At 50.8% G+C, this 143,412-nt stretch overlaps 2 protein-coding genes across 2 annotated transcripts; both read left to right on the top strand.

The window, feature by feature from the left end:
• The first annotated feature begins 31,545 nt into the window (after positions 1-31,545).
• Positions 31,546-35,672, top strand: LOC147116211 (calretinin-like). Its single transcript, XM_085990933.1, has 3 exons — positions 31,546-32,036; positions 33,370-33,441; positions 35,508-35,672. Exons 1-3 carry the CDS (start codon positions 31,986-31,988, stop codon positions 35,619-35,621), a joined length of 237 nt encoding a protein of 78 aa, XP_085847059.1. The 5' UTR covers positions 31,546-31,985; the 3' UTR covers positions 35,622-35,672.
• Positions 35,673-65,178: 29,506 nt separating this feature from the next.
• Positions 65,179-128,374, top strand: LOC147116210 (aspartate aminotransferase, mitochondrial-like). Its single transcript, XM_085990932.1, has 10 exons — positions 65,179-65,317; positions 78,930-79,086; positions 87,200-87,328; positions 99,087-99,146; positions 100,700-100,861; positions 102,066-102,170; positions 113,709-113,859; positions 116,922-117,087; positions 122,209-122,359; positions 127,067-128,374. The coding sequence occupies exons 1-10, from the start codon at positions 65,238-65,240 to the stop codon at positions 127,187-127,189; spliced, it is 1,284 nt and encodes a 427-aa protein (XP_085847058.1). The 5' UTR covers positions 65,179-65,237; the 3' UTR covers positions 127,190-128,374.
• The last annotated feature ends 15,038 nt before the right edge of the window (positions 128,375-143,412 follow it).

The raw sequence follows: 143,412 nt of genomic DNA, 5'->3' as shown, positions 1-143,412 counted from the left end.
CTGCCCATTCCCCAGGGCTCTGTCTCATTTACTGGCCATTCCCCAGGGCTCTGTCCCACTTATTGCCCATTCCCAGGGCTCTGTCCCACTTACTGCCCATTCCCCAGGCTCTGTCCCACTTACTGCCCATTCCCAGGGCTCTGTCCCACTTGCTGCCCATTCCCCAGGGCTCTGTCCTACTTACTGCCCATTCCCCAGGGCTCTGTCCCACTTACTGCCCATTCCACAAGGCTGTCCCACTTACAGCCCATTCCCCAGGGCTCTGTCCCACTTACTGCCCATTCTCAGGGCTCTGTCCCACTTACTGCCCATTCCCAGGGCTCTGTCCCACTTACTGCCCATTCCCAGGGCTCTGTCCCACTTATTGCCCATTCCCCAGGGCTCTGTCCCACTTATTGCTCATTCCCCAGGGCTCTGTCCCACTTATTGCCCATTCCCAGGGCTCTGTCCCACTTACTGCCCATTCCCAGGGCTCTGTCCCACTTACTGCCCATTCCCAGGGCTCTGTCCCACTTACTGCCCATTCCCCAGGGCTCTGTCCCACTTACTGCCCATTCCCCAGGGCTCTGTCCCACTTACTGCCCATTCCCCAGGGCTCTGTCCCACTTACTGCCCATTCCCCAGGCTCTGTCCCACTTACTGCCCATTCCCCAGGCTCTGTCCCACTTACTGCCCATTCCCCAGGGCTCTGTCCCACTTACTGCCCATTCCCCAGGCTTTGTCCCACTTACTGCCCATTCCCAGGGCTCTGTCCCACTTACTGCCCATTCCCCAGGGCTCTGTCCCACTTACTGCCCATTCCCCGGGCTCTGTCCCACTTACTGCCCATTCCCCTGTCTCTGTCCCACTTACTGCTCATTCCCCAGTGCTCTGTCCCAGTTACTGCCCTTTCCCCAGGGCTCTGTCCCACTTACTGCCCATTCCCCAGGCTCTGTCCCACTTACTGCCCATTCCCCAGGGCTCTGTCCCACTTACTGCCCATTTCCCAGGGCTCTGTCCCACTTACTGCCCATTCCCCAGGGCTCTGTCCCACTTACTGCCCATTCCCCAGGGATCTGTCCCACTTACTGCCCATTCCCCAGGCTCTGTCCCACTTACTGCCCATTCCACAGGGCCCTGTCCCGCTTACTGCCCATTCCCCAGGCTCTGTCCCACTTACTGCCGATTCCCCAGGCTCTGTCGCACTTACTGCCCATTCCCCGGGCTCTGTCCCACTTACTGCCCATTCCCCAGGGCTCTGTCCCACTTACTGCCCGTTCCCCAGGGCTCTGTCCCACTTACTGCCCGTTCCCCAGGGCTCTGTCCCACTTACTGCCCATTCCCCAGGGCTCTGTCCCACTTACTGCCCATTCCCCATGGCTCTGTCCCATTTACTGCCCACTCCCCGGGCTCCGTCCTACTTACTGCCCATTCCCCAGGGCTCTGTCGCACTTACTGCCCATTCCCCATGCTTTGTCCCAATTACTGCCCATTCCCCAGGGCTCTGTCCCACTTGCTGCCCATTCCCTTGGGCTCTGTCCCACTTACTGCCCATTCCCCGGGCTCTGTCCCACTTAGTGCCCATTCCCAGGGCTCTGTCCCACTTACTGCCCATTCCCCAGGGCTCTGTCCTACTTACTGCCCATTCCCCAGGGCTCTGTCCCACTTACTGCCCACTCCCCAGGGCTCTGTCCCACTTGCTGACCATTCCCCAGGCTCTGTCCCACATACTGCCCATTCCCAGGGCTCTGTCCCACTTACTGCCCATTCCCAGGACTCTGTCCCACTTACTGCCCATTCCCCAGGCTCTGTCCCACTTGCTGCCCATTCCCCTGTCTCTGTCCCACTTACTGCTCATTCCCCAGGCTCTGTCCCACTTACTGCCCATTCCCAGGGCTCTGTCCCACTTACTGCCCATTCCCAGGGCTCTGTCCCACTTACTGCCCATTCCACAGGGCTCTGTCCCACTTAATGCCCATTCCCCAGGCTCTGTCCCATTTACTGCCCATTCCCAGGGCTCTGTCCCACTTACTGCCCATTCCCCAGGGCTCTGTCCCACTTACTGCCCATTCCCCAGGGCTCTGTCCCACTTACTGCCCGTTCCACAGGGCTCTGTCCCACTTACTGCCCATTCCCCATGGCTCTGTCCCATTTACTGCCCACTCCCCGGGCTCCGTCCTACTTACTGCCCATTCCCCAGGGCTCTGTCGCACTTACTGCCCATTCCCCATGCTTTGTCCCAATTACTGCCCATTCCCCAGGGCTCTGTCCCACTTGCTGCCCATTCCCTTGGGCTCTGTCCCACTTACTGCCCATTCCCCGGGCTCTGTCCCACTTAGTGCCCATTCCCAGGGCTCTGTCCCACTTACTGCCCATTCCCCAGGGCTCTGTCCTACTTACTGCCCATTCCCCAGGGCTCTGTCCCACTTACTGCCCACTCCCCAGGGCTCTGTCCCACTTGCTGACCATTCCCCAGGCTCTGTCCCACTTACTGCCCATTCCCCAGGCTCTGTCCCACTTGCTGCCCATTCCCCAGGCTCTGTCCCACTTACTGCCCATTCCCAGGACTCTGTCCCACTTACTGCCCATTCCCCAGGCCCTGTCCCACTTGCTGCCCATTCCCCAGGCTCTGTCCCACTTGCTGCCCATTCCCCAGGCTCTGTCCCACTTACTGCCCATTCCCCACGGCTCTGTCCCACTTACTGCCCATTCCCCTGTCTCTGTCCCACTTACTGCTCATTCCCCAGGCTCTGTCCCACTTACTGCCCATTCCCAGGGCTCTGTCCCACTTACTGCCCATTCCCAGGGCTCTGTCCCACTTACTGCCCATTCCACAGGGCTCTGTCCCACTTAATGCCCATTCCCCAGGCTCTGTCCCATTTACTGCCCATTCCCAGGGCTCTGTCCCACTTACTGCCCATTCCCCAGGGCTCTGTCCCACTTACTGCCCATTCCCCAGGGCTCTGTCCCACTTACTGCCCGTTCCACAGGGCTCTGTCCCACTTACTGCCCGTTCCCCAGGGCTCTGTCCCACTTACTGCCTGTTCCCCAGGGCTCTGTCCCACTTACTGCCCATTCCCCAGGCTCTGTCCCACTTACTGCCCATTCCCCAGGCTCTGTCCCACTTACTGCCCATTCCCCAGGGCTCTGTCCCACTTACTGCCCATTCCTCAGGCTCTGTCCCACTTACTGCCCATTCCCCAGGCTCTGTCCCACTTACTGCCCATTCCCCAGGGCTCTGTCCCACTTGCTGCCCATTCCCCGGGCTCTGTCCCACTTACTGCCCATTCCCCTGTCTCTGTCCCACTTACTGCTCATTCCCCAGTGCTCTGTCCCAGTTACTGCCCTTTCCCCAGGACTCTGTCCCACTTACTGCCCATTCCCCAGGGCTCTGTCCCACTTACTGCCCATTCCCCAGGGCTCTGTCCCACTTACTGCCCATTCCCCAGGGCTCTGTCCCACTTACTGCCCATTCCCCAGGGCTCTGTCCCACTTACTGCCCATTCCCCAGGCTCTGTCCCACTTACTGCCCATTCCACAGGGCCCTGTCCCGCTTACTGCCCATTCCCCAGGCTCTGTCCCACTTACTGCCGATTCCCCAGGCTCTGTCCCACTTACTGCCCATTCCCCAGGCTCTGTCCCACTTACTGCCCATTCCCCAGGGCTCTGTCCCACTTACTGCCCGTTCCCCAGGGCTCTGTCCCACTTACTGCCCGTTCCCCAGGGCTCTGTCCCACTTACTGCCCGTTCCCCAGGGCTCTGTCCCACTTACTGCCCATTCCCCAGGCCTCTGTCCTACTTACTGCCCATTCCCCGGGCTCTGTCCCACTTACTGCCCATTCCCAGGGCTCTGTCCCACTTACTGCCCATTCCCAGGGCTCTGTCCCACTTACTGCCCATTCCCTGGGCTCTGTCCCACTTACTGCCCATTCCCCAGGCCTCTGTCCTACTTACTGCCCATTCCCCGGGCTCTGTCCCACTTACTGCCCATTCCCAGGGCTCTGTCCCACTTACTGCCCATTCCCCAGGGCTCTGTCTCATTTACTGGCCATTCCCCAGGGCTCTGTCCCACTTATTGCCCATTCCCAGGGCTCTGTCCCACTTACTGCCCATTCCCCAGGCTCTGTCCCACTTACTGCCCATTCCCAGGGCTCTGTCCCACTTGCTGCCCATTCCCCAGGGCTCTGTCCCACTTACTCCCCATTCCCCAGGGCTCTGTCCCACTTACTGCCCATTCCACAAGGCTGTCCCACTTACAGCCCATTCCCCAGGGCTCTGTCCCACTTACTGCCCATTCTCAGGGCTCTGTCCCACTTACTGCCCATTCCCAGGGCTCTGTCCCACTTACTGCCCATTCCCAGGGCTCTGTCCCACTTATTGCCCATTCCCCAGGGCTCTGTCCCACTTATTGCCCATTCCCCAGGGCTCTGTCCCACTTATTGCCCATTCCCAGGGCTCTGTCCCACTTACTGCCCATTCCCAGGGCTCTGTCCCACTTACTGCCCATTCCCAGGGCTCTGTCCCACTTACTGCCCATTCCCCAGGGCTCTGTCCCACTTACTGCCCATTCCCCAGGGCTCTGTCCCACTTACTGCCCATTCCCCAGGGCTCTGTCCCACTTACTGCCCATTCCCCAGGCTCTGTCCCACTTACTGCCCATTCCCCAGGCTCTGTCCCACTTACTGCCCATTCCCCAGGGCTCTGTCCCACTTACTGCCCATTCCCCAGGCTTTGTCCCACTTACTGCCCATTCCCAGGGCTCTGTCCCACTTACTGCCCATTCCCCAGGGCTCTGTCCCACTTACTGCCCATTCCCCGGGCTCTGTCCCACTTACTGCCCATTCCCCTGTCTCTGTCCCACTTACTGCTCATTCCCCAGTGCTCTGTCCCAGTTACTGCCCTTTCCCCAGGGCTCTGTCCCACTTCCTGCCCATTCCCCAGGCTCTGTCCCACTTACTGCCCATTCCCCAGGGCTCTGTCCCACTTACTGCCCATTCCCCAGGGCTCTGTCCCACTTACTGCCCATTCCCCAGGGCTCTGTCCCACTTACTGCCCATTCCCCAGGGATCTGTCCCACTTACTGCCCATTCCCCAGGCTCTGTCCCACTTACTGCCCATTCCACAGGGCCCTGTCCCGCTTACTGCCCATTCCCCAGGCTCTGTCCCACTTACTGCCGATTCCCCAGGCTCTGTCCCACTTACTGCCCATTCCCCAGGGCTCTGTCCCACTTACTGCCCATTCCCCAGGGCTCTGTCCCACTTACTGCCCATTCCCCAGGCTCTGTCCCACTTACTGCCCATTCCACAGGGCCCTGTCCCGCTTACTGCCCATTCCCCAGGCTCTGTCCCACTTACTGCCGATTCCCCAGGCTCTGTCCCACTTACTGCCCATTCCCCAGGCTCTGTCCCACTTACTGCCCATTCCCCAGGGCTCTGTCCCACTTACTGCCCGTTCCCCAGGGCTCTGTCCCACTTACTGCCCGTTCCCCAGGGCTCTGTCCCACTTACTGCCCGTTCCCCAGGGCTCTGTCCCACTTAGTGCCCATTCCCCAGGGCTCTGTCCCACTTACTGCCCATTCCCCATGGCTCTGTCCCATTTACTGCCCACTCCCCGGGCTCCATCCTACTTACTGCCCATTCCCCAGGGCTCTGTCCCACTTACTGCCCATTCCCCATGCTTTGTCCCAATTACTGCCCATTCCCCAGGGCTCTGTCCCACTTGCTGCCCATTCCCTTGGGCTCTGTCCCACTTACTGCCCATTCCCCGGGCTCTGTCCCACTTAGTGCCCATTCCCAGGGCTCTGTCCCACTTACTGCCCATTCCCCAGGGCTCTGTCCTACTTACTGCCCATTCCCCAGGGCTCTGTCCCACTTACTGCCCGCTCCCCAGGGCTCTGTCCCACTTGCTCACCATTCCCCAGGCTCTGTCCCACATACTGCCCATTCCCAGGGCTCTGTCCCACTTACTGCCCATTCCCAGGACTCTGTCCCACTTACTGCCCATTCCCCAGGCTCTGTCCCACTTGCTGCCCATTCCCCAGGCTCTGTCCCACTTACTACCCATTCCCAGGACTCTGTCCCACTTACTGCCCATTCCCCAGGCTCTGTCCCACTTGCTGTCCATTCCCCAGGCTCTGTGCCACTTACTGCCCATTCCCCACGGCTCTGTCCCACTTACTGCCCATTCCCCTGTCTCTGTCCCACTTACTGCTCATTCCCCAGGCTCTGTCCCACTTACTGCCCATTCCCAGGGCTCTGTCCCACTTACTGCCCATTCCCAGGGCTCTGTCCCACTTACTGCCCATTCCACAGGGCTCTGTCCCACTTAATGCCCATTCCCCAGGCCTCTGTCCTACTTACTGCCCATTCCCCGGGCTCTGTCCCACTTACTGCCCATTCCCAGGGCTCTGTCCCACTTACTGCCCATTCCCCAGGGCTCTGTCTCATTTACTGGCCATTCCCCAGGGCTCTGTCCCACTTATTGCCCATTCCCAGGGCTCTGTCCCACTTACTGCCCATTCCCCAGGCTCTGTCCCACTTACTGCCCATTCCCAGGGCTCTGTCCCACTTGCTGCCCATTCCCCAGGGCTCTGTCCCACTTACTGCCCATTCCCCAGGGCTCTGTCCCACTTACTGCCCATTCCACAAGGCTGTCCCACTTACAGCCCATTCCCCAGGGCTCTGTCCCACTTACTGCCCATTCTCAGGGCTCTGTCCCACTTACTGCCCATTCCCAGGGCTCTGTCCCACTTACTGCCCATTCCCAGGGCTCTGTCCCACTTATTGCCCATTCCCCAGGGCTCTGTCCCACTTATTGCCCATTCCCCAGGGCTCTGTCCCACTTATTGCCCATTCCCAGGGCTCTGTCCCACTTACTGCCCATTCCCAGGGCTCTGTCCCACTTACTGCCCATTCCCCAGGGCTCTGTCTCATTTACTGGCCATTCACCAGGGCTCTGTCCCACTTATTGCCCATTCCCAGGGCTCTGTCCCACTTACTGCCCATTCCACAGGCTCTGTCCCACTTACTGCCCATTCCCCAGGGCTGTGTCCCACTTACTGCCCATTCCTCAGGCTCTGTCCCACTTACTGCCCATTCCCCAGGCTCTGTCCCACTTACTGCCCATTCCCCAGGCTCTGTCCCACTTACTGCCCATTCCCCAGGCTCTGTCCCACTTACTGCCCATTCCCCAGGGCTCTGTCCCACTTACTGCCCATTCCCCAGGCTTTGTCCCACTTACTGCCCATTCCCAGGGCTCTGTCCCACTTACTGCCCATTCCCCAGGGCTTTGTCCCACTTACTGCCCATTCCCCGGGCTCTGTCCCACTTACTGCCCATTCCCCTGTCTCTGTCCCACTTACTGCTCATTCCCCAGTGCTCTGTCCCAGTTACTGCCCTTTCCCCAGGGCTCTGTCCCACTTACTGCCCATTCCCCAGGCTCTGTCCCACTTACTGCCCATTCCCCAGGGCTCTGTCCCACTTACTGCCCATTCCCCAGGGCTCTGTCCCACTTACTGCCCATTCCCCAGGGCTCTGTCCCACTTACTGCCCATTCCCCAGGGATCTGTCCCACTTACTGCCCATTCCCCAGGCTCTGTCCCACTTACTGCCCATTCCACAGGGCCCTGTCCCGCTTACTGCCCATTCCCCAGGCTCTGTCCCACTTACTGCCGATTCCCCAGGCTCTGTCGCACTTACTGCCCATTCCCCGGGCTCTGTCCCACTTACTGCCCATTCCCCAGGGCTCTGTCCCACTTACTGCCCGTTCCCCAGGGCTCTGTCCCACTTACTGCCCGTTCCCCAGGGCTCTGTCCCACTTACTGCCCATTCCCCAGGGCTCTGTCCCACTTACTGCCCATTCCCCATGGCTCTGTCCCATTTACTGCCCACTCCCCGGGCTCCGTCCTACTTACTGCCCATTCCCCAGGGCTCTGTCGCACTTACTGCCCATTCCCCATGCTTTGTCCCAATTACTGCCCATTCCCCAGGGCTCTGTCCCACTTGCTGCCCATTCCCTTGGGCTCTGTCCCACTTACTGCCCATTCCCCGGGCTCTGTCCCACTTAGTGCCCATTCCCAGGGCTCTGTCCCACTTACTGCCCATTCCCCAGGGCTCTGTCCTACTTACTGCCCATTCCCCAGGGCTCTGTCCCACTTACTGCCCACTCCCCAGGGCTCTGTCCCACTTGCTGACCATTCCCCAGGCTCTGTCCCACATACTGCCCATTCCCAGGGCTCTGTCCCACTTACTGCCCATTCCCAGGACTCTGTCCCACTTACTGCCCATTCCCCAGGCTCTGTCCCACTTGCTGCCCATTCCCCAGGCTCTGTCCCACTTACTGCCCATTCCCAGGACTCTGTCCCACTTACTGCCCATTCCCCAGGCCCTGTCCCACTTGCTGCCCATTCCCCAGGCTCTGTCCCACTTGCTGCCCATTCCCCAGGCTCTGTCCCACTTACTGCCCATTCCCCACGGCTCTGTCCCACTTACTGCCCATTCCCCTGTCTCTGTCCCACTTACTGCTCATTCCCCAGGCTCTGTCCCACTTACTGCCCATTCCCAGGGCTCTGTCCCACTTACTGCCCATTCCCAGGGCTCTGTCCCACTTACTGCCCATTCCACAGGGCTCTGTCCCACTTAATGCCCATTCCCCAGGCTCTGTCCCATTTACTGCCCATTCCCAGGGCTCTGTCCCACTTACTGCCCATTCCCCAGGGCTCTGTCCCACTTACTGCCCATTCCCCAGGGCTCTGTCCCACTTACTGCCCGTTCCACAGGGCTCTGTCCCACTTACTGCCCGTTCCCCAGGGCTCTGTCCCACTTACTGCCTGTTCCCCAGGGCTCTGTCCCACTTACTGCCCATTCCCCAGGCTCTGTCCCACTTACTGCCCATTCCCCAGGCTCTGTCCCACTTACTGCCCATTCCCCAGGGCTCTGTCCCACTTACTGCCCATTCCTCAGGCTCTGTCCCACTTACTGCCCATTCCCCAGGCTCTGTCCCACTTACTGCCCATTCCCCAGGGCTCTGTCCCACTTGCTGCCCATTCCCCGGGCTCTGTCCCACTTACTGCCCATTCCCCTGTCTCTGTCCCACTTACTGCTCATTCCCCAGTGCTCTGTCCCAGTTACTGCCCTTTCCCCAGGACTCTGTCCCACTTACTGCCCATTCCCCAGGCTCTGTCCCACTTACTGCCCATTCCCCAGGGCTCTGTCCCACTTACTGCCCATTCCCCAGGGCTCTGTCCCACTTACTGCCCATTCCCCAGGGCTCTGTCCCACTTACTGCCCATTCCCCAGGCTCTGTCCCACTTACTGCCCATTCCCCAGGGCTCTGTCCCACTTACTGCCCGTTCCCCAGGGCTCTGTCCCACTTACTGCCCGTTCCCCAGGGCTCTGTCCCACTTACTGCCCGTTCCCCAGGGCTCTGTCCCACTTACTGCCCGTTCCCCAGGGCTCTGTCCCACTTAGTGCCCATTCCCCAGGGCTCTGTCCCACTTACTGCCCATTCCCCATGGCTCTGTCCCATTTACTGCCCACTCCCCGGGCTCCATCCTACTTACTGCCCATTCCCCAGGGCTCTGTCCCAGTTACTGCCCATTCCCCATGCTTTGTCCCAATTACTGCCCATTCCCCAGGGCTCTGTCCCACTTGCTGCCCATTCCCTTGGGCTCTGTCCCACTTACTGCCCATTCCCCGGGCTCTGTCCCACTTAGTGCCCATTCCCAGGGCTCTGTCCCACTTACTGCCCATTCCCCAGGGCTCTGTCCTACTTACTGCCCATTCCCCAGGGCTCTGTCCCACTTACTGCCCGCTCCCCAGGGCTCTGTCCCACTTGCTCACCATTCCCCAGGCTCTGTCCCACATACTGCCCATTCCCAGGGCTCTGTCCCACTTACTGCCCATTCCCAGGACTCTGTCCCACTTACTGCCCATTCCCCAGGCTCTGTCCCACTTGCTGCCCATTCCCCAGGCTCTGTCCCACTTACTACCCATTCCCAGGACTCTGTCCCACTTACTGCCCATTCCCCAGGCTCTGTCCCACTTGCTGCCCATTCCCCAGGCTCTGTCCCACTTGCTGCCCATTCCCCAGGCTCTGTCCCACTTACTGCCCATTCCCCACGGCTCTGTCCCACTTACTGCCCATTCCCCTGTCTCTGTCCCACTTACTGCTCATTCCCCAGGCTCTGTCCCACTTACTGCCCATTCCCAGGGCTCTGTCCCACTTACTGCCCATTCCCAGGGCTCTGTCCCACTTACTGCCCATTCCACAGGGCTCTGTCCCACTTAATGCCCATTCCCCAGGCTCTGTCCCATTTACTGCCCATTCCCAGGGCTCTGTCCCACTTACTGCCCGTTCCACAGGGCTCTGTCCCACTTACTGCCCGTTCCCCAGGGCTCTGTCCCACTTACTGCCCGTTCCCCAGGGCTCTGTCCCACTTACTGCCCGTTCCCCAGGGCTCTGTCCCACTTACTGCCCATTCCCCAGGGCTCTGTCCCACTTACTGCCCATTCCCCAGGCTTTGTCCCACTTACTGCCCATTCCCAGGGCTCTGTCCCACTTACTGCCCATTCCCCAGGGCTCTGTCCCACTAACTGCCCATTCCCCGGGCTCTGTCCTACTTACTGCCCATTCCCCAGGGCTCTGTCCCACTTACTACCCATTCCCAGGACTCTGTCCCACTTACTGCCCATTCCCCAGGCTCTGTCCCACTTGCTGCCCATTCCCCAGGCTCTGTCCCACTTGCTGCCCATTCCCCAGGCTCTGTCCCACTTACTGCCCATTCCCCACGGCTCTGTCCCACTTACTGCCCATTCCCCTGTCTCTGTCCCACTTACTGCTCATTCCCCAGGCTCTGTCCCACTTACTGCCCATTCCCAGGGCTCTGTCCCACTTACTGCCCATTCCCAGGGCTCTGTCCCACTTACTGCCCATTCCACAGGGCTCTGTCCCACTTAATGCCCATTCCCCAGGCTCTGTCCCATTTACTGCCCATTCCCAGGGCTCTGTCCCACTTACTGCCCGTTCCACAGGGCTCTGTCCCACTTACTGCCCGTTCCCCAGGGCTCTGTCCCACTTACTGCCCGTTCCCCAGGGCTCTGTCCCACTTACTGCCCGTTCCCCAGGGCTCTGTCCCACTTACTGCCCATTCCCCAGGGCTCTGTCCCACTTACTGCCCATTCCCCAGGCTTTGTCCCACTTACTGCCCATTCCCAGGGCTCTGTCCCACTTACTGCCCATTCCCCAGGGCTCTGTCCCACTAACTGCCCATTCCCCGGGCTCTGTCCTACTTACTGCCCATTCCCCAGGGCTCTGTCCCACTTACTGCCCATTCCCCAGGCTTTGTCCCACTTACTGCCCATTCCCCAGGGCTCTGTCCCACTTACTACCCATTCCCCAGGGCTCTGTCCCACTTACTGCCCATTCCCAGGGCTCTGTCCCACTTACTGCCCATTCCCCAGGGCTCTGTCCTACTTACTGCCCATTCCCCGGGCTCTGTCCCACTTCCTGCCCATTCCCCAGGGCTCTGTCTCACTTCCTGCCCATTCCCCAGGGCTCTGTCCAACTTACTGCCCATTCCCCAGGGCTCTGTCCCACTTACTGCCCATTCCCCAGTGCTCTGTCCCACTTACTGCCCATTCCCCAGGCCCTGTCCCACTTACTGCCCATTCCCCAGGCCCTGTCCCACTTACTGCCCATTCCCCAGGCTCTGTCCCACTTACTGCCCATTCCCCAGGCTCTGTCCCACTTACTGCCCATTCCACAGGGCTCTGTCCCACTTACTGCCCATTCCACAGGGCTCTGTCCCACTTACTGCCCATTCCACAGGCTCTGTCCCACTTACTGCCCATTCCCCAGACTCTGTCCCACTTCGTGCCCATTCCCCAGGCTCTGTCCCGCTTACTGCCCATTCCCCAGGGCTCTGTCCCACTTACTGCCCATTCCCCATGCTCTGTCCCACTTACTGCCCATTCCCAGGGCTCTGTCCCACTTACTGCCCATTCCCCAGGGCTCTGTCCCACTTACTGCCCATTCCCCAGGCCTTGTCCCACTTACTGCCCATTCCCAGGGCTCTGTCCCACTTACTGCCCATTCCCCAGGGCTCTGTCCCACTTACTGCCCATTCCCCAGGCTCTGTCCCACTTACTGCCCATTTCCCAGGGCTCTGTCCCACTTCCTGCCCATTCCCCAGGCCTCTGTCCCATTTACTGCCCATTCCCCAGGCTCTGTCCCATTTACTGCCCATTCCTCAGGGCTCTGTCCCACTTACAGCCTATTCCCCGGGCTCTGTCCCAGTTGCTGCCCATTCCCCAGGGCTCTGTCCGACTTCCTGCCCATTCCCCAGGGCTCTGTCCCACTTCCTGCCCATTCCCCAGGGCTCTGTCCCACTTACTGCCCATTCCCCAGGCTCTGTCCCACTTACTGCCCATTCCCAGGGCTCTGTCCCACTTACTGCCCATTCCCCGGGCTCTGTCCTACTTACTGCCCATTCCCCAGGGCTCTGTCCCACTTACTGCCCATTCCCCAGGCTTTGTCCCACTTACTGCCCATTCCCCAGGGCTCTGTCCCGCTTAGTGCCCATTCCCCAGGGCACTGTCCCACTTACTGCCCATTCCCCAGGGCTCTGTCCCACTTACTGCCCATTCCCCAGGGCTCTGTCCCACTTACTGCCCATTCCCCAGGCTCTGTCCCACTTACTGCCCATTCCCAGGGCTCTGTCCCACTTACTGCCCATTCCCTGGGCTCTGTCCCACTTACTGCCCATTCCCCAGGCCTCTGTCCTACTTACTGCCCATTCCCCGGGCTCTGTCCCACTTACTGCCCATTCCCAGGGCTCTGTCCCACTTACTGCCCATTCCCCAGGGCTCTGTCTCATTTACTGGCCATTCCCCAGGGCTCTGTCCCACTTATTGCCCATTCCCAGGGCTCTGTCCCACTTACTGCCCATTCCCCAGGCTCTGTCCCACTTACTGCCCATTCCCAGGGCTCTGTCCCACTTGCTGCCCATTCCCCAGGGCTCTGTCCCACTTACTGCCCATTCCCCAGGGCTCTGTCCCACTTACTGCCCATTCCACAAGGCTGTCCCACTTACAGCCCATTCCCCAGGGCTCTGTCCCACTTACTGCCCATTCTCAGGGCTCTGTCCCACTTACTGCCCATTCCCAGGGCTCTGTCCCACTTACTGCCCATTCCCAGGGCTCTGTCCCACTTATTGCCCATTCCCCAGGGCTCTGTCCCACTTATTGCCCATTCCCCAGGGCTCTGTCCCACTTATTGCCCATTCCCAGGGCTCTGTCCCACTTACTGCCCATTCCCAGGGCTCTGTCCCACTTACTGCCCATTCCCAGGGCTCTGTCCCACTTACTGCCCATTCCCCAGGGCTCTGTCCCACTTACTGCCCATTCCCCAGGGCTCTGTCCCACTTACTGCCCATTCCCCAGGGCTCTGTCCCACTTACTGCCCATTCCCCAGGCTCTGTCCCACTTACTGCCCATTCCCCAGGCTCTGTCCCACTTACTGCCCATTCCCCAGGGCTCTGTCCCACTTACTGCCCATTCCCCAGGCTTTGTCCCACTTACTGCCCATTCCCAGGGCTCTGTCCCACTTACTGCCCATTCCCCAGGGCTCTGTCCCACTTACTGCCCATTCCCCGGGCTCTGTCCCACTTACTGCCCATTCCCCTGTCTCTGTCCCACTTACTGCTCATTCCCCAGTGCTCTGTCCCAGTTACTGCCCTTTCCCCAGGGCTCTGTCCCACTTCCTGCCCATTCCCCAGGCTCTGTCCCACTTACTGCCCATTCCCCAGGGCTCTGTCCCACTTACTGCCCATTCCCCAGGGCTCTGTCCCACTTACTGCCCATTCCCCAGGGCTCTGTCCCACTTACTGCCCATTCCCCAGGGATCTGTCCCACTTACTGCCCATTCCCCAGGCTCTGTCCCACTTACTGCCCATTCCACAGGGCCCTGTCCCGCTTACTGCCCATTCCCCAGGCTCTGTCCCACTTACTGCCGATTCCCCAGGCTCTGTCCCACTTACTGCCCATTCCCCAGGGCTCTGTCCCACTTACTGCCCATTCCCCAGGGCTCTGTCCCACTTACTGCCCATTCCCCAGGCTCTGTCCCACTTACTGCCCATTCCACAGGGCCCTGTCCCGCTTACTGCCCATTCCCCAGGCTCTGTCCCACTTACTGCCGATTCCCCAGGCTCTGTCCCACTTACTGCCCATTCCCCAGGCTCTGTCCCACTTACTGCCCATTCCCCAGGGCTCTGTCCCACTTACTGCCCGTTCCCCAGGGCTCTGTCCCACTTACTGCCCGTTCCCCAGGGCTCTGTCCCACTTACTGCCCGTTCCCCAGGGCTCTGTCCCACTTAGTGCCCATTCCCCAGGGCTCTGTCCCACTTACTGCCCATTCCCCATGGCTCTGTCCCATTTACTGCCCACTCCCCGGGCTCCATCCTACTTACTGCCCATTCCCCAGGGCTCTGTCCCACTTACTGCCCATTCCCCATGCTTTGTCCCAATTACTGCCCATTCCCCAGGGCTCTGTCCCACTTGCTGCCCATTCCCTTGGGCTCTGTCCCACTTACTGCCCATTCCCCGGGCTCTGTCCCACTTAGTGCCCATTCCCAGGGCTCTGTCCCACTTACTGCCCATTCCCCAGGGCTCTGTCCTACTTACTGCCCATTCCCCAGGGCTCTGTCCCACTTACTGCCCGCTCCCCAGGGCTCTGTCCCACTTGCTCACCATTCCCCAGGCTCTGTCCCACATACTGCCCATTCCCAGGGCTCTGTCCCACTTACTGCCCATTCCCAGGACTCTGTCCCACTTACTGCCCATTCCCCAGGCTCTGTCCCACTTGCTGCCCATTCCCCAGGCTCTGTCCCACTTACTACCCATTCCCAGGACTCTGTCCCACTTACTGCCCATTCCCCAGGCTCTGTCCCACTTGCTGTCCATTCCCCAGGCTCTGTGCCACTTACTGCCCATTCCCCACGGCTCTGTCCCACTTACTGCCCATTCCCCTGTCTCTGTCCCACTTACTGCTCATTCCCCAGGCTCTGTCCCACTTACTGCCCATTCCCAGGGCTCTGTCCCACTTACTGCCCATTCCCAGGGCTCTGTCCCACTTACTGCCCATTCCACAGGGCTCTGTCCCACTTAATGCCCATTCCCCAGGCTCTGTCCCATTTACTGCCCATTCCCAGGGCTCTGTCCCACTTACTGCCCATTCCCCAGGGCTCTGTCCCACTTACTGCCCATTCCCCAGGGCTCTGTCCCACTTACTGCCCGTTCCACTGGGCTCTGTCCCACTTACTGCCCGTTCCCCAGGGCTCTGTCCCACTTACTGCCCGTTCCCCAGGGCTCTGTCCCACTTACTGCCCGTTCCCCAGGGCTCTGTCCCACTTACTGCCCATTCCCCAGGGCTCTGTCCCACTTACTGCCCATTCCCCAGGCTTTGTCCCACTTACTGCCCATTCCCAGGGCTCTGTCCCACTTACTGCCCATTCCCCAGGGCTCTGTCCCACTAACTGCCCATTCCCCGGGCTCTGTCCTACTTACTGCCCATTCCCCAGGGCTCTGTCCCACTTACTGCCCATTCCCCAGGCTTTGTCCCACTTACTGCCCATTCCCCAGGGCTCTGTCCCACTTACTACCCATTCCCCAGGGCTCTGTCCCACTTACTGCCCATTCCCAGGGCTCTGTCCCACTTACTGCCCATTCCCCAGGGCTCTGTCCTACTTACTGCCCATTCCCCGGGCTCTGTCCCACTTCCTGCCCATTCCCCAGGGCTCTGTCTCACTTCCTGCCCATTCCCCAGGGCTCTGTCCAACTTACTGCCCATTCCCCAGGGCTCTGTCCCACTTACTGCCCATTCCCCAGTGCTCTGTCCCACTTACTGCCCATTCCCCAGGCCCTGTCCCACTTACTGCCCATTCCCCAGGCCCTGTCCCACTTACTGCCCATTCCCCAGGCTCTGTCCCACTTACTGCCCATTCCCCAGGCTCTGTCCCACTTACTGCCCATTCCACAGGGCTCTGTCCCACTTACTGCCCATTCCACAGGGCTCTGTCCCACTTACTGCCCATTCCACAGGCTCTGTCCCACTTACTGCCCATTCCCCAGACTCTGTCCCACTTCGTGCCCATTCCCCAGGCTCTGTCCCGCTTACTGCCCATTCCCCAGGGCTCTGTCCCACTTACTGCCCATTCCCCATGCTCTGTCCCACTTACTGCCCATTCCCAGGGCTCTGTCCCACTTACTGCCCATTCCCCAGGGCTCTGTCCCACTTACTGCCCATTCCCCAGGCCTTGTCCCACTTACTGCCCATTCCCAGGGCTCTGTCCCACTTACTGCCCATTCCCCAGGGCTCTGTCCCACTTACTGCCCATTCCCCAGGCTCTGTCCCACTTACTGCCCATTTCCCAGGGCTCTGTCCCACTTCCTGCCCATTCCCCAGGCCTCTGTCCCATTTACTGCCCATTCCCCAGGCTCTGTCCCATTTACTGCCCATTCCTCAGGGCTCTGTCCCACTTACAGCCTATTCCCCGGGCTCTGTCCCAGTTGCTGCCCATTCCCCAGGGCTCTGTCCGACTTCCTGCCCATTCCCCAGGGCTCTGTCCCACTTCCTGCCCATTCCCCAGGGCTCTGTCCCACTTACTGCCCATTCCCCAGGCTCTGTCCCACTTACTGCCCATTCCCAGGGCTCTGTCCCACTTACTGCCCATTCCCCGGGCTCTGTCCTACTTACTGCCCATTCCCCAGGGCTCTGTCCCACTTACTGCCCATTCCCCAGGCTTTGTCCCACTTACTGCCCATTCCCCAGGGCTCTGTCCCGCTTAGTGCCCATTCCCCAGGGCTCTGTCCCACTTACTGCCCATTCCCCAGGGCTCTGTCCCACTTACTGCCCATTCCCCAGGGCTCTGTCCCACTTACTGCCCATTCCCCAGGCTCTGTCCCACTTACTGCCCATTCCCAGGGCTCTGTCCCACTTACTGCCCATTCCCTGGGCTCTGTCCCACTTACTGCCCATTCCCCAGGCCTCTGTCCTACTTACTGCCCATTCCCCGGGCTCTGTCCCACTTACTGCCCATTCCCAGGGCTCTGTCCCACTTACTGCCCATTCCCCAGGGCTCTGTCTCATTTACTGGCCATTCCCCAGGGCTCTGTCCCACTTATTGCCCATTCCCAGGGCTCTGTCCCACTTACTGCCCATTCCCCAGGCTCTGTCCCACTTACTGCCCATTCCCAGGGCTCTGTCCCACTTGCTGCCCATTCCCCAGGGCTCTGTCCTACTTACTGCCCATTCCCCAGTGCTCTGTCCCACTTACTGCCCATTCCACAAGGCTGTCCCACTTACAGCCCATTCCCCAGGGCTCTGTCCCACTTACTGCCCATTCTCAGGGCTCTGTCCCACTTACTGCCCATTCCCAGGGCTCTGTCCCACTTACTGCCCATTCCCAGGGCTCTGTCCCACTTATTGCCCATTCCCCAGGGCTCTGTCCCACTTATTGCTCATTCCCCAGGGCTCTGTCCCACTTATTGCCCATTCCCAGGGCTCTGTCCCACTTACTGCCCATTCCCAGGGCTCTGTCCCACTTACTGCCCATTCCCAGGGCTCTGTCCCACTTACTGCCCATTCCCCAGGGCTCTGTCCCACTTACTGCCCATTCCCCAGGGCTCTGTCCCACTTACTGCCCATTCCCCAGGGCTCTGTCCCACTTACTGCCCATTCCCCAGGCTCTGTCCCACTTACTGCCCATTCCCCAGGCTCTGTCCCACTTACTGCCCATTCCCCAGGGCTCTGTCCCACTTACTGCCCATTCCCCAGGCTTTGTCCCACTTACTGCCCATTCCCAGGGCTCTGTCCCACTTACTGCCCATTCCCCAGGGCTCTGTCCCACTTACTGCCCATTCCCCGGGCTCTGTCCCACTTACTGCCCATTCCCCTGTCTCTGTCCCACTTACTGCTCATTCCCCAGTGCTCTGTCCCAGTTACTGCCCTTTCCCCAGGGCTCTGTCCCACTTACTGCCCATTCCCCAGGCTCTGTCCCACTTACTGCCCATTCCCCAGGGCTCTGTCCCACTTACTGCCCATTTCCCAGGGCTCTGTCCCACTTACTGCCCATTCCCCAGGGCTCTGTCCCACTTACTGCCCATTCCCCAGGGATCTGTCCCACTTACTGCCCATTCCCCAGGCTCTGTCCCACTTACTGCCCATTCCACAGGGCCCTGTCCCGCTTACTGCCCATTCCCCAGGCTCTGTCCCACTTACTGCCGATTCCCCAGGCTCTGTCGCACTTACTGCCCATTCCCCGGGCTCTGTCCCACTTACTGCCCATTCCCCAGGGCTCTGTCCCACTTACTGCCCGTTCCCCAGGGCTCTGTCCCACTTACTGCCCGTTCCCCAGGGCTCTGTCCCACTTACTGCCCATTCCCCAGGGCTCTGTCCCACTTACTGCCCATTCCCCATGGCTCTGTCCCATTTACTGCCCACTCCCCGGGCTCCGTCCTACTTACTGCCCATTCCCCAGGGCTCTGTCGCACTTACTGCCCATTCCCCATGCTTTGTCCCAATTACTGCCCATTCCCCAGGGCTCTGTCCCACTTGCTGCCCATTCCCTTGGGCTCTGTCCCACTTACTGCCCATTCCCCGGGCTCTGTCCCACTTAGTGCCCATTCCCAGGGCTCTGTCCCACTTACTGCCCATTCCCCAGGGCTCTGTCCTACTTACTGCCCATTCCCCAGGGCTCTGTCCCACTTACTGCCCACTCCCCAGGGCTCTGTCCCACTTGCTGACCATTCCCCAGGCTCTGTCCCACATACTGCCCATTCCCAGGGCTCTGTCCCACTTACTGCCCATTCCCAGGACTCTGTCCCACTTACTGCCCATTCCCCAGGCTCTGTCCCACTTGCTGCCCATTCCCCAGGCTCTGTCCCACTTACTGCCCATTCCCAGGACTCTGTCCCACTTACTGCCCATTCCCCAGGCCCTGTCCCACTTGCTGCCCATTCCCCAGGCTCTGTCCCACTTGCTGCCCATTCCCCAGGCTCTGTCCCACTTACTGCCCATTCCCCACGGCTCTGTCCCACTTACTGCCCATTCCCCTGTCTCTGTCCCACTTACTGCTCATTCCCCAGGCTCTGTCCCACTTACTGCCCATTCCCAGGGCTCTGTCCCACTTACTGCCCATTCCCAGGGCTCTGTCCCACTTACTGCCCATTCCACAGGGCTCTGTCCCACTTAATGCCCATTCCCCAGGCTCTGTCCCATTTACTGCCCATTCCCAGGGCTCTGTCCCACTTACTGCCCATTCCCCAGGGCTCTGTCCCACTTACTGCCCATTCCCCAGGGCTCTGTCCCACTTACTGCCCGTTCCACAGGGCTCTGTCCCACTTACTGCCCGTTCCCCAGGGCTCTGTCCCACTTACTGCCTGTTCCCCAGGGCTCTGTCCCACTTACTGCCCATTCCCCAGGCTCTGTCCCACTTACTGCCCATTCCCCAGGCTCTGTCCCACTTACTGCCCATTCCCCAGGGCTCTGTCCCACTTACTGCCCATTCCTCAGGCTCTGTCCCACTTACTGCCCATTCCCCAGGCTCTGTCCCACTTACTGCCCATTCCCCAGGGCTCTGTCCCACTTGCTGCCCATTCCCCGGGCTCTGTCCCACTTACTGCCCATTCCCCTGTCTCTGTCCCACTTACTGCTCATTCCCCAGTGCTCTGTCCCAGTTACTGCCCTTTCCCCAGGACTCTGTCCCACTTACTGCCCATTCCCCAGGCTCTGTCCCACTTACTGCCCATTCCCCAGGGCTCTGTCCCACTTACTGCCCATTCCCCAGGGCTCTGTCCCACTTACTGCCCATTCCCCAGGGCTCTGTCCCACTTACTGCCCATTCCCCAGGGCTCTGTCCCACTTACTGCCCATTCCCCAGGCTCTGTCCCACTTACTGCCCATTCCACAGGGCCCTGTCCCGCTTACTGCCCATTCCCCAGGCTCTGTCCCACTTACTGCCGATTCCCCAGGCTCTGTCCCACTTACTGCCCATTCCCCAGGCTCTGTCCCACTTACTGCCCATTCCCCAGGGCTCTGTCCCACTTACTGCCCGTTCCCCAGGGCTCTGTCCCACTTACTGCCCGTTCCCCAGGGCTCTGTCCCACTTACTGCCCGTTCCCCAGGGCTCTGTCCCACTTACTGCCCGTTCCCCAGGGCTCTGTCCCACTTAGTGCCCATTCCCCAGGGCTCTGTCCCACTTACTGCCCATTCCCCATGGCTCTGTCCCATTTACTGCCCACTCCCCGGGCTCCATCCTACTTACTGCCCATTCCCCAGGGCTCTGTCCCACTTACTGCCCATTCCCCATGCTTTGTCCCAATTACTGCCCATTCCCCAGGGCTCTGTCCCACTTGCTGCCCATTCCCTTGGGCTCTGTCCCACTTACTGCCCATTCCCCGGGCTCTGTCCCACTTAGTGCCCATTCCCAGGGCTCTGTCCCACTTACTGCCCATTCCCCAGGGCTCTGTCCTACTTACTGCCCATTCCCCAGGGCTCTGTCCCACTTACTGCCCGCTCCCCAGGGCTCTGTCCCACTTGCTCACCATTCCCCAGGCTCTGTCCCACATACTGCCCATTCCCAGGGCTCTGTCCCACTTACTGCCCATTCCCAGGACTCTGTCCCACTTACTGCCCATTCCCCAGGCTCTGTCCCACTTGCTGCCCATTCCCCAGGCTCTGTCCCACTTACTACCCATTCCCAGGACTCTGTCCCACTTACTGCCCATTCCCCAGGCTCTGTCCCACTTGCTGCCCATTCCCCAGGCTCTGTCCCACTTGCTGCCCATTCCCCAGGCTCTGTCCCACTTACTGCCCATTCCCCACGGCTCTGTCCCACTTACTGCCCATTCCCCTGTCTCTGTCCCACTTACTGCTCATTCCCCAGGCTCTGTCCCACTTACTGCCCATTCCCAGGGCTCTGTCCCACTTACTGCCCATTCCCAGGGCTCTGTCCCACTTACTGCCCATTCCACAGGGCTCTGTCCCACTTAATGCCCATTCCCCAGGCTCTGTCCCATTTACTGCCCATTCCCAGGGCTCTGTCCCACTTACTGCCCATTCCCCAGGGCTCTGTCCCACTTACTGCCCATTCCCCAGGGCTCTGTCCCACTTACTGCCCGTTCCACAGGGCTCTGTCCCACTTACTGCCCGTTCCCCAGGGCTCTGTCCCACTTACTGCCCGTTCCCCAGGGCTCTGTCCCACTTACTGCCCGTTCCCCAGGGCTCTGTCCCACTTACTGCCCATTCCCCAGGGCTCTGTCCCACCTACTGCCCATTCCCCAGGCTTTGTCCCACTTACTGCCCATTCCCAGGGCTCTGTCCCACTTACTGCCCATTCCCCAGGGCTCTGTCCCACTAACTGCCCATTCCCCGGGCTCTGTCCTACTTACTGCCCATTCCCCAGGGCTCTGTCCCACTTACTGCCCATTCCCCAGGCTTTGTCCCACTTACTGCCCATTCCCCAGGGCTCTGTCCCACTTACTACCCATTCCCCAGGGCTCTGTCCCACTTACTGCCCATTCCCAGGGCTCTGTCCCACTTACTGCCCATTCCCCAGGGCTCTGTCCTACTTACTGCCCATTCCCCGGGCTCTGTCCCACTTCCTGCCCATTCCCCAGGGCTCTGTCTCACGTCCTGCCCATTCCCCAGGGCTCTGTCCAACTTACTGCCCATTCCCCAGGGCTCTGTCCCACTTACTGCCCATTCCCCAGTGCTCTGTCCCACTTACTGCCCATTCCCCAGGCCCTGTCCCACTTACTGCCCATTCCCCAGGCCCTGTCCCACTTACTGCCCATTCCCCAGGCTCTGTCCCACTTACTGCCCATTCCCCAGGCTCTGTCCCACTTACTGCCCATTCCACAGGGCTCTGTCCCACTTACTGCCCATTCCACAGGGCTCTGTCCCACTTACTGCCCATTCCACAGGCTCTGTCCCACTTACTGCCCATTCCCCAGACTCTGTCCCACTTCGTGCCCATTCCCCAGGCTCTGTCCCGCTTACTGCCCATTCCCCAGGGCTCTGTGCCACTTACTGCCCATTCCCCATGCTCTGTCCCACTTACTGCCCATTCCCAGGGCTCTGTCCCACTTACTGCCCATTCCCCAGGGCTCTGTCCCACTTACTGCCCATTCCCCAGGCCTTGTCCCACTTACTGCCCATTCCCAGGGCTCTGTCCCACTTACTGCCCATTCCCCAGGGCTCTGTCCCACTTACTGCCCATTCCCCAGGCTCTGTCCCACTTACTGCCCATTTCCCAGGGCTCTGTCCCACTTCCTGCCCATTCCCCAGGCCTCTGTCCCATTTACTGCCCATTCCCCAGGCTCTGTCCCATTTACTGCCCATTCCTCAGGGCTCTGTCCCACTTACAGCCTATTCCCCGGGCTCTGTCCCAGTTGCTGCCCATTCCCCAGGGCTCTGTCCGACTTCCTGCCCATTCCCCAGGGCTCTGTCCCACTTCCTGCCCATTCCCCAGGGCTCTGTCCCACTTACTGCCCATTCCCCAGGCTCTGTCCCACTTACTGCCCATTCCCAGGGCTCTGTCCCACTTACTGCCCATTCCCCGGGCTCTGTCCTACTTACTGCCCATTCCCCAGGGCTCTGTCCCACTTACTGCCCATTCCCCAGGCTTTGTCCCACTTACTGCCCATTCCCCAGGGCTCTATCCCGCTTAGTGCCCATTCCCCAGGGCTCTGTCCCACTTACTGCCCATTCCCCAGGGCTCTGTCCCACTTACTGCCCATTCCCCAGGGCTCTGTCCCACTTACTGCCCATTCCCCAGGCTCTGTCCCACTTACTGCCCATTCCCAGGGCTCTGTCCCACTTACTGCCCATTCCCTGGGCTCTGTCCCACTTACTGCCCATTCCCCAGGCCTCTGTCCTACTTACTGCCCATTCCCCGGGCTCTGTCCCACTTACTGCCCATTCCCAGGGCTCTGTCCCACTTACTGCCCATTCCCAGGGCTCTGTCCCACTTGCTGCCCATTCCCCAGGGCTCTGTCCCACTTACTGCCCATTCCCCAGGGCTCTGTCCCACTTACTGCCCATTCCACAAGGCTGTCCCACTTACAGCCCATTCCCCAGGGCTCTGTCCCACTTACTGCCCATTCTCAGGGCTCTGTCCCACTTACTGCCCATTCCCAGGGCTCTGTCCCACTTACTGCCCATTCCCAGGGCTCTGTCCCACTTATTGCCCATTCCCCAGGGCTCTGTCCCACTTATTGCCCATTCCCCAGGGCTCTGTCCCACTTATTGCCCATTCCCAGGGCTCTGTCCCACTTACTGCCCATTCCCAGGGCTCTGTCCCACTTGCTGCCCATTCCCCAGGCTCTGTCCCACTTACTGCCCATTCCCCGGGCTCTGTCCCACTTACGGCCCATTCCCAAGGCTCTGTCCCACTTGCTGCCCATTCCCCAGGCTCTGTCCCACTTGCTGCCCATTCCCCAGGCTCTGTCCCACTTACTGCCCATTCCCCAGGCTCTGTCCCACTTACTGCCCATTCCCCAGGGCTCTGTCCCACTTACTGCCCATTCCCCGGGCTGTGTCCCACTTACTGCCCATTCCCCTGTCTCTGTCCCACTTACTGCTCATTCCCCAGTGCTCTGTCCCACTTACTGCCCATTCCCCAGGCTCTGTCCCACTTACTGCCCATTCCCCAGGCTCTGTCCCACTTACTGCCCATTCCCCAGGCTCTGTCCCACTTACTGCCCATTCCCAGGGCTCTGTCCCACTTACTGCTCATTCCCCAGGGCTCTGTCCCACTTACTGCCCATTCCCCAGGGCTCTGTCCCACTACCTGCCCATTCCCCAGGCTCTGTCCCACTTACTGCCCATTCCCCAGGCCTCTGTCCCATTTACTGCCCATTACCCAGGGCTCTGACCCATTTACTGCCCATTCCCTAGGGCTCTGTCCCACTTACTGCACATTCCCCGGGCTCTGTCCCACTTACTGCCCATTCCCCAGGCTCTGTCCCACTTACTGCCCATTCCCCAGGCTCTGTCCCACTTAGTGCCCATTCCCAGGGCTCTGTCCCACTTGCTGCCCATTCCCCAGGGCTCTGTCCCACTTACTGCCCATTCCCCAGGCTCTGTCCCACTTACTGCCCATTCCCAGGGCTCTGTCCCACTTACTGCCCATTCGCCAGGGCTCTGTCCCACTTACTGCCCATTCCCCAGGCTCTGTCCCATTTACTGCACATTCCTCAGGGCTCTGTCCCATTTACTGCCCATTCCTCAGGGCTCTGTCCCACTTGCTGCCCATTCCCCGGGCTCTGTCCCAGTTACTGCCCTTTCCCCAGGGCTCTGTCCCACTTACTGCCCATTCCCCAGGGCTCTGTCCCACTTACTGCCCATTCCCCAGGTTGTCCCACTTACTGCCCATTCCCCAGGGCTCTGTCCCACTTACTGCCCATTCCCCAGCCTCTGTCCCACTTACGGCCCATTCCCCAGGCTCTGTCCCACTTACTGCCCATTCCCCAGGCTCTGTCCCACTTACTGCCCATTCCCCAGGCTCTGTCCCACTTACGGCCCATTCCCCAGGCTCAGTCGCACTTACTGCCCATTCCCCAGGCTCTGTCCCACTTACTGCCCATTCCCCAGGCTCTGTCCCACTTACTGCCCATTCCCCAGGCTCTGTCCCACTTTCTGCCCATTCCCAGTGTGCTGTCCCACTTTCTGCCCATTCCCAGGGTGCTGTCCCACTGACTGCCCATTCCCAGGGTGCTGTCCCACTTACTGCCCATTACCAGGGCTCTGTCCCACTTTCTGCCCATTCCCAGGGTGCTGTCCCACTTTCTGCCCATTCCCAGGGTGCTGTCCCACTTTCTGCCCATTCCCAGGGTGCTGTCCCACTTACTGCCCATTACCAGGGCGCTGTCCCACTTACTGCCCATTACCAGGGCTCTGTCCCACTTTCTGCCCATTCCCCAGGACTCTCTTCCTTTTACTGCTAATTTTCCAGGTCCCTATCCATCTTCCCACTTGCTCTCCAGACCACTCCCCATTTTCTAGCCACTTTCCAGACTTCCAAAGCTTTTCTGTTCTTTCTTCAGATCATTTGATTGAATTTCTGGTCATTTTCTTGGTTTTTATGTCTTTTTCCCCTTACTTTCTAAACCCCTTTTCCCTTGTTCTTCAAGTTTTCACCCATTTTCTGCTCGCTCTCAACGTCTCTGTCCGATGTCCCACTCACCCTCCAGACGTTTGCCCAATTTTCTGCTCGGTCTCCCCATATTGGCCCTCACTCTCCAGACCACTATCCCACTTACCCGTGACTACTTTGGCCTTCACACTGCAACCTTGTTTAAGTTCTGTCTCTTTCAGATATCTCAATATGTGTGAGTTCTTTGTCTTCCTTTCAATTCTTTATACACCTTCTATTTCTCCTTATCTTCTCTTTTTCTCTCTCTGTAAACTAAGTAGGGGTAAATTAGGGTGGAATAGAAAATTGGCTTTTAATAGGAAACAAAGGGTAGCCATGAATAGAAACTTTTTAACCTGGAAAGGAGCTGTGAATGGACTATCACTGAGGTTAACCTTTGGGCTCCTATTATTTAAAATGTATTAATGGGGGTATTTGAATCCCACAGGGGTCAGCAGTTTGGGCTTCTACTTTTACAATGTATAAATTGGGACGTCCAAGTTTGCAGAGAAAAAAGAAAGGACATATTGAGAGAGTGGTTAGCAAAACATATGGTATCTTGGGCTTCATAAATAGAGGTATTGAGTACAAAAGTAGAGAACTTATGCTGAACCTTTATAAAGCGCTGGTTAGGCTACAACTGGAATATTGCATCCAGTTCTAGTCACCACACGTTAGGAAGGTTGTGAAGGCCCTTGAGAGGGTGCAGAGGAGATTTACCAGAATGGTTCCGGGGATGGGGGATCTTAGCTACAAGGACAGGTTGGAGAAGCTGGATTTGTTTTCATTACAGCAAAGGATGTTGAGGGGTGATTTGATAGAGGTGTACAAGATTATGACGTGTTTGGCTAGGCTAGACGGGGAAAGGCTGTTCCCACTAGTTGATGGTACAAGGACTAGGGGACACACATTTAAAGTTTTGGGCAAGAGATACAGGGAGGATGTGAGAATAATCTTTTTTACGCAGCGAGTGGTGATGACCTGGAATGCGCTGCCAACGGAAGTGGTGGAAGCGGAAACACTCAATGTTTTCAAGGGGAGACTGGATAGGCACTTGAGGGAAATAAACTTGCAGGGCTATGGGGATAGAGCGGGGAAATGGGACTGACTAGATTGCTCTACAGAGAGCCGGCACGGACTCGATGGGCCGAATGACCTCCTTCTGTGCCGTTATGATTCTATGACTTGCAATTCTAACGCCTTTTATGATCTCAACAACAACTTGCATTTATAAAGCGCCTTTAACGTAGCAAAACATCCCAAGGCACTGCACAGGAGTGGTATCAATAAAAATGTTGACACCGAGCCACATAAGGAGGTATTAGGAGAGGTGACAAAAAGGTTGGTCAAAGAGGTAGGTTTTAAGGAGCATCTTAAAGGAGAGAGAGGCAGAGAGACAAAGAGGTTTAGGGAGGGAATTCCAGAACTTAGGGCCTAGACCGCTGAAAACACAGCCGCCAATGGTGCAGCGATTAAAATCAGAGATGCGCAAGATGCCAGAATTGGAGGGGCGCAGAGATCTTGAAGGTTTGTAGGCCTGGAGGAGATTATAGAGATAGGGAGGGGCGAGGCCATGGAGGGATTTGAAAACAAGGATGAGAATTTTAAAATTGAGGCGTTGTTCGACCAGGAACCAGTGTAGGTCAGCGAGCACAAGGATGATGGGTGAATGGGACTTGGTGCTAGTTAGGACATGGGCAGCAGAGTTTTAGATGAGCACAAGTTTTTATGTAGTGTGGAAGGTGGGAGGCCTGCCAGGAGAACATTGGAATAGTCAAGTCTAGAGGTAACAAACACATGGAGGAGGGTTTTAGGAGCAGATGAGCTGAGGCAGGGTCGGAGTCGGGTGGTTACAGAGGTGGAAGTAGGCAGTCTTGGTGATGGAGCTGTTATGTGGTCGGAAGCTCATCTCGGGGTCAAACAAAACCCCACGGTTACAAACAGTCTGGCTCAGCTTTTGACAGTTGCCAGGGAGAGGGATGGAACTAGTGGTCAGGGAATGGAGTTTGTGGCAGGGACCAAAGACAATGGCTTCGGTCCTCCCAATATTTGGACATCAGGACGTCTCAAAACACTTGCCTGTCCTCTCAAGTCATCTTAAAGATCCCATGGCACTATTTTGAAGATGAGTAGGGCAGTTCTCCTCGGTGTCTTAGGCAATATTTATTCCTCAACCAACATCAATAAAAACAGATTATTTGGTCATTATCACACTGCTGTTTGTGGAACCTTACTGTGCGCAAATTAGCAGTTATATATTTCCTACATTACAACAGTGATTACACATCAGAATTACTTCATTGGCTGTAAAGCGCTTTGGAACATCCAGAGGTATAAATGCGAGTCTTTCTTTTTTATCTTAAGTTATAAGGAAAGATTTTGGGATAGTTATCTTTCGGAGTGTTCAAAGTGACCTGGCAGATATTTTCAAGATTAAGGGGATTGATAAGTTGATCTAGACATATGCTTAGGGGTCAAACCAGGGATGCCATTTAAAAATTGGGTAACCTAAGGGATCTTGGCAGCAGTAAGGAAAGCTAGCCAGGTATTGGGACGTGTAGCCACAGGGATAGAGGAGAAATCCCAGGAGGTGAAAATGAGTCTGCACAAAGCTGGTGCGGTACAGCCACAGCCAGAGTACAGGAAACTTTGGTTTATCTGGAGGTTGTATGGCCGGAAACCTCGATCTAACGGCAGAAATCAGCAGCCGTTTTGTTAGGTTTTCTTTTTTTTTCTTCTCCTAGCATTTTTTTAAACAGTCAGTCTCTGGAAAGCCTCTCTGAAGCTGTTGCTAAGCTACAGAGACGCTTCCAAGGTACGGGCCGACTGTTTACAAGCTGTTGCTAAGCAACAGTGTTTGTTGTCAGATACGGAGATGAAAACCTCCGTATCCTTCAACATTAGCGCTGGTCTGTCCGGAAGTTTTCATAGATCGGCATCACGCCGGTCCCGTCGGTGCCGGATATCGCAAAGTTTCCTGTATTATGTACAATTCTGGCCATTGTGCACAGCAAGGATATCCTGGCATCACAGAAAACGGCACCCAAACTGATAACCGGCTTCAGCCATCTGATCTTCGCAGAGAGGTTGAAGAGCCTGGGATTGTTTACCCTGGAGAAGAGACGGCCCAGGGGAGATCTTAGTCAAGATCTTTACGGGAATAGATAAATAGAACCTGAATAATAAATATGACATTGGCACAAATTCTAGAACCAGGGGACACCAGCTCATATTTCGAAGAGGGAAGATGCGTAGACAGTAACGACTTAGTGACTTCACAAAGAGGAAGATGAACGTGTGGAATGGACTGCCCAGGGGATGCAGGTAGTGCAAGAAAATCTAAGGGAGAATTGGATAGATATTTGAGGGTGTGGACAATTGAGGGGTATTAGTTGTTGGGACCGGCTAAATGAGTAGGGAGATATCGTCAGTCCTGCACTATGTTCCTAACCCATGAAGTCCATCCAGAACTATTTCATACAAACAATAGAGTCATGGAATGGGTTATCACTGAAGCAAACACAATAAATGGATTTGAGCGGCAATTCAGTTTATTTCTGGACACAGAAGGGATTGAGGGACATGCAGGTTTGTGGGCTTCAGAACAACCAAATGGCCATTACCAATTCTAAAACTTCCTGTGTGTGTGTATGTCTCTGTGTTTCTTACAAGGTGTGTGTGTGTATCTGTCACTCTTTCTGTGGCTGTCTCCCTTTTGCTCAATTGTCTATGTCTCCTCTATTTGCCTTTCTCTCTTTTGCCCTCTGTCTCCTCTCTGTCTGCATTTGTCTCTGTTCCTCTTTTGTCCCCTTGTATCTGTCTCTCTGTCCTTCTTCCGCCTCTCTGTGTGTGTGGTGCTCTTTCCGTCTTCCTCAATCTCTCTCTATCTGAGTGTGCCTCTCTATTTTGTTCTCTGCCAGTGTCTCGCTTTCTTTCTCTTCCCCCATCTCTTGCTTTGTTTTTGTGCTTTTCTCTCTCTCTCTGTGCCTGTGTCTCTATCCATGCGTGTGTGTCTTGATCCCGCTCTCCCTGTGTCTCTCTTAGTTGATGTCTCTTTCTCGCTCTGTCACTCTCTCTCTCACACTTTGTTTCTGTTCCTCTCTCTTTCTCTGCCTGTCTCTCTATCTGCCCCTGCCTCTCTCACTTTCACTGCCTGTCGTGGAGCCCACCGGCCTGTTTTACACGATTCTCTGGTCAGTCTTTGGTGGACAACAGGTAATATGAAAAATCAAAATGGCCACTGAAATTTTCAGAGGCCATTTTAATGGCCAGGAAAATACCAACCTCAGAACATTCAAACACAAGGGGTTAGGCATTTTCCTGCCTGTGTTCATATTGCATTGGTGGGGAAGAGGGTCCATTACATTTATTTTACTTATTTTTATTTTTCAATTGTTGATTATTGGGCTAATCTAGATTAGGGTCAGTACTCGGATGGAACATTTTTCCATCTTCTGCTCTATGTCAGCATTCAGTACTCCCAGGGCAGTTACAGCACGGGTTAGATACAGAGTAAAGCTCCCTCTACACTGTCCCATCAAACACTCCCAGAGCAGATACAGCATGGGTTAGATAAAGAGTAAAGCTCCTTCTACACTGTCCCACCAAACACTCCCAGAGCAGATACAGCATGGGTTAGATAAAGAGTAAAGCTCCCTCTACACTGTCCCATCAAACACTCCCAGGGCAGATACAGCACGGGTTAGATAAAGAGTAAAGCTCCTTCTACACTGTCCCACCAAACACTCCCAGAGCAGATACAGCACGGGTTAGATAAAGAGTAAAGCTCCTTCTACACTGTCCCACCAAACACTCCCAGAGCAGGTGCAGCATGGGTTAGATACAGAGTAAAGCTCCCTCTGCACTTTCCCAACAAATACTCCCAGGGCAGGTCCAGCACGGGTTAGATACAGAGTAAAGCTCCCTCTGCACTTTCCCAACAAATACTCCCAGGGCAGGTCCAGCACGGGTTAGATACAGAGTAAAGCTCCCTCTACACTGCCCCAACAATGTGCCTCAGTTCCAACCCTGCTACACCAGAATGGTATTTTTCTATCTCCCACATCAATCATCCTATGGTCTGTGAGTAAAGTTGCTACTTCGTGGCAGGTTAAGGGTAATTTTGTGCTAGAGTAGTCATGCCCAATGGACTTTGAACTAAGACCACGTCAAATTCATTTCATACAGTACCCTACTAGCTAGCAGAAAGGGAGACACTCATCCCTTTATCTGGTCGAGATTTGTACCTAGCTCCCACAGGGTGAGAGAACATTGGGCTAGCCCAATGAAACCTTGGATTTCAAGATATCTTGCAAAGGAAACTGCTTTCCACCAAACTATTCTACCAGACCTACCAACACTGCTGCATTCCGCACAAACCAGATACAGGAAACAGTGATCTCCTCTCTACCGGGCTCCAGTTCTCAGTCTCCCCTGTATAATTCCTGGCATTTCCCTTGCATGCTATGCTAGAGAACAAGAGAAATCAAGAGGATACTATGGAGGTAGAGGTATCCCAGCATTCAGAGTGTTAGTGAAAGCTCTCTATTACAGCTATAGGGCCTGTTGTTTTAATGGCGGTCTTTCAGTATGGATCAGATGTCATTGCAGCCCCAAGCCCAGAATCTGGTGAGAAAGTAGTAGCACCAACCCAGTGCACTTTATCCAAGACCTGTGACCCAATGCCAAATACCAAGATTTCTGCCTCTGTCAGACTGTACAACCCCTAGGCAGTGGAGGGGTTGTCTGACGCTTCACCCACTCTTGAACCCCTGCCCCTCACTATAACTTTGGAAATACTTACTGGAGAGTTTCCACAGTGGTGTATACCACCCACAATCCTGCAGCCCCTCAGCTCCATTCCCCATCGTTCCCTCCACTCTCACAGGCATCATCAGCACACAAGCATCCCTGCAGTGCTCCTTACACAGAAGTGTTTTACAAAGGTAGAGGGAGCTAAACACTGAGCACGAGAAGGGCAACATTTTTTGCAAGGGTGGTAATTGAAACCCTGTCAAACAGGTGGGGTGTTGGAACTCTTTTTTTGGAGAGTTCCAGAGGACACAGGCACAGTGACTGAATGATAGTGGGGTGAGGGGCAGTGGAGTCCGAATCTGAGTAGCAAAGGAAATGTACAGGGATACATGGCCAGAGAGGATCACTTCGATAGGGTGGGGCAAAGTGGTGAAGTAATTTGAAGATGAGAAAAAGTCTTTACGTGGACTCACTGGGACACAGGGAACAAGTGCAGCTTGACAAGGTCGGGGTGTTGGGTGAGAGGAACTTTGCAGGAGAAGACCTGGAACATGATGTTCTAGATCAGACACCATTGCATCCACCCTCATTTGCTCACAGACAAAAGATTTAGAGTAGGCAAGAGAGGAGGACAATAGGGGTGAGGAGATCATTGTCATCACATGATAGCTGCTCTTGCCCTGGAGTCTGTCAGCCCTTCCCTATCCTCTAGCTCCAGGCAGACCTACCTCCCATTTACTGCTGCTTTCCTGCAAGGATGGAGGAGAAATTCAGAGGGAAAGTCCTCATCTGCCTCCTGTGATAGAGTCCTGGGATCGGGTAGTCCAAACTCTCAGCCCCTCCCCTCGCATCTGCCCCCCAACCACATTGAGCTGGGGGCATAGGGAGATCAATGGAAGGTTAAAGAGAAAAACACCTTAAAATAGGACCATTCAACAGCAAAAATTGAAATCTAGTTGAAACAGAATAGACAACATGGAGATTATGGTCAGGAGAATGGACCTCGTGTAAAAATACTCTGCTAAATTCTTCTGCTAATTTTGACTCTTGTATTCACAGGACATGAAACTGAGCGCAGAGGAGTTCAATGCAATATTCACGTTTTACGACAGGGTAACTATCCCCTCGGTGTTGATGTTACATCCTGTTGAAGGAGTTCACTTTGATCTGCGCGGCCTATCACAGGCTTTTTATTTTGATGGATGAATCGAATTTTTCTTTTCTAATTTTCTCCTCTCTTCTGAAGGTGGGCGAGTCTTTCAGGTGTACAGCCCCAGGGGCTCGAGCCACCCTCGCCCAAACCACCAATCACACGTGTGGGATGAGACAGTGAGTGGCAGTGGGCTCTTTGATCGAGAAGGGAAAGCATCACAGTCCGATCCCCTTCTCACCCTACGGCCACACACATGGGTGCTCCCAGCACTGGTCACAGGATAGTGACCAGGAACAGTGACACTGGCTGATGTTCCTCCTCCCCAGCCCAAGGAGGCTGACACCAAATTGTAGCACCCCAGCTGGCGCCCCAACTGAGATCAGTGAACTCAACACTGACTGGGGATTGAATCTGGGACATTCTTGGTCTCTGTGGCTCAGGACCGCACTGGGCATCAGTAGAAACCTCAAGTATCAATTCGTAGACACAAAAGGGAAAGATTTACTGTGGGAGCTATGCCGGGGAGCCAGCAAAAACCATGGGGAATTCTAGGAACATGGGAACAGGAGCAGGCCAGTCAACCCCTCGAGCCTGTTCACCATTGAATCAGATCATGGCTGATCTGTACCTCAACTCCATTTTCCTTCCTTTGCTCCATATCCCTTGATACTCTTACCCAACAAAAATCAATCCATCTCAGTCTTGAATTCTGCTGGCACTTCCAGGAATTTCTGCGAGAAGTGACATCAGTTGTACAGTACGTCTGCTCTAATAGGGCGTATGTACTGTAATAATACGTAAATGATAGGAAATACTTTGGACGAAGTATTCCAATCACGTGTACCCTAGCAATGCTGAGCACTGGGAATGGGGCTTTTTAAGATTTAAAGGGCCATCTTCGCTACGCAACCGGTCGCATGGGCTAGGGTGGTGCTGTCTTGTTTCGGGCCCACCGCGCAGGGCACCAGCCACCCCACACCCTGGCACTTGAGTCCTGCCACAGCCATTCCCCACTACCCTGCAAAGGTCGGGGGAGCCCGCTAAAAGTAGGCAAAGTAGCTTAACCTTGGAGGGGTCAGGAGCGGAGGCCGGGGTGAACCCAAAGGGTGCTCTGCCAGGATTCTAACAAAGCAGAGAATCCCAACCAAAAGGTCACAGCTACCATATGGAGAACAATCGACACTTGACCAGCAGGCTGCTCTGTAATATCATTATTATCTGGGGAGCTCTATTAGAGCTGATTCTAATATTTTTCACAAAGTTTTACTCAGTGCGTTCTGTCTGTTTTCTTAGGATGGAAATGGCTACATCGATAGTAATGAGCTGGATGCGTTACTGAAAGATTTGTACGAGAAAAATAAAAAGGTGGGTTCAGGAGTGGAGCAGTAACAGTTGGGGAGTGTGGGACTCTTTCTGTGTGCTCACTGAGGTGAAGGTTGTCAGTACCGGGAAATCAAACAATTTTTGCACTTACTGTCCCTTCACTCTCAGGGCAGGTACAGTACGGGTTAGATACAGAGTAAAACTCCCTCTACACTGTCTCCATCAAACATTCCCGGGGCAGATACAGCACGGGTTAGATACAGAGTAAAGCTCCCTCTACACTGTCCCTTCAAATACTCCCAGGGCAGGTACAGCATGGGTTAGCTACAGAGTAAATCTCCCTCTACACTGTCCCTTCAAACACTCTCAGGGCAGGTACAGCACGGGTTAGATACAGAGTAAAGCTCCCCCTACACCGTCCCGTCAAACATTCCCGGGGCAGATACAGCACGGGTTAGATACAGAGTAAAGCTCCCTCTACACTGTCCCGTCAAACACTCCCGGGGCAGGTGCAGCATGGGTTAGATACAGAGTAAAGCACTCCTTACTGCACTAGTGTGACATTGTTCCATTTGCTGTGACCTGTTAAGTGAGAGTGGCTCTGAATTGACAATCATTCCTGAGCTCAGGGAGGTGCTGTGGGAGCTGGATCAAGACTGCATGGGCCCACAACAGAAAACTGTTCCTACTTGGGCAATCAGAAGCAGGCAAGCCACAAGATAGCTGGTGGGGAAATGGGAAAACAGCAAACTGGTGCACGTTCTACCTAACCTGGGAGTGCTTGATGTTGACACTGGCTAACTGAAATGGGAAGAATTCCATTCCCCCAGCACTAACATTCCTTATCTTTGAGCATAACATTAAAAAAAAATTATACATTTAAGTTTGAAAAATATCTATATATATAAAAGAGCTCTTCTGTCTGTCTGTCCCGATGTCTGTCTGTCTGTCCGTCCGTTCTCTATACGTTTGAAAGTTACAGAGTGTACCGACGCGCGCGTCGCCTCAAAAGAAAGCTTGCGATTCCGGACCGGTCATTGGCGTATTTACGTTTCAGCCGGACAAAAATCCCGCCCACGGTATCCCAAAAACGTTCAGCGTTCCGCTCATTAGCATCTCATTAGCGACCGTGTGACGTCGAGGTCCACCAATCGGACGGCGGGTTCCTTCCTACAGTTGAGTGTCGAGTGACTCGACGATTGACCAATCCTACGCTTCGGTGACCTGACCGGTCGACCAATCGGTGCGTGTGTGGGCGGGCCTTATCCTTCTGAACCGAGGTGAGTGGCCGCCGTCTTGATTTTTCACAATTTTTTCCCCCACACTTTCTGTGTGTTAGGGAACTAAGGTAAATATTTTAATGATGTGTTAGGGAATTAAATAACAATTTAATAGGGGGGGGGGGGGGGGGAGAGCCTCGGGAAATCGCGGGGGGGGGGGAGCCTCGGGAAATCGCGGGGGGGGGGGGGGAAGAGCCTCGGGAAATCGCGGGGGGGGGCGAGCCTCGGGAAATCGTGGGGCGCTCGCGCCGCCCGCACTGACCGCGCATGCGCCGCCCACCCGCCCACCCACAGCGGCCGTCCATCAGCCGCGCGATACGCGGGGGACCTCAGGCGCTAGGCAGGGGGAGGGGCCGGAGAGAGGGACAGAGGGGAGTGGGGGAGGCGAGGGAGGGAGGGATAGGACAGGGAGAGGACATGACAGGGAGAGGGGGGACACACAGGGGCAGGGAGACCAAGCGCCCCAAAATTGTCCACTGACCGCGCATGCGCCGCCCGCCCGCCCACAGCGGCCGTCCATCAGCCACGCCATACGCGGGGGACCTCAGCTCCGGACCTCAGGCGCTAGGCAGGGGGAGGGGCCGGAGAGAGGGACAGAGGGGAGCGGGGGTGGGGGTGGGCGAGGGGAGGGAGACAGGGGAGGGAGAGGAGGGGAGGGGTGGGAGGGATAGGACAGGGAGAGGACATGACAGGGAGGGGGGGGACACACAGGGGCAGGGAGACCAAGCGCCCCAAAATTGCCCTCACAACGCGGGGCTCCCCAGCTAGTATAATATAAACTGATCCACAGCTAAGGATATGTGATGTATTATTTTTCCCCCCCCCCAGGAGATGGATATTAAGAAACTGACTGCGTACAAGAAAAACATCCTGTCCCTCTCGCATGGTGGGAAACTGTATCGACGGGAGCTGGAGATGATCTTGTGCACGGAGCCGCTGTAGGGAGGGCTTCTTCGACAAAGAAAGCACCGCCCTACATCATCCACAGCCCCCCACCTCCCCCCACTACCCAACACCACTCCAGCCCAGCGCATGTGCAGGGCATCCTGAAAACCACAAATGTGCTTGTATTGCAGATTACGAAACACCACAAGGGACAGGTGTCGAGGCAGTGAGGTGTGAACTCACTCGCAGTGGCTGTCCATTATTTTCAATATATCTCCCTTTCCTCAGCATTTTAAAGCAACAGATAATATAGATATATATATATATACTGTAATATATATAGTACTTTGAGTCTTGGTAAATGCTGTTGTTTGCCAAAGGTATGCCTACAGCAGAAGGTCAATTATCCAACAGACTATTAGTTTGAGTTTTTAGTATGTTACTCTGCTCTTTTTATTCCCTTGTCTTGCCTCCTGAGACTCGAGAATTCACAGTGTTCCTCAGACAAAACAGTGAGCTGGATCTCGGGGCCTATGCCAGGATCCATCCATTAGGATGTGCGTGGTAGCCCAGGGGGTGTTGGTGGCTGGCCATCCCGGATTTTCTCTCTGTTCTCATGAGGAAGTACCTGGCCTGCTCCAGCCTCTACCTGCCGCCGCCGCCGCCCCCCCCCTCTCCACCCCACATCCCCCCCAAAAGGCAACAGTTGAGATGCAATCCAGGGTCAAGTTTAAAGATCATTCAGACGAATTGTTCAGTGAGGTGAAGGAATCAAATACCAGAGGGGTCACAAATTAATATTCAGAAAGTTAGGAGTAAGAAGAGATATCATGTGGAACTTCTTCACCCAAAAGGTAATAGGGTTCGGAATCAGTTACCAGGGAAGGGCACTGAAGAAAGTATTAGAAGTGTTTCTGCAGAGCAAGTGGATTGAAGGATATGGTGAAAGGATAGGCAGGTGGGGTTGAGGCAAGTCAAAAAAGGCCTGGCCTCCTGGACCTAATGACCTGGCCTTCTGCTAAATGAGGGAGGAGGCAGAAACATCAACAAGCAGCCGGACTGTTTCACTGTCTCAGCAAGTATATCGTTCCTGACACACGTCAAACCTCGACATTTAAAATGTGACACTTCATGGAGGCTTTTTCTTGGTATAGACATGGGGATTGCTGGTGATGTAACATAAACATTACAGTCTGTCAGGGCTCAGTGATGTCAATATAAACGTTACAGTCTGTCAGAGGTCAGTGATGGCAATATAAACATTACAGTCTGTCAGCATCCAATTGACTTTGAAATGATTTGAGGATTCTAGCTGTACTATTCTATCCAGCAGTCCATTCCAAGTGTTGATCACTCCTTAGGAACATAGGAACAGGAGTAGGCCATTCAGTCCCTCAAACTTGCTCTGCCATTCGATGAGATCATGGCTGATCTACGGCCTACCTCCACATACCCGCCTTTGGCCCATATCCCTTAATACCTTTGGTTAACAGAAAGCTATCAATTTCCGATTTAAAACTAACAATTGATCTAGCATCAATTGCCATTTGCGGAAGAGAGTTCCAAACTTCTACCACTCTGTGTGTAGAAGTGTTTCCTAATTTCACTCCTGAAAGGTCTGGCTCTAATTTTTAGACTATGCCCCCTAGTCCTAGAATCCCCAACCAGCGGAAATAGTTTCTCTCTATCTACCCTATCTGTTTGCCTTAATATCCTGAAAACTTCGATCAGATCACCCCTTAACCTTCTAAATGCTAGGGAATACAACCCTAATTTGTGTAATCTCTCCTCGTAACTTAACCCTTGAAGTCCAGGTATCATTCTGGTTAACCTACGCTGCACTCCCTCCAAGGCCAATATATCTTTCCTAAGGTGTGGTACCCAGAACTGCTCACAGTACTCCAGGTGTGGCCTAACCAGGGTTTTGTATAGCTGCAGCATAACTTCTACCCCCTTGTATTCTCTAGATATAAAGGCCAGCGTCCCATTAGTCTTTTTGATTATTTTCTGTACCTGTTGATGCCATTTTAATGATCTATGTACCAGAAACCCCAAGTCTCTTTGGACCTCCACTGTTTTTAGCCGTTCACCATTTAGAAAATACCCCGTTCTATCTTTTTTAGGTCCAAAGTGGATGACCTCATATTTGCCTACATTGAAATCCATTTGCCACAGTTTTGCTCATTCACTTAATCTGTCAATATCCCTTTGTAATTTTATGCTTTCATCTACACTGCCTACAATTCCACCTATCTTTGTATCATCGTCAAATTTGGATATATGACTTTCTATGCCATCATCTAAGTCGTTCATAAATACTGTGAATAGTTGAGGCCCCAACACAGATCCCTGCGGGACACCATTGGTCACCTCCTGCCAATTTGAGTACCTACTCATTATCCCTACTGCCTGTCTCCTGCCGCTCAGCCAATTTCCTAACCTGATCAATAATTTGCCCTCAATTCTATGGACTTCTACCTTAGTTAATAGTCTCTTATGTGGGACTTTATCTTCTGGAAGTCCATATAAATAACATCCATAGACATTCCCCAGTCCACTACTTTAGTAACCTCTTCAAAAAAACTCAATCATGTTTGTCAGCCATGACCTACCTTTCACAAATTCATGCTGGCTCTCTCTGATCAACTGAAAATTTTCAATGTGTTCAGTCACCCTATCTTTAATTATAGACTCTAGTAATTTCCCAACAACAGATGTTAGGCTAACTGGTCTATAATTCCCAGGTTTTCCTTTCTCACCATTTTTAAATAGCGGAGTGACATGTGCAGTTTTCAAATCGAAAGGAACAGTTCCTGAATCGAGAGAACTTTGGAAGATTATAGTTATGTGATGATAAACAGCCAGATATCAAATTAAGTTTGCCTTTCACTAATTTGAACTTCTGTCCCCTGGTCTTACTCTCGCAGTTAAATTTAATTTTCAGATAGCCCCTTTTACTACATTTGACTATCTTCTATCCCTCTAAGTTCACCATTCAGACGCCTCCTTTCCTGGCTAAAAACCCCAAGTTTCTCCAGTCTTTCCTCATAATTGAGAGCTCTGACACTGGGGATCATTCCTGTGGCGCTTCCCTGCGCTCCCTCCAACACTAGAATGTCTCCCTTGTGTCTTGGTGAGCTGAACTGGACACAGTGCTCAAGGTGTGGTCTGATCAGAGTACCACACTGCTTCATCACGACTTCCTCTGACTTCTATTCTACTGCTTTTGCCAGAACTCATGAGCTTTGCTGTCTGTCAAGGGATCAGTAATGCCACTCATGAGCATTATGTACATTGGGGATTGGTGGAATATTGGGACCTGTTAGTCAGTACACCAGTCACATCATGGTTAATTTATTCTCCGCAACTCACCGTTGCCAAATCTGTTGATGATATTTAGCCGATGCTCACATAGTTCATGTGAATCATGAAACCTTTCAGGTCGTGGTATCCTTGTTCCGGTAATGATTTCAAAATAGCTGATATCACTGAGGGATGAGACACTTGAATAGGAATTGTTAATGTATCATGAACAGAAGCATCTGTTATGTTACTAGCTAATAAATATTCTTTAAAAATTGGCAACTTCTGCAATGACTCAATGGGTAAAAACACCATCTGATGTCCCAATGAGCCATACTCATTAGAAGGTCTCCGCTTTGTATTTGGCCTGTGCTGAGTTAGCAGATTGCAGCCAGAGCAGTACTTGGGTTAGTAATATTGAGCTATGGAGAGTTAAAAAAATAAACAGGCAAGGTTCCTGCTCTTGATCGCTCTCCACTGAACACTGATACAAAATGCTTGTGTTTGGATGTCCGATAAGAACAGGATCAGGCTTGGCTCATTGGGACATCAGATGGTGTTTTTACCCATTGAGTCATTGCAGAAGTTGCCAATTTTTTAAGAACAATTATTAGCTGGTAACATAACAGATGCTTCTGTTCATGGTACAATTCCAATTCAAGTGCCATGTTTGCAGTAGTGTCTCATCGGTTGAATATCCTGCCAACACTCGTTGCCCAACTCCCACTTGGGTGAGGTGCTAGGCCAATACCAATACCAATGTCCTTGACACCATGCCACAGTAAGAGTCAGTCCTTTCACATGAGAGAAAATCAGGAGGAAAAATTAATTATCCAAATAATACCCCACGCCCCGCCCCAGATCTGATAACTGACATTCTGCTGGCCATTAAAGTCTTTTTATTTGCTTCGTATGTGAATTGTTTTTAGTTCCCCCACCCACCTTTTCCTATTTTATAGAGTTGTGCAAACTGAAGCCGCCTGTTTAGATGATCTGTTACCATGCCCTTTCTTTCCGGTGAGTTGTAACCTTCCTTTCTTATTCTGTGGCTATCAAACAGAGTTGACCCAAATCAATAAAAACCTTTTAATTGAACAATGTACTTCTTGTCTGAGTTTGTTTTTATGAATCCTGGAATTGCATTCAAAACGTTTGCTGCTGGACAGAAAATTCCAGATAAACACAGAAAAGATACAGAAGGAAAAAAGGGAGGTGGGGTGGCAGTGCTGATTACGGAAGACATTGTAGTGTTGGAAAGGGAGATGTTCTTGAGGGGACAAGGACAGAATCCATTTGATTAGAGTTGAGGAGCAAAAAGGGTATGATCACGTTATTGGGGGTATTCTACAGGCCTCCAAATAGTGAGAGGGAGGTACAGGAGCAAATCTGCAGGGAAATTACAAAGATATGCAAGAGCTATAGAGTGGTGATATTGGGGGACTTTAATTACCCAAATATCGATAATGCTAGGGTAAAGGGAAAGGGGGGGGGGGGGGGGAGGAATTTCTGAAATGTGTTCAAGAGAATTTCCTTAACCAATATGTTCCTAACCCAACTAGGAAGGAGGCATTGCTGGATCTGGTGCTGGGGAATGAGGTGGGTCAGGTCGACCAAGTGTCTGTGGCAGAACACTTGGGTACAAGTGATCAGCGTATCATAAGATTTAGATTAGCAATGGAGAGGAGCAAGGAACAATCTAGAGTGGAACTTCTAAACTGGAATAGGGCTAACTTCAATGGGATACGAAAGGATCTAGCCGGGGTAAAATGGAAGCAAAAACTGACAGGAAAAACTGTAACGGAACAATGGGTGATCTTTCAGGAGGAAATGTTCCAAATACAGGCTAGGTACATTCCAACAGAGGGAAGGGTAAGGGAACCAAAGCAAGGGCTCCTTGGATGATGAGGGAGATAGAGAAGATGATGGGGTTGATTTTCAGTGTGCCGTGAGGCGGGCTTTTAGGCGTGCGGGGGGCAAAAATCCTGAATTCGGGGGTCCCGACCCCATCCCACCCAAAACCTGCCTCCACGTAAGTTTCACAGGAGGTGGGTACCCGCCCCGCACTGGGACCCGCCGACCCGAGGCGGGAAGGGATTAGTGCCAATTAACTGTCTGTTAACAGGTAGTTAACAGGCAGTTTTTAGCCTAATCCCTATTTTGAGGGGGTGTCGTGTGGGATTCCCAACGGCTCCAAACCATGCCAGGTTAGAACAGGCGGGCCGTCGGGTTGAAGGACTTGGAGGGGTCGCGCTGTCGGTGTTCAGGTGAGTGATGGGTGCATGAGTGCAAAGGTAAGTGTGTTTGGTGTGTCTAAAGAAGTTTAAATTACCTGTACTTACCTTAACAGCCTTTCTTCCTCTAGGTTTCGGGAGTCCATCACTCAGCCGGCACTGAAAGCAAAATGGCTGCGAACTGTCAAAAGTGACAGCCTTCAGCTTTCATTGCCGGTGAGAGTTCTAACTGAGTCTGTGTAGAAGGACTCAGGTTAGAAGTCAGACTGTCAGTGTTTGACAGCTTCAAACAGTTGTGAAACACTGATATTTCATCTGTCAAGACCTCTTGACAGATGAAATTTCAGTCTGTGATGTCACCTGTTGCCGGGTGGCCCTTAATTGGCCTCCTGAGCCCGCTGGGCGGGCTCAACAAGGTCAATCAAGGGAAAATCGCATGGATTCGCCGGACGTCGATGTAGACGGGACTAAAACCCGAAAGTTGTAGTCCCGCCTCCTTCCCAACTGCTGAATGAAAATCGACCTTGATGAAACAAAAAAAAGAGGATGTATGATGCATGTCAGGTAAATTCTTCAAAGGAGAACCAGACCAAATACAATAAGTTGAGAGGGAATGTGAAGATGAAAGTAAGATTGGCAAAGAGAGAATATAAGAGTAGAATGGCGATCAACATAAAAGGAAACCCCAAAATCTTGCATGTAAACAGTAAGCAGGTTGTAAGAGGCAGGGTGGGGCCTATTAGAGACAAAGGTGATGATACATGCAGAGGCACAGGGCAAGGCTAGAATACTCAATGAGTATTTTGTATCGGTGTTTACTAAGGAGGTGGATGCTGACAAAATATCGGTAGAAGTGGTAAAGGTAGAAGCAATCGAAGGGGTGAAAACTGATAGACAGGATGTACTAGAAAGACTGGGTATGCTTAGAGTGGTTAATTCACCTGATCCAGATGGCTTGCATCCCAGGTTGCTAAGGGAATTGGGGGAGGAGCAGAAGGGCTTGCCATAATTTTCCAATCTTCTCTAGATGCGGGGGAGGTGCCTGAGGATTGGAAAGTGGCAAATGTGACACTGTAGGAATTGCCAAATTCCTATCTGAAGTACTGAGACCAGGCAACTCTGGTAATTAAACAATGTTTAATACAAACTGGTGGAAGTAACAGTTAAAACGCAAGAGAACTAAACAACAGGTGTTTGCTTAAGGCTGACTCCACGAGGACTGAGTCTGGAAGCTTCCCCGCTGAAGTCATCACGTTTCCCGCCATTGGGAACGTCACGTGACCTGCATGACGACGTCATCGCATTCGGTCTACATCTTAAAGGGACCGCGTTATTTACATACAGCAAACAAATACAGATACCGATTCACTCTGTTAAAGGCAATTATGTACATCCATATAAGAGTCCCTTGGTGGCTCTGCCACATGCGCCCCCCCAGAATTGTCCTTACCAGCGAAAGTCAATCGAAGAGGAGGTCGGACGAGCCTGTTCGAACGACTCCTATATTCCCGGAGAGGAAATTGCTGGGCAGCTGAGGAGCTGGCCAGTGGAATGATCCGGTCGGGCGTGGTAGCAGCAGGCGGTCGACCACGACGCAGTGGCTGTGCAATCTCGACTGGTTGCTCGAGATCCAGGTGCGTGGGCTTGAGGCGGTCAATTGAGATGTGGTCGGGTTTGCCGCCAATGTCGACCAAAAAGATCTTGGCACCTGCCTGCAATACTCAGAAAGGGCCCGTATAAGGAGGTGTGAGTGGACTGCAATGGGCATCATGACGAACGAAAACGAACCGGGCCTGCATCAACTCCGTTGGAACGTGGGAGGCAGGCAAACCATGATGTGACGTCGGAATTGGCTTGAAACACTGGGCTGCTTCCCGGTGGGCATCTAGTTGGGCGGCTGCAGACCACGGCTTTGTCGGTGACAGCAAGAACTCGCCTGGCACCCGGAGTGGCTGGCCGTACACAAGTTCCGCGGCAGAAGACTGCAAGTCCTCCTTTGGTGCTGTCCGCAACCCAAGCATAACCCAAGGCAGCCTACCTGCCCATGCGGTGCCCTGGAGGGTGGCCTTCAACGACGCCTTCAACGACCGATGAAAGCGCTCACATAACCCGTTTGCCTGCGGATGGTAGGCCGTGGTGCGATGGAGCTTGGTGCCCAAACCTAAAGCCACAGCGTTCCAAAGTTCGGACGAGAATTGCGGGCCGCGATCTGAGGAAATATCTGTTGGGACACCGAACCATGCAACCCATGAGGAAATAAAAGCCCTGGCGATGTCCACGCAGGTGGTGGACGTCAGAGGGACCGCCTCCGGCCATCTTGTGGTGCGGTCGACGATAGTCAGGTGTGTGAGTGAACCCTTGCGACGGTGGAAGAGGCCCAACGAGCTCAACGTCGACGTGGTCAAAACGGCGCTCCGGTACTTCGAAAGTGGCCAAGGGGGCTTTGACATGGCGTTGCACTTTGGCTCTTTGGCAAACGACGCAGGTGTTAGCCCAGTCGCGGATGTCCCTGCGCATTCCTCTCCAGACGAATTTGGACGCCCGTAACTTTTGAGACGCCCTCACACCAGGATGCGAAAGTCCGTGGATGGCGTCAAAAACTTTCCGCCGCCAAGAAAACGGAACGATCGGGCGGGGATCCCCCAATGAGACGTCGCAGAGCAAGGAGGTGCCCGCCGCGTGGAAATGCACATCCGTTGGCTGGAGGCAAGAGGAGTCGGTACGGAATGCCTGAGTTTCCGGGTCAGCTGCTTGGTCGACAGCCATGTGAATAATCTATTCCCAGCTGGACGGCTTGGACGGTCGCCCGCGAAAGGCAATCAGCCACCACGTTGTCCTTGCCAGCCATGTGCTGGATGTCGGTGGTGAACTCTGAAATAAAGGTGAGTTGCCGCTGCTGTCTAGCTGACCACGGTTCGGCAGTCTTGGCCATAGCAAACGTCAATGGTTTGTGGGCCACAAACGCGGTGAAGTGGCGCCCTTCCAACAGAAAATGAAAATGGCAGATGGCCAGAAACAGCGCCAACAACTCCCTGTCGAACATGCTGTACTTGCGCTCATTACTGCGCAGTTGGCGACTAAAAAACGGCAGCGGTTGCCACATACCGTTGACCCACTGCTCCTGCACGGCTCCTATGGCGTAGTCCGACGTGTCGGTTGTCAGAGCGATGGTGGCTCCAGGCAGTGGGTGCGCCAACATTGTGGCATTTGCGAGAGCAGCCTTTGTGTCCCCGAAGGCACAAACCATCTCAGGCGTCCAAACCAGGGGTTCCTTTCCCGACTTTCCTCGGAGGGTCTCGTAGAGTTGCTGCATAAGTTGCGCGGCCCTGGGAATAAAACGATGATAAAAATTTACCATACCCAGGAACTCCTGGAGGGCCTTCACGGACTGCGGCCGCGGAAATGCTGCAATCGCCTCCACCTTTGACCGAAGTGGCGTCGCCCCCTCCGCGGTGATGCGGTGGCCCAAGAAGTCCAGCTGCTGTAGCCCGAACTGGCATTTGGCCGGGTTGATTATTAGGCCATGCTGATGGAGGCGGCAAAAGAGGATGCGCAAATGATTGATGTGTTCCTCTTTGGTGGCACTGGCAAATCAGGATGTCATCGAGATAAACGAATAAAAACTTAAGATCCCGCAGCACCGAATCCATTAGGCGCTGAAACGCCTGTGCCGCATTTTTGAGCCCAAAAGACATTCGGAGGAACTCAAATAGGCCGAAGGGGGTAATGACCGCCGTCTTTTGGACGTCCTGGGGGTGTACAGGCACTTGATGGTACCCACGAACAAGGTCGACCTTGGAAAAGATCGAAGTTCCCGCCAAATGTGCGGAGAAACCCTGTATGTGCGGTATGGGGTACCGATCGGGGGTCGTGACTTCGTTAGTCACCGCAGGGCTGCCAGGTTTAGGGACAATGTGGAGCGGTGAAGACCAGGGACTATTCGACTGGCGAATAATCCCCAACCGCACCATTGCGGCGAACTCCGCCTTTGCAGCCGCGAGTTTGCTGGCTTCTAGTCGCCGAGCCCGTGCATAGACCGGGGAGCCGGTCGTTGTAACATGGTGCTCCACACCATGCTTGGCGGACGTTGCAAAGAAGGTGGGCCTGGTTAGCTCTGGGAACTCGCCAAGAAGGCGGGTGAATTCGTTGAGTGCTGGCAAGACGCAGGAGACCACGTGCGACGCGACTGAACCTCGAACGCACGGAATGGAGTTGTAAGTGGCGGCGTTGATCAGTCGACGATTTTTTAATTCTACCAACAAGCCGTTAGCACATAAAAAGTCCGCGCCGAGGATCGCTTGCGAAATCTTGGCGGTGATGAACTTCCATTGGAAGTGTTGCCCGCCGAAACACACCTTGATCCGCCAACTCCCGAATGTACGAATAGCACCGCCGTTGGCGGCTTGGAGGGGAAGCCCGCGCCTCCCAGGCCGGATGTCGAGGACTGACGCGGGAAGAATGCTGCACTGCGCCCCCGTGTCGCACAAAAATCGCCGGCCCGAAATGGAATCAGTGATATAGAGTAACTTCCCGGAGTCGCCAATCGCCATCGCAGCCGTGGGGCATACTGCAGGTTCGGTCTTCCTTTCGCACAGCTGGTGCTGGTATTTTTTGGTTGTCTTGGGCATGAAACTGCAGGGTGGGCGGCAGCATCTGGCCTTCGCGCCGAAACGGGCGTGGTAATAACACAAAGCGGATGGTGGAGGCGTCGGGGCGGGGTCCCGTGGGGAAGGATGCCTCGAGGTGGCGCAATGTTGCTGCATGACCGCGTGAATAGTATCAGCTTCGGCCGCAAGCGCCACACGATCCGCAGTGTCCGACCGTGCGAGGGCCGCCTGTACCTGCTCGGGCAACTGGCTCAGGAACAACTCCCGAGGAGTGTGAGCATCTGGCTCATTAACTCCGACGGCTTGGAGTCGCCTAGCCCGGGCAGCGTGAGCAATCGTCGTGCACGCTCTGCCTTCGTGAGGCCGAAAACCTGAAGTAGCCGCGCCTTAAGGGTATCATACTTGCCGTCGGCCGGGGGGTTTTCCAGCAGGTTGATGATCCTCGAAGTCGTGGAGCTGTCGAGTGCGGAGACCACGTAGAGATACCGGGTCTGATCCACCACGATATTCCGAAGCTCGAACTGAGCCTCCGCTTGCACAAACCAGGAGGCCGCCTGTTGTTCCCAAACCAAGGGAGCTTCAAAGCCACTGCGTTCGCATCCATCGTGTCACTGCGTCTCGCTTCCTCCGCGAAGATCGCCCATGAAGATTCGGGGTCACCACTGTAGGAATTGCCAAATTCCTATCTGGAGTACTGAGACCAGGCAACTCTGGTAATTAAACGATGTTTAATACAAACTGGTGGAAGTAACAGTTAAAACGCAAAAGAACTAAACAGGTGTTTGCTTACGGCTGACTCCATGAGGACGGAGTCTGGAAGCCTCCCCGCTGACGTCATGACGTCATCACGTTTCCCATCATTGGGAACGTCACGTGACCTGCATGATGACGTCATCGCGTTTGGTCTACATCTTAAAGGGACCGCGTTATTTACATACAGCAAACAAATACAGGTACCGATTCACTCGGTTAAAGGCAATTATGTACATCCATATAAGAGTCCCTTGGTGGCTCTGCCACAACACCATTGTTCAAGAAAGGATGCAAGGACAATCCTAGTAACTACAGGCCAGTCAGTTTAACATCAGTGGTGGGTAAAGTTTTAGAAACAATAATCAAGGAAAATATTAACGGGCACTTGGAGAGGTTTAAGCTAATTAAGGAGAGCCAACACGGATTTGTAAAAGGCAGATCGTGTTTGACTAATCTAATTGAATTTTTTGATGAAGTAACAGGGAGGATTGATGAAGGGAATGCAATGGATGTTGTCTACATAGATTTTAGGAAGGCGTTTGACAAAGTACCACATAGAAGGCTGGTGAATAAAATTGAGGCTCATGGAATAGGTGGGTCAGTGGCAGCTTAGATAAGGAATTGGCTTAAGGACAGAAAACAGTGACTTGTGGTAAATGGCTGTTTTTCAGACTGGAGGATGGTAGACAGTGGTGTTCCCCAAGGGTCAGTGCTGGGGCCACTGCTTTTTTTGATATATAAATGACCTGGATATTGGAATACAGAGTAGAACTTCTAAATTTGCCGATGACACCAAACTTGGGGGTGTGGCAAACAGCGAGGATGATACCAATCAACTGCAACAGGCCATAGAAAGGCTAGCAGAATGGGCAGAGAAGCGGCAGATGGAATTGAATACAGAGAAGTGTGAGGTGATGCATTTTGGCAGAAGGAACAGGGAGAGGCAACATACACTTAATGGCACAGTTTTAAAGAGTGTGCAGGGACAGAGGGACCTGGGAGTTAATGTGCATAGGTCCCTGAAGGTAACGGGACATATTGAGAAAGTGATTCGCAAAACATATGTGGCTAAATATTGAGTAGCGCTCCATTCGGGAGCGCCCCGGAAAAATTAGTGCATCCACGCCGGTAATTGAGTGGTTGCGCCTCAAGAGGGAAGCGGGACGCTACTGGAAGGGTCCTGCATCCCTCTTGGGGCGCTGCGAGTCGATATCACGGCGCTACATGCTGCGGTATTGCAGGCCTTCCTCCCCTTCTTAAAGGGGAAGGGACTTGTGCAGCACGACCCGGGGCCCAGCTGGGCCCCTGGGGATCGGGAGTGCCGGCAAAAGAGCCCGGCACTCAAAAGAAGTGCCGGGCTCTTGAAGCGCAGCTGGCACTCCGCGGGGTTGGGGGGGGGGGCGTTCAGGAGGCCGGGGACGGGAGCACAGGCAGGTGCTGGCAGTCGGCCAGCATCAAAAATGGCCGCCCCGCACCTTGCATTTAAATAGCGCCTCCCCGGCCACAGGTAGGCCCCCCTGACCCCGTCGGACATAGCGTCTGGCGGCAAGTCAGGGGGCGCTCCCGAAGATGACGTCATCGCCGGCGGCACAGCGCCGCGGGGCGCTACCGGTTAATGTCGCCACTAACCTCCCGCTGAATTTCACAGGAGGCATGGGCAGCGCCGCACTAGTTGTTTTGTGCCCTGTTAGCGCCCCCTTAGGGCGCTAACGGGAGATGCAAAGCAACCCAATTTTTCCCCCATGGCATCTTGGGCTTCATAAATCGAGGTATTGAGTACAAAAGTAGAGAAAGTATGCTGAATCTTTATAAAGTGCTGGTTAGGCCACAACTAGAGTATTGCATCCAGTTCTGGTCACCACACTTTAGGAAGGATGTGAAGGCCCTTGAGAGGGTGCAGAGGAGATTTACCAGCACCAATATGTTGAAGGTTCCGGCACTCGCCCCTTCCTATCTCTAATCTCCATCAGCCCCACAACCCCTTCCCCCCCTGCCCAGAATGGTTCTGGGGATGGGGGATCTTAGTTACAAGAACAGGTTGGAGAAGCTGGATTTGTTTTCATAAAGCAAAGGAGGTTGAGGGGTGATTTGATAGAGGTGTACAAGATTATGATGGGTTTGGATAGGCTAGACGGGGAAAGGCTGTTCCCACTAGTTGATGGTACAAGGACTAGGTGACACAGAATTAAGGTTTTGGGCAAGAGATACAGGGGGGACGTGAGGAAAAACTTTATGCAGTGAGTGGTGAGGACCTGGAACTCGTTGCCGACGGAAGTGGTGGAAGCGGAGACACTCGGGGCTCGATTTTAACTCAGCCATCAGGCGGGCTTTGAGGCATGTGGGGCGTTAAAAATCACAAAACCTGGGGGGGGGGGGGGCGCGGGGGTGGTCGGGACCCCCCCCCCGCCTGGTTCCCGACCCCGAGCCAGGCGTGTCTGATGGTCCCGAATCAGTCCCGCCTGCAACAGGTCTTTAGGGCCCTTAAACAGCACTCATTGGCCTTTATAATCCCATTTTAACCCTTTTCCCACATAAAACACGCCTGTGAAACCTGGCGTGAACACTATTGGCTTGCTGACTATCAGCTGCAGGTCAACCATTAAAGAGGAGATTTGATCAGCCATCATTTGCAGGTGGCAGGACTTTGTTGTTTCAGGCCTGGGGCAACTTTTACCAGGCTTAACCACACCTGTGGAAGGTTGGAGCCTCACACACTTCTCCAGTGTGACCTCCTGCGAAACCCCTCTCGCCAGCCTCACTCAGCGCTTCCTCAACTGAGGCATCTACCAGAAGCATGGGAGCCCTTTTTTCCCTTCCCTTCTTGGCATTAGAGGACCTCCAGCCCCATTCGTGAAATGACACACGCCACAACTGCAGAAGTTGCCATCAGAATTTTTATGCAAAACAAGCAACTGATGGCATTTTTACAGAATACACAACATTTCACCCAAGTGACTACCCTTGTGACTATTTGTGCTTTATTTTCCTCTTACGCGTGCTCCTACATAGTGGCTCCCGTGGCTTCAGCAGATGCGAGGCCCCTTGCTCACTTTCCTGCTGCTCCTGTCTCGACACCTTTGGCGGGCGTCCTCTGGGGCGGCGAGCCTGTGAGGGCTCGTCAGCAGTCTGCTACTCCTGCGGCTGTGCAGGGGTTGAGACATCTATCTCCGTTGGGTGTGGACTCCGGCAGAGCTCTGACCGAGGGCTCTGCAGTGGCATGGAAGTGTAAGCGCTTGGAGAGGAGCCCCCACTTCCTTGAGGTCTGCCACCAACCTCCCTCTCATGGGTCAGGTCCCTCTCAGTGCCTGCAAGTGGCTTGAGAGCAGCTTGCTGCACATCAGGGGGGCCATGGGGACCTGTATCTGCAATGGCAGTCCTACTCAGAAGGACTTCCATGAAGGGCTGGTTTCTCTGTTCAATAGATGCCCGTTGCTCCTCAAGAGATATCATTCTATTCTGAACACTCACCATGTTTTCCATACCCTGGCGACTAACCTCCTCCATGGCCGTAGCCCTCCTCTCCTCTACCGTAGACAGCTTTACCACGGAGGCAGCAATCATTTCCACGTAGGTAGCCATCCTTTCCGTGTTGATGCGTTCATGCGCCAATGACTCCACAAAGGCTCTGCTCATGTTCGCTATGGACTCCTCCATTCGCTCCACACTCGCAGCGACCCTAGAGACAAAACCTGCCAGAGACTCCTGCATCTGTGCATGGAGTTCCATCACCTCTGATCTTACGGATGGACCCAGAGGCAGAGGGTCGACATGCAGCCGAGCCGAGCTGGCAGAGTCCTGCGCCCTCCGACGAGGACTCTCCACTGCTGTCCCAGTCTCCACAATCTGCTGATGCTCACTTGTGAGCTGTGATACACCAGGTGACAACTCTACTCTATGTCCCGAAGGTCCCACCGAGGTGTGAGTGTCTGCGCTGGTGCTGGGTGCGCTTATTTCTGCTGACGCTGCGCCCTCAGTGGTTGCAGATTCCTCCGAGGAGTCTGGCTGCTCAGGCTCTTCCTCCTGCACAGTGGGGACAGGGGCTCTCGATGGTCCTGTGGGGGAGTCAAGGAAAAAGTTAGAGATGTGATGACAAGGTTACATGCACATTGCATTTTGCAGATGATCATAAGTCCATATGATGTAGATTCAGAATCATTATCAGCAACTCATGCAATGCCAATGAGATGGCAAACTATTCTGTCACCAGCTTGCGGGGATGCACCTGTCTCTTCTTTTCCAACTCCCGCATCTATGTCAGCCCCGACAATCTCCAGGACGCCTTCCTCCCAGGGGGTGAGCTGGGCTAATGAGGGCGGCCCTCCTCCTGTCCTGGCTCACTCTCTCCTGTTGTGAGCACTCTTTTCCTGCAATGAGGGAGACAAGGGGAGGTTGAGTGACAATGAAGGAGTGAGTGCAGAGATTGCATAGCATAGATACTTAGGAGACAAAGATGGAGTGAGGTTGCAAGAGCAAGGGCCCTCCCTGTGTGTTGTCAGTTGTGTTCAAAGCATCAGAGTGAGAGGGAGTGTGAGGGCTGCATGGTGGAATAGTTATGTGAATGTGAGCATAGAGAGAGAGGGAATGGGTAAGGATGCATGGATGTGAGTGTCAAGTGGGATGTGGAGGAAGAGATTGCTAAAGCTGAGTACTGGTGAGGAAAGGCAATGGGGATCAGATTGAGGGTGATGGAAACTTCATACAGTACTTACTTTTCCAGTGCGATGAAGGTCATGGAATCTTTTTCTGCACTGCATCCAGGTGCGCGGTGTGAGCCCCAAGGAGTTGACTTCCCCTGCCGCCTGTAGCCACACAGCCTTGGTCTGACTGGGAGGCCTCTTCCTCCCTGAAGAAGGGAACAGGACCTCCCTGTGGGCCCTAGCACCATCCAGCAATGCCTGGAGTGAAGCCTCATCAAATTTGGGGGCAGCTCTTGCCCTCCCGCTGGCCGTTGCTCCTGCAGGCTCCTGTGCCATCTCAATGGTGAAGTTTGGAAGCCTGCAGAAGAAGCAAGGCTTGCTGTGGGCCCTAAAAGCAGCAGCAATGATGATGTCATATTCTGTGACTTTCTGATTGGAAATACTCAATTGCCAAGGCTTCCCACACGCTGGAAATCAATTGGCCAATTGAGTGAAAATTGCATCAATCTCACAGACCCATTTAGATTCATGTGGGAAACACCAAATTCGGGGAACCCGACAATTCCCCGCACCAGAGTTAAAAATCGAGCCCTCAATGTTTTCAAGAGGAGACTGGATAGGCACTTAAGGGAAATAAACTTGCAGGGCTACGGGGATAGAGCGGGGGAATGGGACTGACTGGATTGCTCTACAGAGAGCTGGCACGGACTCGATGGGCCAAATGGACTCCTTCTGTGCAGTTAGGAGTCTATGACTCTCTCTCTGTACTGTGTGTTTAGCTCTTTCTCTCTCTCTCTGTACTGTGTCTAAATCTCCTCAGTCATGAAAGAACTCACTTCAGAAATGAGATGATATTCTGTCTGTTTTCTTCGATGTTGACAGACAAAGGAATAATAAATAGATGTTCATTACTTTACTTTGGATTGGTGATTGGTCAAAAAATATGCTCTCTATTTTTGTGGTTCCAAGCTTTGTTTGGAAGCCTCACTTGGGATTGTTTTTTGTTGAGGAATTTTCCTAAAATTACAATGATGGTTGCAAAATGGCTTTCCCCAATGGCTAAAATGCTCTTTGAATGCACAAGAAGAGGAGGAGGAACAGCAGGAAGCCTGACTCATACGGTGATCCTCCGACAGATATCCAAGTACCAAGTTTATAACGCGATATATCGTTGCTCAATATAGCTATGATGTTTTGTGTCAGAAGCCGCTGCCTTCTGTGGGACATATGCGAAGGTTCCTGGCACTGTCATTCAATGCAGCTTACTCTGCATTGTAGAGAAGCCTCTTTGATAGCTCGGCAAAGGGTGGCACTAGACTCTCAGTCTCTTCCAAACTCGGCCATCTGCTGCTCATTCTTATTGATTTTTTGGTAGAACAATTTTGATGCTATGAACGTTTTTTTTTAATGGTAGGACCGCTGGAATCCTTGTCCAAATGCTGAACAGTCAGGGTCTGACAGCTCCTGAGTCCCCCCTCTGGTACATCACTCTCCATCTTGAATACCCCATCCTCTTGCTTCCTTGCGAGTTGTGAATTGCCCTGTCTCAATTCCTCATCTAGTGTATCTGCATCACCCCAAGCTGACCTATCTGAGCTGGTGAGTGCAAGTGATTGGATTCACTACTGAATGGGCCAATTTCTGTTGGCAGCACCAATATGTTGAAGATTCCGGCACTCGCCCCTTCCTATCTCTAATCTCCATCAGCCCCACTACGCGCCCCGCCCCCCTCTCTACTCCTTTAAGACGCTCCTTAAAACCTACCTCTTTGACCAAGCTTTTGGTCATCTGCCTTAATTTATCCTTATGTGGCTCAGTGTCAAATTTTTTATCTTAAAATACTCCTGTGCAACGCCTTGGGATGTTTTACTATGTTAAAGGCACTATATAAATACACGTTGTTGTTGGTTCCTTTTCTCTTTCTTTGCACCATCATTCTTGCTTCCGGCCTCTGTGGAGATAAGAGGAATGAGAAATGTAAAGAGTTTTCCCGCTGTCCATATTTTCCTTCTGTTAGGCTCCTGCAAGGGACTCCTCAGAGTATGGGCCTCAAATCAAAAAAAGCAACCATTTCTGATGTTTGACCATTAACACTTACTCAGTGCAAAGAATCTGTGGGTGCAAGCCCTCCCATGCCTCCATTCCCTACAGCATTAGCTGAGCAAGTCCCCAGGATTCACTTTACCTCCTCCTGTAGTCTGTCCTTCTCAGGAACTGAGCTTTTCCTGCATGATGAAAGAATGCTTATTGTCAGTCTCAGATTGATGAGTCTATTTGAGAATTCTCTAATGAAATTTCCACAGAAATAGCAATGCTTCCATAGGCAGGCATGCATTGCAGGAGGTGGTATCTATTTAATTGAAGTCTTCCATGTGCAGGTGTCACTACAGATGGTTTAAAGCACAGGCCACAAACTCTTAGATTTGTGAATATACTTTTAGGGTAAATATAGATCTACTGTCTGAAATGCACAAAATATACATTAACAGCAACTTGCAGCCATCACACTTATCTTTGATGACCTTGTGAGGTCATTAAAGCTCATCCTGCACTGGAGAGATGTCCTGGGGTTAGGGAGTTGCCATTCATGACCTGTACCATTTCCTTCCACATGTTTCTGGCAAGTCACTTGCCCCCACCACCCCTCCCCCCCACCCCCATGCCTATTTCCAGATAAAATAATATTTACGTAACTCTCAAAAGATTCAGGCTCTCTTCTTCCCGGTTCCTTTTTGAGCCATGGTTTCAAATTGCTTCATGTGGCTACTGCTTTAAGAACAGTCCAGCTTTAAATTGAACTCTTGCGTCTTCACTGTGCGCCTCACCAATTAATTTTCCAGGTATCCAGGCATAATTGTCCAATTGCTGGTAGGATATGTGCCCCTGTCTCACCCAACAATATTTAAATTTGCCGATCCGGGCACTTCGGACAGGATTAACATTAGGGCAATTGAGCAGGTGGGAATCCAACTCCCCTGCACCTAGATGTGGATTGAGAGACCTGGAATTCCAGGCCCAAGTGTTTAGATCTTCCTCTGTACCTTGTGTTTATATTTCTCTATACTGTGTGCTTTGATAGGTCTATATACTGTATGATTAGATGTCAGCCGCTACTCAGAGGTAGCACTCTCGCTTCTGTCAGAAGGTTTTTGGTTCATGTCCCACTCCAGAGACATGAACACAAAATCTAGGCTGACACTCTAGTGCAGTACTGAAGGAGTGCTGCACTGTTGGAGGTGCCGTTTTTCAGTAGTGACGTTAAACCTACAGGTTTGCCCCCACAGATGAAGGAAAAAGATTCAACGGCACTATTCGAATAAGAGCAAGAGAGTTCTCCCCGTGTCCTGGGCCAATATTTTCCCTCAACCCACACCTAATAAAAATTCTCTTGTCATTTATTTCATTGCTGTTTGTGGGAGCTTGCTGTGTGTAAATTGGCTGCCACATTTCCTACAGTGACGACACTTCAAAAGCACTTCATTGGCTGTAAAGTGCTTTGGGACATCCTGTCGTTGTGAAAGGCGAGTCTTATTTTCTCTCTTTCTGTACTGTGTGTTTAGCTCTCTAGTGTGTGATTATAGCGCTTTTGATGCACTGTGTCTTTAGGTGTTTTACATACAATCACTATTCATTGTAATCTGTAAATTTAGGTATACACAATTTAGTAAAATATTGAACAGGCGATATTATCGATTCAGATTGGTATAGTGTGTGAACTGGAGTGGTATTAGTCATTTTGGACAAAGTGAAGGAGTGCGATGGGAACACTGGCTGAGCCCATCTTCTCCTGAAACCCTCCTCCATGCCTTTGTTACCGCTAGACTCGATTAATCCAACGCTCTCTTGACTGGCCTCCCACCTTGCACCCTCTAAATTTGAGCTCATCCAAAACCCTGCTGCCCGTGTCCTAACTCTCACCAACTCTCTGTAACCTCCTTCAGCCCTACAACCTGCCAAGATCTCTGCGTTCGGTCCAATTCTGGCCTCTTGCGCATCCCCAATCTCCATCGCCCCACCATTGGTTGTCATGCCTTCAGCTCTGGAATTCCCTGCCTAAACCTCTCTGCCTCTCTTTCCTCCATTAAGACGCTCCTTAAAACCTATCTCTTTGACCAAGCTTTTGGCCACCTGTCCCAATATCTCCTTTTGTGGTTCAGTGTCAAATTTTGTTTTATAACACTCCTGTGAAGCGCCTTGGGACATTTTACTACATTAAAGGCACGATATAAATACAAGTTGTTGTTGTGATGTTAACTGGAGGGTAACCCCAGAAAAATTTAAATACAAGCAATCAACGGGCGTATCTTTATAGCATGAACTGGAAGTTCTGCGAATAGGTACAGTTACACCAGCAGATGGTGCCATAGCACCATTGCAGACTTCATGTTACTTTCCACCTGCTATTTGGTGCTTGCTTTGCCTTTTTAAAAAGTTTTATTCTTTTATTGGGATTTTTTATAACACATCTGCCCGCAAGTGGGGCTGAGGGCTCTCGCAATCCAGCAGAAGGATCCTGTAAATGTGATGGTAAATTTTCCAGCAGATTTGTACCGCCAGTGCCAAACAGGCATAGGAGGGCCGGCAAATCGGCAGGGATTCCTGTCACCGGATCCCCAGACCTTCCTGCCTCACGAAAGTCACAATTCTACTGAAGACTTGCTTGATGCAGTGACTAGGGGGTAATTTTAACCTAACTCGCTGGGCGGGAAACTCACGCCAGTTTTACACCCAGCCCGATACTACTCTCAATGAACTTCAATGGAGGGTAAAAGCAGGCGGGGAGTGAAGCCAGTGTTGCACTTGATCCCATTAGTTTCCCACCCGGTGGCTTTGGTTAAAATTGCTCCTGCTGGGAGCACACAGTGGGCCCATTTAAACTGTACACTCCATTGCTGGATTCTTCATTGTTACATAGAAACATAGAAGATAGGAGCAGGAGAAGGACATTCAGCCCCTTGAGCCTGCTCCACCAGTCAATGCGATCCTGGCTGATCATCCAAATTCAGTACCCTGTCCCTGCTTTCTCTCCATATCCCTTGATCCCTTTACCCTTCAGAAATATATTAACTCCTTTTTGAATATATTTAATGAATTGGCCTCAACTGTCTTATGTGGTAGAGAATTTCACAAGTTCATCACTCTCCGGGTGAAGAAATTCCTCCTCATTTCAGTCCTAAATGGCTTACCCCTTATCCTTAGACTGTGACCCCTAGTTCTGGACACCCCTGCCATCGGGAACAGCCTTCCTGCATCGAGTCTGTCTAGTCCTGTTAGAATTTTATAAGTTTCAATGAGATCCCCCCTCATTCTTCTAAAATCTAGCGAATATAAGCCTAATCGACCCAATCTCTCTTCATACGTCATTCCTGCCATCCCAGGCATCAGTCTGGTGAATCTTCACTGCACTCCCTCCATGGCAAGAACATCCTTCCTTAGATAAGGTGACCAAAACTGCACACAATACTCAGTGTGGTCTCACCAAGGCCCTGTACCACTGCAGCAAGACAGCCTTGCTCCTGTATTTGAATCCTCTCGCTATGAAGGCCAGCATACCATTTGCCTTCTTAACTGCCTGCTGCACTTGCATGCTTACCTTCAGCGACTGGTGCACAAGGACACCCAGGTCTCGTTGCACTTTCCCGTTTCCCAATCTATTGCCGTTCAGATAATAATCTGCCTTCCTGTTTTTGCCACCAAAGTGGATAACCTCGCATTTATCCACATTATACTGCATCTGCCATGCATCTGCCCAATCACCCAACCTGTCCAAATCATACTGGAGTTTCTCTGCATCCTCCTCACAGCACACACACCCACCCAGCTTTGTGTCGTCTGCAAACTTGGAGATATTACATCTAGTTCCCTCGTCTAGATCACGAATATATATTGTGAATAACTGGGGTCCTAGTACCGATCCCTGCGGTACCCCACTAGTCACTGCCTTCCACTCAGAAAAAGACCCATTTATTCCAACTCATTGCTTCCTGTCTGCCAACCAGTTTTCTTTCCAAGTCAGTACCTTACCCCCAATCCCATGTGCTTTAACTTTGCACGCTAGTCTCTTATGCGGGACCTTATCGAAAGCCTTCTGAAAGTCCAAATACACCACATCCACTGGTTCTCCCTTATCTATTCTAACCAGTTACATCCTCAAAAATTCCAGTAGATTAGTCAAGCATGATTTACCTTTTGAAAATCCATGTTGACTTTGTCCGATCCTGTCACTGTTTACCAAGCGCTCTGCTATTAAATCTTTTATAATGGACTCTAGCATTTTCCCCACTACCGATGTCAGTCTATAATTCCCTGTTTTTTCTCTACCACCTTTTTTAAATAGTGGTGTTACATTAGCTACCCTCCAATCCATGGGAACTGTTCCAGAGTCTATAGAATTTTGGAAGATGACCAGCAATGCATCTACTATTTCAAGGGCCACTTCCTTAAGTACCCTAGGATGTAGATTATCAGGCCCTGGAGATTTATCGGCCTTCAATCCAGTCAATTTCCCTAACAGCATTTCCCTCCAGATACTGATTTTGTTCAGTTCCTCCCTCTCATTAGATCCTATGTTCCTCGACATCTCTGGGAGTTTATTTGTGTCCCCCTTTGTTGAGACAGAACCAAAGTATGTATTTAATTGGTCTGCCATTTCTTTGTTCCCCATTATAAAGTCCCCTGATTCTGACTGCAAGGGACCTACGCTTGACGATAGCAAAATACTGCAGATGCTGGAAATCCGAAATAACAACAGAAAATGCTGGAAAAACTCAGCAGACCAGGCAACATCCGTGGAGAGAAATTAGAGTCAACGTTTCGGGTCGAAACCCTTCTTCAAAACGGGAAAGGAAATGAAATAGATTGAAAGGAGGGCTGGGGAGGGAACAAAAGAAGTGAATAGACATTAAGAGGTATTCAAAACAAGACGAGATGGTGATAGGACTAGTAAAGAGACAAAAGACGGCTCAGATTAGGAGTGAAATGTACTGGCAGAATGAGAGACAGCTGCCATGTGAAAAAAGAGGAAGGGGGCGGGGGGGGGCGGAAACCCAAAGCAAAGGGGTAGGGAAAAAAAAACACAAGTAAAAATGTAATAGGGGCTGAGGTTATGATCTGAAATTGTTGAACTCGATATTGAGTCCGGAAGGCTGCAAAGTGCCTAATCGGAAGATGAGGTGCTGTTCCTCAAGTTTACGTTGAGCTTCCATGGAACAATGCAAGGGGCCAAGGACGGTGAGGTCCGAGCGGGAATGGAGCGGTGAATTAAAATGACAGGCGACCGGAAGCTCGGGGTCACCCTTACGGACTGAATGGAGGTGTTCCGCAAAGCGGTCACCCAATCTGCGTTTGGTCTCCCCAATGTAGAGGAGACCGCATCGTGAGCAGCGAATACAGTATACTAGATTGCAAGAAGTACAAGTAAATCGCTGTTTCACCTGGAAGGGGTGTTTGGGGCCCTGGACAGTGGGAAGGGGGGAGGCACATATCTATAGAAGTTTTTAATGTTCCCTGCGAGCTTACTCTCATACTCTATTTCCCCCCCTCTTAATTAATCCCTTTGTCCTCCTTTGCTGAATCCTAACCTGCTCCCAATCCTCAGGTTTGCTGCTTTTTCTGGCCAATTTATATGTCCTCTCCTTGGATCTAATGCTATCTGTAATTTTCCTTGTTAGCCACAGTTGAGTCACCTTTTTTTGTTTTATTTTTATGCCAAACAGGGATGAACAAATTCTGTAGTTCATCCATGCAATCTTTAAATGTTTGCCATTGCCTATTCACCGTCAACCATTTAAGTAACATTCCCCAATCCATCCTATCCAACTCGCGCCTCATACCATTGTAGTTTCCTTTATTTAATTCAGTTCCCAAGTTTCTGAATCAACTACTTCACTCTCCATCTTAAATGAAGAATTCTATCATATTATGATCGCTCCACCCCAAGGGGCCTCGCATAACAAGATTGCTAATTAATCCGCTCTCATTACATAATACCCAGTCTAGGATGGCCTGATCTCCAGTTGGTTCCTCGACATATTGGTCCAGGAAACCATCCCGTATACACTCCAGGAATTCCTCTTCCACAATATTGTTACTAATTCGGTTGGACCAATCTATATGTAGATTAAAGTCACCCATGATAACTCTGTGCCCTTATTGCACGTATCTCTAATTTCCCATTTAATGCCATCCCCAACCTCAGCATTACTGTTTGGGGGTCTGTATACAACTCCCACTAACGTTTTCTGCCCCTTGGTATTTCTCAGCTCTACCCATACGGATTCCACATCATCAGAGCCAATATGCTTCCTTACTATTGTGTTAATCTCCTCTTTAACCAGCAATGCTACCCCACCGCCTTTTCCTTTTTGCCTGTCCTTCCTGAATATTGAATACCCATGGATGTTGAATTCCCAACCTTGGTCACCCTGGAGCCATGTCTCTGTAATCCCAATTATATCATATCCGTTTACATCTATTTGCGCAGCTAATTCATCCACCTTATTACGAATGCTCCTCGCATTAAGACACAAAGCCTTCAGGCTTGTTTTTTTAACACTCTTAGACCTTTTAGAATTATTGTTTACTGCGGCCATGTTTGATTTACACCCTTGATTTCTTTGATTTCCACTTTTGCTTTTCTCCTTCTTGCCTTTTGCTTCTATCCTTGCTTCTTTCCTCTGTCTCCCTGCACAGGCATGCAGGTGCAGCAGGCGGTTAAGAAGGCAAATGGTATGTTGGCCTTCGTAGCAAGAGGGTTCGAGTACAGGAACAAGGATGTCTTGCTGCAATTGTACAGGGCCTTGGTGAGACCGCACCTTGAGTATTGAGTGCAGTTTTGGTCGCCTTATCTGAGGAAGAACGTTCTTGCCATGGAAGGAGTGCAGCGAAGATTCACCAGGCTGATACCTGGGATGGCAGGAATGGCTTATGAGGAGAGATTGTGTCGATTGGGCTTATACTCACTGGAGTTCAGAAGATTGAGAGGGGATCTCATCGAAACCTATAAAATTCTGTCAGGCCTGGACAGACTAGATGCAGGAAGGATGTTGCCGATGGCCGGAGAGTCCAGAACCAGGGGTCATAGTCTAGGGATAAGGGGTAAGCCATTTAGGACTGAAATGGGGAGGAATTTCTTCACCCAGAGAGTGGTGAACCTGTGGAATTCTGTGCCACAGAGGGCGGTGGAGGCCAGTTCATTAAATATATTCAAGAAGGAGTTGGATATATTCCTTAAGGCTAAAGGGATCAAGGGATATGGGGAGAAGGCAGGGACAGGGTACTGAATTTGGATGATCAGCCATGATGTCATTGAATGGCAGGGCAGGCTCGAGGGGCCGAATGGCCTACTCCTGCTCCTATCTTCTATGTTTCTATGTTTCCCAACCCCCTGCCATTTTAGTTTAAACCCTCCCCAACAGCACTAGCAAACACTCCCCCTAGGACATCGGTCCCGGTCCTGCCCAGGTGCAAACCATCCAGTTTGTACTGGTCCCACCTCCCCCAGAACCAGTTCCATTGTCCCAGGAATTTGAATCCCTCCCCCTTGCACCATTCTTCTAGCCACATATTCGTCTGAAATATCCTTCTATTTCTACTCTGACTAGCACGTGGCACTGGTAGCAATCCTGAGATTACTACCTTTGAGGTCCTATTTTTTAATTTACCTCCTAACTCCCTATATTCAGCTTTTAGGACCTCATCCCGTTTTTTACCTATATCGTTGGTACCTATATGCACCACAACAACTGGCTGTTCACCCTCCCCCTCTAGAATGCCCTGCAGCCGGTCTGAGACATCCTTGACCCTTGCACCAGGGAGGCAACATACCATCCTGGAGTCTCGTTTGCGGCCGCAGAAACGCCTATCTATTCCCCTTACAGTAGAATCTCCTATCACTATAGCTCTCCCGCTCTTATTCCTCCCGTCCCGTGCAGCAGAACCACCCATGGTGCCAGGAAGTTGGTTGCTGCTGCCTTCCCCCGATAAGCCATTCTCCCCAACAATATCCAAAGCGGTATATCTGTTTGAGAGGGGGATGGTCACAGGGGACCCCTGCACTACCTGCCTGCGCCTACTACTCTGCCTGGCGGTCACCCATTCCCTTCCTGCCTGTGCAGCCTTTACCTGCAGTGTGACCAACTGATTAAACGGGATATCCACGACGTCCTCAGCATCGCGAATGCTCCAGTATGTATCCATTCGCAGCTCCAGCACCGCAATGCGGTCTGCCAGTAGCTGCAGTTGGATACACTTCCTGCACACGGGTCGTCAGGGACACAGGAAGTGTCCCTGATTTCCCACATAGTGCCGGAGGAGCATGCCACGGGGCCGAGCTTTGCTGCCATGACTTACCCTTTAATTAATTTAAATTAAATCAATACCACCAATTATACTACAATTAAATGATATACTCAAGGCCCTTGGTTACTAGCACTCCCCGCTACACAACAGAGACCTTAGAAACTATAACAGCAAAATTAAGACCTTCAAAACTTTATAAACTATGAACCTTAACTGTCAAACGATAGAGTAGTATAAATACTCACCTGGCCGTACTCATCCAATCAGCTGCTTGCTCCTGCCCGGGTCACGTTTTGAATCATGACGTGGTTCTGGAACGCTGCCGCCGGTCGGTGAGATTGGTAAGCCTCTGTAAAAAAGCCCACGAAAGTGAGTTTAAATACTCACTGAAACTCCGCTCTCACCCCTCCCGACAATGGCCTGTGAAAAAAAGCCCGCGAAAGTGAGTTTAAATACTCACTGAAACTCCGCTCTCACCGCTCCCGACAATTGTTGCAACCAGAATTCTTAAACGGGTACTGGATTGAGAGCTCACGTGGGCATCGTGTTCTTGGGTTTTCATGCTAGATTATTCTCCTTGGGTTCAGCACCACTTCCCACTCCCTAAGTGCACCTCGTGTCGTGTCCCCTACAAACTATGTTGTGCCTTACCTGCCCAATATCTGGGTGAATTTAACCAGGCCCAGGGATCGAGCAGAAAGTTTCACTGGATTACAGCCACCACATAATCTGCTCGACTCAACTCCACTAGGCATTTGAACATGCATTCTATCAAACCAAGGCTCAGACTATAAACCAACAGGCCATTTATTTAATGTAAAGCAGCTAAATAAACAGTGCTCAGTACAAACAGGAATGACAAACTTTACTATTCTCCTCAAAATGTCAAAACAGCAAAAAGTTGTCTTGAAGCACAATCGCTCACTTCTTTTGTAGGAAATTGCAATTGTACAGGGCCCTGGTGAGACCACAGCTGGAGTATTGTGTACAGTTTTGGTCTCCTTACCTAAGGAAGGATATACTTGCCATAGAGGGAGTGCAACGAAGGTTCACCAGACTGATTTGTGGGATGGGGGGATTGTCCTATGATGAGAGATTAAGAAGACTAGGCCTATATTCTCTAGAGTTTAGAAGAATGAGAGATGATCTCATTGAAACATAAAATTCTTAAGGGGCTTGACAGGGTAGACACTGGGAGGATGTTGCCCCTGGCTGGTGAGTCTAGAGCCAAGGGTTACAGTCTCAGAATAAGGGGTCAGCCATTTAGGACTGTGATGAGGAGAAATTTCTTCACTCGAAGGGTTGTGAATCTTTGGAATTCTCTAACCCAGATATCTGTGGAGGCTCAGTCGTCGAGTATATTCAAGACAGAGATCGATAGATTTTTGGATATTAAGGGAACCAAGGGATATGGGGATAGTGCAGGAAGGTGGAGTTGAGGTAGAAGATCAGCCACGATCTTATTGAATGGCGGAGCAGGCTCTAAGGGCCGAATAGCCTAATCCTGCTCCTGTTTCTTATGTTCTTATGAAACACTGCCATTGAGCCATTTCTGTGCAGACCTCAGTTTCTCTGCAGACCTCAGACTGATTGCTGAGATGAGCATAGGTAGCCCAATACAAGCACAGTCAGAAATTCCTGGTCACAGAGCGAGTCAATGGGGCTACAATCCAATTTTTGGTCCTGCCTCTCTCAGGCCCTAGCCACTACTCCAAAAAGAACCCCCAGGATGTTAATTACACAAAAAGTGGAAATTGAAAGTTTGGCTTGATTCATTGATCTGCGCCAAATATTTTAACTTACTTGTTATTTGGGTCCCTTATCATAGTATAATAGTAGCAAACAAACCACACATACCTAAATTCCTAAACTACACATCTCCTATCTCTGCCTTACCATTACGTATGTATAGTAGCCAGACTGTAATGTACATTCCCTACAGCTTGAAGCAGCAGCTAGTAATAACTGACCGTAACTCTACATGTACTCTGACCAGCAATAAAGAATCCAAGTAGTCTCACAAGATGCTTCATCTTTGTTGCACTCACCTCCAACACCAAGTGTGAGAAGCGCATGGATTTTTTTTTCCATCTCACAGATTGAGATACTGTACAGCTGCCTCAACTTCCTCCTCCACCCTGCCCAAGACCACCCAACCTCCCATCCCTGAACTCAAATCATCCTGCAGCATATCTTCCATCTCTCACACACCCCTCATCAGACTGACCTCTACTATAAGATCTACCTCCTGCCTCCACATCACCCTCCCCCAAACCAATCAAGTGGAAACCTCTTCTCTACGTCTACCCTATCAAGCACTTTCATAATTTTAAAGCCCTCGATCAGGTCACCCCTTAGCCTAGAGAACAGAGCCCCAGCCTGTTCAGTCTTTCCTGATAGTTATAACCTCTCAGTTCTGGTATCATCCTTGTAAATTTTGTCACACCTTCTCCTGTGCCTCTACATACTTTTGTAATATATAAAGTTACAAAGTATTTGGAGTACAGAAACAGGCCAGTCGGCCCAACTGGTCTATGCCAGGTGTTTATACTCCACACGAGTATAAACACCTCATGTGCTTTTCTAGACCAGATATGGAGACCAGAATTGTACAGTACTATAACTGTGGTCAAACCAAGGTTCTATACAGGTTTAATATAACTTCTCTGCTTTTCAATTCTATTCCTCTAAAAATGAACCCCAGTATTTTGTTTGCATTTTGTATGGCCTTGTTAACTTACTTTATCATTTGTGAATGTGTACTCCTAGATTAGTTTGCTCCTCTACCCCATTATCTAATCAGTAGGTGGCCTCATTATTCCACCCACCAAAATGCACTACCTCACACATCCCCAATTTGAATTGCTCCACCATTGGCGGCCGTGCCTTCAGCTGTCTAGGCCCTCGGCTCGGAAATTCCCTCCCTAAACCTCTCTGCCTCTCTATCCTCCTTTAAGACGTTCCTTAAAACCTATCTCTTTGACAAAGCTTTCGGGCACCTGTCCCGCTATCTTACATGGGATGGTGTTACATTTTATCTGAGAACACTCCTGGGAAGCGCTTTGCGACATTTTAATATGTTAAATGCAAGTTGTTATTGTTTATTGAAATTCATTTGCCGTTTACACACCCATTCCGCAAGTGTATTAACTTTTTCTTGTATTTTGTGGTATCATAGAATCATAGAAATTTACAGCACAGAAGGAGGCCATTCAGCCCATTTTGTCCGTGCCGGCCGACAAACCCTAATCCCACTTCCAGCACTTGGTCCGTATCCTTGTAGGTTATGGCACTTCAAGTGCATAGTTAAGCACTTTAAATGTGATGAGGGTCTCTGCCTCTACCACCCTTTCAGGCACTGAGTTCCAGACCCCCACCACCCTGTGTGTGAAAACATTTCTCTTCAAATCCCCTCTAAAACTCCTACCAATTACTTTAAATCTATGCCCCCTGGTTATTGACCCTTCTGCTAAGGGAAGTAGGTCCTTCTTATCCACTTTATCTAGGCCTCATTATTTTATACACCTCAATTAGGTCTATCCTCAGCCTCCTCTGTTCCAAAGAAAACAACCCCAGCCTATCCAATCTTTCCTCATAGATAAAATTCCCCAGCCCAGGCAATATTGCTTAAGTATGTTGCATTGAAGCAATAATTCAATAACCTGATACACTGAGGTGTAGGTCATTCAGTCAGCCAGCCTGGAAGGGGCACTGTGACTGAGCCTGTGCCCATGTTCAGACAGCGGGACGTGACTTCTTGCCGCGGCAGTGGCGCCTCGTTGTCTTCCCGAGGTTATATATAGCTGGCGCTGAGCCTTCCCCCATCTCCGAACTCTGGCTGCAATGGCGATGATCAGCTCCCGCAGAATCCTCTCCACAGCCGCGCACCACCCGGGCTTGGCTGCGCTCTCCGCCCGAGCCAGGTAACAGCGGTGGGAAGCAGAGCGGCAGACGCGTCGCAGATCATCAGTTTGTAAACGGGTCGCTGAGGCAACAGTGCGCGAGGGCAGCGGGCCTAAGTCGGACTTCCAACGAAAGCCGCTCACTTTAAGCCGAAGAATACAATTGAATTAACATTGAGCTGGTTTATTTACCTGAGTTTTTTGGTGCCGTTGTCTTTTATATCGTGGGGGGTTTTCCCCTCCCCTCGGAATCGCCGCGTTTTGAATTGCGTGACCTCATCGCGTCACCGCGCTCCGGGGCGGGCGCTGCTGTTTGCTGCGCGCAGATTGGCTGAGGGGCGCGCGAAGCCCCGCCCACCTCGGCGGCCGCTGGGTGACGTGCCGTGCATCGGCCCGTGCCCTTGATGGAGCCGAGTTAAAGGGCATGGGGGGGGGGAGACACACGTGTCTCCAGTGAAGGATAGATCTGTATTTTTGTGCACAACCATGAATGTTTTTCGATGCTTTGGCAACATAAGATGTGTACCTTGTCATCATGCCAATAAAGCGATTTGAATTGAATTGAATTGAAGGACGGGCGCTGTCACCATGGGGCCCTCGAAGTGCAACCTCTCATTGGCTAATTTCAGTGATTGCCGTCACCAATAAAAAAGGAAGTTAGTGCCCCCTTTAAAGGGGCAGAAACAATGAACTGTAAATTCGTTCAAATTTAAAGTCTTCTTAGACAAATTAAATTAAAATTTTGTTTCGGGGTGGTGGTGGTGATGAAGCACTCCAGTCCCTCCAGTGCCCCTCAACCACCGCTGGGTCAAAATCCTGGAACTCCCTCACCACACGGACTGCAGAGGTTCAAGAAGGCAGCTCACCACCACCTTCTCCAGGGCAATTGGGGATGGGCCTTGCCAGCGAAGCCCACATCCCATAAACAAATAATTAAAAAACAGCGAAAGTATCACGAATTAAACTCAACTTTCTGGTTTCATTAATTAAGAGTGCAACCATCTTGACTCTAAATGCTCAGCAGGCAAATGCACTGGCTGATGTGGTATTCAAACCTTACAGGTCAGAAGGTCCCAGTTTGAACCCCCTCTGCTAAGTTAGTTGACCGCCGAGGAACGCTACAGTTTTCCATAACGCCTTGGGTTAGAGAGTGGGGAGGAAACCAGCCAGGGTTCAAACTCCAAATCTCTGTCCAATGTCTCCCTAGAAGCATTCTTGCCTCTTACGTCAGAAGGTCGTGCATTCAAGTCCCACTCCAGAAACTGAGTACAAAATCCAGGCTTACACTCCAGTGCAGTAATGAAAGCGTGCTGCACTGTCTGAGCTGCTGTCATTCGGATGAGATGTTAAACTGAAGCCCTCAGGTGGACATAAAATATCCCATGGCAGTATTTGAAGAGCTGGGGAGTTCTTCCATTGTCCTGGTCGATATTTATCACTGTACCAGTACCATAAAATATTTTTGATCTCATTACATTACAACTGTGACTACACTTCTAAAGTGCTTCATTGGCCATGAAGTGCTTTGGGACATCCTGAGGTCATGAAATACACTACACTTTGGAAAGTGCACTTGTGTAGAAAGATAGAGGGAAATCTTTCTGTACAAAGCATATTCTCTTCCCTCTGCTTCCCTCTTCCCTGAAATGATCTGAGGTGTCCAGCCCACCCCTAGTAATACACTTCTGGCTCTTTGGGTTGAAAGATGCTAAGAGTGGCCTCTGTTCTTGAGTAAAACTCTGTGGGCTTTCTCCACTAGGGATAAATTGTAACTGAAAAATGCCTTTTGGATGCAGTGAGTATTAGTCAGTATACATTGAATTCAAAATCCTTGTTTACATATCCCAATGCCCCTTGCCTTGCCTCTCCCTACACTTGCAACCTCCTTCAGCCCTGCATCCAGCACCAACCCTTTGGTCCACTGACCTCCGATGTACTGTTGGTCCTCTGACCTCCTATGTACTGCAAACAGTCTGGTTCAGCCTGAGACAATAACTGGAAGGGGGTTGGAATCAGTGGCTAAGGAATGGATTTTGTGGCTTCAGCCTTCCCAATGTTTAATTGGAGGAAATTGAGGTTTATCCAGGACTGGATAAGCAGGCTGACAACACAGACAGTGGAACGGTGGGGGTGGTGAGGTAGAGGTGGGTGTCAGCGTAAATGTGTCAACTGTCCCATCAAACACTCCCAGGGCAGGTACAGCACGGGTTAGATACAGAGTAAAGCTCCCTCTACACTGTCCCATGAAACACTCCCAGGGCAGGTACAGCATGGGTTAGATACAGAGTAAAGTTCCCTCTACACTGCCCCATCAAACACTCCCAGGGCAGGTACAGCATGGGTTAGATACAGAGTAAAGCTCCCTCTACACTGCCCCATCAAACACTCCCGGGGCAGGTACAGCATAGGTTAGATACAGAGTAAAGCTCCCTCTACACTGTCCCATGAAACACTCCCAGGGCAGGTACAGCATGGGTTAGATACAGAGTAAAGCTCCCTCTACACTGCCCCATCAAACACTCCCAGGGCAGGTACAGCATGAGTTAGATACAGAGTAAAGATCCTTACACCGTCTCCATCAAACACTCCCAGGGTAGGTACAGCACGGGTTAGATACAGAGTAAAACTCCCTCTACATTGCCCCATCAAACACTACCAGGGCACAGCATGGGTTAGATACAGAATAAAGTTCCTTCAACTTAAAACTAATTGCTTTAGTCCCAACATCAGAAGAATGTCTGCTGCTGTATCAATGAGATATTTCCTTTTCCCACAGGAGCTATCCTGCGACATTTCTGAATGAGATTTCTAGTTATTGCTCAATTGGGGTCACTTTGATGCTATGAGCCCCTGCGTACAAAGAACCAAGTCAAAACTGTCCAAAGTCATTTCATGTAGGATCTTTACAGCCAGCAGAAAATATTGTCATTTTGTCAGTCTGGGGCTGTATTTGAATCAGTTCCCTAAGTTGAAGGGTCAGTGTCGAGGTTTTTACTTCCTTTGAGAGTCTTTTTTCCTCTCGACTTGCTCCCTCACTCGAACGGAGACAGCTTTGCAGTGTTAATGCATGGCAGTGAGTTGAGAAAAGGTGCACTCAGGACAGAGCAGTGCCTCTTTCTGCTGTTATATATTTGCGAATTATTTTGTAAAGCAGAATGAACTCATTTCTGTTGGAATCGAGTGCACGATGCCCAGTAGAGGGCGCTGTCGAGTTGCGTGTGCACCTTTCAGGTGTGTCTCGGTCTGTTGATGTATTTTGCTCGCGTTAACTGGTGTTGCCAATTGTTGAGGGTTCCATAATTTATACTCTGTTTATTGAACATTCGTGGAGGCCTAGCACATAAAGCCCAGACAGATTTATAAGCTGCAGTAGCTGAAAGGGTTAATGGCCCAGTCCCTGGGGCAGATGCCACCTCTGCCTGTTATGTTTTGCACTGTGACTGATGCCCTTTTGCTGAGAATGTCACCATTGCATCAGAGGCTGTGCACCGTGAGGTCAGCACTTGGCACACAGCCCCGGAACTAACTCAACTCAGACTCTTATTTTCGGAGCTGTCTTCACAAATGCTGGTTTAAAAGTCGTTTTGTCCGAAGCCGGTCCCGCCCACAAAACTGGCCACACCCCCAGATTGAAATAATGAGCGTGGCGAGCATCTGCCGATTGCGCCCGTTCGCAGAGGTTGTTCATATTGAGCTCATTTTCTTAGGCACACAGGCACATTTTAAAAGTTTTTACATATTTAAAAAAGTATTTAATTTACTAAGAAACTAGTGTACATCAATGAAACTAGTAAATGGTTCAGTATAGGTTTTTTTAACGTTATTTTCAGTGATTTAGAATCGGGTTACTCACAGGTGGAGGACTCGACACTCTTATTAAATATACTTATTTTTTTGTCATTAACCCATTTTTAAGCTGTATTGATAAAACTGCACCGGGTTACCTCTCTTAAACACGTCAAGGAATATTTTAATAACCAATTACGTTCAATTACACCGCCGATTGTGCTGGTTGATGGAAGATTTTGGGCTCGATTTTAACTCGGGTGCGGGCTGTTGTCGTGTTATCCAAATTTCGTGTTTCCCACACGAATCTAAATGGATGTGGGAGATTGATGCAATTTTAACTCAATTGGCCATTTGATTTCCAACGTGTGGGAAGCCTTTGCAAATGGGTTTTTCATGACTGAAAGTCCCCTCCGATGACATCATCATTGCTGCTGCATTTAAGGTCCACAGCAAGCCTTGCTTCTTCTGCAGGCTTCCAAGCTTCCTCCATTTGGTGTCAGGGACCTGCAGGAAAGATGACAAGCGGGAGGGCAAGATCAGCTCCTCGCTTTGACGAGGCGGCACTGCAGGCATTGGTGGATGGGGCTAGGGCCAACAGGGAGGTCCTGTTCCCTTCATCAGGGAGGAAGAGGCCTCCCACTCAGACCAAGGCTGTGTGGATGCAGGTGGCTGAAGAGGTCAACTCCTTGGGAGTCACCCGCAGAACCTGGATACAGTGCAGGAAAAGATTTCATGACCTTCAGCGCACTGGAAAAGTGAGTATGAGTTTCCCATCACCCTCAATCTGATCCACATTGCCTTTCCTCACTAGCACTTCACTCAGCTTTAGCAATCTCTTCCTCCACAGCCCACTTGACACGGACATCCATGCACCCTTACCCATTCCCTCTCTCTATGCTCACATTCACATAACTATTCCACCATGCAGCCCTCACACTCCCTATCACTGATGCTTTGAACACAACTGACAACGCACAGGGAGGGCCCTTGGTCTTGCAACCTCACTCCATCTTTGTCTCCATCTAAGTATCTATGCTATGCAATCTCTACACTCACTCCTTCATTCTCACTCAACCTCCACTTGTCTCCCTCATTGCAGGAAAAGAGAGCTCACAACAAAAGAGAGCTAGCCAGGACAGGAGGAGGGACAACCTCATTAGCCCACCTGACCCCCTGGGAGGAGGCCGTCCTGGAAATCATGGGCATTGAGGATGAATCGCGCATGGGGGACAGATAGACGGGTGCAACACAGCAAACTGGTGACAGAAAAGCACTTATGAGCATCTGCAAAAAGCTATGTGCATGTAGCCTTTGCATCACATCTCTGACTCTCCTTTACTCCCCCACAGGACCATCATAAGCATCCGTCCCCCCTAGCCAGGAAGAAGAGGCTGAGCAGCCAGACTCCTCAGAGGAAGCTGCATCCTCTGAGGGTGCAGCGTCAGCAGAATTCAGCGCATCCAACACCAGCGCAGACACTCACACCTCGGTGGGACCTTCGGGACATAGAGTAGAGTTGTCACCTGGTGTATCACAGCTCACAAGTGAGCATCAGCAGATTGTGGAGACAGGGACAGCAGTGGAGAGTCCTAGTCGGAGGGCGCAGGACTCTGCCAGCTCGGCTCAGCAGCATGTTGACCCTCTGGGTCTATCCATAAGATCAGAGGTGATGGAACTCCAGGCACAGATGCAGGAGTCTCTGGCAGGTTTTGTCTCTAGGGTCGCTGCGAGTGTGGAGCGAATGGAGGAGTCCATAGCGAACATGAGCAGAGCCTTTGTGGAGTCAGTGGCGCATGAACGCATCACCATGGAAAGGATGGCTACCTCCGTGGAAACGCTTGCTACCCCCGTGGTAAGGCTGGCTACCGTAGAGGAGAGGAGGGCTACGGCCATGGAGGAGCTTAGTCGCCAGGGTATGGAAAACATGGTCATTATTCAGAATAGAATGACATCTCTTGAGCGATGGGCATCTATTGAACAGAGAAACCAGACCTTCATGGAAGTCCTTCTGAGTAGGACTGCCATTGCAGATACGGGTCCCCATGGCCCCCCTGATCTGGAGCAAGGTGCTTTCCCGCCACTTGCAGGCACTGAGGGGGACCTGACCCATGAGAGGGAGGTTGGTGGCAGACCTCAAGGAAGTGGGGGTTCCTTTCCAAGCGCTCACACTTCCATGCTACTGCAGAGCCCCACCAGAGTCCACACCCAAGTGAGATAGACGTCTCAACCCCTGCACAGCCGCAGGAGCAGCAGACTGTTGACGAGCCCTCACAGGCTCGCAACCCCAGAGGATGCCCACCAAAGGTGTCGAGACAGGAGCAGCAGGAAAGTGAGCAAGGGGCCTCCACATTTGCTGAAGCCACAGGGGAAGCACTACGTAGGAGCATGTGTAAGAGGAAGATAAAGCACAAGTAGTCACAAGGGTAGTCACTTGGGTAGAATTTTGTGTTTAGTACAAAAATGCCATCACGTCGTAATTGTGCATAAAAATTCTGATGGCAAATGTTGCAGTTGTGGCGCCTGTCATTTCGCTATTGGGACTTCCACAGTGAGGCCTTAGGAATACTTGCAACAGTCAGTATGGTGGTCAGAGTGCTAGGAATCCTCTGGTTCTTGGACATTGTCAATGCTCTGGTAAGAAGCTGCGAGGCAAAAGTGTTTCATTGACTAGGCTAAGCAAATCTGGCCAGGATGAATGTGTTCCTTGCATCCCGGGCAGCAATGTTCTCGCATAATGCTGCTGCTGGTTGATGGGCCTCTGCAGGATGTTCGTTTTCCTCCTCCTCCTCATCTGAGGAGGATATCTGAGGAGCCACTTGGTCCTCAGAAATCTGCAAGCCATGACGCTGTGCCATGTTGTGAAGTACACAGCAAACCACGACGATTCTGGAGACCCTGGCTGCTGAGTACTGCAGAGCTCCACCTGATCTATCCAGGCATCTGAAGCGCATCTTCAGCAAACCAATGGTTTGCTCGATAATGGATCTGGTGGAAATGTGGCTGGAGTTGTAGCGCTCCTTGGCTTCGTTGGTTGGCCTCCTCAACGGCGTCATTAGCCACGTCCTCCGAGGATAGCCCTTGTCTCCAAGTAGCCATCCGTTAAGTTGGTCTGACGGACTGAATAGTGGAGGCACACTAGACTGGCGCAGTGTGAAGGAGTCATGGCAACTGCCAGGGTACATGGCACAAACATGCAAAATTTCCTTGTGGTCACACACCAGCTGAACGTTGAGGGAGTGGAAGTCCTTGCGGTTGACAAAAATACCTGGATTGTGATGGGATGCCCTAAGGGCCACGTGTGCAGTCAACGACGCCCTGCACCCTTGGAAAGTCTGCCAGTTGAGCTAATCCAACCGCTCGCGCCGTGACACTTGCTCGATCCTTGGTGAAATGGATGTGATTGTGCGCGAGGGCAAAGAGGACATCGGTTACCTGTGTGATGCAAGTGTGTGCGGCCGCCTGGGAGATGCCGCTGATGTCTGCTGCTGATCCCTGGAATGAGCCTGAGGCAAAAAAGTTGAGTGCGGTGGTGACTTTGACAGCCACTGGTAATGCTTGTCCACCTGGTCCTCTGGGCAGCAGGTCTTGCTGTAGCATTGCGCAGATGTCAGTCACTACCTCTCGCGAAATTCGGAGCCGCCTTTGGCACTGCTGCTCAGACATGTTGAGAAAGGTGACCCTGTGTCTGTAGGCCCTGTTTGGGGGGTATCTCCTGCGCCGACGGGCTTCCAGGCGCTGGCCCCTTCTGGCCTGTGCAGCCTCAGGCGCGTGAGCAGCAGCCTGTCGCTCCTGCTGTTGCTGGTGCTGCTGTTGTTCCTGGTTCTGCTGGTGCCGCGGCTGGTGCTCGAGCTCCTCTAATGCCCAGATGGGAAGGAAATAAATGGCCCCCATGCTTCTGGTATATGCCACCATTGAGGAAACGCTGAGTGAAGGTGGTGAGAGGGGTTTCCCAGGAGGCCACACTGGAGATGGGTGTGAGGCTCCAACCTTCCACAGGTGTGGTTAAGCCTTCTAAAAGTTTCCCCAGACCTGAGACCACTAAGTCCTGCCACCTGCAAATGATGGCTGATCAAATCTCTTTAATGGTTGACCTGCAGTTGATAGTCAGCAATCCAATAGTGCTCCCGCCAGGTTTCACATTTGTGATTCTCACCAGGCGCGTTTTACGTGGGAAAAGGGTTAAATTTGCAAGGGCCTGTTAAAATAGGATTATAGAGGCCATTTAGTGGTAATTAAGGGCCTTAAAGACCAGTCCCACCTGTTGGATGCGGGACGGAGTTGGGACCATCAGACACGCCTGAGCTAAAATTGCTCGGAGTCGGGAACCGGGCGGGGGGGGGGGTCCCGCCCACCAGTTTTTGCAATTTTAACCCCCAGCACACCTCCAAACCCGACTCCACGGCTCAATGAAAATCGAGCCCTTTATGTTTGTGATCGTGCAACTGAATTTTAGCAGAAACTTGAACTGTAACCTAATCAGCACAATTTCAAGCTCAATTTGCGCCTAATTTCCTAATTGTGCCGACACTTACCCCCCCCCCCCCCCCCCCACTTTGTGTTTAACATGGGTTTTGATTTCCCTGTCCATTTCACCGTGGGAAATGACAAGCCTATAGCTGCTGTAACAAGGCCAGGAGTGAGTACTGTGAAGGATGCATTTCCACCAAACTGCCCCACGCTGCCTTTTGTGCCTGTGCCCTATCTGTCGAGTCCTTGCACTCCCTGCCTTCCCCCCTTTATTGATCAACTCTCTCCCTCTCTTGTGGTTTTAATACATGAATTTGCTGGAGAGAATGCCGCCTTGTGGGTTCTTTTAAGATGGAGAGAAAATAAGGGGCTGATTTTTTTTCCACAGCAAAAAGAATCCCAGTTACCTAAATTAGATTTCAAGTCTAACTACAAGGGGTCGATTTTAACTCGGGTGCGGGGAATTGGCGGGTTCCCCGAATTTAGTGATTCCCACACGATTGTAAATGGGTCTGTGAGATTGATGCAAATTTAACACAACTGGCCAATTGATTTCCAGCGTGTGGGAAGCCTTGGCAATTGAGTATTTCCAGTCAGAAAGTCGCAGAATATGACGTCATCATTGCTGCTGCTTTTAAGGTCCACAGCAAGCCTTGCTTCCTCTACAGGCTTCCAACCTTCACCATTAAGATGGCACAGGAGCCTGCAGGAGGAACGGCCAGCGGGAGGGCCAGATCTGCCCCCAAATTTGATGAGGCTTCAATCCAGGCATTACTGGATGGTGCTAGGGCCCACAAGGAGGTCCTCTTCCCTTCTTCAGGGAGGAAGAGGCCTCCCAGCCAGACCAAGGCTGTGTGGCTAGAGGTGGCAGGTCAAGTCAACTCCTTGGGGCTTACACGAAGAAGGTGGTTGCAGCGCAGAAAAAGATTCCATGACCTCCTTCGCACTGGAAAAGTAAGTACTGTATGAAGTTTCCATCACCCTCAATCTGATCCCTATTGTCTTTCCTCACCAGCACTCAGCTTTAGCAATCTCTTCCTGCACATCCCACTAGACACTGACATCCATGCACCCTTACCCATTCCCTCTCTCTCTATGCTCACATTCACATAACTATTCCACCATGCAGCCCTCACACTCCCTCTCTGATGCTTTGAACACAACTGACAACACACAGGGAGGGCCCTTGGTCTTGCAACCTCACTCCACCTTTGTCTCCTTCTAAGTATCTATGCTATGCAATCTCTGCGCTCACTCCTTCATTGTCACTCAACCTCCCCTTGTCTCCCTCATTGCAGGAAAAGAGAGCTCACAACAAAAGAGAGCGAGCCAGGATAGGAGGAGGGCCGCCCTCATTAGCCCAGCTCACCCCCAGGGAGGAAGGTGTCCTGGAGATTGGGGGGGGGGGCTGACCGTGAAGCAGAAGTTGGGGAAGGACAGACAGGAGCATCCCCGCAAGCTGGTGACAGAATAGTTTTCCATCTCTCTCATTGGCATTGCATGAGTCGCTGATAATGATTCTGAAGCTACATCATATGGACTTATAATCATCTGCAAAATGCAATGTGCATGTAACCTTGTCATCACATCTTAACTTTTTCCTTGACTCCCCCACAGGACCATCGAGAGCCCCCGTCCCCACTCTGCAGGAGGAAGAGCCTGAGCAGCCAGACTCCTCAGAGGAATCTGCAACCTCTGAGGGAGCAGCGTCAGCAGAAATAAGTGCACCCAGCACCAGCGCAGACACTCACACCTCGGTGGGACCTTCGGGACATAGAGTAGCGTTGTCACCTGGTGTATCACAGCTCACAAGTGAGCATCAGCAGATTGTGGAGACAGGGACAGCAGTGGAGAGTCCTCGTCGTTGGGCGCAGGACTCTAGCCAGCTCGGCTCAGCTGCATGTCGACCCTCTGCCTCTGGGTCCATCCGTAAGATCAGAGGTGATGGAACTCCATGCACAGATGCAGGAGTCTCTGGCAGGTGTTGTCTCCAGGGTCGCTGCGAATGGAGGAGTCCATAGCGAACATGAGCAGAGCCTTTGTGGAGTCAGTGGCGCATGAACGCCTCAACACAGAAAGGATGGCTACCTACGTGGAAATGATTGCTGCCTCCGTGGTAAGGCTGGCTACGGTAGAGGAGAGGAGGGCTACGGCCATGGAGGAGGTTAGTCGCCAGGGTATGGAAAACATGGTGAGTGTTCAGAATAGAATGACATCTCTTGAGGCGCGATGGGCATCTATTGAACAGAGAAACCAGCCCTTCATGGAAGTCCTTCTGAGTAGGACTGCCATTGCAGATACGGGTCCCCATGGCCCCCCTGATGTGCAGCAAGCTGCTCTCAAGCCACTTGCAGGCACTGAAGGGGACCTGACGCATGAGAGGGAGGTTGGTGGCAGACCTCAAGGAAGTGGGGGCTCCTCTCCAAGCGCTCTCACTTCCATGCCACTGCAGAACCCTCGGTTAGAACCCCAACGGAGATAGACGTCTCAACTCCTGCACAGCCACAGGAGCAGCTGACTGTTGACGAGCCCTCACAGGCTCGCCACCCCAGAAGACGCCCGCCAAAGGTGTCGAGACAGGAGCAGCAGGAAAGTGAGCAAGGAGCCTCCACGTCTGCTGAAGCCACAGGGGAACCACTATGTAGGAGCACGCGTAAGAGGAAAATAAAGCACAAATAGTCACAAGGGTAGTCACTTGGCAGAAATGCTGTGTATTTTGGAAATTGCCAGCAGTTGTGTGTGTTTCATAAAAATTTTAATGGCAACTGCTGCAGTTCTGGCGTGTGTCATTTCGCGAATGGGGCTTTCACATTGAGGGCTTAGGATTACTTGCAGTTGTCAGGATGCTGGTCAAATTGCTTGGAATCCGCAGGGTTTGGCCATTGTCGATGCTCAGGTAACAAGCTGTGAGGCAAAAGAGTTTGATTAACTAGGCTAAGCAAATCTGGCCAGGATGAGTGCGTTCCTTGCATCCCGGGCAACAGTGTTCTCGCGTAATGCTGCCGCTGGTTGATGGGCCTCTGCAGGATGCTCGTTCTTGCCCTCCTCCTCCTCCTCCTCATCTGAGGAGGGTATGAGAGGAGCCACTTGGTCCTCAGGAATCTGCAAGCCATGACGCTGTGCCATGTTGTGGAGTGCACAGCAAACCATGACGATTTTGGAGACCCTGGCTGCTAAGTACTGTAGGGCTCCACCTGATCTATCCAGGCATCTGAAGCGCATCTTCAGCAAGCCGATGGTTTGCTCGATTATGGATCTGGTGGAAATGTGGCTGGAGTTGTAGTGTTCCTCAGCTTCATTGGCTGGCCTCCTCAATGGCGTCATTAGCCAAGTCCTTAGGGGATAGCCCTTGTCACCAAGTAGCCATCCGTGAAGTTGGTCTGGCGGACTGAATAGCGGAGGCACACTAGACTGGCGCAGTATGAAGGAGTCATGGCAACTGCCAGGGTACTTGGCACAAACATGCAAAATCTCCTTCTTGTGGTCACACACCAGCTGAACGTTAAGGGAGTGGAAGCTCTTGCGGTTGACAAAAATACTTGGATTGCGATGGGGTGCCCTAAGGGCCACGTGTGCAGTCAATGATGCCCTGCACCCTTGGAAAGTCTGCCAGATGAGCTAATCCAGCCGCTCGCGCCGTCACATTTGCGCGATCCCTGGTGAAATGGATGTGATTGTGCACGAGGGCAAAGAGGACATCGGTTACCTGCGTGATGCAAGTGTGTGCGGCTGACTGGGAGATGCCGCTGATGTCTGCTGCTGGTCCCTGGAATGAGCCTGAGGCAAAAAAGGTTCAGTGCGGTGGTGACTTTGACAGCCACTGGTAAGGAGTGTCGACCTGGTGCTCTGGGCTCCAGGTCTTGCTGCAGCATTGCGCAGATGTCAGTCACCACCTGTCGCGAAAGTCGGAGCCGCCTTTGGCACTGTTGCTCAGTCATGTTGAGGTAGCTGACCCTGTGTCTGTAGACCCTGTTTGGGGGGTATCTCCAGCGCCGACGGGCTTCCATGCGCTGGCCCCTTCTGGCCTGTGCTGCCTCAGGTGGGTGAGCAGCAGCCTGTCGCTCCTGCTGCTGTTGCTGGTGCTGCTGTTGTTCCTGGTTCTGCTGCTGCCGCGCCTGGTGCTCGAGCTCCTCTAATGCCCAGAAGGGAAGGGAAAAAATGGCTCCCATGCTTCTGGTAGATGCCTCAGTTGAGGAAGCGCTGAGTGAGGGTGGCGAGAGGGGTCTTGCAGGAGGTCACACTGGAGAATTGTGTGAGGCTCCAACCTTCCACAGGTGTGGCTAGGCCTGGTAAAAGTTGCTCCAGACCTGAGACAACAAAGTCCTGCCACCTGCAAATGATGACTGATCAAATATCCTCTTTAATGTTGGACCTGCAGCTGATAGTCAACAAGCCAAGAGTGTTCACGTCAGGTTTCCCAGGCGTCATCCCCACCAGGCGTGTTTTATGTGGGAAAAGGGTTAAACAGGCAAGGGCCTGTTAAATGGGATTATGATGGCTAATTAGTGCTGTTTAAGGGCCCTAAAGACCAGTCCCGCCAGTTGCAGGCAGGACTGATTCGAGTCCATCAGACACACCTGGGTTAAAATGGCGTGGAGGCGGGGGGGGGGTCCCGACCCCCAGGTTTTGCAATTTTAACCCCCGCCCGCCTCACGGCCCATTGAAAATCGAGGCCCAAGTCTCTTCCCCACTTAGTATCTGTTAAGTATCACTTTTGATTCTGTGGTTCAAGCTCTACTTCAGGACTTGAGCACATAATGTAGGGTAACACATCAGTGTAGTAGAGGGCGTGCTGCATTGTTGGAGGTGCCGTCTTTTAGATGAGACAGTAAAGCGCAGCGTCCGACTGCTCAGACAGACATACACGATCCCAGTTTACTATTCCGAGAAGAACAGAGGAGTTTTCCCAGTGTGCTGGCCAACATTTATCCCTCAGTCATAACCTCCAGAAACAGAGGAACTGGGCATTTATTAAACTGCTGTTTGTCGGGCCTTGCTATGTGCAATTGGCTGCTGCATTTCCCAAGACGACAACAGGCTGCACTTCATTGGCTGTGAAGCATGGCACATCCTGAGGTTGTCAAAGGTGATATATAAATGCAAGTTTGTTCATTCTTTCTTTCTATGTAAACTTGTCGCTCTGTAATTACATTTTTCTCTCGGCAGTGGCTCCATTGGCAGGAAGTTGTAATTACAACGTGACAAGTTTACATAGGCATTATAAATGCTGATTATTATAATATAATGTAACTACTTCTAACATATTATAACACCAATTATTTACTCTTAAGTTTAGGTGATATTAATGTGAATTCACATTAATAGCCTCTCTTTAGAGAAAACTGTTGCTAAAACATGTCTTCTAATGATCTTCCAGCTCTGTGTGGTCACATGTGGAAATGGGCCCCCCCGATCCCATCCTTGGGGTTACTGAAGCTTTTAAGCGTGACAACAACCCCAAGAAAATGAACTTGGGCGTTGGTGCGTACCGTGACGACAACGGGAAGCCATTCGTGTTGAACTCTGTCCGAAAGGTGAGTTGAATGTGGCATCCTTGTTTTATTTTTAAATGAGTGACAATGGAGAAATCCAAAACCTCGCACAGACTTTTCAAGAATCATAGAACAGTACAGCACAGGGCTCTTCCGAAGAGCAATCCAGTTAGTCCCACTCCCTGCTCTTTCCCCATATCCCTGCAATTTTTTTCTTCAAGTATTTATCCAATTCCCTTTTGAAGGCTACTATTGAATCTGTATCCACCGCCCTATCAGGCAGTGCATTCCAAATCCTAACCACTCGTTGCGTAAAAAAGCTTCTCCTCACCTCGCCTCTGGTTCTTTTGCCAATCACCTTAAATCTGTTCCCCCTCATTGTCGACCTTTCAGCCATTGGAAATGGTTTCTCTTTATTTACTCTATCTAAATCCTTCATGATTTTAAACACCTCGATCAAATCTTCTTTTTGCCTTCTCTGCTCTAAGGAGAACCCTAGCTTCTCCAGTCTATCCATGTAACTGTACACTCTCATCCCGGAAACCATTCTAGTAAATCTCTTCTGTACCCTTTCCAAGGCCGTCATGTCCTTCCTAAAGTGTGGTGTCCAGAATTGGGTCCCTTGGCACTGAGCAGTGCTGGCAGAAGCCTGGGAACTGGCTGAGGCTGGCACATGCCATGGAGAGCACTGGTAGGAAAAAGGATTTAGTAACTTCATAAAGTTACTGAAAGACCATCTGTTGGGGGCTGGGCAGCCCCATCCTTTACAACGTACAGCCCAGACTGCTGCACTTCCCAGCCTTAGAGGAAGACAAATGGGAGGGTTTCGTAATACCATCAACTTGCAGGGTCCTTGTTTTTGATAAGAGTCTGGCTAATAGAGTCCACTGTGCAGCCAGTTGAAATGTTGCTCCAAGCAATATGCTTATTATTGTCAACTTTATTATTCATATCGAGATCTTACCTGCAGTGCCAGAACTATAACCTGGGATTCCTGTTAAACCAAAGTTTGGTTTTCCTTCTCAATAATTCAACCTACTAATGAATAGGCTGCCATTCAGCTGAGCAAAGAGCTGTCCACAAAGTACAGTTTATTTTTCATTCGCGGGATGTGGGTGTCGTTGGCAAGATCGGCCAACCCTAATTGCCCTGAGAAAGTGGTGGGAAGACCTTCTTCTTGAACAGCTGTACCATTGTGATACAACTGAGTGGTTTGCTGGGCCACATCAGAGAGCAGTTAAGAGACAACTGCATTGGTGTGGGTCTGGAGTTACATACAGGCCAGACCGGGTAAGGACGGCAGGTTTCCTTCCCTAAAGGACATTAGTGAACCAGTTGAGTTTTTATGACAATCCGACAGCTTCATGGTCACTTTTATCAATAACCAGTTTTTTAATTTAAACTGAATTAAAATTCCCAAGCTGTCACGGTGGGATTTTAACTCTGGTTTTCTGGATTATTAGTCCAGGCCTCTGGAGGCCGGGACCCAGGAATGATTACTAGTCCAGTAGCATAACCACTACACTGCTGTACCTTTGTTGAAAATATATACCACAATGTACGGTGGGGTGGGGGGGGGGTGTTGAAGGAAATTGCCAAAGCACAGTTGATGATACCCAGTGCCTTAAAATATCCCAGTGATTCTTTTCCTGTTTAGCTACTCATTTGCATGTGAGGGCTCAACTACATTGAGAATGTGGATGACTGTACCTATGGTAGTTACGATAACAATCTAACCAAAATCTCATCGTAAGGTCCTGGGTTAGAACCCCAGTTTGTGCTGAGTTTTCTGATCGCAGATGGGTGGTGCTGGGGACGTGGCTACGGTCGGCACTCGGCTAAGAAGGGACAGAAATCAGCCACAGCAGGACACTGATATCTGGTGGCATGTTGGGGTTGCGCTCCCCATTTTTAACTCATTAACCCTTCCCCACCCGTCATATGGGGTGGGGGAGTGGGTTAATATCGAGGCCCATTTGTGTGGGACATTGGGTGGGGACAGGAGTGGGTTTCGTTTTGATGTCCATCATATCAGACCCACTGGCGTTTTGTTGTCTTGGCTCACACACAGAGTGGCCACTTTGGCAACCAGCAAGAATCAGCACCTTCTGCAGAAAAGGCCTGGGGTGGGATTTGTGTGAATAATTTGCAAGGCAAACACACTAAAGTTTCATGGCATGTCAGCTTGAGTCATGACATAAACATTTTGCTTTATACTCTAACCAAGACAATTTCTTTTTCAACCAAATGTTTGGTTAATCCATCTTAAAGAATGTGTGAGCGTCTTTCAGGGGAGTTTGCATGGGGAGGGGTGGTGTTCAGGTGACATTCCTGGGTACGTGACATTCTGTCACAAACTGGCTGGGGAGTCTAGAACTAGGAGTCAGTCTCAGAAGGGATCAGCCATTTAGTACTGAGATGAGAAATTTCTTCACTCAAAGGGTTGTGACTCTTTGGAATTCTCTACACCAGTGGGTTGTGGATGCTCAGTTGTTGAGTACTGTATATTCAAGACAGAGATCGATAGATATTTGGATACTGAGGGAATCAAGGATATGGGGATAGTGCGGGAAGGTGGAGTTGAGGTAGAAGATCAGCCATGATCTTATTGAATGGTGGAGCAGGTTCGAGGGGCTGAATGGCCTACTCTTATTTCTTATGTTCTTAAATAGCTCCCTGGCACAGTCTGAACCTGCTTCATATGCCCCTGTATAGAAGTTGTGATATTCCCCTGATTTAATATTCAGTTCCTGATGCCACATGATTTGTCGAGCAGTTACTCAGTTGAGCCACCAGGGTGTCAGTTGCTATCTAACACCCCGAGAGGCAAAGTGGAAAAACTACGGCCTAGAAATTCAGTTGGTAGCGCCAGCTGCTAGCGCCTTAAGAGGGCGATAAGTGGGGCGCGAAGCGGCTAGCAGCCGGGCGCGGCGCGATCTGCGCCTCTCGCGAACTTGAGTGGACATTTAGCGGCGGTGCAAAACCGCAACGCCCACTCAGCTGCACGCGCAGATCCTGACGTCATTTCATGGTGCAACGCCCTTGGTGCGCCCCGAACCGGAACTTCAGTGGCGCCCCCCTTTCCGCCTGGCGCTCCCAGCGACTAGTTGAGTGGAACGGTTCCCAGTCGCTGTGGGGCTGGGGGGGGCGCTATTTAAAGGGGGCTCTTCCTGCCTTCTTTGTGGTAGCCATTTTGGACCACTCCTTCTGTGTGAGAGAGAGATTTGCAGAGAGACAAAGGGAGAGAGCTTTCTGCTTTGACTCAGCGCTTGCACAGGTACTTCTGGCTTCAGCCCAGAACTTTGCAGTTGGATTGATTTTTCAGTGCCATAGCCTTGAGTGGCCACATATAATGGGGGCTGCAATGGGTGGAAACGATGGGTTTCTCCATTGCATTGAGAGGGCTCAGAGACACCGAGATAGAGTGCCAATCGTGGCCAGACGGAGGAGGGCCAACAGGCGTCGGCACAGGAGGCCTTACCCTCCCAGGGTATACCGCCAGCAGTTCTCATACCTCAACATGTCTGAGGAGCAGTGTATTCGGAGGCTTCGATTCAGAAGGGAGGTGGTCACTGAGATCTGCCACCTGCTTCAGAGAGATCTGCAGCCTCAGCTGAGGAGCAGGACGTCTCTGTCGGTGGCAGTGAAGGTGACAGTGGCTCTGAACTACTATGCCACCGGCTCCTTCCAATCCGCTACTGGGGACATTGCCAGTGTCTCCCAGTTCGCGGTGCATTGCTGCATCTGCCAAGTCTCGAATGCACTCTTCAAAAGGAGACGTCAGTACATTTCCTTCCCCATGACCCTGGACAAGCAGCAGGAGCGTGCAATGGGATTTGCAAGAGTAGCGGGCTTCCCCATGGTCCAGGGCGCCATTGACTGCACACACGTGGCTTTGCGGGCACCTCTAGAGAATGCCGAGGATTACCGCAACCGGAAGGGGTTCCATTCGTTGAACGTGCAGTTGGTGTGTGACCACAGGCAGCTGATACTAGCTGTCAATGCCCGCTTTCCAGACAGCAGCCACGACGCCTTCATCCTGCGCCAGACTTTGGCAGACCTTTTCGAAGCCCCGGCTCACCCAGGAGGCTGGCTTCTCGGGGACAAGGGCTATCCTTTGTGCACCTGGCTGATGACCCCGCTCCGTGCGCCCAGCACCCCTGCTGAAGAGCGATACAATGACAGCCATCAAGCGACCAGGAACATAATTGAGCACACAATCGGCGTGCTAAAGCAACGGTTCCGCTGTCTGGACCATTCCGGGGGAGCCCTTCAGTACTCACCTGAGCGAGTCTCCCATTTCGTTGTAGTGTGCTGCATGCTGCACAACCTTGCTATCCTCAGGACTCAGCCACTGCCAGCAGACATTGGAGGACCACCAGAGGAGGAGGAGGAGGAGCACCAAGACGGGAGGGAGGCACAAAGTGCAAGGGCCGTCCGTCAGCGGCTTATTGCAAGTCGGTTCTAGGCCCCCTCTCAGGGAATGGCTTGTGCCATTGAAAGAACATGAATGGACCCGCTCCGCAAACCCTGAGCCGGTCAAGGCAACAAATAGTTCAAAGTGCAAACATGCACAATCTGAATAAAGACAATTATTTATTTAACAAACTTTGTGCCCTTCCCGCATGACAAACAAATACAGAGGAAACCCCCAAAAAAAGTCAGACACATAACTGGCTCTCACAACCTGGAAACAATGAATAAAAGAGTTAAACAAAAATGACCATGATCCTCGGCCTTCCCAAAAATAACACAGCATTTTGCCACATCTCCTACTTTTTGGCCTGCGAGGGTGATCTGCCTCGCTTCCAAGATTGGCCCCTTCCCACCCTGCAGCAGCTCCGCAATGGGACCCAGTGGCTGCAGCAAGGCTGGGGGAAGGCTGCTGAGGGTCAGATAGTGAGTCGGCAGATGCCCTTGGGGGACGGCCTGGACCAGCTCTGGGCCTGGAGGGCCCGGCTGCTGACTGCTCCAACTCTGCTTGGGCGGCAGCAGTCTGTCCTACGGGTGGTGGCAGCTGCAGTGGAGGAGTGACAGTGTTGGCAGCAGGAATGCTGCCAACCTGACAGCACAGGCACTCCCTGGTCGGACGAGACACTGGCACTCGCACGGGGCAGCACTGAACCATGCGCAGCAATCTGCTGAAGCACAGACTGCTGGCCTGCTGCGGCGCGGCGAGGGCCCCGGCGAATCCTGCCCGATCCAGCGAGGGTGGCAGCAGTTAATGCTCGTGTGGCCCTGATCTGTGTCTGCATCAAACCAGCCAGTGACTGCATGGCACGACTAAGCACTTGGCTGGAAGCCGCGAGTGCTGCACCGAAGTCCTGCAGACTCCTTGCCTGTGCTGCCCCGAATTCCTGTACACTCCTTGCCAGTGACTCTATGGAGTCAGGCATCCTTGCCACTGCAGCCATGAGCTCAGTGTGCCTGCGCTCCGCCTGGGCGCCCATTTCAGCAAGGAGCCGCACCTCCTCTGCGCTCGCTGTAGCAGGACTGGAGGCCACACTCTCCCTCCGGGGAGAATGCCACGAGCTTCCCTACCCCCCCTCTGCGTTGCTGCAGCCCGCTGGGCCCCGGAGCTTCACCCTCCTCAGACCTTTCTCCCCTCCAGGGAAGACATGTCCCCATTATGGCCACGGGCTGCCTCGGCTGAGGGTGGTACTGATGTTCCGGCTTCCTCTTCCTCCTCCTCGCCTTCCGATTCACTTGCAGTGGCAGCTTGAGGGCCCGCCTCCTCACCTGGCGAATCAGCATCTGAAAGCAGGGAGGTTCAAGAGTTGCTTTAGCGTGAGGACAGGGCGGCAGCGAGGGAGGCATGAGTGCTGCAATGCACTGCATTGGTTCGATAGTGGCAAAGGATGCTGGTGTGAGGCACAAGTGGAAAGAGAGAGGTCCAAAAGGTGATCACCTTACCATTGCTGTCCAGAACAGGGTCGGCATCTCCAGTGGCGACGGGGCCAATCAGTCGGCCTGCCATAATCCGTTCCACTCGCTGCTCCAGATCGCTGAGGTCTTTAAGTTCAGGGTGGCCTCCCCCGGTCCGTTGCTGCTGCCTCCTATTGTGGGCCAGCTTGCCTTGCAAGAGAAAGGACGGGCTCTGAGTACAGTGTGAAGCCCTGATCTTGGCTGCACTGCCTCCCATGGTGGAATAGCCTTTACAGTGTGAAGCCCTGATCTTGGCTGCACTGCCTCCCATGGTGGAATAGCCCTTGCAGTGTCAAGCCCTGATCTTGGCTGCACTGCCTCCCATGGTCGAATAGCCCTTAGTGTGTAAAGTGGTGATTGTGCATGTGATTTTCATGAGAGGCCCATAGCTCTTGGATGAGGGCTGGGCATTGGGGCTTTCAGGACCATTTGGCCATAAAGTGAGGTGCACATGCAGGGATGAAGAGGATACTGGAAAGGGTACTCACCCTGACAACCCGAGTGAGGTCGTTGAACTTCTTCCTGCATTGCGTTGGGGTCCTAGGTACCATGCTGCTGGAGATCACTCTGTGTGCCACCTCCCTCCAAACTTTTCGATATTCGTTGGGCAGCGGCCTCCTGCCACTGTCCGGAAAGAGGATAGGTCGCCTGTGCTCCACTGCGCCAACCAGAACCTTCAGGGCCCCCTCACTGAAGCGCTGTGCTCGCTCCCTGGCCCGCTCCATGGTCGTAGGCGTAACGATGTCACAGCAGGTCTGTCCAGGCCTAGAATCAGGGCTCCAATGTGCAGGGCGTGGCTGCAAGCCAAATCAACCCTCCCCCTTTAAGAGGTGACCGGCGCCAGCATGTCTGCCTGCAATCGCTAACTGGCCGCGCCTGCGCTGTGCCCGCCCTCGGTGGTAGCGCCTCGCCTCTCCGGCTTAGCGCCTTAGGATAGTCGTGCAGCGCCTGCTTTAGCGCAGCAAGAACCTCTTGGGGCGATGCAACTCAATTTCGCTGAAGGTGGCACTAAGTTGCGCCGGGCGCTAAATTTAGCGCACGCTTGACTGTAGCGCCACAAACGTGGCGATACTGAATTTCTAGGCCTACAATCCTTAAATGTGTATATTTAAAGATGAGTCTGCAAGGTGGCACAGGCAGTTAACAACACAAAGCTTGACGTCTGCTCAGCCTCTTGATGTGTAAATGCCCTGTAAGAGTTGAAGGCCTAGAAATTCGGTGGCGCCGCTCGACTGGGCGCCGGAATTACCACTCCTGACGGAGCCGCTTGCGCCAGCCCGATATTCGGTTTCAGCGCCCCAAATGGAAGCGGGACGCTGCTCGAGGCGCCCCGCGTCCCTCTTGGGGCGCTGTAACTGAATATTGCAGCGCAGCGTGCCGCAGCGCCACATGCTGCGGCACGGCGCGCTGCGGTACTGCAGGCCTTCCTCCCCTTCTTAAAGGGGAGGGGCCTGCACCAGCGCGATCAGAGATCGCGATTGCCGGCAAAAGAGTACGGCACCAAGGAGAAGTGCCGGGCTCTTGGGACACAGCCGGTACTGCCCGAGGGGGGTCTCAGGAGGCCGGGGACGGCGGCGCGAGGAGGTGCTGGCAGGCGGCCAGCAAAAAAAAATGGCCGCCCCGCACCTCCCCTTTAATTAGCGCTACTACCGCCGCAGGTCGGCCCCCCTGAACCGGTCGCAGATTGCGACCAGCGTTACAGCAGGGGGGGTGACCCAATATCGTGAGCGGGGCGCTGCGCACACCGATGACGCCATCGGTGGCGGCGCAGTGCTACAGGCTAACGCCGCCATTAGCGACCCGCTAAATTTTGCGGGGGGCGTGGCCAGTGGCGCTAAAGCCACTAAGTGCCCTCTTTGGGCGCTAACTGGTGGCGCAGCCCACCGAATTTCTAGGCCCAAGTGTTAATCCTGTATAACAAACTCCTTTGTATCAATGATTTTGCCTGAAATATTCTAGAGGGATACTGTACATGAGAGGGAGAAAAACAGTGTTACAGTTGTACCATCACAAAAACAAATCTCTGGGAAAATTTGTGGAGCGTGTGTCCATTTACACAGTCCCATGGAGGCTGATTGTGTCTGCTGTCAGGAAAGACATACGGTGAATAATCTTACTCGAGATTTTCAGGGAGAAGGCTGTAGTTTAAATGAAAGGTGCCCCAGAACATGCAGTGCCTCTGGACATTACTAGAACTGATATGTACCCTGGTTTCTGACATTCTCAACAGGCCGAGGCCCAAATTGCAGCAAAGAAAATGGACAAAGAGTACCTCCCTATCGGTGGCCTGGCAGACTTCAACAAGGCCTGTGCTGCGCTGGCTCTAGGAGACAACAGTGAAGTCGTCAAGAGTGGAAGGGTAAGGAGCTGCTGTTTTTTCTAATAGATTGGGCATGGCGACAAGCATCAGGGTGTGTGGTTGCATTCCTAGCACTCGGGACTGAATAAATGGAGCAGCCAAGGAGGATTTCAAGATCGATAACTGGTCCTATTGGATGGGGAAACATGGCCTTTGTACACCACAGAAGGATGTCCTTTATCAAAACTGGGGAAGGGTTTGGGTGTTAAGTCCGTGAATGATTGAGACACGGACCAGCAGGAGTGAAAACAAACAAGTCTTTACTGGTGGAAGTCAATAGCGAAACTAACAAACAGAGGCTCTCTAGCGCCTGTTATACAGGGGTGGTCACTGCCGGTACTGCAGTCTGAGACCAGTTATTCTCTTAAAGGTACATACACAACAATTCCTCCCCTTTTAGATAAACAGTACATAACATTCATTTAACAACTAAATGATAACTAATTACAATCACAATCACGGTTGCTAGATACATTGGTTAAGTTTAAGCAATTATAAGTTCAGTCTTTGAGGAGGCTTCCTGATTCTGTCTGGATAACGCCTCTTTGGGGTATCAGGTTCTTCTGGCAACGTTGAGTCGAGATCAATGTCGTTGTTTGGTTCATCTTCCAATATCACTGATTCTGCGGTAGCTGCAATTGGTACGTCGATTTCATTGCCAGGTGTATCAGATCGTGGTGTGGAGTTGACGTTTTCCATTGACTCTAGAATCTGGTCAGCATGGCGTCTTACAATGCTCTCTCCAACGTCCGCGGTATACATGAGAGGTCCTTGCCGTGTAAAAATCGTTCCTGGCTGCCATTTCTCAGTGCGGTAGTCCCGGGCCAAAACTGGTTGACCTATCTTAAAACTCCTGGTCGGCCTTTCATTCATATTCTGAAACTGCCTGTTCTCCACATCTCTTCGGACGTTTGGCTTAACCAAATCCAAGCGACATCGTAGCCTTCGATTGAAGAACATCATGGCTGGGGTTTGGTTGGTAACCGCATGTGTCGCATTCCGGTAGGCAAACAAGAAGTTGTCCACCTTGTGTTGTAGGGGTATATCTTCATTACACATTGCCTTGATAGCCTTCTTGAATGTTTGGACAAACCTCTCGGCCAATCCATTAGTGGCTGGATGATATGGGGCAGATGTGTAATGCTTAACGCCATTGTTCTTTAAGAACCTCCGGAACTCTTCAGACACAAACTGTGGTCCATTGTCAGAGCAAATCTGTTCAGGCAGCCCATTCCTGGCGAATATGGTTCGCAAAACTGTGATAGTTTTTTCCGTGGTGGTTGAGGACATTTTTATTACCTCTGGCCACTTTGAATGTGCATCCACCGCAATTAAAAACATCGAGTCCATGAAGGGACCAGCAAAATCAATGTGCACCCGTTGCCATGGAGATGAGGGCCACTCCCATGGATGTAGAGGGGCTTGTGGTGGGGCGTTTTGGACCTTCTGGCATCCTGCACAGCTCTTGGTCATCTCTTCGATTACTCTATCGATTCCCGGCCACCACACAAACGCTCTGGCTAAGTTCTTCATTTTTACCCCACCCAGATGACCCTCATGAAGCTCATTGGGTACTCTATCCGTCAACTTAGGTGGAATTACTACTTTGGATCCACACATCAAGGTTCCTCTGCACACTGACAGCTGTTCTTTTCTCGGCGAGAATGCTGGCAGCAGTGGTTCGCCATGTGCTGGCCATCCCTTCACCGTTAAATCATAGACCCGTGATAGTGTCGGGTCATTCCGTGTTTCGTTTTCTATGTCTGCATTCGTCACAGGGAGACATTCGACTATGGTCGAGTGGAATAACTCCATTGGATCCACTGCAAGGTCTTCTTCTTCCACCATCGGCAACGGTAGGTGTGACAATCCATCAGCATTTCCATGCTGTTTAGTTCCTTTGTACTCGATGTCATATTGGTGTGCCCCTAGGAAAAGGGACCATCTCTGCAGCCATTGTGCCGTCATTATCGGTACGCCCTTCTGAGGGTTGAAAATGGAGACAAGAGGTTGATGATCGGTTAGTAGAGTAAATTTTTGACCGTGCAGATAGTGATTGAACTTCTTCACCCCCCCACACTAGGCTGAGGGCCTCTCTGTCAATCTGGGCGTAGTTACGCTCGGCAGAAGTTAACGAGCGTGACGCAAAAGCTATCGGCCTCTCTAAACCATCAAGGAATTTATGTGACAGTACCGCCCCAATGCCGTAGGGAGACGCATCACACGCCAGCCTGATTGGCAGTGCTGGGTTGTAGTGAGCCAATACTTCCCTTGAAGTGATTAAGTCCTTACTCTTCTGAAAAGCACGCTTACAATCATCGCTCCATTTCCATGCTACCCCCGTTCGTAGCAGGGCGTTCAGTGGGTGCAAAATTGTCGACAAATTCGGCAAAAACTTATGATAGTAATTCACCAACCCGAGGAATGACCTCAGTTGCGACACATTTTCAGGCGCTGGGGCCTTAACAACCGCTTCAATTTTGTCAGGGGACTTATGTAACCCCTCTTCATCAATCACGTGGCCACAATACGATATCTGTTTCTTAAAAAATTCGCACTGGGGCGGTTGGCTCGCAGCCCATGTTCCCGTAGTCTAGTGAGCACCTGTTCTAGGTTGTTAAGGTGTTCACTGTCATCTTCACCTGTTACAAGGATGTCGTCCAAGTAACACTGAGTCCCCGGAATCCCTTGCAGGACTTGTTCCATCGCTCTTTGCCATATCGCCAGAGCCGATGCTACTCCGAATACCAATCGATGATACTGGTAAAGACCTTTGTGAGTGTTTATCGTGAGATACTTCCTAGAGGACTCTTCAACCTCCATCTGCAAATATGCTTGTGCTAGGTCAATTTTTGTAAAACGCTTCCCTCCAGACAGTGAGGCGAAGATGTCTTCTATCCTTGGAAGAGGATATTGTACTGTGTGAAGGACAGGGTTCACCGTCACCTTGAAATCCCCACAGATGCGAATCTCCCTTGGCTCTCCGAACTTATTGCTTAACGTTTTCTTCATGACAGGAACGATGGGTGTCGCCCACTCGCTCCAGTCGACCTTAGACAACACGCCCGCCTTCTCCAGATTCTCCAGCTCTGCCTCGATGGCTGGGCGAATTGCATATGGTACCGGTCTTGCTTTGAAAAACTTGGGAACTGCATTCTCTTCTATTTTTATCGAGGCGGTTACGCCTTTAAGCGTGCCCAGTTCTTGTTGAAATACCTCTTTGGCGTTAGCTAAGATTGTTGACAATCGTCCAGGAGTGACGTCTTCATCTTTTTTACCGTCCACCGTCATTGCATGAATGGAATGCCAATCTAAGTTTATCTTCCTGATCCATTCCCGTCCCAATAACGGTGGTCCACCATTTGGCAGTATGTAGAGATACAATTTCCGTATTTTCTTGCCATTGTATTCGACAGGCACCCTTATTTTTCCTCTGGGGTATACCTTTTGCCCCGTATACGTCGTCAAGACGATGGATGTCTCTCTCAAGGGTATGTGTGAAAATAGCCGCTCGTAGTCTCGTCGATTCATGACGGTTAGCGCTGATCCTGTATCCAATTACATTTTAACTTGGGACCCTGCTATCGTGAGGGTGACCCAAATGGTTCGGTGATCCTCTTTTGCGATTACATTGTGAAGTTTGAGACAGCTTAGTCTCCTGTTTCCGGATTCACTATCGCTCATCTGATCTTCGGAACTACTGTCCGTCATCTTTTGTACTTTCTTGTACGGTTCCTTAGCCTTTTTGTTGTCGCTGGTCTTCTTTCCAGACCTGCAAACTCGTGCAATGTGTCCAATCTTCCCGCATTGTCTGCATATTTTGTCTTTGGACCAGCAGTCCTTCTGGTCATGGTTAGTTCTGCCGCAGCGATAACATTTTGCAAATCCCCGTGTCATTTCGTGGGTGCCGTATTCCTGTGGTTTTTGTTGAATTTCTGCAGCTCCCCTGGCTGCTGCTTCATACGATACTGCCACGCTGAAAGCCTTATCTAGCGTCCACTCTTTTTCTGAGAGTAACTTCTTCTGTGTTCCTTCACTCAGGAGTCCACAGACAAATTTGTCCCGTAGGGTATCTGCCAGTCCTGCTCCGAACTGGCAGTGCTTTGATAGTTTGCATAGTTCCGTAAGATACTCAGCATTGCTCTCATCTTTGTGCTGAGTTCTTCTGTGGAATTTAAATCTTTCTGCTATCAACAGCGGTGCAGGGTTTAAGTGTTCCTGTAGGACAGCAACAATTTCGTTAAAACTCTTCGCCTTCGGTTTGGCTGGAGTAATCAGGTCCCGCAATAGGCCGTACGTTCTAGCGCCCATTAAGTTTAGCAATATCGATGCCTTTTTCCCCTCCACTATTTCGTTTGCCTCGAAATATACCTCGGGGGGCATGGTGGCATAGTGGTTAGCACTGTTGCGTCACAGCGCCAGGGACCCGGGTTCAAATCTGGCCTCGGGCGACTGTCTGTGTGGAGTTTGCACATTCTCCCTGTGTCTGCGTGGGTTTCCTCCGGGTGCTCCGGTTTCCTCCCACAGTCCAAAGATGTGCGGGTTAGGTTGATTTGGCTATGATAAATTGACCCTTAGTGTTAGGGGATTAAATACGTGGGGTTACGGGGATAGGGTGGGATATGTGTCGGTGCAGGCTCGATGGGCCGAAATGGCCTCTATCTGCACTGTGGGGATTCTGTGTGATTCTGTGTGTGACTCTTTTCACATACGTGGTCCAGTCCTCTAATGTATTATCAAAAGCAGTGATACAGCCAGTCTTCGGCATCTTGCAAATCTAAAATGGTGCCTCCCGCGCTTTGCCTTCTTCCCCGATTTAACAAAATGGCGCCTCCCGCGCTTTGCCTTCTTCCCCGCTGTTGTTAGCGCTGCTTTCCACGGTTTCTTGCGCGTTAAATATTGATTCTTTTTCTTTTATTATTTTCCCGTCGTGGAGCGGACCCTCTGGGACACTTCCCTCCCTCTTCTTAGGTCCGAACGCTGCCCGGCTTCAAAGCACCGGCCGCGCCCTGTGTGCTCCACCCTCTCTCTCTCTCTCTTTGCTTCCCGACTCGCTGCCCGGCCCTGTTGAAAAGCCACCCGATCGAGCTTCAGCCCGCCGCAGCCCAGGAAGGATCAGAGCACTACCTGCCACCAGCCCGATTAGCTGGGAAACCACAGACCGAGGAACCCAGCCTGGCTCTGAACAGTCCTGCAAGTTTTCAAACCGATGATTGACGGTCGACGCCCGTTTCCCGAGTTTCTTTGGACTCTTTTTTTTCTTCTGGCTCCGACCTTCAACAACGTCGTCTGAGGTGCTGCCGAGTTGCAGGTAAGTTCGTTTCTTATTCCTCGCCAGTGTTAAGTCCGTGAATGATTGAGACACGGACCAGCAGGAGTGAAAACAAACAAGTCTTTACTGGTGGAAGTCAATAGCGAAACTAACAAACAGAGGCTCTCTAGCACCTTTTATACAGGGGTGGTCACTGCCGGTACTGCAGTCTGAGACCAGTTATTCTCTTAAAGGTACATACACAACATTGGGTGTGATTTTTTTTTTAATCCAGTAAATATGCTGCTAATCCAGGTACTGGGATGACCTTTGACAATTAGTGGGAACAAGTTATTCTCGCCTTGTACAGACCACTGGGATGGCCACATTTATGTGCAATTTTGAACATCATCCCTTCAAAAGGTTGAGGTAGATTACAGGACTTGGGAAGATGGACACAGAATTTAACTTGTTCTCATTGGAGAAAAGATGACATGGCCTAGGTTTGAAGAAGGCTGAGAGAAGCATACAAGCAGTTTATTTAACGAGCTGTAAACAAAAATAGAAGACACAAGTTCAAAGTTGCCAAGTGGTAAGCAAGCCTGAGATTGATGGGATTTTTTCTACAGAGTTGCGAATATGTGAAAAGATTACTTATTAAACAGTTAATACTGTGTCAATTAACACTGGAAAAAAACCTGGTGACTATCTGGTTCGGAAAGGGATTGAGATTTATAAGGATTGGGGCAGATAGAGATGATTGAGTGCTGTGTGCAACATGATATCTGAACTGCTGAAAGCTTGGTAATGTCACCAAGGTCAGCGCAGAATACTGTAGGATGTGGGGAGATAGTTATTCTGCAGCTCTAATTTTATAGGGAGAAACCGCCTGCGGAGATATGAAATAGGTTGGATCATCGGTGGTAGAGGGGATTCTTTGTGGTCCGTGGGAAGCAGCAACTCAGTTGGCCAAGTAGCCATTCCTCATCCTGTGCTTGTTCATGGCCCTCATTCTGGAGTTGGTGACGGTGTCTTGATGGTGTTCTGATCACACTAGTTTTATCTGATTTCGAGCCATTGTACTGTAGCTTGTGTATTCACTATTCCTAGTGATCATATTTTGTATGAATTAAAGAACTTGCATTGATATAGCCGCTTATCACATTGGCACAGTGTCCCAAAGAGCTTCACAGCCAATTAATTGCGTTTGAAGAGCAGTCACTGCTGTGTAGGTACACCAACTAATTAGTGCACAAGAAACATAGAAGATAGGAGCAGGAGTAGGCCATTCGGCCCCTCGAGCCTGCTCCGCCATTCAATGCGATCATGGCTGATCATCCAAATTCTGTACCCGGTCCCTGCTTTCTCCCCATACCTCTTGATCCCTTTAGCCTTAAGAAATATATGCAACTCCTTGAATATATTTAATGAATTGGCCTCTATTGCCTTCTGTGGTAGAGAATTCCACAGGTTCACCACTCTCTGGGTGAAGAAATTCCTCCTCATTTCTGTCCTAAATGGCCTACCCCTTATCCTTAGACTGTGACCCCTGGTTCTGGACTCCCCGACCATCGGGAACATCCTTCCTGCATCTAGTCTGTCCAGTCCTGTCAGAATTTTATAAGTTTCAGTGAGATCCCCTCTCATTCTTCTAAAATCCAGCGAGTACAAGCCCAATCGACCCAATCTCTCCTCATACATCATTCCTGCCATCCCAGGTATCAGCCTGGTAAATCTTCGCTGAACTCCTTCCATGGCAAGAACATCCTTCCTCAGATAAAGCGACCAGAACTGCACACAATACTCGAGATGTGGTCTCACCAAGGCCCTGTACAACTGGAGCAAGACATCCTTGTTCCTATACTCAAACCCTCTCGCTATGAAGGCCAACATACCATTTGCCTTCTTAACTGCCTGCTGCACCTGCATGCTTACCTTCAGCGACTGGTGCACAAGGACACCCAGGTCTCGTTGCACTTCCCTTTCTCCCAATCTATTGCCATTCAGATAATCTGCCTTCCTGTTTTTGCCACCAAAGTGGATAACCTCACATTTATCCACATTATATTGCATCTGCCATGCTTCTGCCCAACCTGTCCAAATCATCCTGGAGTTTCTCGGCATCCTCCTCACAGCACACACGCCCACCCAGCTTTGTGTCGTATGCAAATTTGGAGATATTACATCTAGTTCCCTTGTCTAGATCATTAATATATATTGTGAATAGCTGGGGTCCAAGGACCGATCCCTGCGGTACCCCACTAGTCACTGCCTGCCACTCTGAAAAAGACCCGTTTATTCCAACTCTTTGCTTTCTGTCTGCCAACCAGTTCTCTATCCAAGTCAATACCTTGCCCCCAATCCCATGTGCCTTAACTTTACACGCTAATCTCTTATGCGGGACCTTATCGAAAGCCTTCTGAAAGTCCAAATACACCACATCCACTGGTTCTCCCTTATCTATTTTACCAGTTACATCCTCAAAAAATTCCAGTAGATTAGTCAAGCACGATTTACCTTTTGTAAATCCAAGTTGACTTTGTCCGATCCTGTTACTGTTTTCCAAGTGCTCTGCTATTACATCTTTTATAATGGACTCTAGCATTTTCCCCACTACCGATGTCAGGCTTACCGGTCTGTAATTCCCCGTTTTCTCTCTACCACCTTTTTTGAATAGTGGGGTAACATTAGCTACCCTCCAATCCATGGGTACTGTTCCAGATTCCATTGAATGTTGGAAGATGATCAGCAACGCATCTACTATTTCTAGGGCCACTTCCTTAAGTACCCTAGGATGTAGATTATCAGGCCCTGGGGATTTATCGGCCTTCAATCCCATCAATTTCCCTAACACCATTTCCCTACAAATACTGATTTCTTTGAGTTCCTCCCTTTCATCAGACCCTATGTTCCCCAACATCTCTGGGAGGTTATTTGTGTCCTCCTTTGTGAAGACAGAACCAAAATATGTATTTAGTTGGTCTGCCATTTCTTTGTTCCCCATTATAAATTCCCCTGATTCTGACTGCAAGGGACCTACGCTTGACTTCACCAATCTTTTTCTCTTCACATAGCTATAGAAGCTTTTACAGTCAGTTTTTATGTTCCCTGAAAGCTTACTCTCATACTCTATTTTCCCCTTCTTAACTAATCCCTTTGTCCTCCTTTGTTGAATCCTAAACTGCTCCCAATCCTCAGGTTTACTGCTTTTTCTGGCCAATTTATATGTCCTCTCCTTGGATCTTATGCTATCCCTAATTTCCCGCAAACAGAAAATTAATTAATTTGATTTCTGTGGTGGTGGTTGAGGAGGGAATATATGGCCAGGGCTTCGGACTTTCTCATCCAAAAGACAGCACCTCCAGCATTGCAACACTTCCTCAGAGCCTTGTGACTCAGGCAAGGTGCTACCAACTGAGCCAAGCTGACACCATCACCAAAAATGGCTTGCATTTATTTAAGCACCTTTACATAAAGAAACATCCCAACATCCTTCACAGAGGTGTAATGAAAAATAGATGCCAAGCAGGGAAGGAGATTTTAGAAGGGGCAATCAAAAGCTTTGTCAAAGAGGTGGGTTTTGAGGAGTGTTTTAAAGCAGAGGCGGGAAAGTTTAAGAAGGCACAGCCACCAATGGTAGTGTGAAGGGAGGGGGGATGTTTGAAACCGCAGCCATAGAAACAGAGTATGGGGGCACTGAAGGCGGTTACAGAGACATGGAGGGATTTAAACACAAAATTGAAATTTGAAGCGTTCAGCACCAGCAGGTCAGCGCAGGCAAGGTTGATGGGTGAGCGGGACTTGGTGTGCTGCAGGATGTGGGCAGCAGAGTTTTGAATGAGCTGAAGTTTACAGAAGATAAAGGATGGGAGGCCTCTCCAATATCACCATGTAATGTGGTGCTCAGAGTTGTGCAAGAGCAACTGGACGACTCGGATTTTCTCCCCCTCCTCTGTGGGGAAAGTTGTGAGATGCTTTTTTGTTTTAACATACTGATAAATCAGCATGTGAGTGAATGTCAGGGGCAAATGAGTCCCATGTGGATACTGCCATCTGTGATGGATGCTATATACACTGTCCATGGCTGCATTGTTATCTCACTGATGTGACTTGGTCTCTACATATTGCAATCTCAACATATCTCCATATTTTGCAACATTTCTACCCACCTGACTGCCAGTGTCAACATTAAGTCCTCCCAGGACAAGTATAGCATAGGTTGAATGCAGAGTGAAAATGCCCTCTGCTCTGCCCCAGAAATGGGCCTTAAACTGAGAAGAGCATTCCCAAATGAAACTTAAAAGTGTTGAAAGCTTCTGTTGAACACATGAATACATTACTGTTCCCAAGGCTCTACTAGTACCATTCAGTGAGGTTATAGGCTGGTGTGTGAGCATGGCCTGGAGAGACTTGGCCTCTTCTCTTTGGGGTGTACTGCCTAGTTTGCTTGGTCCTACCATTCCTTTAAAGGCGGATCACATTAGCTAAGTGACAGGAAACAGGGAGTAGTGGTGAATGGTTGTTTTTCAGACTGGAGGAATGTATACAGTGGTGTTCCCCAGGGGTCGGTACTAGGACCACTGCTTTTCTTGATGTATATTAATGATGACTTAGACTTGTTTGTACAGGGCACAATTTCAAAATTTGCAGATGACACAAAACTTGGAAGTATAGTGAACAGTGAGGAGGATAGTGATAGACTTCAAGAAGACATAGACAGGCTGCTGGAATCGGCGGATACATGGCAGATGAAATTTAACGCAGAAAAGTGTGAAGTGATACATTTTGGTGGGAAGAACGAGGAGAGGCAATATAAATTAAAGGGTACAATCCTAAAGGGGGTGCATGAACAGGGAGACCTGGGGGTATATGTGCATAAATCGATGAAAGTGGCAGGGCAGGTTGAGAAAGCAGTTCGGCCTCAACTGGAGTATTGTGTCCAATTCTGGACACTGCACTTTAGGAAGGATGTGAAGGCCTTAGAGAGGGTGCAGAAAAGATTTACAAGAATGGTTCCAGGGATTCGGGACTTCAGTTACGTGGATAGACTGGAGAAGCTGGGGTTGTTCTCATTAGAGCATAAAAGGCTGAGAGAAGATTTGATAGAGATGTTCAAAATCATGAGGGGTCTGGATAGAGTAGATAGAGAGAAAATGCTCCCATTGGCAGAAGGGTCGAGAACCAGAGGACACAGATTTAAGGTGATTGGCAGAAGAACCAAAGGCGACATAAGGAAAAGCTTTTTTACTCAGCGAGTGTTTAGGATCTGGAATGCACTGCCTGAAAGGATGGTGGAGGCAGACTCACTCACGGCTTTCAAAAGGGAGTTGGATAAGTACCTGAAGGAAAAAAATTTGCAGGGCTACATGGAAAGAGCGGGGGAGTGGGACTATCTGAAGTGCACTTGCAGAGAGCCGGCACAAGCTCGACGGGCTGAATGGCTGCCTTCTGTGTTGTAACCATTCTATGATTCTATTCCCAGCAGCAGTCTTTCCCTTTTATTTGATTTTTTTGTGGTCAAGGTGACAAATGTCCGTTTTTGGAGCAATGCATTATTTATCATTGTTACCCAGCATCAACGTCAAGCACTCCCGAGTCAATTATACCATGGTTAGATACAACAATAACTGGCATTTATATAGTGCCTTCAATATAGAAAAAACGTCCCAAGGCACCTGAGAGGAGTAAGGGAGAAAAATGGACACCAAGCCAAAGGAGGGGATATTAGAAGGGGTGACCAAAAGTTTGGTCAAAGAGGTGGGATTTAAGGGTTCTAAAAGGAGGAGAGTGCAGTGGCGACGTGAAGGGGTTTATGGAGGGAATTCCAGAACACAAGGCCGAGGGTGACTGAAGGCACAACTGCCATTGGTGGGACGAAGGGAGGAGAGGATTCACAAGAGGCCAGAGTCAGAGAAACGGAGTGTTCAGGGGGTTGTAGCATTTGAGGAGGTTAGTGCTAGGCAGGGGCAGGGCCACAGAAGGATTTAAACACAAGGATAAGAATTTTTAATTTGAGGTGTTGGGGGACCAGGAAACAATGGTGGCAGAGTAAAGCTCCCTCTACTCTGCCCCCATCAATGCGAACTGACCACAGATTAACCTCCACTAAATCAGAGTGAATTTTCTCGTTTTCCAAATTAACTATCATGTGGCCTTCTGAAATAAAATTCCCAATTTGTCCTGAATTGGCAGTACTTTTATGTGTGGACACACTGTACCCAATAAGAATGGACTAATACTGCCCAGACTCATTGCCCCCTTACTCATCGCATCAGTCTGCATTGAATTTCACAGTTGAAATGTGGTCCTGCTTTAACTCACTGCATTACTCAGTCCGCAAGTCTTACTACTTTCTTATAATCTCACTGCTCCAGTTTTGGCTGTTTGGTGCTAAGTATGACAGTAATTCTCCCTACCTATGGGTTTCTAATGAACATTGCTTTCATGAATGTTTTTCCAACACACAATAATTAATCAAGGATATATTGTGTTTCCTTTTGATATCAGTACATCACGGTGCAGACCATTTCTGGAACTGGATCGCTGAGGGTCGGTGCCAACTTCCTGGTGAGTGGCAGCAATGTCTGTTGGAATATATTTCACGCTGCTTTAGTGTTAACTCCTCTGAACTTGCCTTTCTCATCCCTCCTAAACTGCAGATACAGTGTCCTACAGCCTCTTGCTCCTCACTCTGTTAATATCAGGGTTTGTTGCATTGTTTCTTAGGCGAACAGATATTTCCCCAGGACCTTAAAACTGGCAATCCTTACCTCTGTTTTTCTTTCCTCCTACAGGCTTCTAAAACTCAAGATTGTCTTGCACGGTGGCATAGTGGTTAGCACTGTTGCCTCACAGCACCAGGGACCCGGGTTCGAATCTGGCCTCGGGTGACTGTCTGTGTGGAGTTTGCACATTCTCCCCGTGTTTGCGTGGGTTTCCTCCGGGTGCTCCGGTTTCCTCCCACAGTCCAAAGATGTGCGGGTTAGGTTGATTGGCTATGATAAATTGACCCTTAGTGTTAGGGGGATTAAATACATGGGGTTACGGGGATAGGGTGGGATATGTGTTGGTGTAGGGGTTACGGGGATCGGGTGGGGTATGTGTCGGTGCAGGCTCGATGGGCCGAAATGGCCTCTATCTGTACTGTGGGGTTTCTGTGATTTCTGTGACTCTGTCCTAATTTACCTCCTCTCTCGCACACTCTCTCTCTCTCTCTCTCTCTCTCTCTCTCTCTCTCTCATTTCCTGCAACCCTGGTTGCATCCTGCACCATGGGCCTTGGTCCTTCAACTTCGGTTTCTCAGTTTTTGTTTAAAGTCTTCCGAGTGACGTTTAACGCTCGGCCTCCTAGGAGAGCAGTCAGCCTCTTCCCCCAACGCCCCAAGCTGAAACGGGTAGAACTAATGTAGGAGTTGGTAAACATACAGGTTGGGAGGGGGAGAGAAGCGTAGATCGCGAGTAGGTGAGAGGAAGCCATTCGTCCCACTTGGGATAATCTGAAATCTCTGCGATTGTGGGTTGGTTTTATGGAATGTTCTGAAGTGAAATAACAAGTGATGAGCCTTTATGAGCCTTTTTATTTTTTTTAAATTGGCCTATCTGATAACCTCGATCATGTAACTAATTCGATATTTGAAAGCCTCATATTTGCCAGTAGGCACCAGCCAGGTGCTTTTATCACCGTGTAAACTGACAGCTACATAACTCCAGTGTTTTGGTGATAAGATCACGTCTGGGGAACTGAAACACTCAGTCAGGCTCACTCTTCAGAAAGATCTGTTTTAATACTTATTTCTTGTCTCCCTGCCCCTATTTTTCTCCTCCTCCTGATACCTTTTTTTAAATAAAATGTTTCCAGCGCTTGTGATTTGTTGTGCAGAATATTGAGTGGCGGGCGGACAGGGTAGTACAGTGATGTACAACAGGGTAGTACAGTGATGTACAACAGGGTAGTACAGTGATGTACAACAGGGTAGTACAGTGATGTACAACAGGGTAGAGCGCAAGGACACCTGTTTGGTGAACCAGATGGCACCAAGGTGAGAGGTACAGGGCAGGAGTACCGTAACAGCACCCCAACAGCAATCTGTCACATTGACGCTGCTTTCTCTTGCCTTGCAGCAACGGTTCTACAAGAACAGCCGAGAGGTCTATCTGCCCAAACCATCCTGGGGCAACCACACACCTATCTTCAGGGATGCTGGCTTGGAAGTCAAAAATTACCGCTATTATGATCCAAAGACCTGTGGTTTTGATTCTGCGGGGGCACTGGAGGACATTTCGGTGAGTGCCGTTTAGCCAGTTCGTGTATATAAGGCTGGTGAGACTAGGAATTATATATTTTTCTAAATCGCCACCCAAGATGATTTTTTTTTAATGTGCATGTGTATATATTTCGCTGTAGCTAAATTGATGGTCCTACTTACTATTAATTGCAAAAAGCCACGACAGTGCAACCCAGTGTTATTGATGCCGAAAATGGATTTAACTGTTAGTGACATCTGTTTTGCCTGTAACTGGCTAAAGGGTTTTTGTATATTGGTTGATTTCTGCCTGCTTGCGATTGGGATTATTTGGGTAACAGTTTTGGTTTTTTTTGTCACTAATCTTATTGTACTGGTGCCAGTGTGCTCAGGAGGAAAAGAAATACACTCAGGCTAATGGGTGTTTATGTGCAATAAACTTGAGCAATAACTCTCCGTTCATGACCTCAAATTGCACTCCCGTCACCAATGCATCATGCTAACTGTACAACTCAAAGCATGCTTGAACACACAGACAGACTCTATAGCTGTAATGATGGATGCGTTTCATAGTTCAAGTGGACACAGCACAAAAATGTCATACGCCCACCATTATGGTTTACTGACCCTGTCCGTCATTTGTTGTGGTCAGGGAGCCCTAGAAAGAGGGGGAAAATAAACTGCAGAGTGGTGGGGGTGGGGTGGTAAATTACTTTGTATAACTTACTACTGTTGGCCCATAACTGGTCACTGTCAGACGAGCAAAAATAAAAAATGATCATGGTGAAGATCCAGTCATGAAATGTGTTTTGAATGAAGGAATTCAGGGGTGCAAACATCCATCTAATTCATTCTCGAAGGGTTGTGGTGTAAAGTTAATGCAATAGTAGATTGACTCCTAGTTCTGGTCTGAGCAAAATTTCACACATTTTAAGTCCTGTCCTCCCCTCAGTTCCCCAACAGGGGACCAAAGAAAGGCACCCTACTAATGGTTTTAAACTAACAGTATAACAGTTTCAGTGCTGAAGCACGGATGTGTGGCTAGGTGCTGAATATTCTGGGAGTTATTTACTGGATAGTGAGCTGTGAATTCAGGACTGCAGAGATTATGCTGTGCTGGGAACCATGGGATCAAAATATCACAAACTTGTATAAGTATGGCTTTTAAATGTTTGTTCGTCCTTTGCAACTTTGAAGGAAGCCAAATTGGATTTTAATTTGTATTCTTCCCGTATCCATTGCAGAAAGTTCCGGAGCAAGCGATCATCCTGTTTCACGCCTGCGCTCACAACCCCACAGGAGTAGACCCAAAGCCCGAGCAATGGAAGGAGCTGGCTGCCATCGTCAAGGTGAGGGATGGGCTCTACAGTATTTTAAGTGTTGGATTTTGAAGCCAAAACACTTTTTTTCACATCCGTCTCCTTCACCTGTGATGGTGGAAAAGTGTACAATCTCCTTAACAAATTCTTTCTTGCAGGAGACAGGGTACAGCACATTGTATCCAATATATAATACCATAGATTCTGGAATAGTACCCATGGATTGGAGGGTAGCTAATGTAACCCCACTATTTATAAAAAAAAAAAAAGGTGGTAGAGAGAAAACAGGGAATTATAGACCAGTAAGCCTGACATCGATAGTGGGGAAAATGCTAGAGTCCATTATAATAGCAGAGCACTTGGAAAACAGTGACAGGATCAGACAAAGTCAACATGGATTTACAAAAGGTAAATCATGTGATGTGCCTTCAATAACCACAAAACTAGAAGTTATTAACTTAAACAAGTTGGCTTTTAATCACTAAGATCAGAGCTAACATCTCAACACACTGACTGGCTCACAGGAATGAGTCATACAGATCCTGGGATCTTTATGTAAGAGAAGTCAGGGGCGGAGCCAAGAGCCAAGACCTGGAACCTTCCAGGTTAGTCAGGAAAGAGGAAGTGAAACTATACACCGTGTGGGGGAGGGTAATATACATGAGTGCAAAACGAATACAGGCAAGACAAACAGATTTCATTACATTCACCCCTTCTTTAGATTTAGTCCATCGGGGTGATGTTTCTTAAAAGTTGGTATAAGTGAGTCTGTCAGGAGGTTTTGCGGTTCTCAGTGATCGGCGCAAAGCCGGTTGGGGTGCCTCTAGGGGAGTGGATTCTGGTTCCTCCGCTGTCCGGGCCTCCGCAGTGTCTTCCAGGTTATCTGCAGTGTCCTCCAGGTTAAAGTTGGGTATTGATACCTCTGGGCGTCCTGTCTCTTTTTGGTGTAGGTCTTCCTCGGGTAGTCTCTCGTCGTTCTCTCCGCTCCCCGAGGGAGCGAGGTCTTTTATGGAAACAGTGTCCTCTCGCCCGTCAGAGTATTCGATATAGGCGTACTGAGGGTTTGCATGGAGGAGCTGTACCTTTTCCACAAGGGGGTCCGTTTTATGGCCTCTCACGTGCTTCCGCAATAGTACTGTCCCCGGAGACGTCAGCCACGCGGGTAGAGATATGCCCGAGGTCGATTTCCGGGGGAAAACGAACATATTTCGTGAGGGATAGCGTTAGTGGCTGTACATAACAGAGACCTTATGGAGTGGAGCACGTCTGGGAGGACTTCATGCCAGCGGGAGGTCGGAAGGCCTTTTGACTTTAAGGCTAACGTGACAGCCTTCCAAACAGTAGCATTCTCCCTTTCCACTTGCCCATTACCCCGGGGGTTGTAGCTAGTGGTTCTGCTAGTGGCTATCCCCTTTGAGAGCAAGAACTGGCGCAGTTCGTCACTCATAAATGACGTCCCCCTATCGCTGTGTATGTAGTTCGGCATGCCAAACATGCAGAATAGATTACCGAGACACTTGATGACCGTGGCACTGGTCATGTCTGGACAGGGAATGGCGAAGGGGAAATGGGAATATTCATCGATGATATTGAGGAAGTATACGTTACGGTCGGCAGAGGGGAGGGGTCCCTTGAAGTCCAGACTTAGGCGCTCGAATGGCCGTGTGGCTTTGATAAGGTGTGCACGGTCAGGCCTGTAGAAACGAGGCTTGCATTCTGCACAGATGCGGCAGGCTCTGGTCATTGCCCTGACCTCCTCGATGGAGTGGGGCAGATTGCGGGACTTTATAAAATGGTATAGTCGGGTGACCCCTGGGTGACAGAGGTCATTGTGGAGACCCTGTAATTTGTCCGTATGAATGCTGGCACACATTCCCCACGATAGGGCGTCTGGGGGTTCATTAAGGGCTCCCAGCCTGTACATAATATCATCGTCGAACGTGGATAGTTCGATCCTCCACCTGAGTATTTTGTCATTCTTGATTTTCCCCCTTTGTTATTAAACATGAAAGCCACCGACCGCTGGTCAGTGAGCAGGGTGAAACGTTTGCCGGCTAGGTAGTGTCTCCAGTGCCGCACTGCCTCCACTATAGCCTGTGCCTCCTTCTCGACAGAAGAGTGCCTGATTTCAGGTCCCTGAAGGGTTCGGGAGAAGAAGGCCACAGGTCTCCCAGCCTGATTGAGGGTCGCAGCTAAAGCAAAGTCTGACGCATCACTTTCGACTTGAAAGGGAATGCTTTCGTCCACTGCACACAGTGCAGCCCTTTGAATGTCCTGTTTGATACTGGGGAAAGCCTCCCGAGCTTCAGCTGATAGTGGGAAGGACGTCGATTTAATGAGGGGTCGGGCCTTATCAGAGTAATTGGGCACCCATTGGGCATAATACGAAAAAAATCCCAGGCACCTTTTTAAAGCTTTGGGATTGTGTGGCAGGGGCAGTTCCTTTAGGGGGCGTAATCGGTCAGGGTCCGGTCCAATTACCCCATCTTCCAACACACAGCCGAGGATACAGAGACGGGTTGTGTTGAAGACACATTTGTCTTCGTTGTAGGTTAGATTCAGCTTTAGGGCAGTTTTTTTAAATCTCGCAAGATTTAGATCATGGTCTTGCTGGTTGTGCCCGCAGACAGTGACATTGTCCAGATAGGGGTAGGTAGCTTGTAGTTTATTCTCATCAACCATGCGATCCATCTCACGTTGGAAGACCGAGACCCCATTTGTTACCCCGAAGGGCACTCTGAGAAAATGGTAGAGGTGTCCGTTCGCCTCAAAGGCGGTGTATGGGCAGTCCTCCGTTCTAATGGGGAGCTGGTGATACGCGGATTTGAGGTCGATAGTCGAGAAGACTCGGTATTGCGCAATCTGGTTGACCATTTCTGATATGCGGGGTAAAGGGTAGGCGTCCAGCTGGGTGTAAATATTAACAGTCTGGCTGTAGTCAATTACCATCCGTTTCTTTTCGCTATTTTTAACTATGACTACTTGGGCACGCCACGGACTGGTACTGCATTCAATAATGCCTTCCCGCAGGAGTCTGTCCACTTCCGCCTTGATAAAGTGTCTGTCTTCCAGACTGTACCGCCTACTTTTGGTCGCTATGGGCCTACAGTTCGGAGCGAGATTAGCGAATAAAGAGGGCGGGCTGATTTTTAAGGTTGATAGGCCACAGACTGTGAGTGGCGGCTGGGACCCGCCATATGCTAGCGTGACACTTTCGTGGTGGCACTGGAAGTCCAGGCCCAAGATTACATTAACACAGAGTTCTGGCATCACAAGGAGTTTAAAATCCTTGTAGTCCGTGCCTTTTACAGTCAGTGTTACCACACAGTAGCCCAAAATGTCCGAAGTGTGGGGCTTAGCAGCCATAGCAATTCTGCTCCGTGTAGGGGTTACCGTTAATGAGTGCCGCCGTACCAGGCTAGGGTGGATAAAACTCTCGGTACTCCCACAGTCAATTAAACATTTCGTTAAATTCCCGTTTACCTGTATGTCCATCATGGATTTTGTCAACGGGTGTGGCCTGGATTGATCCACCGTGATCGAAGCCACTGTTGGGCCCTGGGCGGCCGTTGAGTCGGGAAAAGATGGCGGATCCCAAGATGGCGGCACGCACGAGGCGGTGACGGAGTTGGAAATCGGATTCCCCCTGCAGACTTTGCTAAAATGCCCCTTTTTCTTACATTTGAAGCATGTAGCGTCCTTCGCTGGGCATCGTTGTCTGGGGTGCTTGGCCTGGCCGCAGAAGTAGCATTTCGGGCCTCGAGACATTGCCGCTGTAGTAGGACTCCTGGGTGAACTTCTGTGTGGGGACTCCGGCGGTGTAGAGCTGGCCTGAGACCTGGATGGGGAAGATGGCTGATTCCAAGATGGCGGCGCGCACGAGGCGGTGAGGGCCACATGGCCGGAAGAATAAGAGTCAGGAGTTTTTCTGGGCCACGTCCAGCGATCGCGCAGTGGCCACTGCCTTTTTTAAGTCCAGGACCTCCTTCTCCAGCAGTCTCTGCCGGATATAATTTGATTTGAGGCCCGTGATGAAGGAATCGCGAACCAATTCGTCAGAGTACACGTTGGCCGTCACGGCCTTGCAGTTACAGTCCCGGACCAAGTCCTTTAGGCCCTGTAAGAAATCGTCCATTGATTCCTCAGGTCGCTGCCTGCGTGTAGCCAGCAGATGTCTGGCGTACACTTCGTTTACTGGCCTCTGGTATTGGGCCTTCAGGATAGTGATGGCCTCCGTGTAAGAGGTGGCGTCCCGGATGAACGAATAAATCCGATGACTAACGCGAGTAGTCAGTAGACTCAGTTTATCTACCTCGCTAGCGGATGAGGCCCTCGCGAAGAGTTCGAAGCATTTGAGCCAGTTTCCAAATTGATTTGATGCTTCAGCAGAATGTGGATCCAAGTCCAGACACTCTGGTTTTAGGAGTCGATCCATCCTAGTATTCTTTAGTGATTAAAATTGATGTGCCTTCAATAACCACAAAGCTAGAAGTTATAGACTTTAACAAGTTGGTTTTTAATCACTAAGATCAGAGCTTACATCTCAACACACCGACTGGCTCACAGGAATGAGTCATACAGATCCTGGGATCTTTATGTAAGAGAAGTCAGGGGCGGAGCCAAGAGCCAAGACCTGGAACCTTCCAGGTTAGTCAGGAAAGAGGAAGTGAAACTATACACCGTGTGGGGGAGGGTAATATACATGAGTGCAAAACGAATACAGGCAAGACAAACAGATTTCATTACATCATGCTTGACTAATCTACTGTAATTTTTTCAGGATGTAACTGGAAGAATAGATAAGGGTGAACCAGTGAATGTGGTGTATTTGGACTTTCAGAAGGTTTTCGATAAGGTCCCGCATAAGAGATTGGCGTGCAAAGTTAAAGCACATGGGATTGGGGCAAGGTACTGACTTGGATAGAGAACTGGTTGGCAGACAGGAAGCAAAGAGTTGGAATAAACGGGTCTTTTTCCGAGTGGCAGGCAGTGACTAGTGGGGTACCGCAGGGATCGGTGCTAGGACCCCAGCTATTCACAATATATATTAATGATCTAGACGAGGGAACTAGATGTAATACCTCCAAGTTTGCAGACGACACAAAGCTGGGTGGGCGTGTGTGCTGTGAGGAGGATGCAGAGAAACTCCAGTATGATTTGGACAGGTTGGGTGATTGGGCAGATGCATGGCAGATGCAGTATAATGTGGATAAATGTGAGGTTATCCACTTTGGTGGCAAAAACAGGAAGACAGATTATTATCTGAACGGCAATAGATTGGGAAACGGGGAAGTGCAACGAGACCTGGGTGTCCTTGTGCACCAGTCGCTGAAGGTAAGCATGCAGGTGCAGCAGGTGGTTAAGAAGGCAAATGGTATGTTGGCCTTCCTAGCGAGAGGATTCGAGTACAGGAGTAAGGATGTCTTGCTGCAGTTGTACAGGGCCTTGGTGAGACCACACCTTGAGTATTGTGTACAGTTTTGGTCGCCTTATCTGAGGAAGGATGTTCTTGCCATGGAGGGAGTGCAGCAAAGATTCAATATCTTCATTGATACATGGGATGGCAGGAATGACGTATGAAGAGAGATTGAGTTGATTAGGCTTATATTCACTAGAGTTTAGAAGAATGAGAGGGGATCTCATTGAAACTTATAAAAGACAGACTAGCTGCAGGAAGGATGTTCCCGATGGCGGGGGAGTCCAGAACCAGGGGGTCACAGTCTAAGGACAAGGGGTAAGCCATTTAGGACTGAGATGAGGAGGAATTTCTTCACCCAGAGAGTGGTGAACCTGTGGAATTCTCCACCACAGAAAGCAGTTGAGGCCAACTTATTAAATATATTCAAGAAGGAGTTAGATATATTTCTTAAGGCTAAAGGGATATGGGGCGAAAGCAGGGACAGGGTACTGAATTTGGATGATCAGCCATGGTATCATTAAATGGCGGAACAGGCTCGAAGGGCCGAATGGCCTACTCCTGCTCCTATCGTCTATGTTTCTATGAGACAGGGTACAGCACATTGTATCCAATGTATAATAGGAGACAGGGTACAGCACATTGTATCCAATGTATAATAGGAGACAGGGTACAGCACATTGGCCTAGAAATTCGGTTGGTAGAGCCGGCGCTGAGCGCCTAAAGAGACCTAGAATTGGGGCGATACCCTATGTTGGGGCGGTCGCTATGAAGATAGCGACAACTCAGATATTGACTATACATTTAACACCTGCGCTAAGTGTTTGCGCGCGCCCGCGAGCGCAAGCAGACCATGACGTCATTTCAGTGTGCAATGCCTTTTAGGAGCACCTGAGCGCATATTGGGTGGCGCCCGGAGCCTTAACGCCTAGCGCTATTAGTGACAGTTCGAGGGAGGGCTAGCAGGCCCTTCTCGGAGTAGGGGGACGCTATTTAAAGGGGACAGCTCTAGTGCAGAAGCTTCAGCCACTTGGCCTGCTCATTGCGATCGTTGCTGGAGAGAGTTGGCGAGCTACTGTGGAGCAGAGTTTTGGGAATTTAGCTTTAGAGTACTTGGGACCTTCAAACCTGTCCGAAGCACTTGCAGCACTACACCTAAAAGCCTTTTGACCAACTGGCATCGGAATGGGAGCTGCTTTGGAGGGCGACGGCCTCATGGCCCAACACTGAAGGGCAGAGAGACGGCGGGAGAGAGGGCCGGGATTGGCCAGAAGGAGGAGGGGCAATGGAGGTCGGCCAATCCGACGGGATGCTGCGAGGGTCTTTAGGCAGCAGGTGTCAAGCCTTGACATGTCGGAGGAGCAGTGTTAGCGAAGGCTCCGAATCTGGAGGGACATTGTTACTGATCTGTGCCACCTGCTTGGTCAGGATCTGCAGCCGCGTGAACGGTGCAGAACCTCTCTGTCCGTGATCGCTAAACTGACTGATGGCCTCAATTTTTATGCCAACGGATCCTTTCAGTCAGCCATTGGGGACATTGCGACTATCGCTCAGGTTGTAGTCCACTGTTGCATCCGGCAAGTTACAGATGCCCTTTATAGGCGAAGGCGTCAATTCATGACCTTCCCTCTGACCCTGCACAAGCAGGCGGAGCGCGCGCAGGGTATCGCTTCTATTGCGGACTTCCCCATGGTGCAGGGGGCGACTGACAGCACACACGTGGCTTTGAGGGCGCCATGCCAGCATCCTTAGGACTTCCGCAACCGCAAGGGGTTCCACTCCCTCAACGTGCAGCTGGTCTGTGACCACCGCCAAATCATCATGGCAGTCACCGCACATTTCCCAGGGTGCAGCCACGATGCCTTTATCCTGCGGTTGACCTCAGTTTGTAACCTTTTTGAGGGGCTGGCTCGAACACGAGGCTGGCTTACTGGGGACAAGGGCTATCCTTTCTGCCCATGGCTGATGACAACACTCCGTGTGGCCGACACCCCAGCAGAAGAGCTGATCAGCGGCCATCAGGCGACCAGGCACAGTAAACAGCACACTATTGGTGTTCTCAAAAAGCATTTCCGATGTCTGGAACATTCGGGGGGATCCCTGCAGTACTCGCCGCAGCAAGTGGGACACATCGTCGTCGTCTGCTGCATGCTCCACAACTTGGCGAATCGATGCACCCACCGATGCACCCAGCCAATTCCACCTGTCCCTCAACGGCCAGCAGAGCAGGAGGATGAGGAGGAGGAGGAGGAGGAGGAGGAGGAAGATGGAAGGGCTCCTGAAAGTGGAAGGGCCATACGTCAGAGGCTCATCAGGACTACTTTCGAGACCCCTGTGGCGGAATGATGAGAGTCTTAACTCCTGCGCACTTTGGATGTTTGACGGCCTCTGAATGCCAGCATCACTGAAAGTAGTCACGTGCACCATGCCACATTGAAACTTCTGTTTATTGTCACAAAAGTCTTTCATTACAGCAAAACAACGTAATGTCAACAGAAACCATAAGTAACAAAATAACTGAACTCTTCAGCAAAGCCGCAAAACTCAACAAATCTTCTGCAAATATAACAACAGGTGAGGGTGTCCTTGAATTTGGACAAAGAAACGTCTCAGCACCTCCCTCTACAACTGGCCCCTTGAGGGAGAACGACTTCTCTTTCGCGCCCGGCCCCTTCCCTCCCTGCTGCTCCTACGTAATTGGACCCCAGTGGCGGGCTCAAGGCTGGGGGACGCCTGCTGACTGTGTGGAAGCGCAGAAGCCCCTGAGGGACGGCCTGGCCGACCTCTGGGCTTGGAGGGTGCGGACGCAGGATGCTTGATGTGACCATGGCTGGAAGCAGTGTGCCCTGCAGGTGGTGGCAGCTGCACTGCAGACGTACCAGCGCTGGCATGTGCAATGGTCTCCTGCCGAGAGAGAACACCTGCACCATGGTCGGACGACACACTGGCTATCTGAGGGGAGCGGCTCGGCTCATCCGCCACAATCGCATGCTCCGCTGATTCCTGGCCTTGTATGGGACTGGAAGGGCCCGGGGTGATCCTAACTGATGCAGAGAGGGTGGCTGCAGTGAGAGATCACGTTGCCTCAATCTGGGTGTGGAGGAGCCCAGCAAGTGACTGCGTGGCAACAGTGAGGACCTGTGTGCCAGGTGCCAGTGCTTCGGAGAAGCCCTGGACAGTTCTTCCCATTGCTTCGGACAAGGCAGGTGCTGACCGCTCCACTGCCTCGGACAAGCCCTGGACAGACCTTTCTAGGGATTGTCCGAAGCCCTGAACAGTCCTTTCCATAGCGGCCTCAAAGCCCTGGACAGTCCTCTCCATTGTTGGGCCGAAGCCCTGGATAGTCCTGTCCATTGTTGCCCCGAAGCCCTGGATAGACCTGTCCATTGTTGCCCCGAAGCCCTGGAGAGTCCTCTCCATTGTTGCCCCGAAGTCCAACATACTCTTAGCCAATGAATCTATTGACTCAGGCATCTTCTCCACTGCAGCCATCAGCTCCGTGTGTCTGAGCCGGGCCTGTTTGCTCATTTCAGCCAGGCGACGCACCTCCTCTGCACTCTGTGCAGCAGTCATCACTACCTGCCTTGCCCTCTGGGGAGACGGTGGCCGAACTTGCCTATCCCCCTTGCGTTGCTGCATGCCGCTTGTTCCGGCAACTGGTTCATCCTCGGAGCCCCCCCCTTCCCCTCCAGGGGACTACTATCCCCAGTCTGTAGATGTGTCCGCTCCCCGGATTCTGCAACGGCTGGCCCGGATTCCTTCTGCTCTTCACCTCCGGTGGCACTGGCACTGGCAGCTTCAGTGCGTTGAGCCCGAATTGGTGCTGATTCATCTGAAAGCAGGGAGGTGGAAGAGTGGCTTTAGCAAAAGGACAGGTTTGTGGAAAGGCATGCCAGATTGCGGCAAGGCTCTGACATGGCTGCACACTGAGGAAGCATGCTGGCGGGGGGACCAAGTGGAAGGCAACAGGTGAAAAAGGTGAGAGTCTTACCCTCGCTGTCGGAAATGGGGTCGGCAGATGCAGTGGTCACAGGACCAGACAGACGTCCTCCAAGAATCTGGTGCACTCTCTCCTCCAGATCCGTGAGAGTGACCACTTGTGGAGGTCCGCCACCGGTTCGACGCTGCTCCTTTCGGATCGTCGCCAGCTTGGACTGCAGGGGAAAGAAGGGGAGGTTCTGTTACATGATGCCTTGAGAGATCATCTCATGCCCCCCATGGTGCAAGAGCCCTTACATGAGGCCTTGAGACATCATCGCATGCCCCCCATGGTGAAAGAGCCCTTACATGAGGCCTTGAGACATCTGTCCATGTGTGTGCCCAGAAAGGGCCATGGGTGCTTGCTGACAGATGGCCATTGGGGCATCATGGCAACAGGGTGCCCGAAGTCAGCTGCAGATGGAGGGAATCAGAAGTTTGCTAAACCATCACTCACCCTAACGATCCGTGTGAGGTCGTTGAATTTCTTCCTGCACTGAACAGGGGTCCTGGTCGCCATGCTGCTGGAGTTGACCCTCACAGCAACCTCCTTCCAAGATCGTCGGTAAGCCTTCTGATTCGGCCTCTTGCCATTGTCCGGATACAGGACATCTCGATGGCGCTCAACTGCAGCCACCAACTGGTCCAGAGCCTCAGTGCTGAAGCGCTCTGCTCTCTGTCTAACCTTCTCCATGCTCAACAAGTTTCTAACGCCAGAGAAGGGCGAGCGCCGAATCTGAGGCCTACAGGGCGTTGGGTGTTGAAGCTCAGGCTGACTGATCCACCCCTTTAAGAGCCGGCCGGCGCCTAGAAGTCTCGTGGTTTCCCATAATTGAGATCACCTGCGCTGCGCCCGTCTGCGTCGATATTGAGTAGCGCCTGAACTTTTGTGCCTTAGGAGCACCGTGCAACGGCTGAATTAACGCCTCAATCCCCTTTGGGGGCGATGCAACCCAATATCTCGCCAGGCAGCGATAAGTTTCGTCTGGCTATAAACTTTGCGCACCGCCAGTTCTAGCGCCTCAAGCGGGGCTATACCCAATTTCTAGGCCATTGTATCTAATATATAACAGGAGACAAGGTACAGCACATTGTATCCATCCAATATATAATAGGAGACAGGGTACAGCACATTGTATCTAATATATAATAGGAGACAGGGTACAGCACATTGTATCCAATATATAATAGGAGACATTGTACAGCACATTGTATCTAATGGGGCAGAAATTCGGGTCTCCACGGGTGAGTACGCGCTGGGTACTCACCCGTGGGCCCGATGGAAGTGCTGGTTTCCTGCATGCGCAGGAAACCGGCACTTCCGTTCCTCTGAAAGCAGGGGTTCAGAGGTCGAACACGTGCACCGGGGAGGCTGCGCGTGCGCATTGAACTTACGTTTTTTTTACAGGTTTTTCCGTGAGGGTAAGTCTGCAGAAGTTAGAAATTTAAAAAGCAAGCGTAAGGCCTGCTTTTTACAAGGTAAGTGGTGAATTAAATAAAATTAAAACATTTTTTCCACAGGTTTGTTATTTTTAAATACTTTAAAGCAAGGTAAGTTTATTTTTAGCCCCGTTCGAGTATAAAATTATTTTTTTCAAAAATTTATATTATTGTTTAAAATAGTTATTTCATGTAATTTTATAGTTTATTTAAAAAATGTGATGTTTTTTAAAAATTTATTTGAAGGTTTAGTGCTATTTTGGGGCCGTAGTATTTATAAGTCTTGACAGCACTTCCTGTCAAGACTTATGAATGGAGCATTCCCTGCTCCGATTGGCTGCCCATGGCCCACGTGATCAGAGGGGACGCATCAAACTAACTGCGCCCCTGGGATACGCAAGCACTGCGTGCCGGCTGCTGGACCAGGCCCCGGATGGGAATTCCACGGGGCCCTACAGCTCAACAGCCGGCACGCCGGGTGAGTGCACATTGGGGGCTTGCACGCGCGGCAAGCCCCCGAACCTAATTTCTGGGCCAACATATAATAGGAGACAGGGTACAGCACATTGTATCCAATATATAATAGGAGACATTGTACAGCACATTGTATCTAATATATAATAGGAGACACGGTACAGTACACTAAATGGACTAACTCATACTTTGTTAAATAAAATGATAGGAGACCAATCAGTATGTGGAACTGAGATTTTAAATTTTTTTTTGGTGTTCAGCAAAGAAATCTTTTCCCATTCTTCGACATGGCGTATCAGGGGTTTGCCAGTGGAGATGCTGATAGAGACGCCTGGGCCGTGCGCTACTTCGTTGAGCAGGGCATTAACCTGGTTCTGTCACAGTCCTACGCTAAGAACATGGGGCTCTATGGTAAGTAAATATCCCTGGATGCCTTTCAGTTAGTTAATGCAGTTTATTTTGGGGTTGAACAGCTCCAAAATGTGAACAGATCCCAAACCACAGTGAGGGCATCACTTTTACAATAATTGTTCAGCTGTCTGGATTTTTTTTCGTAACGTTTTCTCCTCTTAAGAGTCTTACTTTGCCCAACATGCCTGGTGGAGAGGCTGAGTTGGAAACTGGCACCTCAGTCCCTCTGCCAGTACCACTCCAATATCCACACTGGCAGATGTGTGGGAGCAGATGGTGACTATACTGAATCGTTCCCTCCCTGTGTGCCTGGTATTTGATTTACACCTCCCTGCAGTGACATGGTTGAGATCAGGAATAAGAATATAAGAAATAGGAGCAGGAGTAGGCCATACAGCCTTTCGAGCCTGCTCCGCCATTCAATAAGATCATGGCTGAACTTCTACCTCAACTCCATTCACTGTCCCTATCGCCATATCCCTTGATGCCTTTACTTGTCAGAAATCTATTGACTTCTGTTTTGACTATACCCAATGACTGAGCCTCCACAGCCCTCTGTGGTAGAGAATTCCAAAGATTCACCACCCTCTGTGTGAAGAAATTTCTTCTCATCTCAGTCCTGAATGGCCTACCCTTTATCTTGAGGCTGTGGCCCCTGGTTCTAGACTCCCCAGCTAAGGGAAACATTCTCCCAGCATCCACCCTATCAAGCCCTGTAATAATTTTGTATGCTTCAATGAGATCCCCTCTCATTCTTCTGAATTCAAGAGAATACAGGCCTAGTTTACTCAATCTCTCCTCATACGACAGTCCCGCCATCCCAGGAATCAATCTCGTGAACCTTCGTTGCACTCCCTCTATGGCAAGTATATCCTTCCTTAGGTAAGGAGACCAAAATTCTACATAGTACTCCAGGTGTGGTCTCACCAAGGCCCTATATAATTGGAGTAAGACTTCTTTACTCCTGTACTCAAATCCTCTTGTAATGAAGGCCAGCATACCATTTGCCTTCCTAATGGCTTGCTGTACCTGCACATTCACTTTCAGTGACTCATGTACAAGGACACCCAGGTCCCTTTGAGCATCTGCATTCCCCAATCTTTCACCATTTAGGAAATACTCTGCCTTTCTGTTTTTTCTACCAAAGTGGATAACTTCACATTTATCCACATTATATTCCATCTGCCATGTTCTCGCCCACTCACTGAGCCTGTCGAGATCCCCTTGAAGCCTCTTCGCATCCTCTTCGCAACTGACACTGCCACCAACTTTGTATCATCAGCAAATTTGGAAATGTTACATTTAGTCCCCTCATCTAAATCATTGATATAGATTGTGAATAGCTGGGGCCCAAGCACCGATCCTTGTGGTACCCCACTAGTCACAGCCTGCCATCCTGAAAAAGACCTGTTTATCCCTACTCTTTGTTTTCTGTCTGTTAACCAATTCTCAATCCATGCTAGTATATTACCCCCAATTCCATGTGCCCTAATTTTGTTCACCAACCTCTTGTGTGAGACCTTATCGAAGGCCTTCGGAAAATCCAGATACACCATATCTACCGGTTCCCCTTTGTCTACTCCACTAGTTACATCCTCAAAGAACTCCAATAGGTTTGTCAAACAGGATTTCCCTTTCATAAATCCATGTTCACTCTGCCCAATCTTACTATTAGTTTTTAAGTGCCCAGTTATTGCATCCTTTATAATAGATTCCAGCATTTTCCCAACTACTGATGTGAGGCTAACAGGTTCCCCATTTTCTCTCTCCCTCCTTTCTTAGATAGCAGGGTTACATTTGCTATCCTCCAATCTGCAGGAACCGTTCCAGAATCTATAGAATTTTGGAAGATGACAACCAATGCATCCACTATTCCAATGGCCACCTCTTTCAAAACCCTAGGATGTAGGTCATCCGGTCCTTGGGATTTTTTGACTTTTAGTCCCATTAATTTTGCTAGTATTTTTTTACTAATAATTTCTTTAAGTTCCTCATTCTTGTCACACCCTTGGTTTTCTCGTATTTCTGGGAGGTTTTTTGTGTCTTCCTCCGTGAAGACAGAAACAAAGTATTTATTTTCTCTGCCATTTCCTCATTCCCCATTATAAATTCTCCCGTCTCTGACTGTAAAGGACCTACATTTACCTTCGCCAGTCTTTTCCTTTTCACATACCTGTAGAAGCTTTTACAATCCGCTTTTATATTTTTTGCTAGTTTGTGCTCATATTCCATTTTCCCTTTCTTTATCAATTTCTTGGTCCCCCTTTGCTGATTTCTAAAAAGATCCCAATCCTCAGGCTGACTGCTTTTTCTGCCAACTTGATAAGCTTCCTCCTTTGACTTAATACTAGCTTTAATTTCTTTTGTTAGCCATGGTTGGGATCACTTTTCCTTTTGGGTTTTTATGCTCTAGAGGAATATATGTTTGTTGCAAATTATGCATTATTTCCTTGAATGTTAACCATTGTATGTCCACCTTCATATCTTTTAGTGTAGTCTCCCAATCTACCATGGCCAACTTGTCCCTCATACCCTTGTAGTTTCCTCATTGTTGTTGCTCTCCTCCACAAAGTGAATGGTAACACTAGAGTCCAAGGAGGAAAATTTCTCTGAAAACCTTCTGCTGTGGGGGTTTGACTGTTATAATTGGCCTCGGCACCCATGGGCTGGTATGGAAATTTTTTTTTAAATCAGCTAGTTGTTCCTGCTTCTGATCACTATCCGCTGCTGCCAGCTAGAAAGTGTGAACATTAGCTAAAGACAAGCTCATCTGTAACTCCCCCCATTGACAAGTAGCTTGTAGCGTACCTTCAGCAGGCTCATGCGTGAAGGACTGCAACTTGGAGTTGTGCCAGTGCCCGTGGAGCGTGATCCTAGCAAGGAAACGGTCCTTTCAGAAGCGGTGGGTTAAAGCAGAAAACTGGAAAGAAAGCAAACCCGAGGCTGCTCTCGAGCTGAATGCTAAACTGCTAAATAGATTCCGTAAGGTTTAGCTGCTCTGTTACCTTCTGGGAGTTACTGCTCAACTGCAGTGTGTTAACGGGGTTTCTTTAACCTTTCAGGCGAGCGTGTGGGTGGATTCACAGTAGTCTGCAGCGACCCCGATGAGGCGAAGCGTGTGGAATCCCAGCTGAAGATCCTGATCCGCCCCATGTATTCAAACCCACCGGTAAACGGAGCTCGCATCGCTGCCACCATCATGAACACCGCAGAGCTCAGAAAAGAATGGTGAGTGCTGTTCAAAGATCGCAAAGGTCTGCCTGCAGCAGCTGCTTGATACAAAAGGACCCTGACTCACCTGACTTTGTGTTGAAAAATGCTACGGTGGAGCAAAGGCTCAGATGGTCAAAATCCAAGGTATTGAGTAATGTCAGCCATGGCTCAGTGGATAGCAATCTTGCCTCTGAATCAGAAGGTCGTGGGTTCAAGCCCCACTCAACTTGTATTTATATAGCGCCTTTAACGTAGTAAAACGTCCCAAGGCGCTTCACAGGAGTATTAAAAGACAAAATTTGACACCGAGCCACATAAGGAGAAACTAGGGCAGGTGACCAAAAGCTTGGTCAAAGAGGTAGGTTTTAATGAGCGTCTTAAAGGAGGAAAGAGGTTGCGAGGCGGAGAGGTTTAGGCAGGGAATTCCAGAGCTTAGGGCCTAGGCAACAGAAGGCATGGCCACCAAAAGTTGAGCGATTATAATCAGGGATGCTCAAGAGGGCAGAAGTAGAGGAGCGCAGATATCTTGATGGGGGGGGGGTGGTGATTACAGAGATAGGGAGGGGCGAGGCCATGGAGGGATTTGAAAACAAAGATGAGAATTTTTAAATCGAGGCGTTGCTTAACCGGGAGCCAATGTAGGTCAGTGAACACCGGGGTGATGGGCGAACGGGACTTGGTGTAAGTTTGGACACGGGCAGCCGAGTTTTGGATCACCTCAAGTTTATGTAAGATAGAATGTGGGAGGCGAGCCAGGAGTGCATTGGAATAGTCAGGTCTGGAGGTAACAAAAGCATGGATGAGGGTTTCAGCAGCGGATGAGCTGAGGCAAGGGCGGAGATGGGTGATGTTATGGAGGTGGAAATAGGTGGTCTTAGTTATGCTGCGGATATGTGGTCGGAAGCTCATTTCAGGGTCAAATATGACACTGTGGCGGAGGCCACAAGGGACAATAACACAATGTGTACCCAACACAATTCACTTTGTATAGCAATGCTGTGGTATGTACATGCTGGGTTGGGTTATTGGTGCAGGGCCCCTTTAAGAGTGTCGGGCCCTTTAAGAGTGTCGGGTTACATGATGACGTCATAGTCCCTGCTTGTAGCCCTGCACGGGGCTGAGGTTTTGCAGTCCATGTGGAGATGTGATTAAAGCAGGACACGTTTTGTCCTTTACCAAAAGAAAGTCTCAGCCTGTTGATCAACAACACTAAGGCTGCGAACCGTGTGGTTCAGCCTCAGACAGATGTTAGGGAGAGGGATGGAGTCGGTGGCTAGGGAACGGATATTGTGGCAGGGACCGCTCAAGAGACTTGAGCACATAATTTAGGCTGACACTCCAGTGCAGTACTGAGGAAGTGCTGCACTGTTAAAGGTGCCATCTTTCGGATGAGATGTTAAACCGAGGCCCCGTCTACCCTCTCGGGTGGACGTAACCGATCACATTGCACTATTTCAAAGTAGAGCAGAGGAGCTCCCTCCTGGCCAATATTTATCCCTCAACCAATAATACTACAACAGATTATCTGGTCATTATCTCACTGCTGTTGTGGGAGCTTGCTGTGCACAAATTGGCTGCCGCATTTCCTACATTACAACAGTGACTAAACTTTAAAAGTTATTCATTGGCTGTAAAGCACTTTGGGACGTCCTGAGGTCATGAAAGGCGCTATAGAAATGCAAGTCTGTCTGTCTTTAGTAGTTAAGCCATGTGGAGGTGGAAGACCTTGGGTTCAATCACAGCTGTTCTGCATGAGCTGCTTTCAGCTGGGGTGGCTGTATGGGGTGCTATAACGCCTGGGTTGGGAGGAAAGGTCTCTGCTGTGAACCCTCCCTCCAATGGTCAGGCTGCCTGTACTCACCATCTAGGGTCACACCGGGAGAATAACGGTCGGGTGAGGTACCTGAAGGCAAACACTTCCCATAAGTCCGTGCCTGAGTAAGGCATTGGTCAACATCAGGCATTCTTTATCCTTCACAAGGTGTAACCCAGGCTTTTGCACAGTCCTATTTAGTGGCTGAGCTTAGAAATGGCTTGATCTTGGCCCCTGGAGTTTGTGCGCCAGTCTTTCTGAAAAATGTTTACTATATTAAGAATGTTTTAATCTATTTATCTCTGGTATCTCTCCTTGTAAATCTATTGAGATTGTCATGCATTGGATTACTTTACAAATATCTAGCGTATTGGCTTAAATTTGATTTTCTGCTTATACGCTGGGTTACTAGTCCCTTTTTTATGGTGTGTATTTTTTTGCCTTGTTGCCTCTCTTGGTATCTCTGTGCCCCTTGCCAGCCCCAGGCATGTGGGCATCCTGTTGCCAGGTATGACCTGTTGCTGTAATGAAGATAGCTGGTGCAAGGTGTACAGAAGCAGTTAGTGGAGGCTGTTCCATGGTGTGGAAAGTTCTCCCAGTGGACTAAGCACGGAGGCAAGAGGAGATGGCAGGGAACGGGATGCCCTCCTGCAGCCACTTCTGTTTGTTGAATATTATTTGACATTTGGTCAGGCGCACATTGATTTAAAAACTATGAGCCAGTTCCTCAGTGACACTCTGCCATTACGCTGACAGAAGCATCATGTGCCACCAGCCTCTTGTTTAGCTGTGCAATGTGCTGGATTCACTGAATGATCAGACAGCAGGAGCGTGACACCAGGACTCAGCTAATGGTACTGCACTTTGAACCTGACTATCTTCACAGGTTCATTTGCAAATTTGATCAGGCATCAATCATTAATTCTTGTTCAACTCTTGAGTAAACATTTACTGCTTCTTGAAGCTAAAAAGTGAAAGGGGTGGGTAAATCCATTTTAGTGCAGTGACATTACACTGGATATTGCCAATTCTATTTTGTTCAGACTTTTGAAACAGAGTGATTTTATTTTGCTTACTTGGCATTGGCAGTGCTTGCGAGTTTGTTGCAAGCTTCAGGTTGGCCTTGTACATTCCTCTTGGGTTCGGGTCACCCCTGTCTCCCCACAAGCGGGCCTCCACCCCTCGCAATCAGCAGTTCAAACTTTCTCCCCAATCTCCAGATGTACGATAATGCAGCCTGTGTGGGGAATTGTAACAATGAGAAACGCCCTCGTTATATGAACTGGATATCGGGATCTTCGCACTTGTCCTCACATGCATGCTTCTCCAATCTTGTGAAAGAGAGACTGATGAACTCTTTAATGGAATGAGGACAGATACAAATTGTTAAGCTGCTTTATTTCAGTTTCTCCTCATCGTAAAGAAAATAATAAACTGCCCCACGCTGCTCCAGTTAGTGGGCTACATAGCACTTTTCTTTTTCATTCTGATCAGACTCTAGCTGAAATCTGATTGGATCTATTCTTAATTTCCAGGCTAGTCCCTGGCTTGCTTCTCTGAGCAACTCCCAACTGGCCTCCCTTGTTCTTTTTGTGACCTCCAGGTGAACAAAAAGTTGACTGCTCTGTTCCCTGTCCAGTGGTTGGTCACTAGAGTTACCAATTAAACTGGCTGCAACCCCCTCCCCCTTCCCAGATTTGGGATCCTTTAAAGTTGGTTCCTTCAGAATTCAAAAGGATAAAACAATCCAGATCTCACTGTACAAATATTTCTTGGGAAGTTTTGCTGATTCTTCGTAGCTCCGGAGTCCTGGCATCAGAGGCAACCCAGAGCCATGGGTCCAGCTCCCAGCAACGCACTGATGAAGAAAAACAACAATATCGGTGCTTGGAGGCCATGGGTTTCTGCTTGAACACGACTAGAGAAGCTGGGGTTGTTCTTCTTGGAGCAGAGAAGGTTATGAGGAGATTTAAGAGAGGTATTCAAAATGACCAGTTTTGATAGAATAAATAGGGAGAAACGGTTTCCAGGACAGGAGGGTCGGTAACCAGAGGACACAGATTTAAGGTAATTGGCAAAAGAACCAGAGGCGAGATGAGGTGAACTTTTTTTTTACGCAGCGAGTTGTTATGATCGGGAATGCACTGCCAGAATGGGCGGTGGAGGCAGATTCAACAGTAACTTTCAAAAGAGAATTGGATAAATACTTGAAGGGGAGAAAAATGCAGGGCTATGGGCAAAGGGCAGGGGAGTGGGACTAATTGGACAGCTCTTTCAAAGAGCTGGCACAGGCACGATGGGCTGAGTGGCCTCCTGTGCTGTATCATTCTATGATTCTCTACCAGAGCCCTGTTGACAACAAAAAAAGGCCTGGAGCATGTTCTCTGTCCCCAACTTGACCTCTTTAAAGATCATAAATGTAAATCCACTGGGGCATTTTCAGAAGCCTACACACTAAGCTTTAGAGTCATTGTCCGGCCACCATATGCTGTATATTTCTCCATAGTTGGCAGTTGGTGCTGATTTAGTAGAGGAATATATAATAGCTGTGAGTATGTGCTCTTAGATGTTGTCTGCATACCTTTCGAGTGCGGCTTGCTGTGGCACAAACTGCCAGCAAACGGTGCTTCACTTATCCAAGGATTTGTTTCATTACCTTGTATTTTGCTCCTAGTCAGCTGTACAGAGTCAATCCCCTCTACAGCCACAGTAAGTCATTGCTGTGATGCAACACCACCCCTTACTGTGTACTGATACACCAGGAATTAATTGATATTACTCCCTCACTTGCTAATGATGCTGTTAAGCTGACATTTTGAAATCGGACTACATATAGCAAATGGTAGCAGTGGCTAAGATTGGAGTAAAGCATAGATGGCTCTGTCTTATGGACAGGTTGATGCAATAAGTTGGATACATGCCTTCAGTCCAAAACCATCTAAAAACTGATGGAATCAAAGTCCCTGCCTGCTGGACATAAAGGGCACCACATAAAATGAGTTTGGGCAGTCGAGCCCAGTTCCTGGTGGTCATGGGCCCACAGCACAGAACTGTCCCTAACTTGGCACTCCAATGAGTCTGGGGCTAAGGCACAGTGTTGAGGCAGAGTTGAGGAAGCCTCACATCAAACCCATGCTTTACTAACTTGGGAGTGCTTGATTCTGACACTGGTGATTGAAATGGAAAGCGTTTCGTTCTCCAGCACCAACATCTCTTACCTTGATGAGCTCATTTAAAAAAAAAATGAAGTGCCTTTGTCTCTTCTGGAGCAGAAGGAAGCCCGTTGTAGAGAATTATCCTTTCTTTGTTTTGCCCCTGACCAGGCTAGAGGAGGTGAAGGGAATGGCAAACCGCATCATCAGTATGAGAGAGCAGCTGGTGTCAAACCTGAAGAAGGAAGGCTCAATCCATAACTGGCAGCACATCATCGACCAGATTGGAATGTTTTGTTACACAGGACTCAAACCAGAACAGGTAATTCTAAGACAGCTCTTCAATCGGAGGAGTAATCTTTAACGATATCAATAGATCTTATGTGGCATTGATTGCAGGTCGCACGGGGTGGGGGGTTGGTGGAGAGGGAGGAGCGTTCAAACAGGGAACACAGCATAGGCCCATTCCACGGACCACACAGGTGGGCAGAGTACCATGGAACTGGGGAGCAAAGTAGACGGACAAGGGAGCTGGAGGTCCAAGTTGAATCGAGATGGAATGGCAACAGTTTCCTGTCACCTGGGGATTGAGACAGGTAGAAGTGTTAATGGAGCTGAGGCTGGGGAGTGGAGACATTCCTGGGACTGAGGTCAGAAGTAGAAGCATGGGATTGAGGCTGAGGCAAAGCCCAGGGAGAGTACCAGTACTGTGTAACATTTTGCATGTGTGCACTATTATTCATTTATGTATTATGGCCAGGTATTCCCCCCATCTCTTGCCCTAACTTCTCATCCCCCAGAGGAACAGCAGGAGATGGGGAGGTCAGGTTTATATTTTGTATACAGTCAATGGAAAATCCATATTTCTTTTGTTCTTGGGATGTGAGCAACATTGGCAAGACCACATTTATTGCCCTGAGTTATTACTTTACAACTAAGTGGCTTGGCCACTTCAGTGGGCCTGGAGTCAGGTGTAGACCAGACTGGGCAGAGGTGGCACGCTTGTTTTCCTTGAAGGGCAGCAATGAATCAGTTGAGTTTTCACAACAATCCAGTAGATTTCAGTAATTTTGCCTGGTGCCAACTCACAAATTATTAGCTTTCTTGAATTTAGATTTCGCAACTTGCTGTGGTGGGTTTTGAACTCTGTGCATCAGTCCCGTACCCTAACCACTACAATACTGTACCCCTTAAAAATCTTGCATGTGGCTCACATTTCCTGTCCGCAGATCTCACTTCCTGTGTCACGATTTTGAGTCACCTTTTGTGTCAAAATTTCACATTGTAAATACATATGTAAATATTTACAATAAAAATCCATATTAGACATTTATAGTGACAAAACACTGTAAATATTTCAGATTGTTGAACCAATCAAATCACTGAGAATGCTAGATACTTGTACCTCTGCATCTGGACAGAGGTTACAACCACATCTGTACGTTCTGAACATGGGCAGTCCACATTCTGTGTGTGTGCAGTTTGCAGAATTTCTCAATGCAATCTGTGCAGCAGCTGGACTTGATGTGCCCTGGATCCTGTGGTGAACTGAAACATAGAAACATAGAAGATAGGAGCAGGAGTAGGCCATTCGGCCCTTCAAGCCTGCTCCGCCATTCAATGAGATCATGGCTGATCATCCAAATTCAGTACCCTGTCCCTGCCTTCTCCCCATATCCCTTGATCCCTTTAGTCTTAAGAAATATATCCATCTCTTTTTTGAATATATTTAATGAACTGGCCTCCACCGCCCTCGGTGGCAGAGAATTCCACAGGTTCACCACTCTCTGGGTGAAGAAATTCCTCCTCATTTCAGTCCTAAATGGCTTACCCCTTATCCTTAGACTATGACCCCTGGTTCTGGACTCCCCGGCCATCATAAACATCCTTCCTGCATCTAGTCTGTCCAGGCCTGACAGAATTTTATAGGTTTCGATGAGATCCCCTCTCAATCTTCTAAACTCCAGCGAGTATAAGCCCAATCGACACAATCTCTCCTCATACGTCATTCCTGCCATCCCAGGTATCAGCCTGGTGAATCTTCGCTGCACTCCTTCCATGGCAAGAACGTCCTTCCTCAGGTAAGGCGACCAAAACTGCACACAATACTCAAGGTGCGGTCTCACCAAGGCCCTGTACAACTGTAGCAAGACATCCTTGTTCCTGTACTCGAACCCTCTCGCTACGAAGGCCAACATACCATTTGCCTTCTTCACCGCCTGCTGCACCTGCATGCTTACCTTCAGCGACTGGTGCACAAGAACACCCAGGTCTCTCTGCACTTCCACTTCTCCCAATCTATTGCCATTCAAATAATAATCTGCCTTCCTGTTTTTGCCACCAAAGTGGATAACCTCACATTTATCCACATTATAGTGCATTTGCCATGTTTCTGCCCAATCACCCAATCTGCCCAAATCGTACTGGAGTTTCACGACATCCTCCTCACAGCATACCCTCCCACCCAGCTTTGTGTCGTCTGCAAATTTGGAGATATTACATCCAATTCCCTCGTCCAGATCATTAATATATATAGTGAACAGCTGGGGTCCTAGGACCGATCCTTGTGGTACCCCACTAGTCACTGCCTGCCACTCGGAAAACGACCCGTTTATTCCAACTCTTTGCCTTCTGTCCGCCAACCAGTTCTCTATCCAAGTCAATACCTTGCCCCCAATCCCATGTGCCTTAATTTTGCACGCTAATCTCTTATGTGGGACCTTATCGAAAGCCTTCTGAAAGTCCAAATACACCACATCCACTGGTTCTCCCTTATCTATTTTACCAGTTACATCCTCAAAAAATTCCAGTAGATTAGTCAAGCACGATTTACCTTTTGTAAATCCATGTTGACTTTGTCCGATCCTGTCACTGCTTACCAAGTGCTCTGCTATTACATCTTTTATAATAGATTCTAGCATTTTCCCCACTACCGATGTCCGGCTTACCGGTCTATAATTCCCCGCTTTTTCTCTACCACCTTTTTTGATAGTGGGCAACATTAGCTACCCTCCAATCCATGGGTACTGTTCCAGAGTCTATCGAGTTCTGGAAGATGACCAGCAATGCATCTACTATTTCTAGGGCCACTTCCTTAAGTACCCTGGGATGTAGATTATCAGGCCCTGGGGATTTATCGGCCTTCAGTCCCATCAATTTTCCTAACACCATTTCCCTACAAATACTGATTTCTTTCAGTTCCACCCTTTCATCAGACCCTATGTTCCCCGACATCTCTGGGAGGTTATTTGTGTCCTCCATTGTGAAGACAGAACCAAAGTATGTATTTAGTTGGTCTGCCATTTCTTTGTTTCCCATTATAAATTCCCCTGATTCTGACTGCAAGGAACCTACGCTTGACTTCACCAATCTTTTTCTCTTCACATATCTATAAAAGCTTTTACAGTCAGTTTTTATGTTCCCTGCAAGCTTACTCTCATATTCTATTTTCCCTTTCTTAATTAATCCCTTTGTCCTCCTTTGTTGAATCCTAAACTGCTCCCAATCCTCAGGATTATTGCTTTTTCTGGACAATTTATATGTCGTCTCCTTGGATGTTATGCTATCCCTAATTTCCCTTGTTAGCCACGGTTGAGTCACCTTTTTTGTTTTATTTTTATGCCAAACTGGGATGAACAAATTCTGCAGCTCATCCATTCGGTCTTTGAATGTTTGCCATTGCCTATCCACCGTCAACCCTTTGAGTGCCATTCCCCAATCAATCCTACCCAACTCGCTACTCAGACCATCGTAGTTTCCTTTATTTAAATTGAGGACCCCAGTCTCTGAGTCAACTACTTCATTCTCCATCTTAATGAGAGTTTCTTTACTTTTTTCAAAAGACTTTCAAACAGAACAGGGATTGAATTTTCAAAGCTTTATTTAAAAATAGAAGCATTTCTATAAACTTGTTAACAATTGCTATGAATTCCATACAAACAGCACCTGTGATTTGGTGGTGGGGGTGGGGAATGCCTGAAGGTGCAAAGGGGGGTGTAGACTGGCCGGGGACAGAGGCTGAAGGGTGGGAACACAGTAGGAGGGTGCTGCCTAATCGGAAAGGGGCTGAGGGCAGTTTGGCTCATTCTCCTGAGCTCTCCTCCCCCACAAGGCTGCCAGACCCAGCCCCCTCCTCAATGCTCTGAAACTCCATCCCTAGTCCTGCTGGACCACAGGCCCCTCTCCTCTTGACGCCTCTCCACCCCCTTCCCCACTTCCAGAATCCATGCCCCTTCTTAATGCTCACAAACCCCTAGACCACATTACTGCTCCTCTCTGATCCCAGGACCAGTTGCAAACTCGAGGAACTCCCTCCTTAATTCTCCCAGATCGCAGGAGCACTTTTCCAGTGTTTGCAGAATTTATCCCAAGCTCAGTTCTTGAATTTAGAATGTTGAGGGGTGATCTAATTAATGAATTTAAAATGATAAAAGGATTGGCTAGGGTAGCTACAGAGAAACTATGTCCTCTGGTGGGAGAATCCAGAAAAATCTTAAAATTAGAGCTAGATCATTTTGGGGGTGAAATCAGGAAGCACTTTATCCACACAAAGGGTAGTGGAAACAAGGAACGTGCTCCCCAAAAGGTTATGGTCAGTTGAAATTTTCAAGACTGAGATCGATAGATATTTGTTGGGTAAAGGTATCAAGGGATATGGAAGCAAGGTGGGTAAATGGAGTTGAGATACAGATCAGCCATGATCTAACTGAGGGATGGAACAGGTTCGAGGGGCTGAATGGTCGACTCCTATTCCTATGTTCCTGTGGTCCTATTTGCTGCGTTTCCAGAGATTGGGTCAGGGTGCTGTGTTTGCAGAGTGCTCTCTATTTAGTTGCAAGAAGGCATGAGGGGAGTTTGACTCTCACTATGGGCAAACCCAAATCGTACGTCCGTGGTATGTAGCATTTAACTGTTTGCCACCAGGACTGAATTCATTTTGTAGAAATGTACTTATAATTCTGTGTTTATTTTCCACTACTCCGTGACATGGGTCAATGGAACTCAGTTGTCTCTCGTATCTTACCTGCAGGTGGAGCGTCTGACGAAGGAATTCTCCATTTACATGACTAAGGATGGCCGAATCTCTGTCGCCGGAGTCACCTCTGCCAATGTGGGGTACCTTGCACATGGCATCCACAAGGTCTCCAAATAAACAGCCTGAGAAAGGGGGAAGACTGGGGGGAGAGAAACTCGGCTTTCAACCACAGCCAGAAACTGGAGTATTTGTACAGAGGGTGGCAGTGAGATACTGTAGCCTGTTACTATGTGGTGGATGTTAATTGTAGAACTGTCCAGTCTGAGGATGGGGGAAAAACCTTCCAACGTTTGGGGTTTTAAGTTATTGGAGCACATCAGGCTGGCCCACTGGGGTATTGACTCTCTCAGTAACTGCAGCTCAAAATTCCCTCTGCAACCTATAAAATGAGATTTTTCATACTGTGTCTAAAGTCTACTTTGTAAATTAACTGGCTGACTAAAGTATCGGCTTCTTGCGCTTTCTTGAAGGCATGGGTTTGTACAGCTGAAATGGTTAAAAGGTTGCCCGTGCTACTTTTCTACACCGAGCCCCTGCACTCTGGGGAATTTCCAGACTACTATCCCTGTTTTTATCCATCATATTTTAAAACCCCCAGAGAGAATCAGTCAACTGTTTGTTGAATATGACCTGCACTAATTCTGTCGTTATACCCGCATTCTGCGCGTTGCTAGAAGCTGCATAGACTGCGCCTTACAAGTTTAGATGCTGACAGCAGTGAGTACTGCCTTCCTGCAGCTTACTTCACTCCGGTGTGCTTTATTGGTGGAAAGTCCAGATGCTGTAAGCAGTGAGTCCCATGCTAAGTAGATGCAAAGGTCGCATGCTTTAAGTCCAGTATACTCCTGAGGCTGGACGCTTGGCTTTGCATTTGTTCTTAAATTGATCTCTGTCTACGGGAAATGATTGAACATTTCTCCTTCTGACCAGTCATTACGACTGGCCTGGAAATCCTTGTGATCATACTGTGTGGGTTGTCGTCTGGAATTGCCCCTCACCAACAGACTCGTATCATGGTAGAACAGGTTACTTCAGTCATCCATTGATTGTATTTTAGGGGGTGGGGGATTACAATTGGCTTAAGTGTTGTGTTCACCATTGCACTTTTTTTAACGTTTGACCCCAGGTTTGCCAAGAGGCAGCACAGTCAGGGACAGTACTAGAAGTTTAAAGAGCTGTTCCAGCTAGATGTTACGAGGCTGTGGTGGCAAGCTTAGGTTTGCTGCTGGTTGATAAATTATTATCTAGGGTCTTACAAACCTGTAATCAACAGTTCAATAAAATGGCTACTTAAATTCACAATTGTACTTCCATGCGTTTCTTGCGTTCTGTATAATCCATTTTACTTGTGACTACTTCCTGCTGCTAATGATTAAATATTGTGTGCAACGATGGAGGTAGAAGTCAGGACATTACACACTCTTTAAAGCATTCTCTTTCACCGCATCCTACAAAACTGAAAAGGAGGAATCAATACTGAGTTGAGGACAGGCCCCATTCAATCTAAAGTATACAAGGAAAAATGACTTTCAGTCAGACTCTCCATTCCACATTGAGCCATTTCTCCCAGCCCGTAGAGGTCAGTGGGATCTATTAGATTGAGCAGTCAGTTCAGGTAGCTGGAAATTGAATTGCAACATCATTTAAGTGCTCAACTATCATGTATGTATCTGGACAGTAAGAGTCAGAAGGTTATTCTACCAGAGTCTAGTTATGTCCACCTGATGTTAATGCATGCACACTTTATAGCAAAGGTCACGTACAGTACTGCGTACAGTTTTGGTTTCCATATTTAAGAAAAGATATACTTGCTCTCGAGGCAGTTCAGAGAAGGTTCACTCGGTTGATTCCGGAGATGAGGGGGTTGACTTATGAGGAAAGGTTGAGTAGGTTGGGCCTCTACTCATTGGAATTCAGAAGAATGAGAGGCGATCTTATCGAAACATAAGATTGTGAAGGGGCTTGATCGGGTGGATGTGGGGAGGATGTTTCCACTGATGGGTGAGACTAGAACTAGGGGGCATAATCTTAGAATAAGGGGCTGCCATTTCAAAACTGAGATGAGAAACTTCTTCACTCAGAGGGTAGTAAATCTATGGAATTTGCTACCTCAGAGAGCTGTGGAAGCTGAGACATTAAATAAATTTAAAACGGAGATAGACAGTTTCCTAGCTGATAAGGGAATTAGGGGTTACGGGGAGCGGGCAGGGAAGTGGACATGAGTCTAGGTTTGGATCAGCCATGATCCTATTGAATGGCGGAGCAGGCCCGAGGGGCGGTATGGCCTACTCCTGCTCCTACTTATGTTCTTATGTCAGGGGTCAGCCATAGCTCAGTCTCGCCTCTGAGTCAGAAGGTTGTGGTTTCAAATCCCATTCCAGAGAAGTACATAATCCAGTCTGACACTCCAGTGCTGTCAGAGGTGTGCTGTCTTTCGGATGAGATGTTAAACTGAGGCCCCGTCTGCCCTCCCCTATTTGAAGAGCAGGGAAGTTCGCCCTAGTGTCCTGGCCAAATTTATCCCTCAACCAACATCACTACAACAGATTATCTGGTCATTATCACATTGCTGGTTGTGGGACCTTGCTGTGTGCAATTTGGCTGCCACGTTACCTACATTGCCTATGTTGATTCCTATATCAACAGTGACTACACTTCAAAGTGGTCGTAAAGCGCTCTGGGACTTCCTGAGGACATGAAAGGTGCTATGTAAATACAAGTCATTTAATTAGCAATTGGAGTGATACTGCCTTTTTTTGTGTGTGCCAGTCCAGCTGAGATCAGCTGACTTGGCACAGAGCATCCTGGCCTGTATAATTTGGTACCACACTGGTGCAGTTACCCACCAAGCCATTATGGATGCCTTTGACCCAACCCCTCTTAAAAGTTTGGTGTCTGAGTGAAACCATAAGGTATGTGATCTTTTCCTGCAGGGTGTTATGTTTGTACACTAGATATTTCCCTTGGGTTCAGCACAGACCACTCCCATAAGTGAGCCTCTTCTATATTTCAGAATTTGCTTTTACCTGCCTAATATCGAGGTAAAGTGAGTCCAGGGTTCACAGAGAATCTCTCGCTGTAATCTAGTTTACAAGATGTACAACCTGCCCTTATTGATTTCCCTGGCTTTGGGAGGAGGAAGAAAACACCATCAGACTGAGGCTTAGACTATGACCTACTAGTCAGATTTATTCAACATTAAATAGAAATGAATAGTGCTAAATACAAACAATGAACTAGTTTTTTTCAGTAGTAACATTTTTAGTTTGGACCAGGCATCTGTGATGCGATGTATTTGATTGAAGCCTCGTCTAGTCCTTTGTTAATCTCATCCAAAATAGCAAAAAGGAAAGTGAAAAACAAGGTGTTACAAATTTCAATAACACCATAAAAGTATAATGTTCACAGGAGGGTTAGAGAACAAAATTTGACACTGAGCCAAATAAGGAGAATTTAGGGCAGATGATCAAAAGCTTGGTCAAAGAGGTAGGTTTTAAGGAGCCTCTTGAAGGAGGAAAGAGAGACAGAGAGGTTTAGGTAGGGAATTCCAGAGCTTAGGGCCTAGGCAGCTGAATGCATGGCCGCCAATGGTTGAGCGATTAAAATCAGGGAAGCTCAAGAGGCCAGAATTGGAGGAGCGCAGATATCTCGGCGGTGGGGGGGGGGGGGGTGCGGTTGTGGGGCTGGAGGAGATTACAGAGGTAGGAAGGGGCGAGGCCATGGAAAGATTTGAAAACAAGGATGAAAATTTTAAAATCGAGGCACTGCTTAATCGGGAGCCAATGTAGGTCAGCGAGCACAGGCGTGATGGGTAAACGGGACTTGGTGCGAGTTAGGACATGGGCAGCAAAGTTTTGGATGACCTCAAGTTTACGATGGGTAGAATGTGGGAGGCCAGCAAGGAGTGCATTGGAATAGTTAAGTCTAGAGGTAACAACGGCATGGATGAGGGTTTCAGCAGCAGATTTGCTGAGGCAGGGGCGGAGACGGGCGATGTTACGGAGGTGGAAATAGGTGGTCTTGGTTATGGCGTGGATATGTGGTCGGAAGCTCATTTCAGGGTGAAATATAACACCAAGGTTGCGAACAGTGTGGCTCAGCCTCAGACAGATGCTAGGGAGAGGGATGGCGTCTGTAGCTAGGGAACGGAGTTTGTGGCGGGACTGAAGACAATGGCTTTGGTCTTCCCAATATTCAGTTGGATAAAATCTCTTCATCCAGTACTGGATGGCTGATGAGCAGTCTGACAATTTAAGTAGAGGGTTCAAGAGAAGTGGTGGTGAGGTAGAGCTGGGTGTCGTCCGTGTACATGTGGAAACTGATGCTGTTTTTTCGGATGATGTCGCCAAGGGGCAGCATGTAGATGAGAAATAGGAGGGGGCCAAGGATAGATTCTTGGGGGACACCAGAGGTAACGATGCAGGAGCGGGAAGAGAACCCATTGCAGGTAATTCTCTGGCTACGATTAGATAGATAAGAATGGAACTAGGCGAATGCAGTCCCACCCAGCTGGACAACGGTGGAGAGGCATTGGAGTGGTCAACCATGTCCAAGGCTGCAGACAGGATGAGGAGGGATAGTTTACTTTTGTCACAGCCACATAGGATGTTATTTGTGACTTTGATGAGAGCTGTTTCAGTACTGTGACAGGAGCGGAAACCTGATTGGAGGGATTCAAACATGGAGTTCCAGGAACGATGGGCACCGATTTGGGAGGCAACAACACGATCAAGGACTTTGGAGAGGAAAGGGAGGTTGGAGATTGGGCAGTAGTTTGCAAGGATGGAGGAGTCAGGGTTGGTTTTTTTTGAGGAGAGGGGTGATGACGGTAGATTTGAAGGCGAGGGGGACAGTACCTGAGGGAAGAGAACTGGTAACATATCCGCTAACATGGGAGCCAGAAAAGGAAGTTGGGTGGTCAGCATTTTAGTGGAAATAGAGTCGAGAGAGCAGGATATGGGTCTCATGGACAAGATGATCGTGGAGAGGGCATGAGGGAAGATTGGAGAAAAACTGGAGAAAGATGCGAGTTCAGGGCTAGGATGGGGGAAACCTTGGAGGAAGTTTGGCTTGGTGGAAGGAAGGGAAGTGGCAGAGGCAGCTGATCGGATAGTTTTAGAGATGAAGAAGTCCATGAGCTCCTCGCAATTGTTATTGGAGGTCTGCCTTAGATATTCCCTTGGTTTCAGCAATGCTGGTCACCCTCATAAGTGGTCTCAAAGTCTTACGTTCAGGAGTGTGCCCCATACTGCCCTATATCTAACGATAGTGCTGTTTTGTGATCTGAACTGGATATTGTGTCTTTTGCACATGCCCTCATTTGCTTCTCCAATATTTCAGGAGGCAGATTGATAACACTTTAGTGAGATAAGACCGGGTACAACTTGTTAAACTGTTTTATATTACTGGCAGCGGAGGTGATTTTGACTTTGTGCGATAGTGTAAATCGGGTAATAGTGAATCAGCAGCTTGTTTTACATCTCTCCCTGTTTTTAGTTCCCTTGAAGTCTTGATCAGCACTCGTTTTACAATAAACTACTTGCCTTTCTCTTAGACGACCATCTCAAGTGACCTTGAATGTAGATTTTGTTTTATTTTACTTCTGACCACAGGAAATGGGGCCAAGTCCTTCTGACTTCTTCCCATTCAATGATTCACCAGTACGCCTGTTGCTAAAACTGGCTACACTCCCTCCACCACCCGCCCCCCTCACCCCAAGTGGATTCCCAGCAGACACCGCAAACTGAATTAATAGGGTTATCCCAACAATAATAGGTGTGAATATTTATAGGAACTACAACTTGTATTTATATAGCACCTTTAACGTAGTAAAACGTCCCAAGGCGCTGCACAGGAGTATTTTAAGACAAAAAATTTGACACCAATCCACATAAGGAGAAATTAGGGCAGGTGACCAAAAGCTTAGTCAAAGAGGTAGGTTTTAAGGAGCGTCTTAAAGGAGAAAAGAGAGGTAGTGAGGCGGAGAGGTTTAGGCAGGGAATTCCAGAGCTTAGGGCCTAGGCAACAAGGCACGACCACCAAAGGTTGAGCGATTATAATCAGGGATGCTCGAGGGCAGAATTAGAGGAGCGCAGATATCTCCGGGGGGGGTTCTGGGGCTGAAGGAGATTACAGAGATAGGGAGGGGTGAGGCCATGGAGGGATTTGAAAACAAGGTTGAGAATTTTGAAATCGAGGCGCTGCTTAACCGGGAGCCAATGTAGGTCAGCGAGCATAGTGAACGGGACTTGGTGGAAGTCTGAAATGAGATAATGAATTAACTGTTAGTTTTAAATCCAGTTTGAACCCATTTTAATTTAAACCACGACACTTAAATATAACTCATTTACAATGCTTTCTGTGGGACAATGGAGATTTGGAAGGTCTGTAACTTGACAGACCTCTGACCTGTCGGTGGCCCAAGATTAAAGGATTCTGCAATTGATGCAGACCAGCCAAATGTCACATCATCCTTGGCAGCCAGATCCAAAGATTTTTCTACTCTAGATGGCTCACTGATAAATCTCTCGAGATATAACAGAGGTCAGCATTGGGACCATTGCTCTTTTCAACATATACCCATGATGATCTGCACCTGGGTATAGGGGGGTACCATATCAAACTTTACAGACAACACAAAGATAGTGAGCACAGTTAACTGAAGAGGACTCAGGAGAACAGAGGCAAGTTAGATTGGGCAGATATCAGGTGAAATTTGAGGCAAAGAAATGTGAGATGATACATTGAGGAAGGATAAATAAGGAAAGTAAGGAGAGTAAAACTGCAAAAGGATATTCATCGCTCTACCATTAGTGCCCGTGCCTTCTGCTGCCTAGGCTCCTGGAGTCACTTGCTCTCCACACCTGTCTCCAAACCTGGACATCAGTTCGTTGATACTGCAAGCTAACTCCGGCCTATCTTTGTCAACTTTATCCCACCACGGGACTGCTGACTTTAACTCTGGACTCCCTCCTACTGGCTCCTCTCTATTCCCCGTTTATTACCAAGACATATCTATCCTAAACTTGCTATGTTACCAGGCCTATGTAACTTAAGTTTCTGTGGCCTAGAAATTCGGTGGGCTGCGCCACCAGTTAGCGCCCAAAGAGGGCACTTAGTGGTTTTAGCGCCAATGGCCACGCCTCCCGCAAAATTTAGCGGGGCGCTAATGGCGGCGTTAGCCTGTAGCACTGCGCCGCCACCGATGACGTCATCAGTGTGCGCAGCGCCCCGCTACCGCCCCGAACGCGATATTTGGTCGCGCCCCCCCCCCCCCCGTAGCGCCGGTCGCAATTTGCAACCGGTTCAGGGGGGCCTACTTGTGGCGGTAGAGGCGCAAATTAAAGGAGAGGTGCGGGGTGGCCATTTTTGTTGTTGGCCGCCTGCCAGCACCTCTCCGCGCTGCCGTCCCCGGCCTCCTGAGCACCGCCCCCCCCCCCCCCCCGGGTAGTGCCGGCTGTGTCCCAAGAGCCCGGCACTTCTCCTCGGTGCCGGGCTCTTTTGCCGGCACTCGCGATCTCCGATCGTGCTGCAGCAGGCCCCTCCCCTTTAAGAGGGGGAAGAAGGCCTGCAGTACCGCAGCGCCACGTAGTGCTGTGATATTCAGTTGCTGCGCCCCAAGACGGATGCGGGGCGCCTCGAGCAGCGTCCCGCTTCTGTTTGGGGTGCTGAAACTGAATATCGGGCTGGCGCTCGCGGCTCCTTCCGGGGCGGGTCTTCCGGCGCCCAGGCGAGGGGGCGCCACTGAATTTTTAGCCCTGTGTGTCCATTCGGATCCGCATTTTGGTTGCCGCTTCGAACCTGAGCCCATCACTTCTATATCCCCTTTTTTTCTTCTTTTTTCTTTACCCCTCCTAGGCCCCCCCTTTCCTGTCATCATGCCTCCTTTCATTTCTCCCCTCTTGGGTACTCTGCTCCCCCAAATCACTGCCCCAACACTTCAGTACTCCTCATCCGTCGTACTCTCCTGCTGCTGTCCCAAGCTTGACTTCCTCTTAGATAAGCTGAAAGCTTCCCTTCGTGCCTCTCTTGGCATCCTCCAAAGGGCCCATCGAGGCACTCATTGCTGCCTCGTTACGAGCAGAAACCCCAACTGGCCCATCCTACACTCTTGCCGAACTTCCCGCCCAGCGCGCCCGCTGGGGCCTAATCCTTCCAACCTCCTTCCTGTCCCACTCACCCCTCCCAATGCTAACCCTGTGAACTCTGCCAGCAGTTCAGCTATCACCGCCCCTCTCCGCATCTCCCTCCAGAATGTACGTTCATTTGTGAATAAGGTCCTTGACATCCATGACCTTATAGTGGATGATTGCATTGATACCATGGCCTTGACGGACACCTGGCTGAGGGGTGATGATACTTTCCCCCCTAATGAAGCCTTTCCGCCTGGCTATACCTTCCACCACTTGCCCCGCCCAAACTGCCATGGTGGTGGTGTGGCTCTTATCACCAAATCACACCTTGGTCTGTCCCCCTATTCCTCTGGCATCTTTTCCTCCTTTGAGCATCTCACTTTGTTCCACCCTCTCACCTCTCATTTAAAATCATTGTTCTCAACCGCTCAAGTTTCTCACCGAGATATCTTCACTGTTTTCCTCCCTCTGACTCTGCACCGAGCAACTTTTCATCCTCAGTGATTTCAATCCTCCATCTCAATTCATCGTGCTTTCTCTCTTCTCTGAGTTCACTGCCCTCCTACCCTCCCTTAATCTCTCCCTCCATATAAACTCCCCTACCCATAATCACGGCCACCCCTTAGACCTTGTCATCTCACGGGGCCTCTCTTCTCCCATCGTGTCAATCACAGATAAGGCCATTTCTCATCACTTCCTTGTATTCCTCTCCACCCACATTCCCCTTCCCCCTACCAATCCCACTTCCTTCTGTATCCACCCCTGGAAAAAACTCTCCCCCAACTCACTTACAACTGCACTTTCAAATTCCCAACTGTCCAGATTTTGGCCCTCCATTCACCACAACATTTTAGCAGCTACCGATCTGCTCAACCACACCCTCACCACCACCTTTGATGCCCTAGTCCCCATTAAAACCATTACTCTCACTCTTCCTGGCTGTTATCCCTGATACGGCCCCCCATCTCCGCTCCCTTAAGTCCAAGGGACACAGACTTAAACATTTATGGCAGACAACTGGTTAAGGCATTCACCGTCAGATCTGGCTGGACCACATAAAGCATTATCGGGTCCTACAATCTTTTGCTAAAACAGCTCACTATTCCAGGATCATCCTTGAATGCAAAGATAACCCCTGGTTACTCTTCTACACTGCAAACCGTCTTCTTAAGCCCCTCTCCCCTGCCTCCTCCACCCTCACCTCCAACATTAAGTGCGAGGAGCTCATGGACTTCTTTGTCACATAGATTGAAACCATCCGTTCAGCTGCCTCTGCCGCTTCCTTCCCTTCCCCTAGCCCACTGTGCAATATTTCCACTAAGGTTCCCCCCTGCCTTAGCCCTGAACTCGCATGAGTTTCTTACCACTTATCCGCTCCATCACCAAGACCTTCTACTTCCACCTTCGTAACATTGCCCGACTCTGCCCCACCTCAGCTCATCTGCTGCTGAAATACTCACCTATGCCTATGTTACCTCTGGACTTAACTATTCCAATGCTATCCTGGCCAGCCTCCCATCTTCTACCCTACGTAAACTTGAGCTCATCCAAAACTCTGCTGTCCGTATCCTAACTCGCACCCAGTCCCGTTCACCCATCACCTGTGCTCGCTGACCTACATCGGCTCCCGGTCTGGCAGTGCCTCCATTTGAAAATTCTCATCCTTGTTTTCAAATCCCTCCATGGCCTCGCCCCCTCCCTATCTCTGTAATCTCCTCCAGCCCTACAACCCTCTGAGATCTCTGCGCTCCTCCAATTCTGGCTTATTGCGCATCCCCGATTTTAATCGCTCCACCATTGGTGGCCGTGCCTTCAGCTGCCTGGGCCCTAAGCTCTGGAAATCCTTCCCTAAACCTCTCCGCCTCTCTACCTCTCTCTCCTCCTTAAAACCTACCTCTTTGAAGAAGCTTTTGGTCACCTGTCCTAATATCTCCTTATGTGAGTCAGTGTCAAATTCTGTTTGATTACACTCTGGCAAAGTGCCTTGGATGTTTCACTATGTTAAAGGTGCTATATAAATGCAAGTTGTTGTTGATAGAACAGAAAAAAGTTCTAGGGGTTTGGATACATAGGGGGAGAAATTCGGTATCGCCCCATTTGGGGCGCAATTATCAGCCGGGCGCAAAGTTTAGCGCCCAGCGCAAATTATCGCCACCTACTGCTAAATTGGTCTCTTTCGCCCCTGGAGGTGATTGCAGCGCTAAATCAGGTGCTGCACGACTCTCTTAAGACGCTAAGCTGGAGGAGCGAGACGCTACCTCAGAGGGCGGGTGCAGCGCAGGTGCTGTCAGTTAGCGATTGCACAGACACGCTGGCGCCGGCCAGCTCTTAAAGGGGAGGGTCGATCTTGATTTGCAGCCGCACCCTGCACATCGGAGCCCTGAATCTCGGCCTGGACAGACCTGTTGCCAAATCCTGAAGCCAAGGACCATGGAGAGGGCCAGGGAGCGAGCGCAGCGTTTCAGCGAGGGAGCCTTGGAGGCTCTGGTTGGCGCGGTGGAGCGCAGGCGATCTCTCCTGTACCCGGAGAGTGGCAGGAGGCCTCTGCCCAGCGAGTACTGAAAAGCTTGGAGGGAGGTGGCTCACAGAGTGACCTCCAGCAGCATGGTGCCTAGAACCCCTGTGCAATGCAGGAAGAAGTTCAACGACCTCACTTGGGTCGTCAGGGTGAGTGCCTTTTTCAGAAACCTCTTCATCCCTCCATCTCGACCTCGCTTTATGGCCAAAGGGTCTTGAAAGCCCCAATGCCCAGCACTCCTCCAACACCTATGGCCCTTTCAGGAAACTCACACGCACATTCAGCACTTTGCATACAGTAAGGGCTATTCGACCATGGGAGGCATTTCAGCAAAGAGCATGGCTGCACACAGTAAGGGCTAATCGACCATGGGAAGCATTTCAGCAAAGAGCATGGCTGCACACAGTAAGGGCTAATCAACCATGGGAGGCATTTCAGCAAAGAGCATGGCTGCATCTTTACTCAGACCCTGTCCTTTTTCTTGCAGGGCAAGCTGGCGCATAATAGGAGACAGCAGCAACGGACCGGGGGGAGGCTGGCTTCACCTTCAAGCCCTGACCGATCTGGAGCAGCGAGTCCACCGGATTGTGGCAAGCCGGATGCTTGGCCCCGTCGCCACTGGAGACGCCGACCCCGTTCTGGCCAGCAATGGTAAGGTCATCACCTTTTTGACTTCTCTCCTTCCACTTGTTCCTCACAACAGCAACCTTTGACACTTTCGATCCAAATCAGTACATCGCTGCGCTCATGCCTCCCTTGCTGCCACCCTGTCCTCACGCTAAAGCCACTCTTGTACCTCCCTGCTTTCAGATGCTGATTCACCAGGTGAGGAGGCGGGCCCTCAAGCTGCCACTGGGAGTGAATCTGAAGGCGAGGACGAAGAGGAAGCCGGACCATCAGCGCAACCCTCTGCCAAGGCAGCCCATGGCCATACTGGGGACACGCCTTCCCTGGAGGGGAGCAGGGAGGAAGGGTCTGAGGAGGGTGAAGCTCCAGGACCCAGCGGGCTGCAGCAACGCGGGGGGGGGTAGGGAAGCTCGGGGGCCTTCTCCCCAGAGGGAGAGTATGGCCTCGAGTCCTGCTGCAGTAAGCGCAGATGAGGTGCGGCTCCTCACTGAAATGAGCGCCCAGGCGGAGCAAAGGCACACTGAGCTCATGGCTGCAGTGGCAAGGATGCCCGAATCCATTGAGTCACTGGCAAGGAGTGTCCAGGACTTCGGTGCAGCACAGGCGTCTGCCACGCAAATGCTAAGTGCTGCAATGCAGTCAGTGGGTGGTCTCATTGCAGACGCAGATTGAGGCCACGCGAGCACTGACTGCTGCCACCCTCGCTGGATCGGGCAGATTTCCCCGGGACTCTCACCGTGCCGCAGCAGGTCAACAATCTGTGCTCCAGCAGATTGCTCCGCATGCTGAAGTGCTGCCCCGTGGGAGTGCCAGTGTGTCGGTCGAGCAGGGAGTTGCTGTCCTCTCTCAGGATGACAGCATTCCTGCTGCCAGCACTGTCACTTCTCCACTGCAGTTGCCACCACCTGTAGGACATGCAGAGTTGGAGCAGTCAGCAGCCGGGCCCTCCAGGCCCAGAGCTGGTCCAGGCCGTCCCTCAAGGGCATCTGCAGTCTCAGTTTCTGACACTCGGCAGCCTTCCCCCAGCCTTGCTGCAGCCACTGGGGTCCCAGTACGAAGGAGCTGCAGGGTGGGAAGGGGGCAATTTCACAAGGGAAGCAGATCACTCTCGAAGGGCAAAAAGTAGGAGGTGTGGCAAAATGTTGTTCATTGTTTTATTGAAGGCCGAGGATCGTGGTCATATTTTTGTTACTGTTTTGGACATTGTCCCCAGGTTGTGACAGCCAGTTATGTGATTGAGTTTTTTTTTGTGTTTCTTTCTATTACTTTGTCATGCGGGAAGGATACACAGTTTGGTAAATAAAGAAGTGTCTTTATTCAAAATGTGCATGTTTACTCTTTGCACTCATTGTTGCCTTGACTGGCTTAGGGGTTGCGGCATGGTTCCATTCAGGTTCTTTGAATGGCAGAAGCCATTCCCTCAGAGGGGGCCTAGAAGCGACTTGCTATAAGCCTTTGACGGACGGCCCTTGCACTTTGTGCCTCCCTCCCGACTTGGTGCTGCTGCTCCTCCTCCTCCTCCTCCTCCGCCTCTGCTGGTGCTCCAATGTCTGCTGGCATTGGCTGGGTCCTGAGGATTGCCAGGTTATGCAGCATGCAGCACACAACAACGAAGTGGGAGACTCGCTCAGGCGAGTACTGCAGGGTTCCTCCAGAGTGGTCCAGACAGCTGAACCGTTGCTTGAGCATGCCGATTGTGTGCTCAACGATGGTAACTTGATGGCTCTCGTTGTATCGTTCTGATTATGCTGATTTAGATGAGGAAAGACGGGAGAGGCTCGAGTGGAGCATGGACTGCTTGGGCTGTATATCCTGTGTACTGTAATCTTTCCCAATAGTTCTGGTACCATCCTTGTAACTTTTTTTTGCATTTTCTCCAGTGATTCTATGTCCTTTTTATAGTATGGAGACCAGAATTGTGCACAGTACTCTAAGTGTGGCCTGACCAGGGTTCTATAATCAAATCAAATCAAAAAAATCAAATCAACTTTTATTGTCATTGTTAGTGCACAAGTGCAGTACAACGAAATGTAGGCTTGCGGCTCCGAGAGTGTACATTTGGATTAAGACATTTAAGCATTCAACATACATTTGGCTTGTAGTTTAACATAAATTTACTACTATTGAATTCTATAGCCCTAGAAATAAATCCCAGTGCTTTGTTAGCATTTTTAATTGCTTTGCTGACCTGTGATGCTGCTTTTAATGATTTGTTCACCTGTATCCCTTTGCTCTTCTACCCATTCAGTTTTTATTGTCTAAGGTGTAGGTGATGTTTCTACTTTTCCTACCAAAGTGTGTCACCTCACAATTATTTATGTTAAAGTCATTTGCCACTTAACCGACCAGTTATGTTGCTTTCTTCCTCAGTGTTAGCTATACCCTTCAGCTAGAATAGCTTTTTAAAAGGGAAGTGGACAAATACATGACACTCTCAGCACCACAGCCTGATCTTAAGAGTGAAAGCCATTGTTTGCAAGAGGCCCTCATTCCTGAGGGTGGTAAGGTTTTCAACCGATTTTCAGCACCGATGCGGTGAGCCAGTATCCAGGCCCTGGGTCCTCGCAGGGCCGCTCTGCACATGCGTGGAGGAGCAGCAGAACAGACTACAACTCCCAGCACGCCCCGCTGGATGTCCGCGTCAGCTTCAGTCACGTGAAAGCGCCTGCCTGTGTCATGTGACACTGAACGGAGCTCAGCCGGCACCTGAGGAGAGCGCCGTTCAGTTGAATGGCTCATCGCTGGCATTTACCTTTCAGCTTCGTTGGGGTAAATGGGGGGGGGGTTGACTGGTGTTGGGAGAGGGGAGGAGAAAGAGTGAGCTGGTGTTGGTGGGGGGGGAGGGAGGGAGGAGAGAGAGGCTGGTGTTGGGGGGGGGAAGGAGGAGAGAGAGCTGGTGGTGGGTGGGGGGGAGGGAGGAGAGAGCTGGTGGTGGGTGGGGGGAGGGAGGAGAGAGCTGGTGGTGGGTGGGGGGGAGGGAGGAGAGAGCTGGTGGTGGGTGGGGGGGAGGGAGGAGAGAGCTGGTGGTGGGTGGGGGGGGAGGGAGGAGAGAGCTGGTGGTGGGTGGGGGGGAGGGAGGAGAGAGCTGGTGGTGGGTGGGGGGGAGGGAGGAGAGAGCTGGTGGTGGGGGGGGAGGGAGGAGAGAGCTGGTGGTGGTGTGGGGGGAGGGAGGAGAGAGCTGGTGGTGGGTGGGGGGGAGGGAGGAGAGAGCTGGTGGTGGGGGGAGAGGGAGGAGAGAGCTGGTGTGGGTGGGGGGAGGGAGGAGAGAGCTGGTGGTGGGTGGGGGGGAGGGAGGAGAGAGCTGGTGGTGAGTGGGTGGGGGGGGAGGGAGGAGAGAGAGCTGGTGGTGAGTGGGTGGGGGGGGAGGGAGGAGAGAGAGCTGGTGGTGAGTGGGTGGGGGGGGAGGGGAGGAGAGAGAGCTGGTGGTGAGTGGGTGGGGGGGAGGGAGGAGAGAGAGGTGGGGAGGGAGGAGAGAGAGGTGGTGAGTGAGTGGGTGGGGGGGAGGGAGGAGAGAGAGGTGGTGAGTGAGTGGGTGGGGGGGAGGGAGGAGAGAGAGGTGGTGAGTGAGTGGGTGGGGGGAGTGAGTGAGTGGGTGGGGGGGAGGGAGGAGAGAGAGGTGGGAGGAGGAGAGAGAGGTGGGGAGGGAGGAGAGAGAGGTGGTGAGTGAGTGGGTGGGGGGAGGGAGGAGAGAGGAGGTGGTGAGTGAGTGGGTGGGGGGGAGGGAGGAGAGAGAGGTGGGGAGGGAGGAGAGAGAGGTGTGAGTGAGTGGGTGGGGGGGAGGAGGAGAGAGAGGTGGTGAGTGAGTGGGTGGGGGGGAGGGAGGAGAGAGAGGTGGTGAGTGAGTGGGTGGGGGGAGGGAGGAGAGAGAGGTGGTGAGAGAGTGGGTGGGGGGAGGGAGGAGAGAGGTGGTGAGTGAGTGGGTGGGGGGAGGGAGGAGAGAGAGGTGGTGAGTGAGTGGGTGGGGGGAGGGAGGAGAGAGAGGTGGTGAGTGAGTGGGTGGGGGGGAGGGAGGAGAGAGAGGTGGTGAGTGAGTGGGTGGGGGGGAGGGAGGAGAGAGAGGTGGGTGAGTGGGTGGGGGGAGGGAGGAGAGAGAGGTGTGAGTGAGTGGGTGGGGGGAGGGAGGAGAGAGAGGTGGTGAGTGAGTGGGTGGGGGGAGGGAGGAGAGAGAGGTGGTGAGTGAGTGGGTGGGGGGGAGGGAGGAGAGAGAGGTGGTGAGTGGTGGTGTGGGGGGGGAGGAGAGAGAGAGGTGGTGAGTGAGTGGGTGGGGGGGAGGGAGGAGAGAGAGGTGGTGAGTGAGTGGGTGGGGGGGAGGGAGGAGAGAGAGGTGGTGAGTGAGTGGGTGGGGGGAGGGAGGAGAGAGAGGTGGTGAGTGAGTGGGTGGGGGGGGAGGGAGAGAGAGGAGGTGGTGAGTGAGTGGGTGGGGGGGAGGGAGGAGAGAGAGGTGGTGAGTGAGTGGGTGGGGGGGAGGGAGGAGAGAGAGGTGGTGAGTGAGTGGGTGGGGGGGGAGGAGGAGAGAGAGGTGGTGAGTGAGTGGGTGGGGGGGAGGGAGGAGAGAGAGGTGGTGAGTGAGTGGGTGGGGGGGAGGGAGGAGAGAGGTGGTGAGTGAGTGGGTGGGGGGGAGGGAGGAGAGAGAGGTGGTGAGTGAGTGGGTGGGGGGGGAGGGAGGAGAGAGAGGTGGTGAGTGAGTGGGTGGGGGGGAGGGAGGAGAGAGAGGTGGTGAGTGAGTGGGTGGGGGGGAGGGAGGAGAGAGAGGTGGTGAGTGAGTGGGTGGGGGGAGGGAGGAGAGAGAGGTGGTGAGTGAGTGGGTGGGGGGGAGGGAGGAGAGAGAGGTGGTGAGTGAGTGGGTGGGGGGAGGGAGGAGAGAGAGGTGGTGAGTGAGTGGGTGGGGGGAGGGAGGAGAGAGAGGTGGTGAGTGAGTGGGTGGGGGGGAGGGAGGAGAGAGAGGTGGTGAGTGAGTGGGTGGGGGGGAGGGAGGAGAGAGAGGTGGTGAGTGAGTGGGTGGGGGGGAGGGAGGAGAGAGAGGTGGTGAGTGAGTGGGTGGGGGGGAGGGAGGAGAGAGAGGG

The sequence above is a fragment of the Somniosus microcephalus genome, chromosome 6, assembly GCF_052327205.1.
Source record: "Somniosus microcephalus isolate GS21.2 chromosome 6, FLI_Smic_1.0, whole genome shotgun sequence".
In the NCBI taxonomy this organism is placed as follows: domain Eukaryota; kingdom Metazoa; phylum Chordata; class Chondrichthyes; order Squaliformes; family Somniosidae; genus Somniosus; species Somniosus microcephalus.
The sequence above is the reverse complement of the archived record's forward strand: the minus strand, read 5'-3'. Positions and strand labels throughout refer to the sequence as shown.

Excerpts from the sequence above, each read along its gene's own strand:
- LOC147116211 (XM_085990933.1), top strand. The coding sequence starts at position 31,986 with ATGAAACTGAGCGCAGAGGAGTTCAATGCAATATTCACGTTTTACGAC. Across the intron at positions 32,037-33,369 it reads TATTCACGTTTTACGACAGG|GATGGAAATGGCTACATCGA; the intron begins GTAACTATCCCC and ends CTGTTTTCTTAG. Across the intron at positions 33,442-35,507 it reads TGTACGAGAAAAATAAAAAG|GAGATGGATATTAAGAAACT; the intron begins GTGGGTTCAGGA and ends CCCCCCCCCCAG.
- LOC147116210 (XM_085990932.1), top strand. The coding sequence starts at position 65,238 with ATGGCGATGATCAGCTCCCGCAGAATCCTCTCCACAGCCGCGCACCAC. Across the intron at positions 102,171-113,708 it reads AGCTGGCTGCCATCGTCAAG|CAAAGAAATCTTTTCCCATT; the intron begins GTGAGGGATGGG and ends TTTGGTGTTCAG. Across the intron at positions 113,860-116,921 it reads TAAGAACATGGGGCTCTATG|GCGAGCGTGTGGGTGGATTC; the intron begins GTAAGTAAATAT and ends TTAACCTTTCAG.